Source organism: Pelmatolapia mariae, linkage group LG6 (genome assembly GCF_036321145.2).
Source record: "Pelmatolapia mariae isolate MD_Pm_ZW linkage group LG6, Pm_UMD_F_2, whole genome shotgun sequence".
Taxonomy (NCBI): Eukaryota; Metazoa; Chordata; class Actinopteri; order Cichliformes; family Cichlidae; genus Pelmatolapia; species Pelmatolapia mariae.
The window spans coordinates 36,306,225-36,449,129 of record NC_086232.1 but is presented as its reverse complement, the minus strand read 5'-3'; the positions used below and the strand labels follow the sequence as shown (position 1 = coordinate 36,449,129).

The following is a 142,905-nucleotide window of genomic DNA, read 5'->3' as shown; positions in this document are numbered from 1 at the left end:
AAGATTCAATAACTGTTGAAAGTATATTTCACAGTTTCCTTCTATGAGGAGCACCAAACCCATAGAGACTGTTAGCAAAATGTGAGAACAGCAGAAACAACATGAAATAATTACATAAATAATGGCGTTCAATTCAATTCAGTTCAGTTTTATTTGTATAGCTTTAAATTGTAAGGATTTATTGTAAGGGAAAGAACCTACAATAATACAGAGAAACCACCAACAATCGGATGACCCCCTGTGAGCAAGTGCTTTGGTAAAAGTGGAAAGAAAAAACTCCCTTTTAACATGAAGACCCCTCCGCTCCTTTTCTTTACTCACCACCAAGGTAGCACACTGACTGTACTGTCCTTCAAATTCCAGGCTAAAATAATCTCTGAGTCCTCATTTCTGAGAATATTTAAAAAACAAAAATCAGAGTCTTATTTGCCTAATGACCAAAAAAGTGTTCCTTGAAATTTGAAATTTTATTTGCAACGGGGTCAACAAATCTTACTAAGTAAACACAAGAACAGGAAATGGCGTTGTTTTTAGTTTGTGTGAATATTCACAAATTTGTCAACATACAACCATGACCAGACATATTCACTGAGACATGACATTGAGAGTTAATTGCCTTTCCAAGTCTTCAATTTGGGTTACAATATCTATTCTGAACTTCAATATTTTCCCTGGGCAAAACAAACAAACAAACAAACAAACAAAAGTATAATTTTGGCTCCTCTCGTATTTCCTAAGGGGTGGCCATCAGATGGATCTGCATGTTTTATTATATGCTGGATGCCCTTAGCCAAGTTTAGGACTGGAAATAATAATAATATAGTCTACATACTCATGTATATTTTCACATTCATATATTTTCACTTTTAAAAGCACTCATAGTTAAGCTCCTGGATATTAATGCAGGACACTCATCATCACTTGGGGACACTGCTTTAAATTTCACATTTATACAAAGCGCTTAGGGACACTTGACAGCAAAATTATTTTTCTGAATTTAATCTTCGTTTGAGATCGAAGAAAGTGGCCCATTTAAGTCCACAACTATAAAAAATAAGACGAATTTTCTAAACCTGCCAAACAAAATAAAATATTAGTTACTTGTAAATGTCAGACTACTTTCCGCGGCTTCTTATAAAACGCGTGCAGTTTTCAGGGACAAAATAAACGTGAATTTTTCGGTACGTGGGCACCGTTGGGGGAGTTTGGGCTTTGGCGCTGTGGGCCATCTCGGCTTGAAAAAGTCTCGACCTTTTTTCCCATAATGCACTGCAGGATCTCCGTACTTCCTCTTTCCGCCATATTGCAGAACCGGTAAGATGTCCTTTTACATCGTCACCTTCAATCTTTTAAGTATCTAAAGCATCATATTGTTAAATAATCCATAATTGAGTCCGTTTCGAAGTCAAAGTTGGTAGTAATGATTTGGGCTGATTATGGTTTCCATTAGTGAAGCGGATTCATAATTTTTGTCCTGTGTTAGCGACACTGCCTGGCCCCGGGAATTGGTGCGTTCAGGGCGGCTTGATGGCTTGATAGCTGTTAGCTTTGCTCCCAGTTATGCGAGTTTCAGATGTCCAACGAGTAAGGCATTTTAGCTGTCCTTACAGGTCTGTATGTGGTACATATTGTCGATAATATTTTGACCGTTGTAACTGCAAAACTAAGGAGACTACTTACTCTGGCGTTTGCAGGCGGATAAGCTAAGTAGCTAATCTGAGTGCTCATGAATGACCATGCTTCAGTGGAAGGCTCCGTTTTTCGTCGCTTAGTGTAACTGAAGCTACGGCATTACTTGTCAAGAGTAAAGTGTGAGCAGTATTTAACCTGCGATCTCTGGAAAATATTAGCCAGGAGGCTCATAATTGTAGACGGAAGGAAAAAGGTCGGCATGATTCGTGTTAGCAAGGTTTTGCTAACTAGGCTTTCTTTTACTTAAGTCCTCCTTTGTAGTGTAGTGAGCATTTTTGTCAAATTCACTGAGTTTTTTTGTAACGTTTCACCATCAGTGTTCTATTGTAGTCTGTAGAGCATCGATGGTGATACTCACTAATTTCCTTCTTGTCCAGGCCTTTGGATCTATTGCTAAAAGTCTTTTTTTGTGTGTCCACAGGCATCATGGTGCGCATGAACGTTCTCGCAGATGCTCTCAAAAGCATCAACAATGCTGAGAAGCGTGGGAAACGTCAGGTCCTCATCAGGCCCTGCTCCAAGGTTATTGTGCGCTTCCTAACCGTCATGATGAAGCACGGTGAGTGTCATTATGTTAAAGGTGTGTGCGTTCCAAGTTGATACTTTATGTACCACATGCAGTTGTAAAGCATCTTGAAGGGCTGACTGGTTTGTTTGTGTGTACAGTTGGTAAAAGTATAACTTCAGTTTAATTTGAGACCTCTAGAAGCACCCTGATGTGTTTAACTTAATGTATATATTAATTATGCACATTAATAACGTGTTTAACTTAATGGTCTTTGTCATTTGTGCCTTGCAGGTTATATTGGTGAGTTTGAGATCATTGATGACCACAGAGCCGGAAAAATTGTTGTCAATCTCACAGGCAGGCTGAACAAGGTAAATATAACCAACCTGCGCTGTTATTCACGTCACTTCTTTGATAGTTTTAAACACATGCTTTGTTTCTTTTGCTATGAATTACTAAAGGAAATATAATTTTATGTTAGTGCCGTTTAAGTTAACTTGGGTCTTAAAGGGCTTCTAGTCATAATGGCGACAGAGAAGCTGTTTCTACACAGTCTTTACAATTATGTACCAATAAATCAGTGGCCATTGTTTTCATTTCCCGATATGTTAAACTTGGTTTAACTCTTATCACTGTCCAGCCTTGCTTGTAGCTTTAACTGGTTTGTGAATGGAGTCTAAACCACTCTTTCTCTCTTGTCAGTGTGGCGTGATTAGTCCACGTTTTGATCTCCAGCTCAAGGACCTGGAGAAGTGGCAGAACAACCTGCTGCCCTCAAGACAGTTTGGGTGAGAACTATTTATTGTCGTCACATTTATGAAATGTTATCACACTTTTAATGCAAAAACCAAATGGAAATGAGTAACCAGGCATTTTTTAAGTGTATTTTGGCCCCTAAATGTCTCTATATGATGAGTGAGGCTCTGGTTTGAAAGGTGCACAATTTGCTCCTCTGATGCCTTCTCTTTGTTGGCCCTGCCTGACAAAATGGTGTAGTTGGTTAGTGTTTTAGGTGGTTAACTGTGTCGATCCATATGTCTCGATTTGTTATGAGTAACTGTAGCTTAAGTATTGTCGGTTGTCGCTTTTAAATGTTTTGGGCACAGTGGAACTGGACAAAGATTTATTTTGTATAATGCAGCTACAAGTGGATGTTTTTATTTATTTTAAATTGCACTCTTAATAGTTTTTCAAGACAGATGTGTGACTAGTGCAGAACTATACTAGGCCCATTGATCAGATGGCTACCACACTGTTTCTGTAGTCCTGCACACTTTACATTGTTAATGCGTTTCCCTGTTGGTTGGATGATCTGTCCGAAAGATCATTTTACGATCTGTTACAGTTGTGATCTAGAGGGCAGAGGGGACATGGCTGCTGTCTCAGCCTGTAGCTGAGTTTAAAGATATGCAGCTGATTGAAGTGTCTTCATAAAAAAAAAAACAGCTTTAAGAAGCATTAAACACACACGTTTAGTGCTTCTTGAGCAGGTGGTGTGATAAAGTACTCTAATTGTCTTTTTACTCAAAGGATTTGGTGTAGTTTGTGCTTACAGTGGGGCTGTAATTTAATTTTATTTACAATTTTGTCTCCAGGTGCTATGGAAACAGGATGAAATGACTACTTTTTTACATTCATTATTGCTTCCTTTACCCATGTTTTCTAAATCACTTGTGTACATTTATTCTACTCTGTCACTCACAGTTTAGTCTCTAATCAAGATGACTAAAAGAAAAGTTTCAGTTGTGAAGATCTAGCTGGATGAAGTAAAACAAGGTTTCTGTAGGTGAACGTGTCAAAGGATCCTTAAAAGCTTCCTTTGATTCCAAATTGCTCAGGGTCACTGATGTTGTTGGTGTTGCTTTCAGTAGCGAATGACAGTTGGCCTTCAGCTTTAGCTGATAGTTGAGCTGTTCCCCCCCCATGGTGGTCCTCTGAGGTATCCAAATGTACTTTTGGCTGTGTCATCTCCTTTGTCTGCGCTCTCAGCCCTGCATTGGTAGCAGGCCAGAAATTTGTTGTCCTTGCGACACCAGCTTGATCATTAAAAACATCTCTAAGACCTAACTCGCAACTAGATAACAGCATTACCAGCCACTTTTAAATAAATTTTTTTTTTTGACTGTACAGATCAAAGAAATGGCTTCAGAAAGCAAAGCAATAAAAACTTTTTTAATTGTAGAATTTTTTAAACATTACCCACCTCGACTCCACTGTGGCATTACTGTGTCTGACAGAGAGGGAGGCTGCAGCTGTTATCATATGTGTCGCTGGAAAAGAACAAACAACTTTGGCTGAATTTTTATAACAATTTTGGTTCCCACACATGCCCCTTAATACGTTTTGCAGCTCACTCACTCCCCCAATTTGAGTGACATCTCATCACTGTTGAGGCCTAAAATCTGTTCAGCCAATTTGGTGTCGCCCCTGTGACCCCCCCCCCCCCCTTCCTTTTTCTTAATCAAGCAACTGAGAATGGGTTGACTTTTTTGGTGTCTGTCTGCTGTCCACTGATGACGCAGCAGCTCCTCTAAAGACTACATTTAAAGAATTAAATGTCCTAAACTAATAATTACAGCTTTTTTTAATGGTAATATGACGCAGTGTCCCAAAAGGTTGAATCTGTTCATCTGGACGTAGCGTTTTCAGTGGGAGAATAAACCTTTTGGGATTTACTTACCTGGATGATTGAGCATACATTGAGACATGATGCAGTGTGGTACCTCATCCTGAGGTTAAGGCTACATTTAACGTTGTGCTTTGACAAATTCCATCAGCATCAGACTCGAGAGCACACACTTCACTAAAGCAGCCATGCATACTTAACTGCTTCAGACATGTATGTTGAACATGTACATGTATGATGTTGTGACATCTTTTGCAGACAGTATATTGCTTTTAGCGACAATGTCAATAAATGTGGCAAATAAACTTGTGATTATTATGCTCTGTCAAGCATGACAGGAGAGTACACATTGTAAAAGCACATCAGTATTAAAATGTGGGTGTTTTACACCTTTGTTATTGGACAGTAAGGAATTAAACAGCAGCTATGTTTGAACAAATTAACACAGCACAGATTGTCTACATACTTACCAATGTAACTCCGCGCCTTTGTAGGTGTTTGAGTGGTTGGCGTTGGAAATAAAGGGCATGGTGCGTGCCCTGGATGGTGTACAGCTTGTACATATTAATGTTGTCGGCTCTCTTGGGTGCATTTGGACTTAATTAGGAAAGAACGAAGTATTTTCCTTTTACACCATAAAATCTCAACAACGGATTAATTTTAGCAGACTTTAGCACTAAACTCCAGCAACGCAAACACACTGTAGCACTTCACAAAATTTCAACCAGCTCTGAGGTGAACGAAAGTCTTTAAGTTTTAAAGACCTGTGCTCGTAGAGCTTTTGGGACAACTATGGCTAATAACTGTGAAGCAAGATATTTTTATACTTTGCTGGAAATGCAACATTAACAGCAGCACTTCAGAGTCCCATATTTTACTGCAAAGTATACGCAGACACAAACTTGTTTTTACAAAGAAATATTTGGTAAATTTTGATTAGAATATTTTCATATGTGGACACTGAATTTGAGCCTAAGCTTTTAATTTGGGAGATAAAGGTCTTTCTTTTTGGAGATCCTTTTGTTTTTGAATGGAAATGCCAAAAATGAGCGTGAATAGGATCGAGATTGTTGTGACAGTTGTAGTTAAGTTTTGATGTGTTAAATGCGGTTGCATTTGGAGCATGAAATCCATAGTAACCTGGAGACATATTGGGCCCAGTTTGCATCAGCCACTGACTCGCTATTAAAGTATGGGTTAATATTTCAATGGGTTTTTTAATAGCTTTATTTGAATATTTTGCAGCTTCTGTTTATATTTTACCCTTCTGCGCTTTATCTAATCTAATTTTGGGGGTTCTATATACAAGTTGGTACTTTTTTTTCTTTCTTGATAAACACTCCCATAGCTGGCAGCAGTTTCACTTAATATTTTGGAAGATGCTTAATGTGCTGCACATTTTAATGCTCTGTTTGACTCTTGTTTCCATAGATACATTGTGCTGACCACCTCAGCTGGCATCATGGATCATGAAGAGGCCAGACGAAAACACACAGGAGGCAAAATCCTTGGATTCTTTTTCTAAAATGTAAAGAACTGCAAATAAAAAACCAACCAGAGGAAAGCTGGCAGGCTACTGTGATTTCTTACGTGCAGTGAAGTGTTTGAGCCGGTACTTGAAGTGTGTGCTGTTGGCGGTTAATGGTTTGATTTCTTTGATAACTTGACAATGCAAGTGTCACTGTGGCACTACAACTAATGTTTCTTAATCATAATTGTACAAAAGTAGGTTCAGTGAGCAAGACAAGAACATGAATCATGTTCAAAGGTTTGAACTACCACATGAAGTATGATCTGACACAAACCACATCAACTCTATAAATTGGAGATGTATAGTAAAGTGGCTTCAGATAACAGCTAAGCCTGAAAGTCAAAGAAACCCAGTAACTGCTACAAATGCAGTGCAGACAAGACAAAGTAATTTTTCAACCAGTTTGTTCCTCGGTCAAAGCTCCAATTGGTTTGAGAATTGAGAAAGTGATGATCTATTGATCAGTCTGCCCACAGGCATCTGAAAGCATGTGGCTGCCTATTGAGACAACTAGGAACCATTTACACAAAGTACAAGTGGTTGGATTTTGTTGTGACCTGGGAACAGACCCTAGAGGACTTCATCCATGAAGCTATACGCTGACAGTGGGTAGATATTGAGTTTGGGCTCAGGAAAAACCTCAAATAAGTACATCTGTGCCTTACATATTGTGTGCCCCTCCCCCCCAGTGGCTATTAGAAGCTGCTGAATCTTTGCTATAGAGATAACAGCTTGTTTGGAGGGGAAAAAACAGCCCCCCTCCTTTTGCCTTTGCACACATCTTACCACAGAGTTTTCCTAAGAATCCTTTGTGTATTTGGTCTCGTCCCCATCCTCTTTGAGTCTGGCTGCTGACCTTGCATAAGACTCTGAAGAGACAAGGTAACAGGCCTGCTAATGCAACAGTTCTGTTCAAGTGCTCCTTGTGCGCAAAGAGCACACAAACTGAATACCTCTCATGGGTTCACAGCACTTAACTGCTATCTTGTAAAATGGGGGGGGGAAAGCAAACTTGAGCTGGCCCATGTTTTAAAGGTTGGGGACATCAGGCAAAATATGCAAAGATGAGATGGAAAGGTATAACTTAAGAAGTTAAACTGTTTTGATGGCTTGCAAAAAATTTGATATTACACACAGACTTAAAGGCAGAACCAATTATGCCACAGGGCAGCATCCAGTGTGAGCTGATGAAAGACACTGGTCATGTTGCAATTATGAATTCAGTCTGAGAGCTTTGCCACCTCAGATGCCTTCCTCTCCCATCTCTGCTGCTTAAACACAACTTTCTAATCATGCAGAAATACATTTAAAACAATTTCTAAAAGAGCACTCCAACAAATCATCAGGGCTTCAGGGAAATTTGCTCCCCTGGGAACAGACTTAGTAAAAATTTTAAAACCAATTCCTAGCTCACTATGGATTTTTGGCATTTGCATACCCGTTCAAAAGAATAAGCAATAAATGCTGATTTTCCCCTTTTTTTTTGGCTACAGGTATAAGCTACTGTATTTCATTGGCCATGCACCTGTAATATCCACATTGATAATAAAGTTAAATTTATTACAAAAATAATAAAAGACGAAATACCATAAGAATTACAATCGTTTCCCAGAAAGTTATAAAAGTAATTCAAAATGAAGTAAAGCCTGTTTCGCTTTCAGAAAAGCTCTGTAAGAACTATCTGCACATTTTAATTATAATTAACAACTTGTGTTAACATTTAAATAATATTTGCTGGCAAAAATAGTTTATTACTCAGTACACTTTGTTGGGATCTGCATATTTTTAGAAAAGGATGATAAACTGAAAACATGTCTAATTACGTGTTATGTGCTATTTAAACACCCTTTCCTATAAACCCCAGTTTATTGTGGGATCTATAATTAATACACTAAAGCTAAGTGCTCATAACCAGTTCAGGCTTGGTTATTTCTATATCGAGACGTTATATAGTAATCTCTTGGGGCTACTTTTAGGACCCCCTCTTACATTACTTGGTTTCACCAAATCTGCAATTAGCCTATAAAACCCCCACAGCGTGTTACTTTTTGTAGCCCCCTCGCTGTAAAATCCAACTATAGGCTGTTAAGATTATGGCAGTTTATTCATTCGTCTTTAAAAAGTCAATGACAAAGCCCAGATTCTTTCTGCTGAGTCAGTTTGCTGGTTTGTTGTAATGCGAGTATGGCATCCTGTATTTTTAACATAACTAAGCAATTTACTAATATTTCATGGTAATTATAAAACCGTTTTAGCCCCTCAGATGATCCGTAGGAGTAGCTGCAACCCCTTGAAACAGCAAGAAGAGAATAAAGTGCCTGGGCTCTTTCAAACTGAAAATGGCTTGGGGGAGAAAACACCTGCGGTTAGAAAAGTCGTCTTTCTCAGTGTTTCTGCCACAGAGACAGAGTCTGTTTGAAGACAATATGTCACTGTACATCTGGGGATTGGGGTCCACATCCTGGCAGCCTCCAACATGTTTCTCCTGTCTTCACCATATGTCAGCTGGATCCCTGAGATGTCCCCAAAGGGTTTAGAGCACTGCAGCAGAGGAGAAGTGAAGATGTGCAGCTCTCTAAACAAATAGAATACATTAATACCGTAATAAAAAGTCTGCTGTTTGGCCTGCTTTGATAGAAAGAGCCAGAGGCAATGTGAGTGCAACTAGGTTGTGTCTCTGTGAGCCTTTGTTGAATGTATTAGATACAAAATATTGTTTTTGTGAAAGCGTGATGACATGCTTATGTACTGAGGATTTTCCCTCAAACTTCTTACTATAGAAACTGTGTAAAATTAAAAAAAATAAACTTTACCATAAACTAAACCATTTTACCTGCTGTTAGACCAAAGTAAAATATGAGTAAATTGAGTCACAACTGTGAAAAAGAAGTACGACCCAGAATGAGTCTACAGCTGATTATCATTAATGCAGTGCTCGCGTTTAAAGCTGCTATATAAGGAAAATTCAATTAAACAAAGATGTTGTACAGTTGTAATGTTGTTCTGTGGAGGCTAACATAGCACACCTTTAGCACAAACAAGTCCTTATGTGTGTGTGTGTGTGTGTATCTCCACCACAGAGATGTTTCTCAGCACATAAGAGGAGATTCTGGCCATCTGAAATCCCCCCACAATATTTCCCTGGGATTAAAAATGTAGGCTCCTTTTCTTAACTAGGCCATTTCATTATTTCTTTCTGAGACACTCCTTGGTGGATTCACAGTGTGCTACAGTCTGCTAAACTGCTAAGAGGCCTGCTTCTGATTCAGCTTCAACTTTTGGATGTCGCCTTATCTTTAAGTGCTCTTTGATGTGATGCAGAATTCAACAGTTGCCAGAGTTTCCTGTAGAGTCAGTGGTGAATTTCAGCGCTCACTAGTCTGCTCTTTGGATTAAAAACAGTAGAGCAGCTAATCCAGGACAAAGTGAGAGTTGTTTGGAATTTAAGCCTCTTGTAGATGATTTTCATTTGGAGATTTTTTTTACTTTCTTTATATTTATTTATATAATATTATCACTTTTGCAGAATGTTTATTAGATTTTTTTTAAACTTTCTAACAAATAAATGACAGATATAAAAAAAAAAAACAGTATTTTTTTTGCCTTCCCATAAAAAAGTAAATAAATTAGTAACTGCATTAGTTTCTAAATTAGTTTTAGAAATGCAGTAATCTGCATTTCTAAAACAAATTCATGCACAAATCTAAATATGTAAAATACAGACCTTAATGGCCTGTTGCACCAATCCGATTGAAAGGAAGCACCAGCAAGAGAGCTGTCAAGTGAAACAACTGTACTGTAAAGTGCAGCGTGATAGATGTTATTACAAAAGAATTTGGTCGTTCCTAATCAGCTCTGCTTAAATTTAGAAAAATGACAAACAAAAGGAGGAAGTTATAAAAAGAAAACATAGGGGTAGATCACATATCAGATCATCAGGACAGAAAACACAAAGCAATGACTGGAAAATAGAAAATGCACAATAAACGCAAATGGGAAGAAACAGGAGTCAATGTTTGTAATAGATCTGTAGCAAATGGGCTGAATCGAAAGGGATTTACACATAGATAACCCAAAGGAAAGCCACCACTAACACCTTAACAAGAACCCCCCCCCCCCCCCCCCCCCCCAAAAAAAAACAGGTCCTGTGGACTAAAGAGAAGTGATCGTGGACTGTGGATGATTGAATGAAATTGATCTTCACTGAGGGATCGTGAATCTGCGTTGGCCAAGAAGATGATACTGGATTTTTTTTAATGTCTGCCTGAAAGAAACAAGCATATTGTTTCACTCATTTATGATATGGGGTTGCATGTCAGGTAAGGGACAGGTGGACCTTAGCTTTAAATGCACAAATTTACCCAGAAGTCTTGGACTCTTCTAAGATTCTATTGATAGAAAGTGAGTTTGGTCATCATGAAGTCCTTTTCAGGGTATTAATGCATTCTTAATAGAGCAGAGTTGTAAAGCAGTCCAGATCTCAATCCAATTAAAATTTATGGTAGAAATCGAAAAAATGTGCATGACAATGGCTGCAAAGCTGATCTGTCAGCTGCTATTTAAAAGCTGGAACCAGCTTGATGGAGAATATTGTTTATCATTCATAGAGTCCATGCCTGGGATAATCCAGGCTGTCATAAAGGCCTGCAATAAAGTACTAATTGTGATGTTTTTGTTGATGATTTCAAAATGTTTGTCTCCACTTGATCTGGAGGAAAATATCTATCGTTAAGTAAAATGGTTTTATTTGAGGTTTGAGGTATTTTTTAATGAAGTGCTATTAAACAAAACAAAAAAACATGTACCGAAACAAAATAGTTTTGTGGCATACACGAGATTTATCCAAGTGCGGTCGTTCCATCATTTTTACCAGGGGTTGTATACTGTGGTGGGATCATTCATAAAGTCTGAAAGGACGGGGCATCAAAACAAAGCATGTTGCTCTACAGTCTCTGTGTGAAACCAAACCCACGTGTGAAATAATAACATTAGTGTAATGGCGAGAATTCTAACAGCCTACATTTTCTCAAGGAGTTCAATGGGGTTGTGTGCTGTTCTGTCCATATTGATTTTTGTGCTCCTCGCTAACCTCTATCATTATGTAGACAAAGTCTCCATCGCCTCAAGTAATTCTCTCTGCGACTTGGGCCGAGAAATGAGACTACTGTGAAGTGAAATGATCTGGTCCCTCAGTGTTCTTTCCCAGTGTGATGGCGATAGAGGTCGAGCGCAGCAATTCATTGCTGCAAATTCCTGGCAAGAGCGAAGGCCTTTGCAGTGGACACAGAGCTTCTTGTGCAAACATCACATCCATTATCCCAGCAAAATGAGAGACTAACCACTGGAGTCTGGAAACTTATTAGCTGCTTGCTATAGCATCAGTTTTCAGAGACCCCGGCCATGCTGCGGGTAATGGATGGTGTCAGTGTGTTTAATATCAGCTGGGCTTCTGCCTCCTTTGTGCTTTCAGTTTTCTTCCTGAACACTTGGGGGCAGTAGAAATATGTCTCATGCGGAGCGTTCCTCCTCCGGTCATGGTCCTCATACTACATTCAGGCCAAGCTGGTTGGCATGCAGCAAGACTAATTATGATTGATTCAGAGATAAGAGAATTAATATTGAAATAGCAGTTAAAAGTATGAAATGTGGATTCAGTCAAAAGAGATAAATTTCTTTTTACTCAGCCTTACAATGTCTTCTGCTGCCATAAATCACTTTGCTGGTCACAGTGAAATGAGGGAGAAAAACAAAGATGATTAGAAAGGAAAAATGGATGTGCAAAACTCAATTAAGACACTTTTATGAATTTATACATTTTATATATACCTTTTGGGATCGAGATTCAAACACAAGGTGGGAAGCAAAGTCTGCTGCATATTAAATCAGAGTTCCTCTAAGACATAGCGAAGCTCAGTTGGATTGTTTCAGTTAAAAATCTAATAAAAAAGGGTGTTGCAAAGTTGAAACAACATCCTCCATCTGCATTTATAGCGGGGGAAAAAGAAAAAAAAAGAAAATTAGAATCAGAGGCCAAAAATCAAAAGCAGACAATACCCTTTGCATCGGAGTAAACAACAACATTAAAGTGATTTCAGTTTATAAGGTTACACGTTCTCAGGCAATGTGTCTCCTGCACCATCACAAACACATTACCATACTGGTGTTGCATGAGATCATATTCTGTATTGCACTTCTACTCCCAGCCATGTGATTTATTCCACCACCCGACACAGCTCAGGCTGATGCCGTATCTACAAAGACACGAGGAAATTCTGGAATAAATGGTGACCAGCTGAGAAGAAGATATGAAAATGTATCTTGTATGGAGAAAGAGAGAGAGAGAGACAGAGAGAGGAGAACTGTTGTTTCCCCAAATTTGAATGAATTCATGCATTCCAAGGTGAAATAGAGGGCTGTGCATTGTCATATGGTCATTTCGCTGATACACTTATCTCATGTTTTTCACTCTCTGCTCTATCTCAGCCTGTATGCCTTATTTACTAGGGCGAACCAGGGAGGTAGGAGTGGTGGGTGGGAGGTGTGTGTTGGTGTATTCACGGTGCCGAGGAGTCTGGTGTGCATATGATGAATGAGATAGTTAGGAAGCAGTGAATTTATGGCTGTGAATGCAGCCATCCATTCTGTCCTGCAGTCCCTGGCTGTCCTCAAGGGCACGTGCTCCTCCGGGTCCCATCTTAGGCGTATCACTAGGAATCCCACTGCTGCTGCCGTCGCTGCTGTGGGGAACACCAGGGTTGTCCAGGTAAACGATAAGGCAGTCTTTACCCCTTCCTCACTGCATGTTGGGCAATAGTTAATTAGTAGGCAATGAGCACAAGCTGTTAATGTACATATAATAGCAGGGAGGCCAAGAGGTGCCGGTGAGCTGGCTGCCTTTATTAATTAGGCCTCTCATTTGTCCGCTATATAGATCACCTTGAGCATTACAGTGCAGTTGGCCTCTTATGTGACTGATGTAGACTACAGTATGCCCTGCAATAAATCATCACATAAGAACGATTACTCTTTAGACCTGATTAATTAACAGTGAGTGAGAGTGTAATGTAACTTAAGGCATACTTATTATATTACTTTACTGGGCAAGGACTGTTTGTAGCTTTTGTAATGAGCCTTTATGAGCAGGTTATTTATATTTTTAAAGAATTAAAAAAGAAGAAAGATTTTGTGTATGTGTATTTTTTAATGTTGTTTTAAGTTAATCTTAATTGTTCTTTCATTTAACCTTGTTTTTTGAGAAACTGCTTTTTAATTTAATACTGAAGGTGTTATATTGTTAGTGACTCTTATTTGCCACCAGGTTAAGGTCATGAAGTCCCATCTTAAAGCCATGATTTTTTTGCATTTTGGTCTGAGTTAGGAGTGAATCTGACTGAAAAACTAAGGGCGCTGTATCTACCTATAAGGCAGTGACAATTACAACGTAGCCCCGCCCTCACCCTTCTGCGTCAGCTATTTTATTTTAAATGGGACCATAATTTAAAAAGTGTACATCATTCTGTAAAAAAAGAGAAAGTAGCAACTGAGATGATAAACCTAGTAGGAAAGTGTTTACAGAGGTTATACATTATAGATGTAGGGTGATTTATTCTGCTTCCTTAACCAAGGAAGCAGCTTACTGTAAAGTACAGTGTGATAGATGTTATTGCATTTGCAGAAAATGAATGGAAACGGAAGCACAACGAATTAAACCTGAATATCCATGAATGTTCATGTTCTTGTACCTGAAGCACACAATGAACATTTCAGCAACATATCTGTGTTTGTTAACTATTGCAACCTTTTGTGTGAACACTAGTGTTTAGGGGCAAATATTCAAGTCAGGGAGCCAGCCCTCACAAGTTAACTTGCTAATTAATTTGTGACTTATGCGATTGCACAGTAAATGAGTGAAATAAAGCCCGATGCTCTGTGAAGTGATTGTTATATGCTTGCTACATTTTACACAAAGTAACAAAGTAGCTTTATTGAGTTAAAAAAGATGACCGAGTCATGACCAAGTATACCTGAATTACAACCCTAACACCACTCAAGTGAGCTCATATTAACTTTAAAACAACAGATACAGAAAACATTTTACCCACTGAACATCTTAATCAGTTCTTCATCCATTAAGCTCCCAAAACGAGCACTTTGTACTTCGTTAGCATTGCTGTATGCTTGAAGTTCATTTTACCTGCCAGCAAAAAGTCTGTTAGCCTAGCATAACCACGTCACAGCTACAATTTCAATTTGCACACAACACTTTGATGTCATTATAACTGATAACCTGCACACAAGTGGTTATCACTTCAACAGGGCTACATGTTTGCAAACTGGCAAACATTTAACTCAGTTTAAGTGATGTTACAGGTTTGCCATTTTGAGGACTGTTAGCCAACTTGTATTTTAGAACAAAGAGGGTTTTATGTGCACTGAAATTATAATTCAATCAATACTTGAAGACACAATGAAAATAAAGAATACAGAGGTTTATTTAATCCATCTTTATGTTATGTATGCACATTTCTTAACTGTTATAATGTTCAAAATCTGGGTGTCAGCTTGCTAACATTTGCTAAGTTGCAAAGCACACTGATTTAAAAAAAAAAAAAAAAAAGCTCTTGTGATTATTACTAGTTTAAATGTATTTTGATAATATGATGTTAGCACTGGGTGTCCACACCCAGGTGTCCACATGAACACCACCATAAGTTATCTACAGACTATGTAAATCTTTTTTGCTTTGATAAGTATCTGCAGATGAGAAAAGGCAAAAAATAAAGTAAAAGTCTTTAACTTGGTCAAAACGTTCTTGGTGTCAAATAGACTTTTTGACCTGATGACTGCACTACAGAAAAAGTTCACTAATTTACAGCATTTGCTAGCATGAGAAACATGAACATCCGCAACATATTTCATGCACGTCCCTTCGGTAGCTGGAAACAGTCATTCACAACCCATCTCGTCTCTATTTCAGTATTTCACGCAATACTTGAATTTATAACCATGAAATTGTAGCAGAAGATTGGCGTGTTATTTCTGTTTTGTAAAAAAAATCCCTATATTCTTTGCATTCATATACTTGATGGGCATTTTCTGTGTCGTCACTGCTGCGGGCTCCAACATCTCAGTAGGTTTATTATTCAGAGGTGGTGAATCATTTTCTTTGAGGTTGTGTATTCGACATTTCACAAACAAAATCTTTTTTTTCCCCCTCATACCCCCTGAACATGAGTATGTACTTTGCAAAGATTACTGGAATACCTATTGAAAAAAACAGAGCCTTGTTGAAGCCAAGAATTTTTGCCAAATATCTTAATGCTCTCAACATTCTTCCAAGCAATCTGGAGATTTAAGACTTTTAGGGAAGTCGTGACCTTATTTGGAAAGGCAGTGAAATTAATAAAAACGTTTTTCACTTTTCAGCATATTCTTTAGATATTGTGCAGTTTTGGCATTTAAGAACAGTTATAATAAAATATATATTCATCAAAAGTAATATGCAAATACTGTTTTTTAACTTTAGTTTAATGTACTCTGTCTTTAACCACTCAGAGCATGGCTTTCAGAGGCTATTTCTGCTTATTTTTTCAATGATGGTTGTTTAATGTGGTTCTGGCTTGCCATTAATGACTTCTCAATACCAAGGACTTTGGGAAATGATCTCACTTCCCACTTACATTATTCCTTCCTTGCAGAAAAATAAATATATAGATGTTGCTGGCCAGTAAAAGCCAATGACTACTTTGACTTTGATGCTAGTGAAGAACGCTTGTGGTCTGAGGGCCCACTGTACACGTAACTTAAAACCGGAAGGACATTTGTGATGCTCTAAATATGTGAATGTTTGTGTTTTTATGTGTGTGTTTATGTATTTAGTGTGTGTTTGACAAAAAGAGAAAGAGAGAGGTAGCAGCTGGAGGAGCCAAGGGGCCCCCCGGGCTCCAGAAGACGTCAGACCCAGCTGGCCGCCTCCAGGGGAGGTCAGGATGTGTTGACAGCTTCCTGAGGCAGATGAGAGAGCAGAAGTGGCTCTGCCTCTCATCTCCAGCTTATGTAGATGTCTCTGAAGATGGCACAACACATCACATCAAGTTTCTCTGTAATTAACACTTTTCAAGAGTTTGTTGAAGGGCAGGTGTGCCCAAAGGAAGGCAGGAGGTGCGTCTATGTGTGATCCATTTATGTGAAAATTGCCTAATGAATTTGCAAATTTGTACGCACAGATTTGTAGAGCAGATGTAAAAATAGTATTTGTGCTTTCATTACAACTACAACTACGTTACTAACACAGCTACAATCAAAGGGAGACTCTGACTCCACGAATTTCCTCTCATGTAACACAACATATCATTGTGAACACTGGCTTTTATCCTTCTGTTCAATTATCTTAAGCAGCTGGGTAATGCCAGACATTGTAATTTTGCCTGTCTCTGAACTGCTCCGCCCTTCTCTCACAGAGACGAAACCAGTATCAGTACCACTACCACCCCCTTCCATCATTTGCAGCCTTGCAAACTAAACCCAGGTGCAAAGGTCAGATGCAGCTGTGATCCATGCAACCATCCCTCCATCTAGGTGCCTTCCCCTTCGCCTGGCAGCCTCCATATTGATTTGATTAGTTGCTAATTAAAACTTGGCAGGATGGGCCGAGCACAGAGGAGATCGCTCAATTAGCGGGGTGTCAGAGAATCTAATTCTCTCTCTTTCACCCTCTCCCTCTGTCTTTCTCTCCTTCCCTGCCATCTTGCTCGATCACACATTTCTTTTCTGTTTAATGAGTATAAAGGATGAGTGAAAAGCGAGGGAGGATAACTCTCAGAGGAAAGAGATCGAGCACTCTTGTGGAGCTAAAAGCCTCCAGCCCCATAATCCTTAAGCTAATCTTTGCTTAAAGATGCAGCTTGTAAGTTATAAAGGATGCAGTGGCTGCCAGCGGACATTCGTTTGGGCACGTTACCTCCAGCATGCGTTGATGGCTGCTACCATCAGGAACACATGTGTTGTTGCAGTTTTAGCGGTGTGCCTCTGGGAGAAGGAGGCATGAGCTCTTGTTCTCTTCATGTGTTTGTCAATTTACCAGATTTTCAAAGCTCTTCGAAAGGAAGAGTGTTCTGTTATGAAAGCTGTTTCCACAAGGGGAGTTTCATGTATTGATTCTGCTCATTTCATGATGACATTTGAGATATTTTTCTGACGTTACATCTCGCAAAGTACATCTTTGAGGAAACATCTCTATTAGAATAACAAGCTGCTGCTGCTGCTGCTCCAGATCCTTTTGGAGTTCACTATTTTTCCTTGCTGAAATCATCCTTTCATCCCGAAGTGACTGACTGACTGCTCTCTTAGATCCTTCTCTGTCTCTGACTGCAGCCCACAGAGAGTAGGAGGCTTATTGAAAAGATTCCTTTAAGGCAGCAGTTCTGTTTAATTTGAGACTACAGGTGGATGCATTTTACCGTTTTTGGAGAATCTGTTCTCTGAAATCTTCATTTTGTATACCAAGCACTTGAATATAAGATGCAGAGGGTGTACATCTAGGACTATGTGTATGTTATTATGATTTGGCAGCTGGAGTGTTGGCTTTTCTGATCCTTCTTTGCTTCAAATAAATCTGTGTTTTCTGACTCAGCTCCCACAGCTCCCAGCTTTTGGATGGATCCAGCTTTTCTATCACCCCCTCCCTGCCCTGTGTTAGAGGGAAAGTTATCAATCTCAGAACATATCATTGTGGCTCTGATGTAAGTCAATGCACACACACGCACACAGTCAACCCCAATGCTTTCTAATGGAGCTGCTGGAAATTTTAAAAAGGACCAGGAGACATTTTGAGTCAGGAACCAGAGGAGAGGTGGATTTATAAATCATTAACTATAACTTGTTTATGTAACGCATAAATTTAGTTTTGTCCACTTTATAGGCGCTTAAAGCTGCAAATGAAGAACACCTCCCAAGCTCTCACCCACACACGCCAATGCATAACAGCTCTCCTAAATGGCCGTATTGTTAAGCCTTGCTGTCATCATCCTCCTGCTCCTGGCAAACTGGACAGGACCCACATTCATTAGTTACTTCATGCTCTTATATAATATTTACAAGCAATAGTTTATGTGACTACAGAGGCCCCGAGCTTCCAGCGAAGCCTGCTCTGGTCTGCAGGAGAGCTGGCTCATCTCCGAACTGATTGACTGCGGCTTTTTATACGTCCCTCCATTTTGCAGTGCGGCAGTGCAGTCTAAAATGTCAGTAGTGCTCAGTTATTGGTGCCAGCAGCAGTCACTCATACGCTGGCACTGATTAGCTTTGAGTCAGCCAGAATAACAACCTGGTTTGTGCTGTACAAACTGTAGCAGGCTAATGTCTAATGCCTGAATGCGCAGTAGGATGATATTACCTTGACATGCATGGTTAATGCGAGCGGACTAGCCCTATCAATCATGCAAAGGGGCTCTTGTGGGTTATGCTTCTGCTATGTGGTAATTCGCTGATGTAATATTACGTTTGCGACATGCTCATTATGCTTTTTAAAATATCATTATGTAGGGTATTCTTTTTTTTTATCACCTTAAAGGTCATGTATGCATATTTCAACTTCTTTCTGTGTAAAGCATACGCAATAAACAATAAACTGAACCTGGCTTCTTGGCACAGCTTTAAATCTAAGCCATTAAAGCAGTGTTTTAAGCCAGAAGAGAGATGATCTTTGTACTGGAAGGTAAATGCTAATTTATTGGTTAATGCAAGCAAGTTTGGTTAGCAAAGTACACCCAGGGAATACCTGCCAAATAATGCTAATGTATTACAGTAAAGCAAGAATTACACTCCCTAAGAAAGCAGACTTTTCTCATGGTTAGTACAAATAACTTTTTTGTCAGAGGATTTTTACAAGTGCTCCAATAAGTAGAGGCTATAACCATCTAGGTCAGAACCTGCTTTGTCACTCTAAGCAGCCACTTCTTTAATCACAGATAACTTTAAGGTAATACAATTTAAATGAGTGGATTATATAAACTATTATCATGATTACTGAGTTTGGTACGAAATACTAAAATCTTTATTTTGTAAAAGGCTGTAAACATGTTTATTTCCACTGTCTAATTGGGCATTTTAACATGGGTGTCTGCGGAGACTGAGTTAATTTATGAGCAACCCTCGAGTGACTGGTAGAGGAACATTAGCTTTTTGGCACTCCTTCACTGGCTTCATTTATCAGCTATTTTTCTGACAAAGTGTTGATTTTATATGAGAGATTTGTATATTTGTCCTTTTGTTTAAGTGCGGATTGGTTTGGAGCGGGTGGAGCTCTGTTGCAAAAAGGTGACATCACATTTTTCCTTGCACAAGTCAAGATGTAGAGATGTCTGAGTGAGATTCTGGTAACAGGAGGGGTTTTCTATAGTTTATTTCACTGCCAGCGAAACTAAACCCACGGTCCTGATGAAGTAGATCCAATTAGTATGTTTAGGATGACGACAGTTAAAATATGTAATACGAAAAGGTGCTTTCTTGTACTGATGAACCCATACCGAATTATATTTTTCATTCTTATCAGCAGCCTATAGGATCTTTGGCCTCATTGTTCTGGTTGTCTGTAAATGTTATTTTGTATTTACTGGATGTAGAAACAAGAAACTGTGTGTTAGGTAAGTCACTGTTTTAGCCATTTTATATCAATTTAGTGTTCACAGCTTCCACCACAGCTTTGCTTGAGCTTAGCTTTAAAAAACATAAATTAGACTGTCTCATAAATGCAAAATGAAACTCTTTTGCTTCTAGCTGTACTTCTAATGGTATCTAGACATGCAAATATGTTATGTGGACATTTCTGCCCTTACAGTACAACTGAAGCGAGTTTCATTTCTAATGCTCACCATATTGGATAAAAGAATCCACAGGGACAACTGTTTTCAGAAACAATGTCTCCATTATTCTGAATAATTCTCACTACACACCATCACTTACTTTCACAGACTCTTTTGCCTCAGTAGTAAACTGTCCACAGTAGAGCCTTTTTCTTTTTCTCTTCTGTTTCGTGCCAAATGCGAGTTCACATTTGTAATGGATTAGAAAACAAAGATCAGAATACCAGCTCTGCAATATCACTCTGGGCACTCATTATGTTTCTTTAAAAAAAATAAATAAAATCTAAAAAAAAGGAAAATGTCAGGGTGGGGGAGTTATAGAAAACAAAGGACGTGTAAAAGATACAGTGTTTAAGGGAGTGTGAGAGAGACAGAGTCTATGGGAGTAATGAAGATTGTACAATAAAAATCCAGTCATACTAAAAAGGGAAACTTAAAGCCCACACAGGTTGAGAGGTGCATGTGTGTGTGTGTATATGTGTGTATGTGTGCGTGTGTGTGTGTGAGCGTGTCTGTGTGTGTGTGTCAGGTGACAGAGAAGGATGGGGACATGGGCAGGCCCTAGTAATGAAGGACTGATAAGTCCCTATTTCCTGGGCCTGGGTTAATTGCGCCTACAGATAAAGGGTAATAAATTGTCACAGGGTAATGGCAGGAGCCTGGGCTAGACCCTGTCCCACATTCATCATGACTGGCTGGCTGGTGATCCTGGAGAGCAGTTAGGACTGAAAGACTGGTAGGCCCTAGGAGGAAGAAAGGGAACAGGAGATGGAGGAGAATCCTCAAAAGGCTGGAGGAACAAGCGATGTGAGACACTCTTTCTTACAAGGTTTCTACAATGGGTTGAATTGTGTCAGCGCAAGGACAAGACTGCATTTATAGGTAATGGAGCCTGTAGGAAAAATAGGAAATATAATCACTACATAGAGGTGATAGCATATAACATACTGCTCTATTTCAGGTAAAGATTTTTTATTTAAAAATCAGGTTAGAAGCCCTATCAGCAAAACGTGCATACGTATCACAGTATAGTAAAAAATAGCAGTTGTATACCGTATGTAAAACAGCATCCTTGTGTCGCACATTAAGTCTGGATAATATTGAGTGAATCAGGTTTTGACATTGTGTGACATTTTGTGGCATAAAGACAGCAGGACACAGTCAGTGTCAGATGCCTTCAAGCAAGTTCAAGCAAGGGAACGGCCTGAGTGGAGTGGGAGGAGGCAGGACACAATGCCCAATCCTCCCAGTCACACTCCTTGCTGTGAATTCATTGGACCTGTTCACACATTGGCTCAACTGGATATTATACAGACTTTCATAGAGCTTTTTTAATTTTCATCACATGTGTGTTTTCTCACATAAAGCTCCACCGGGTAATAGCTTGAAAGCATCGTTCACAAATGTCTATGTAAGATTTATTGATTTAGCTCCCTGCCTAGCATTGATTTTGATAAAAATTTTAAAAATGTAAGTGTGATGTAATGTGTATTATATTTCTGTGCAACTGCAATGCAAATGCAAATGCAATGCATTCAAAGACTTGCTTTTAAAACACTAAAAGAGAAAAAGAAAAAAAATTTACGGGCCAAATCAGATGAGCAATGAGACAACACGATAATATCCATCATCCATTTTCTGATGCTTATCTGGTATTGGGTTGTGGGAACAGCAATTTAATCAAAGAAGCTCAGACCTCTCTCTTCTCAGTCACCTCTTACAGCTCAACCAGGGGCATCCCAAAGTGTTCCCAAGCCAGCCAAAGATATAATCTCTCCACCGTTTCCTGGGTCTGTCCAAAGCACCTCACCTAGGAGGCGGCGTCCTAATCAGAAGTCGGAGTAGAATCCTCAAAAGAGGAACAAACGATGTGAAACAATCAACACCAAAGCCACCTTACGTGGCTTTGAGGTGGAAGTAGAGGCTATACTCTGAGTTCCTTCCAAATGACCAAGATCTTCACCCTATCTCTAAGGGAGAGCCCAGCCAGCCTTCTACCCAGCCACTACTTAGAGCTAATGTCCACAGGTGAGGAAAGGAACGCAGATCGACCAGATCTCCTGTCGCCACAACAGTATCCAACATCCACATTGCTGCTGATGCTGCATCAATTCAGTGTCAGTCTTGCATTCCACTCTTCCCTCGTCCTGAACTCTAAACGGGCACTGCACCCTTTTCTGGCTGGGAGCCCTCAGACTTGGAGGTGTTAATCATCATTCCCACCACTTCACAGTCAGGTGCAAACTGGTCCATGAGCTGCAGGTCACCACCCGATGAAGCCAACAGAACCACATCATCCACAACAAAGCAAAGATGAGATTGTGGAAGTGCTCCACTATGCCAAGGATTTTTTTCTGTAAAAACTATGAAAAGGATATGACTTACTGTCATAAATACAGAACAAGCTCTGACTGCGTTTTTACAGGGACTAAATAAATGAATTGGAAACACATTGTTCCTCCTGAATCTGAGGTTTGACTAATAGATGAATTCTTTTCTCTAACTACATCAGTGATCTCATTCTAAGTGATTAGCAAAGTGTACGCTGTTAAGTGCCAGGAGGATTGCCAGGATTTATACATCGGGGAAACCAAACAACCTCTGGCGAAGCGGATGGTACAACACAGAAGAGCCACCTCGTCAGGCCAGGACTCTGCAGTCTATTTACACCTACAGGCCAGTGGACACTCTTTCAATGATGAGGATGTACACATCCTGGACAGGGAGGAACGCTGGTTTAAGCGGGGAGAAGAAGGAGGCCATTTACGTGAAAAGGGAAAGACCATCTCTGAATTGAGGAGGGGGCCTAAGGGTACATCTTTTGCCATCTTACAATGCTGTGATTGCAGCCATTTCCCAACTCTCTGTGAATGGTATTCATGGCCATTGATCAGTTGTCAAGAACCGTAGTTCAGCACACAAGCTGGACTCAGAAGCAGAGACAACACGCCAAGGTGCACGCAAAATAAACTTTATTTTTAACTAAGGGTGTCCCGGGAAGGTCAAAGGAAAACACGCTGAGTAACTGGAAAACCAAGGGACCGGGAGATAAACAACTCAGGAACGCCGTAATCGAGACTGTGGGAGGGATCTAAGCTGGGCCGAGGGAACCGGAGGGAGGGGTGAGAGCTCCAGGGAAACAGAGGAGATGAAGACCGGTGGTGATCCGAACTCCAGGCGGGCAGGAGGACAGGCAGGTGAGGGCTCAAAACACGCTGAACAGTTACCGTTGAAAGGTGACTAACGGACTGGCGTGGAGCAGCTGGCGGAGCTGGGTTAAATAGTCCACCTGATGATCGCCTGGGATGGGATGCAGGTGTGGAGTCGACAGCCACACTCGTGGGCGTGGGCATCCCATCAGCTCCTTGGACACCAGGCCGCGGACCATGACATCAGTGGGTTTTGGTCAGTGGTTGTTGATCAATGGTCATGAGAATTTGCATAATTAAGATTAAGGAACTGACCTCCCAGCCCATTGTTCCTTCAGTGGGCTGGTTTCAGTCATTATGCAAATGTACTGTTTATAAGATTGGAAACCTGCAGTCAGCTGAGACTGAAGAAGTCACTTGGATGAGTGACGAAACGTTTCTCCCACAAAACGCTACGTCCAGATGAACAGAATCAACTTTTGGAGATTTACTTACCTGGATGATTGAGCATGTATCAAGACGAAGCAAATTGTACTCTTCATCTCCAGACTCTGCTTCAATGAGGAGATTCTCAAAGTAGAAGGAACACCTTGAGGATCTGACTGTATCCTTAGTTGACTCCACACGGTATTCCCTGTGAGTAGAGCACTACTTACCCTTCTTGACTTACTTGAAGGTTTTCCAGAAAACCTTTGAGACTGACCGAACGTCTTGCTCTGTGGTCTGACAGCCTGACAGCTCCCTTCACCTCTGGCAGCTCCGTGCAGGTGCCTCACTAATGGAACTGCTAAACATGGTCCACTCTGCTTCCATTACAGAAGGCGTGTCAGTGAGTTTGAGGAGATCCACTCAGTGTCTCCAGCCTCTCTTGAAATGCTGTTGAGGTCCTGCCTGAAGTGATAATTTAAGATGCCACTGACTGGGGGCTCTACCAGATGCTCCCAGCACATCCACATGATATGTTTTGGGTACATTAGGCATATCCAACATTTTTCTCTGCCACCACCAGTTGGCGATCAGTTGACAGCTCAGCTATGTGTCCAAGACATATGGCAGCAGATCTGATGAATAATTACAAAATCGATCATCAATCTGCAACCTAGGGTGTCCTGGTGCCAACTGCTCTTATGCTCTTATGTTCAGACATGGATTTTATTATGGACAGACTGTGCTTTGCAATAACAGTTCAATAACAGAACTGGTTCAGACTGAACAGGTCATTCCTCTCAGTCACACTCCTCCAAATGTTGTTGCTCATGTGAGCACTAAAGTCATGGTGGACAATGGAGCCCCAAGGTGGAGCATTTTCCAGCACCCTGCCCAGTCGCTCATGGAAAGCTGGATACTCTCTTTGATACATATGCACAAATTTCAGTTAGGATTCATTCCCTGACCCAAAGGCCAGGGAAGCAAATCTTTGTTCACTTGGGAAAACCCCAATGTACATGCACCAAACCTGTAGGGATACAAGTATACAACCCTACCTGCTGACTTTCACATATTACAACTCCAGAGTGGAACAGGGTCCACCCCCTCTCCAGGAACGTGGTTTTAGAGCTGTTCAAGGAAGACTAACTGTATCTTGTTTTTATATGTGATCTCAGTCTTTTGGTCATTACTTAGAGCTTTAGAGACACTATGCTATGTACTAGCTCAGAATCTTCACCAGCCACATAAACCACAAGCCTGTTTTGAAAGCTGTCTATTTCACCACTATCGCCTCCGCTTCTGGCTATTGCCTAATCCACAAGGCACCAAAGCTTTATGAGTGTGACTCATGTAGCTCCTTCAGTCTCAGGCAAGCCAGGTCCCTGGGTCTTGAGCCCCCTACCCCGTGCCTGGCTCCAGGGTGGAACCCCAATAAACATGTCCTGGGTAAACTGATCACTTTCTGAATCAATCTTTGTCTGGCTCTTCATCCAGAACCAATTTGCCTTGGGAGACCCTACCAGGGGCAAATTGCCCCCAATAACATGAACTCTGAGATCACAGGAAACACAAAAACCTCCCACCACAATAACGTGGCAATAAATGGAGGGGAGCACGATAATATACAGAGCTAAAGACCAAAGCTCAACAACATTATATCTATAGAGAATCAATTGGAACCTACTTGTTACTCATTTAACATATGATTAGTGTGTGCATTCAAGCACCAGTGGAGCACAGTGTGGTGGCAGCTGTGACAAAGGATAATGGGTGTCTGTCAGTTTATATTACACCAGAAGGAAGTCACTCAGATGAAAATTTTGTGCTTCCTGTGCATTCTCTGGGTAGATGTGAGAAATGATATTTCCAGGGCTGTTAATGACAGGAGGGGTTTTTGAAAAACAGATGCAAGAATGCATTGATATAGCAAGTGCTGGTACATTGTAATTATATTTAGAGCAAACGGTCACACATAGTGTCAGTGAGATGTGGTCCATTACATAAAGAAATAATTCACAATACATGTTTTAGTGGGACTCAGTGTGCCACCTTGCCTGCATGACAGATCACTTTTTCACACTGAGAGATTGTGGTGGTTTGAGGTTGGCGCAGAGGCTGAGGGATGATGCATCCTGCACATTATACAGAGAGCTTCTCCCACAGAGGAAGTTGATTTCCCCACCATGCAATGATGACACTCAGTGCAGCATGACATATGATGTGTGTACAAACAGTAAGCACATAGGATGGGGCCCTTGTTCCTTTTGACTGTTTTATGTGGGTCACATACAGCGTTTAGAGCCAAAGCAGGGCAGATAGCACATTTTTCACGTAGCCCATAAAGGAAGCGAAACAATGCCCTTAAGATGTGACTTCTTGCCTCAAAGGACACCACCACCCAGTCCCACTAGGACTGTATCATATACCTTTGTGCACAGCACAATGTCATATGATACTGAATGTATGCAAGAAGTTCAGCTCTTACACATTCTTTCTTTTTCTATTGTGAATTCACTCACATTTTCCCCTATAATTATCCTCTTTTGGCTGATTCCACGTTTGCACGCCAGGAATGTTAAAAGAGTCGTTTAACGAGAAGAAAAAGCAAAAGCGAAATCTTACCGCTAACATATAAGCTGGTAAGCTTTAAATATTCTTGTCATGTGGTGTATGTTTCTCCCCAGGGGAGGATTTAGGCCTGGGAGAAACTGTGATATGTGATATGTAGTCATCACAACTTTCCTTTTAACATTTTCAATAGGACCATACGAAAATAGCAGAAAAGAAGAAAAGGGAAAAAGGGAGAATCTGAAACAACATAAACATCAGGAAGAACAAGTGATAAAGCCCCAAATATGGTAGGACAGGAGATAAACTGCCTTTTGTAATTGTTTTATTGCAAAATAAAGAAGAATAAAGATAAAAGAACTGATTGCAGTGTTTTGAAGCATTTCATTTACTCATTTTATTTATTATAAAAGCACCATTAAGAGATGCAGAGAGACAGAAAAGATGAAAAACATTTTATAACAACAACAATATATGCAAAACAATGCAAACAAGGGCAAAAGGACTGCTATGACACCAAAAACATATTTCTACAAAGAGATGTAAAATCACAATAAAGCCTAAAAATTAAATAAAAAGAGACACAAAAGTGTCAAAAGCAGATAGAGAATGAACACAAATTGGGTAAAAATGTTTCAAAATAAAACAAAGAATGGAAAAGGAACAAATTACTTTGAAGAGCATCAAATAACACCAACGCAAACTCAAAAACATTCAAGTGAGAAGTTGGGGCCCGGGGGCTTGTTGTGTAATAATTAATCAATACTACTGACCAACAATATACTATCCCAGAAGCTCTTACCTTTGCAATGATGGAGTATCTGAGAGTTTTAAAATAACAAAAGCTGGCTGAAAAACTAGCACATCCATCCAGTATTATGTAATCCTTCCCTGTTGAACTATAAACTGCTGTGTAAAAACAGGATGGTTTTTGGCGTAATTATGAGGGGGGGGAAAAAGAACAATGGAAAACTATAGGTGCTAACCTGCAACCATCATGTGACTGAAATGAGAAATAACTACAAAAGATGGTGTCATTGGTTGTGCATCACCATCTTGGTGTTTTAAAACAGGATTTTCCAAAAGAGGTGTGGACTGAAGTTAGAAACTGTCTGATACTCAAACAATTTTAACTCATCAATCAGAAGGTAAAACCCAATGTGCTTTGTCCTCTTTTTTGACTCTCGTGGAAGCATAATTTACAAAACGAACATCATGTTGTATTCAGTGACCATAAAATCTTCAGAAATGTGTTTACTAAAGCCATAAAAGAAGGAGAATGTAGGGTTGCTTTCCAATAAACTTCTTTACAATCAGACTATATTTCGCAACCAGGGGAGCTGCCCCCAAGTGGTCATTAGAAAGAATGGTAGTTTAAGGCACTTTGACATCGTCTTCCCTTCTACAGACCTAGAAACTACTTCCATCTTTTACACTCATCTGAAAAAACACTGATTAGAGTCCTGTGAAAAAGTAAAGACACACTTGCTGTTTCCATTGAAATTAAAATGGTGAGTAGATACCAGGTGCTCCCAACCGACTGCACTTGATTAACTGATCATCAGCTAGTATGACCTCCTTGATAAAAACAGAAGTGTTGGTGATTTCTTGGTCTGGTATTGTCTTTTCACAATGCAGCAATCTTCCCATGAGTGGATGTCCTACCAAAAGAGGAAAACTGCAAAAAAAACCCAAAAAAACCAGAGAGTTACAGTACAACTCAGTACAAATGCATGTTAAATGTTAAAGTTTCTGACTGTACAATTAGAAAAAGAATGAGCAAGTACTGCTTGATTGGAAGGGTTGCCAGAAGAAAACCTCTCCTCTCTAAAAGGAACACAGCAGCATGGTTTCAGTTTGCAAAGTTGCATCTGAACAAACTGCAAGCCTTTAATGATTTGAAGTTTATTTTGCAGCCACAGGCCCTGGGAACTTTGCAGTCATTAAGTTGACCATGAAGTTCTCTGCATACAGCACTGTAGAGTCAAATGTGAGTCCATCTAGCTGACAGCTAAAGCTTGGCCCAAACTGGGTTATGCAACAAGACAATAATCCCAAACAGACCATCCACAACAGAATAGCTGAAAAAGGAAAAGTATCAAGGTGCTGCATTGGATCGGTCCAAATCCAGACCTCAGCATTTTTTAGCATTGTTGTCTTTTGGTACTGTTTTTTTTTTCATATGTTGTTTAATGCTGGTTGGCAGCTTCAAGATGTGATGCAATGGAAGTGTAAAAGAGGACCAGTGACATAACGTGCATTGCGATACATACAACTAGATAGGACCTGGTAAACAAGGGAGCGTATGTAATTTATTGAATGTTCAAATTGTCGATGTTCATGACCAACCTTAATATTTAGAAGAAACAAATGGTATTACGGCAAAATCTGAAAGCACTAAAAAAACACCATTGTAAAACGTAAAATGCTAATTTCCTTCTGTTAAGTCAAAAATATTAACACGTATACAAAACAAGAAAAGCTGAGCCAAAAGGAGAATCAGTTATTTTCAGCAAACACATTTCTGGGAGGGCAAGAGAATTTCACAGAACAGAAGAGATGATAGTGGACATCAAAGAAAAGAGGAGGCAACGGACATTATAAAAGGAAAAAGACGAAGATGGAGACCCGGTGATTGCTCAGATTAATTTGTTCTCTGCCTTTCTCTACCTGGTTGCACACACCTTCTTTCTGCTCCACCAGTCAATGTTCACAGCTATAAATCTTGGAGTGACATTTTGGTCGGCAAGTTCCACGTAAACATGGTTGGCAAAATGTCAGTGCAGAAAGCAGACAAGCCTGACTTAGGAAGAGGGAGAGTATAGAGGCAGTAATGTCACCACACTTAAACACACCCGCCATCAGTCTTCATGACATTTAAGAGATATATCCCTCGATCCCCCTGGCCATTGCACACAAAGGAAAACTTTGGAGAGGAGGCTGTAAGGACCCCATGAGTCACAGGGTGTAATGGCTTGATCTGATCACAAACAAAAGGCTAATACCCTCACTTATGAGTTATTTTTCTTGTTATGCCAGTCAGCAGTCTTACAACTTAACAAATAAAAGACTAAGAGTGAACCCTGGAAGGTAAATTCATGGCGTATTTTTATTGTTATTTTTACAGCCATTTTCTTTTTTACAACCTCTTCCCTAAGCCAGGCAGGTCATTTGAGAACACATTTCTCCAACAGCATTTCATTCTTAACCTTAGATTTGCTGTAAACCAACAGGGAGGACAATTTGACCTCACAGGTCGCAACATTCGTAGGAATTTTCCAAATTTTCCATGCATCCAAAGCTAAATAATAGAACAAATTAAAAAGTAAATCTCTGGAAATTCACCCAGCTCGTTTATTCTGATGTTCTTTCTTTAACCTCTCATCTCTACTGCACAGAGGCTGTATTGATTTCTGAATGAATAATTGAGAAAGATGGCTTAACTGCCCTTTTCAAATCTCCATGGCCTCCTCTGTGATTCACTTTGCCTCCTTCCTTCTCATCTTTCTTCCCCGCCCGATTTGTGTATTTCCCTTATTGTGCCATCATCTCAATTCTCACCTATTCCTCTTGCACTTCTTTCTGCCCTATTTTGACCTTCCTATCCTCTACTTTTTGCTTTATCCTCTCCTCTCATGTGCTGCTGATGTGGATCCCATTCTGTGACGGGTTGTTCAGGAGGGAATGGACTGCTCGCTTGACTGGTCAGCCGGCCTCTGCGTATCATCCGTCAGCAAGACGCGCTGTTGTTTTAGAGTTCTGCTGGGAGCTGTCTTCTTGTCTCTGTCTCTTTCTCAGTTGTTTCACTCTTCTCACACACATACACACTCTTTCCTGTTTCTTTCTGTCTCTACCGTTCTAGCTCCTTCTCAGTCTCCATCCACTCTCCTCTTGCTGACTTATTTCCACTGTACATCTTAACTCTAAGGTGCAGCTGATTAGTATTTTAAAACTGACCTCGGGCTCTTTGCTCTGAGTGAATCAATGGCTGTGTTAGACTGGGAGTGAATAATTCTAGTATGTTAATTCGACATAGTGTAGGCTGGGGAAAAATGACTGCTTTGTTTCAGGACAGGAGCTGTTAAAAAAAAACAACCTCCTCCTGTCTGTTTTCTGTAGGCGTTTCAATTTATTTTAACAAGCCTCCTTTCAGGTGTATTTGTTCTTTTCAGTACTGTGTTGTGTTGTTTTTATAAGATATGGCTTAGACAACATCTTCTTTTGCTGTGACATGTAGACTTAATGACCAAAGCCCTGTAACAGCTGGCCTGTAACCACAATCTCAAATCTTGGGTAATTAAAGTTATGAACTGTTATGAATAGAATAGATGCTATATTGCAAGTTGTCTTTAAAAACTCAAAATACAGGATTAAATGGGACATGTATTTGTCAAACACATGACCAAAGTGCCCAATCCAGCCCAGTGGATGTCTTTGGAAAATGTAAAAATTGCAAAGAAATCGTTAAATGATAGAAATTCTTGTGGGGTTTTTAAAAAATTTTTTTTTTCATTACATTAAATTCTTCTTGTTGTTTTTTTACAATAGAAATTTAGAGTTTCTTTCTTTCTTTCTTTCTTTCTTTCTTTTTTATAGTTAATCACATTTTCTTTGAATTAGCAGATTTACATTTCTGGAGTAATGAGGTATAAGCAATTTTTTTTCTGTAATTTTACATATTTGCTTTTGAAAGCGTTAGCCCAAAGAGTCCTGCTGACACGTTTCTTTACCAAACCAGAATTTCTTTGTAACGTGTAAAAACTGAGCAGTGTTGATTTACTCTTTTAGCCCACTTTAGCTAAAATTGGGCCATATATGTTACTATTGTCTTAAAAAATAAAAAATAAAAAAAATAAAAAATAAAAAAGACTTTGCTAAAAACCAGCCAGTATAGTCCTTGAACCACATATAAATTTAGTTATATACGGTCTACAGCATAATACTGTAATAATAGCATTGCAATTATAGCCTCATCAAACTGAGTCATTCATATAGTGTGATACTAATTATTTGAATAAGAAAGATAGAAAGTAAGTAAGAAATTTGATTAATTGTGCAAATTCACATAGTGTGTACTATCATCATCATCATCATTATTATTATTATTATTTGCTTACATTTCCTTTGTTGACATTGGTGTAGAGTGATTTATAATGAATTATATGTAGTTACTGCTAATATGTAACATTTTTTAACTATAAGTCAGTTAAAAAGTTACATATTAGCAATAGTGTAACAACCTGATAACAAGTTGGGAAAAGCATTTATATTATTAAAAAAGCTATCAAGAAGATCAGTCTGTCACAGTGTGTCTTTTATTCTGTCTTCCTCCCACCACCTCCAGCTGGTTGCGGCAGATGGCTGTCCCTCACTGAGCCTCATTCTGCTGGAGGCTTTTTCAAGTTAAAAAGGAGTTTTTCCTTCCCACTGTTGCCAATTGCTTGCTCAAAGGGGGTCATTTGATGTGTCCTTGTATTATTGTAGTGTCTTTACCAACAATGTAAAGCACCTTGAGCCAACTGCTGTTGTGATTTGGCATTATATAAATAAAACGGAATTGAATTGAACTGAATTGAAGTTTTAAGCAACAACATGCATACATTGTGTTTATAGTGTCCATCATTCTTCCAATACTTGTGAAAAGGGGCTGTCTGGTGAATGCATCAGATATAGACAAGTATGTTAAAACACATAGTAAATCAACCGTGAATCATGGATATAGAGTACCCTGTTATATCAAAATCAGTCAGCAGGAATGTAGTTTTCTAATTTCTCTCTAATTTTGAGCAGTTTTAATTTTTTGAAAAGTATGAAGTCATTATGTATGTGTTAATGGGCTCCCAGTTTAGCTTTGAAGTATTCATTATTATTGAATTTTTTCCCCTCTTGGAAGAAACCCAGATATAACAGATCATATAATAGATCATAACACAGCACAAAACAGCCACTGTCCAGTGGACCGACTGGAAAATGAGGCACAAGTATTTCCTTTCCATGACTGGTATACGAAACAGTATGAAGCATAAAATTCAGGCTAACAACACCGGGATTTAAAAAGGACAGGATGAAAGAACAGGCATTCACTGTTTTACTTGAAAGGTCAGGTGACCTCAGTGGACCACTGTGAGTTACCAATGTATCATCTAAGCCAGTGCTCATGCTCATAAGGTGACATATGGAGAACTTGTTACCACATTTCTTCACACTGTTTGGCCATTAATTTTTCAGTGTGGGTGATTAAAATTTCTAACAGGCATTTTATAACCAAAATCATATTTTCCAAAACCTAACCGAGCAATTTAGCGTTTAAACAGAACCAAACCACAAGTGAAAATGAGACTGAACAGTGAGTAAAAGCAAGAAGCGTAAAAGCAAAACATGAACTGTAGTCTTTTGGCATCCAGTACTGCAGCTGCTGTGTCGCAGCATTGATGCCAAAGGTTGCTTTGCATGTATCTCTGAGACAGCAGTGGTTTTCTCAACATGGTAAGTTGGTCAACTTTGTAGCACAGATGAACCTTCTGGCACACAGGGCTGGTTCTGGTTGAAGAATGGAAAGGGATGCAGGCGGATTTTGACTTGTGTTTGCTGCAGTTTATATATGATTTTGGGTTCAGCACTAAACCAGCCAGCAAGAATAATAAATTACATTTACTTGCACTTTTTCAAGCAGACTTTCAGAGGATCTCTGTCTAGCATTCATCAACCTTCACACTTTTCTTTTTGTTTGTTTGTTTTGTTTGATTTCATTTCTGCGTGATGTACAGCAGACATTCTTCTTCTCCTTTCACAGATTTATGAATCTGAAGTATGAACTCGCATTATTCTCTGCTGGTTTTTTTTTTGCCTCGAGTCATGTTGTCTGTGAGAGGAAAAGCCTGTCTCCTCCTGCCTCTCTAATGCTCACCAACACCTTGTACCAGCAGGTGTATAAGTACAGACCCAATGGATCCCATCTTGCTCTTAACGTTCCAGGTGTTGTTATTCATTCTATTGCTGATGTTTTCAGACACTTCCTCATGTAACACCAGCACCAACCTGTCACCCCTCACTGCTGCTCCCATAGCGTCTAGCACCAAGCCCTGCTGCATCCCCTGCACTCGTTCGCCCTTTCTCACTGTCTGGGAGCTGTTACTGAATTATTTAGCACCCACTCGACTCATAAGCATGTACTGCCTTCTTTCTGCCTGTTAGGATATATATTGGCTTGGTGGTTTAACTTGGAGCTGTATGGTGAGGAGGTGCTTCAAATCGAAGTCGACCATTAAGGAATTTTTTTCTGACGTGCAGCTAAATGTTTGCTGTTTTCCAAAGAATATTTGGATCATGCTGAAACTGAAAGTTAACATCATTATTTTGTCCACTGGGAAGATAAGCGCTGTTACTAGGCAGCTTGTGATCAAAGTCTAACTATTTCCATTTTGTTTAAATCTTTTAGTGGCTGATGATGGTGGTTTAAAGCGGTAGTTGCCCCATCCCAGTTTTCAGCTCGATTCTGGCCTTGACGTGGATTTGTGAAATTCACAAAGAAGCAAGATTTTGAGCTGTGCGGGTGAACGATGCAGCAAGGAATTGTTCATAAAGGCATAACAGTGGGGTTGGACCATAACAAACATGCAAGGAGAAAGTAGGTGAGGTTCATTGCATATTCAGTGTAGCTGATGAAAGAATACATGCACACTCGAGCTGTAACAAATTCTTTAAACTGAATAAATTTCAAGGCTGCAGATGCATCAACAGTGTCCTGGAAAGGGAAAGTGGATACAGGGGGTGGTGGTGGTGGTTGGGTGATAAATGTACTGTCAACGAAACAAAAACTCCTGAAGACTGTGACAGTGAGCAAGTAAATAGTCTTACATTTTGATACATATAGAAATGGAAAAATAAATGAAATGGAAAATTGCACACTGCAGATTAAAAATTTCATGATTGGATAGTAACACTACATGGATGATATTGTACTTTCACAGGAGGTAATTTCTTCATATATTTGCTGAAGGAATTACCAGATAAACTGTTTTCCCTGTCTTCTTTATCTATACTTCTTCTATCAGGAAAGCAAAGCTGATCAAAGCTGATAAGATGTTTGCTTATCTAATTATGACATAAAAGCCAACATCTTTCATGGGATGTTTTTTTTAGTAGGATGGTTGTTAGTAGCTGTTCATACTGTATTGTACGACTTCTATTGACTACAATCACCACCAAAAGAAGCTAGCTAACAACACATTTGTCATGTTTGAGCTTCTTGTTATGGTTACATGGACACTGTCCGAGAAATTGGTTCCTACAAATCTCGAACATCAACAGAGTAGAATAACATTTTATTTCACTGTAAATACTGTATTTTTCTTCTTCTTTTTTTTTGTCATTTTAAAGTAAAAAGATTTCATGTTTTATATATACTGTCTCTCATGTCTTTTATCCCGTCTTCCTTCTTTCTCCCCAACCCGTCGCAGCAGATGGCCCCGCCCCTCCCTGAGTCTGGTTCTGTCGGATGTTTCTTCCTGTTAAAAGGGAGTTTTTCCTTCCCACTGTTGCCAAAGTGCTTGCTCATAGAGGGTCATATGATCATTGGGCTTTTTTCCCTGTATGTATTATTGTAGGGTCTACCTTACAATATAAAGCGCCTTGGGGCGACTGTTGCTGTGATTTGGCACTATATAAAGAAAACTGAATTGAATTGAATTACATATAACTGCAAAAATACAGGGTGTACTGTAAGCAAGCTCTTACTTCTGTGCATCTGTTGCATCCACTTTCTTTGAGAGTTAAATTTACACGACAGACCAAAATCCCAAGTTTTATTCAGTCTTCAGAGCTGTGTGGTTATTTCATAAGCCTGGAATACTGTGCGGCTCTGGGTTCATTGAGGTACGTAGCGCGACACATCCCAAGCTCAGCCTGTAATTGGTATGCATGAGTGTACTTACAAAGGGACTGCCAATTGTTGACAGACCTAATGTGTGATTTTCCTAAGTTAGCTTTAAGATTTGTACAGTAGAAGAAACAAAGAAACAGCAAACCTTACCTCAGTAAAAGGCAAGTTTCAGTATTAAGTACTTCTCTAATTTGCTTTTCAAAAGAAAGAAGCCCTAAATTATATGGAAAAGCATAAAAACAGCCATCTGTGTATTTGCAGACTTACTGGCAATAGTGACCAGATGGCCACTTGATGCTTTCTTGGACTGACACTTGACTTGGCAGTGAGTTTTATGGTTAGATGGCTGCAAACTTTACTGCTAAAGTCTTCATTGTTTCTAAATGCAAAGCGGCTTTTTGAAATCCAGCATCAAGCAGAGCAGAGTGCCTGTGGAATAAGTTCAAACATCTCTGAAGATGACTGTTTTAAGTTTCACTGTAATATTAAACTCAATTTGTTTGGGATCAGTGAAACAGTTAAAAAACATAAAACAATCTTTTATGTCCCTTTCAGATTACAGGTTTTCATTTAAACTTTTGCTTATTCCTTAGTGCATTTGCAACAAATATTCAAATGAACATTGTTTTTCTTTGTTCTGGTTTTCAAAATCAAATTTATACTCATCATACGCTGTATTTCAGATTCAGTAAACGCTGAGGATATTGGCTTTATTTAAAGACGAGTTTGACTGCAAAGCAGTCTTGGATGTGAAATCTTGACGCTAAGTATCTCAGATCTGCCGGCTGCACAGATGGACGATGAGGGATGAGAGCTGAAATCAATCATCGAGTATCTTACTATTAGATGGCCAGTTAGTGACTCTAATTGCATTTTATTTAAGGATATTAATCAGAGGCAATGAGCACATACTGTGCTTGAAATTCAAAATGTCATACTCTGCAGGTGACAGAAAGAAGATAACACCAAAAGAGAGATGAGGGCAAATCAGCTGCAACAGAGGAATTTATAAGCAAAAAGAGCAGCAACACAGGCAGCACACATGAGTTTATTGCTGCAGTCCAGTGACTACAGTTCCAAATTAATTTAGATCTACAACAGTGTGCCCGTACTTTCCTATTAAAAGAAACTTTAAAATGTTTGTGGTGATAAGGGAATTCACTGCACTTTTAACATGAAGCTGTCAGGGACCTGGGTCTGCAAACCCAGGGTTCTTCAGCAGGTTGTGGAATTGTGCATATTTGCTGGCGTGTGGCGCTTGTGTCCCTCATTTCCAGGTTTGTGTGTATAGGTGTTTGCGTGTGGGTGTGGGGGTGTGTGTGTTCCGGAGGACCAGTTTACAGGCATCGTCAGGCCTGGTGGGTGTGTCCCGTTGGCAGGCTGGCCACGCCTGAGGAGGATGATCATGCACACCTGCAGCTGATCAGGATCATCGGGGGGAGCTACTTAGCAGTGTGGCTGAGCTCCCATCGATGCTGAATTGTTGCATAAGAATTCCCGTCAGTTTTCCAGATAGTTATTCAGAGAGTGTGAGCTGGTTACATTAAGAGTGTGTAACGTCTGTTTCTGTGATTTCGCAGGAAGATCACGGAAATAAGAGGGCAGCAAGCACGGGATGTACGGACACTTGGAAGCGAGGACACGGAGCAGGGACACTGGGAGGAAGACACAGCACGGGAGTCTGGGGAAGGGGTTTATTGTTGTGTGATTATTTACCTTACTGTAAATAAATGTACTGTCTGTATTGAAGAGTCCAGCGTTTGGGTCCTCTTTCCCCACATCCCCACGGTCTGCCAGTGCAGCCATGACAGAAGCTTATGCACAAGTTCAATAAGTATGATCTGTAATGTCTCATCTGCCTGCTTTCCACGCTGTCAATCTCAATACCGACAACATTTCTCTAGTCCAATCATCTTCTCACCCACCTTCTTTGAGCCAATCAGCCTCCTCTTCCCATCGTTTTAATCTCTGCTCTCCATCATTCTCCCTTTCAGACCCTCCTTTGTGCAACCCACCTCCTCCCCGTCTCCACCTCAGACACCTCAGCCAGAGCTCTAGCTCAAGCCTCAATCTTTATCTTCACCACCACCAGCATCTAAACTCCTGAGGGTTCCTGTCCTAAATCCTACCACCCCTGGGATTACGTTCTTCCACATGGGTCATCAATACATGAATTTCTCGAATGTACTCATGTTCAAATATTCTAAGTTTCTGTGCCTCACTGTTAAAACACACATTTCTTGAAGTATTTGTAAGGCAATAATTATGAGACCAAAGCAGCAAACTACTCACCACAAAAATATTTTTTCATGAGTCACTTGTGCAGTCAACTATGGGAATATAGCTGGTGATACTTTATATTTTTGTTACTCCCAACAACCACATAGAGACACTAATTAACATTCATTTTGTTTTGGCCCATGTTTAATCATTTTGCAGCTGGGTACAGCAATTTTTGTGTGTGTGTTTGCTTTTTGCATAAAACTGGAATTTATTAAAGACTATTTTCAATTGTGGGTTGATGTACATTTTATGTGGTAATAACTATTTATGACAGAAGGGCTACAGGAAAATACTACAGTGCCCATATTCGTTGTTATGAAGGAACAAGCCATGCTTTGCAGCAGTGTGACTCACTGATGTGTTTTTAATAGTCTTTACAACAACACTGAGGGCTCGTGGAACAGAGGAATAATCTATATAGCAGAAAATATCAGCTCAGTAAATGCTTCCTATTAAGATCAATAAATCAGTTAACATTTAAGAGATATGCAGACAACAATGAAAACATATTCTTCTACCAATCTAGTGAAAATTAAATTTTTCTTTGCATTGAAAAACAGCATTTGTCCTTTTAGATTGGCACAAAACACGTGTTATCACTTAATACGAATGTGGTTTTAGGAATAAAATGTACACATCGTGCATTGAAAGTGATCTTTATATGTGGCTCAAATGTATTCACAAAAAGCCTTCTTCTGCTCTTCTCGTGCAGATGTTACCGAAGTGTGAAAGATGCCTTCCATCACTGTTATTACAGGCTCTGTGCGTAAAGAGATGCTTATTAATCAAGCAGCGTGTGTCACTGAGCTAGAGTTAAAAGCTTAAAATGATCATCAGAATGTTTATGTGCTATTAATCCGAGTCATTTCCTCTCAACACCAGCAGGATAGCTTTTAGTGTTTCACATCATAGTCGAACAAACATAATACTGCTTGTCTTGCTGCCTGTGAATTCAGCAGCGACACTTCACATCCATGTTAAACATCACACCCACACATGGATGTAAACCTGCGTGCTATATTTTTTCCTTTTGCAGTTTGTGACTTTAGTACTTGATTACTCAGAAGCATGTGCACACCTCCACACACATAAACGTACAACACTGTAAGCGTGGACTAATTAGACTGCGTGTCCCAGTGGACCTAATCTATCTTATGGGACAGTAAATAGGATCTGTTGGCACTGCAGTGTTCCTTTGATCAACGCCTGTCAAACACTGGACAGTACTGCCTTATGTTGGAAAGCCTCCAGGGAATACACACACACACACACACACACACACACACACACACACACACATTGGTTTCTTTAGCTATTGACAGGTTTCTGCTTTTGTTTTTCAATGCTGCTGGCAGAATGACTGTTACGCTGCATCATATGAATGACGCAAAAGTTTTGGCAAATATTACGACGACGACGTAAATACATGTAATGTTTTCTCTTAAGAATGTGACATAAATTAATAGACAGTTTCTTTCGTCTATCGTTTCCAGGTCTTACAAATAATTATATTAAAGGTAATCTGGAATAGTAAGAACAAAATCAATGACATAGAAAATGAAGAGAAAACATAAAAGATTCAGTGCTAGTTAAGTTAAATTAAGTTACATTTCTTAAAGTTTAATTTGTACATAAATTTCTATTTGTTTCTTCACCTAAAATATATCTTCTAATGCAGTATTTAAATAGCACATAGTTTGATTTAATCTCATCATCAGAGGGTTGGGATTCTGTATAAAATGTAAATTAAATATTTTGTACTACTTTAGTCTTGAGAGTTTCATTTGTGTTTTCTTAAATTAGTTTTCAAATGCTCACACAATCTGGCCACAGAGTGTCTTTCTGGATACATTCAGAGCGCAGTAGTAGGAGCATGTACAACTGTACAATACCATATCAGAGATCTAAATTCGGACAAGCGGCATTTTCTATGAAGGCTTGTCATCTATGGAACACACGTCCAACTGAAATCAAATTGATCACAGATATTAAATCTTTCACAGTAATTGTCAAAGGTTGGTTAAAGGTAAATCAGAGCTGTAGTCATTTTAGATAATCATATTATATTTTTAGTATCCATACTTTTAAAAATAATTTTCTTTTATTTTTTTCCTCCCTTTCCCTTTTTTTTACACTATATTTTACACTGAATTCTTTGTAGTTTTGCAGTCATAGTGTATTATGATTTTAGGTAACTGACACAATGCACTGTGTTGTAATGCTGTTTGTGTTAAAGCCCAGCAAAGGACAAGGGTACGGTGGCCCTGAGAGGCCAAACACCAGCAATAAGAAAGACGCTGCAAAAGCACACAAAACACAACAGAAGTAGGAAAAAACACAAACGAAGTGTTTCTGGGGAGACGATAACCCGACGGACCAGTTGCAGGAACCCAAAACATGGTTGGCGTGTTTTATCATGATTCATATAATACTGATGACGGATTTTTAGGCTAATAGTTAGGCTAACACACTTACCTCTCATCTTTTCTTTTCCTCACAAAACCAATAGATCCTCCACTTCTTTTAAGTGTCTCCCAGCGCAATTTTTAGCATGTTTTGGTTCCTGCAACGGGTCCGTCGGGTTATTGTCTCCCCAGAAATACTTCCCTTGTGCTTCTGTTTTTTCCTATTTCTGTTTTCGTTTTTCCTATTTCCTTTTTCTTTTTTCCTATTTCCGTTGTGTTTTATGTGTTTTTGCAGCGTTTTTCTCATTGCTGGTGTCTTCTTAAGTAGCAGTCCGTTTGGCCTCTCAGGGCCACCGTACAAGGGTTGAAAATTAGCAATAGCTATAAACTCTGTGTGCAACACATCAATTTCATGCTCCGTATTGGAAGTATGTTAAACTGCAAATAAATAAGAAAAGAAATGTCAATTTTTAAAAAGGCAGCAATTTGAAAATCTTTTAAACCCATGTTTTATTCACAATAGAACATACAAAATATACTGCTCAAAAAAATAAAGTAATGCTCTGAAAACGCATCATATATTAGTGCGAAAAAGAATCATGCTGGAAATCTATATGGAGTGGGTAATGCGTTAGGAATGGAAAAATGGCACATCGTTTGAAATTAAAATGAAAGACAGTAAAAAAGCGATGAAGCAGGCTCATCCACTTTGCTGGAATTTTACTGCAGAAACTCAAAATGACTACTCAGTAGTCTGCTTGGCCCCTAAGTGCTTGTATGCATGTCTGGCAATGTCAGAGCATGCTCCTAATGACACAACAACGTCTTGGGAATCTTGTTCTAGTTCTAGACCAGGGTTGAGCTGAACAGTCTAACCTGGTGTGTCGAATGGACCAAAACCTAATGTTCCAGAGGTCTTCTATTGGATTTCAGGCATGTTTGGGGGTCAGACAGTGGTATAATGTCCTTCATCCTCCTGTATTGACATGAACAAAGACGAACCCAGGACCAGTGTAGGGTCTGACAATGGGTCCAAGGATTTCAACCTGATACCTTATTGAAGTCAAGGTGCCTTTTGTCATCTTTGCAGTCCTCCATGGATAGGCCTCCCCAGACCATTAGCGAACCACCACCAAACTGGCCAAACTAAACAATATAATAGGCACTCTCTGTGTCAGACAGTGTCAGATCATGCTGAGGTAACAAGGATTATAAGGTTTTTGACTGTCATTAAAGCAATAATGGGTTTTATCAACTATGAAGGTCTAGATGTAAATCTTTCATCTTTGTTTTTACTTAGATTTTAAGCGCATATCATTTGTAAAATGCTATAATTTGTTAAATTGGAGATTAAGTACTTTTGGACGCAACAGTATATTTGCTGATTGTGAACAAGCTCACCACAGGCAGGCAGTTTTCTAAGTCTTACAGATCTTGTCTTTACTTCCCCACTTTGCTTTAACTGCCAGCTGGAAGGGCCCTGAGATCTTTTTACAGCCTTTCTGCTTTGCAAGCACAACCTTTTTCACATCGACATGTACTTGCTCAGGGGATGTAAATGTTACCACAAGGTTCAAACAGTCAGCAAATTCATCAGCTGACAATTCCTAATGACATTTCTTCACAACACAGTAAAGACCTCAAGTTTTGACTCTAGAGTGTGTATTTTTGTGAAATTAAAGTTCATAAAATAAACGGCAAGAGCACACCGATAAAAGGATGTTTTGTTTTATTTATTTGTGTAGATTTGCTTATTTTCATTTAAAAAGTGTGCAGTTTTTCCAGGTCTGCCTTGCCCCGTTGCATACAGCTGTATTGGTATTCATGGGCACAATGTGTAAACTGAAGCATACTAAAACTTTCCCTGTAGCCACATAGCTCACAGAGCTATGCTGTGCTGTGGGTGTGGGCTTAGAAAATCCGTGTGAGAACAATTGTTGAAGCTAATTTGGGGGAAAACATATGGGAGCAACTACATGTACCCACAGTTAACAATTCAACCACCTCAGTTTGACTGAGGAAAATACTTATGGCATGAAGTGCGTGTTAATGTCCCAAATGATTTCCAACTGTGAAGCACATGCAGATTTATCTGCAGTGAACCACTCTCAAGTGATATTTAGTAGGATAGTCTTTTGAAATTGATTGCACCCCTCAATTCGGAGTTATTAAATTTGTATCCATTATTATTTTATTTCATCATTAAATATGCTTTTATAAGTTGTTTTACTAACATACAAAACAATTCAAATTAACACATTCAGCACACAATGTTTCTGAAGCTCCCTTTCTGGAGCCTTTAAAGTGTATTATTTACTGTCAGCTTCAGCTTTAAGCTTCAGTTTTTCTCCATCAAACCTTGAGGGAAATACTTGGCTCTTTAGCGGCTAAGTGCTCCACCATGTTCACCAACCTGTTACTAAATTTGTCCGCCTGCTGTCTGGTCCTGAGAAAGTAAGGTAGAATGGGCTTATCAGAGCTTTTAGCTGAAAACAGCTGGTCTTAACAGGTGGCAACCAAGGGGCTAGCTCCAGGACTGGAAAATGAAGCCAACACTGAAGCACCAAAAACTGTAGTTACTCGAGGGGCCACTTGAGACTGGCTCCAATAGTAAATCAATGCCCATAGACTTAAAGACATGTTAGAGCTGAGATCACATTACCTTTTCTGTAACACACATCATTGTAATTAATGCAGGTGCCATTATTTGACTTCTGTTCATGTAAATGAAAGTGAAAAATAGTATAGTAATCTACATCTTTTACAGTGGAAATATAGACACGGACAACTGCTAACCCTTTTTCTACACCCTCCAGCTTCACAGAGCTAACAGTGAAGACCCCAGGACTGAGAATGATATTCATGCGAGGTGTATGACTGCTAAGCAGCCGAAGCAGGATTTTCAAAAGGTAACAAAGGTAGTGATTAGCATTAAATGTGGTAGCACTGCAACCTCCTCATATCCAGTTGTTGGGAAACACTAATACATAAGGTGCTGTGAAAAATAGGGTATATAAGTCACATAATCCCTTGTATTGCAAGCTCCAGCTTAGTTTTTGGTGTAGACAAGCTGTGATCAGTTAACTTGTGCTGCCGCTCTTTGTGGATTTAGACAACTGAATTTAACAAAAAATAAGTAGATGTTTAACAAGCTACACGGCTGATTTCCCACCACCGGAAACTATAGAGGTAGTATAAAAGGTTTAATTCATTAAATGAATCTAATCTCTCTCTACATCCAACATAATGTCTCACAAAACTGCAAAATGACAAATTTAGCCTACACTAAACTGATTAGTACAGTTTCAGAAAAACATTAAATCTTAGTTCATGTTAATGTTTAGAGATGAATGAGATGAATGAACACATACTGTGACAAATTGCACAGAAGCAGTTTGTGTTTTTTGGGATATTTATTGAGCTGTTTAAAAAGACGCATTTGAAATTACGAGCCACGTAAAACGTTACTTTGCTAATGGTTTAACCTATTCTGTAGCGCTAGTTAGATGCTGAAATACAAACTTTTTGCGTCTGCATTAATTGCTAAGTAATTCAAGGAGATTCCACAGCATGTCTTTCATCCCGTCTTCCTTCTCTCACCCCAACCGGTCGCAGCAGATGGCCGCCCCTCCCTGAGCCTGGTTCTGCCAGAGGTTTCTTCCTGTTAAAAGGAAGTTTTTCCTTCCCACTGTCGCCAAAGTGCTTGCTCATAGGGGGTCATGTGATTGTTGGGTTTTTCTCTGTATGTATTATTGTAGGGTCTACCTTATAATATAAGCACCTTGAGGAGACTGCTATTGTTATTTGACGCTACATAAATAAAACTGAATTGAATTGAATAGAATAGATGGAACCACCCTGCCCTCTTTGCCAAATATGATCACTCCTGGGCCCAACAAACAAACAAACAAACAAAAAAAACAAAAACCCAATGTGGGGTAGTCAAAATGTTATAATTGAGACTTCAAAACACAAAACGGGAAGATGAAGTTACATGACAAAGACCATCTTTTACGTACAGTCTATAATGGCAGCAGTGCTGGTGAGCGATGACATGGCTTAACCAAAACAGTGAAGCTGCATAACCCAGACGCAGAGCTGAAAGGAAAACGTGTTCCAGAGTTGAGAACAGAGATGGGCAGTAACGCGTTACTTGTAACGTTACTTGTAACGCGTTACTGTAATCTGATTACTCTTTTCAAGTAACGAGTAATGTAAGGGATTACTATTGCAAAAACGGTAATTAGATTACCGTTACTTTCATGTAGGAACGCTGCGTTACTGCGTTACTAAAACCGTGATTTTTTGCGAGAATGTCTCATGACAGTGACGTAAGCGAGCGCGACGTTCGTGACAACAGCTGTGTGCAGATCAACAATGGACAGTGCGGGAGAGAGTATGAGCATGCAGCGTTTAAAGCGTGGAAGTACTGACCTTATTTTGAGTTTGATTCCATAAAAAGTGACAAAAACATTAGTGTCCGTTGTGCGTGGGAAGAAAACTTCTTTTTACAGCGAAAAAAAACCCCTAAACTTCCAAGCAAGCAGCGAGTGCGCTACGACGTAATGGGAAATTCACAGAGAAACTCGCGGATTCTTCAACTGACCGCTGCGGCACACCTGCACCAGGGTAAACCTCCGCCTACCCCACTCCTGCTTTACAGGTGAAAATAGAGCAACAGGACCGCTAGTCTTTGATTTTATTTATTTTCTGCTGTGTTTTACTTTCATCTATTTGAAAGAGTGAGTGTAAACACAAAAACATTTTATTTTATGTGCTGGAATGTGCAGAAAATAGGTTTAAATGTTAAACAAATTTCTTCCAGTCATAGAATGTTGCATATAATTAAGTTTTTGCTTGATGCATAAAGTTAAAAGGTTTAAAGTTTAAAGTTTTAAAAAGAGACGTTTCCATTTGATTACATTTTGTATGATGGATTATGCAGAAAAAGTAGAACTGGGCTGAAAGATCTATTGCTTTATCACCTATTCAGGTTGTAAATCGTGTTTTTAAAAAGTAACTAAGTAATTAATTACTTTTGAAAATAAGTAATTAGTAAAGTTACGGGATTACTTTTTGGGGGAAGTAGTAATCAGTTACTAATTACTGATTACTAAGTAACTTGACCAACACTGGTTGAGAAGAACTATCATATACTTGTAATTCTTTGTAAGCATTGAACTTCACCTTACACAAAGTCAAATTTGTGCTGTTAACAATATTAATCTTTCAATAAGTGCAGTTTTAATGTCAATTTAAATCACATGTTGATTGGTGTCTTAGTTGTAAAGACTAGTATTCTGACATACAACACTAAAACTGCATAAATAAACAGTAAAATAAAATTAAACCGCTGAATGGGGATAATAATATCCTGTAAAGTCCTTGCATTCCCAGTGCAACCGACCGGAGCTGCAAAAGTACACTATTTAATAAGCAACAATAGAGTAACAGTGTGAACATGCGTCAGTGGCTTAGTGTTTTGTTATCAGCCTCCATATTCTTCATAGTATACATTACTGCAGCAGCACGGAGCCGTGAGTTGTTTTTCCATAGAATTTTATTTCCAAAAAGCAGTTGGAGAAAAGTAAAACAAGCGAGTCAAGTACAACAAAACAAATCCCTGAAAGGGAAGAAGTAAAAGCTGATAATGACAGAAGGCCTGATGATATATACAACAGCAGACATCATTTTGGTGTTGCAGTACCAGTGAATCACTTGACAGACTCATGGTATTCTTCACATAAGTTCAAAACAAACAGCAAAATAAGGATTTTATTTCAATGGACAGAGAAGGTTCTAAAAGTCAGCTAAGGCACACAGAGCCTCCCCGAAAAAACAAAAGAAAAAAATCAGAACGACGGGGAAACGTCAGTCAGAGAAATTTGTGCAACAGTTGCTCAACAATACATTCCAGTAAGAACAACAACAATCTGGCATGTGATTTTCTCTGAGAGGCAAATAGGACAAGGTCGTTGTCACAGCTGTCCAAAAACACTGAAACAGGTTATGTACTTTGATCAATAAACACCATCAATTCACTATTTGTGCCCAATTATTGACACTTTCAATGTCATTTTACCACATCTGTATTTACACATACAATATCCTTTAAACATCATTTCGATACAAAATACCTATGTACATCCTCTTCATTTGTTATTAATTTTTGTTACAAAATAGGACTTTCACATTTAGTCACATTGAATTATTTCACTTTTTCCAAAACGGTCATTGAGCTTACATCATAATGTACTGTGTGATGTAATTGTACAGAGCATGATGGCACTAGAAAGTGGAAAACAAAGCCGCCCTTTACAACCTAACCCCGGAAACGATGCAGATTTGAGAGGAAGGAGAGATAGCAATCGTAATACACACATCTGACAGAGAGGCAAGGTGAACTTGACATTAATGAACAGTAATGTCTGCTAATTAGCCTGTTCAAAAGCACTCATTTAGCTCATGTGATGACTAAACAATGTTGACAATCACAGATTGAAAACCTAATTGGCTTCAGAGGAAACTTATTTCAAGGTAAAACAAATATGTGACCGCACCTCTTATTGTGGTACAGTGCCATACTTAGTGTAATTAGGTTGTCTCAAATGTCCAGAGATTGTCTTGATGAGAGAAAAAGTACTTTAAATGTAAATAGGGTTGCAAAGGCGCGACAGACCCGATCCAATAAATTAGTCACTTTATAATCAAGAGATACAATATGATATTCACTTGAAATTGTACATTATTGTCACAGCATGAAGATCACTACCACTCAAACCATTCTGAAACCGACAGCGACCATTAAACACCAAAAAAAGCACAGTTTCTCCTACAAACAACGTCCAGTGTGTTCGCTAGTGAAGACTGCTTTTGTTCAGCTTTTCTGTTTTTTGCTCAGGTTGTTAGGCAGCTGACCTCTTACCTTACAGGTCAGAGTGGCTTTCTCTTGTGATGCACTTGGCAAACGGCCACGTAAGAAACCCAAGACAAGAAGATCTATTCAGACAGGACAACACTGACTAACACATAGGTGCGGGCCATAAAAAGGTACAGTATAAGTTTGGGGTGTTGGCCTTTGTAAATAAAGGCAGCTTTCTTTACAAAAAAATATTTATCGAGCTGCCAAGGCAGCGTTGCAGTTATTTAGTCACTGACTAAAAATATCAGTATTTATATAAACTTATAAATAAATAGCGACTTCATGGACCTCCCCCCCACCCCCCTCCATTCACACCATTTTTGAGACTTAGTGTAGAATTATGTACAACATAAAGTGATGTTCAAATAACCGGAATAAAGAAAAAGAAGGCAACACGTAAAACCAGGACAATACGTTTAAGGTTAATGTGACATAGTTTTGTTTCAAGTTTGAGGCAAGTTGGTTAAAAAACAAAATTCTAGCTCAAGAACAGCTCTCGTTCTGTCCTCTGGGTGTTTTGTTTGTGTGGAAAACTCTGCACTGTGGAAATGCTAAATCTCAAAATGCTATCGTACAACTATGACAAAAGAAGCATTTATGAATTTAGTACATTTTTAACACTAAAATCTCTACATGAAATTCCTAATAGAACCCCGTAGCCTCCAATTACTCTGAGAAAGTGACTGTACTTGTTTTCTTCTCTCTTTTTTGCAGTTTTACAACAAAATGTGACTGGTGAAGATTTAGCCAAGCAACAAAACGTTCAACAATCTAATCAGGCACTGATATGAACTACGTTTTGAGTTGTTCTACTCATGTACAAACTTAAGAAACTTAAAAATGAGAAATTTGCTTTTACTGACGATGTTTGAGTGGGCACAAAATAATCTGTTCAACTGGGGATATGTGAATACTCACACACTGTGTCATTTTGTTGGTGCTGACATAAACTCTAAGTAGGCACATTTAATTCAGTACCCAGCTATCTTCTTGTGTATGTCTTAATACTAAGGCCTTATCGCAGCAGAACCTGGTCTGCTAGCAGTGTCGATAGCCCGCACTCACTTGACCCATGTGCCCTGTGCGAGGCATTAAAAGCTGACTTTATAATTCACTCAGCAGCCAAATAAATGCTTGAAAATTGCAATGTTTGATCACAGTAAAACTCAGCCGTGAGAAGAAAAATAAATACACAGAGAAACTGAAATAGCAAAGCCAGCATAATCCCCTAAAAAAGGAATACTGTGGGAGGAAAATGTTCCCCTTCGCTTTCTGTCCCCCCAAAATCCACTTTTTCTTTTGATTTCAATATCTTCCGCAAGAGATGGAGAACACTCACCCCCCTGTCATCTGCAACAAACACCTCAAATAAATAAAGATAAACAGTGCCACGACCTCCTGTCCAGCTGGAGGCCTTGCTGCTACCTGATACGACCATTGGCACGAGGTGCTCCCAGCTGAGATTTGGGGTCTGGGCTCATGGAGCTCCACGGGCTCTTGGGGCACGCCTGCATGACAGGACAGGCCGTAGGGCCCACAGCACAGACGTCAGCTGCCTCCCACAACTCGCCCACCAGGCTGTCTATCCAACGCTCGAGCTCAGGGCCGGTCAGGGCCGTGTTCCTCTTGGCCTGCTCCACGTAACTCAGACTGACAGGGATGTTGAGCACCGGGTTGAGGCCGTGGAAACTCTGCTCCATGTAGCTATTCTTAGCTGGCCCATTGTGGAGCTTCAGAGTATCCTCTGGAGGTTTGTGGGAAGCAAGAAAGAGAGAGCAGACAAAGAAGTTATAGACAGTGAGCAAAAAAGGTGGTAGTCAGTGGTCAAAAATGCAGATTGCAGAAGGGGGAAAAAGTTGGGAGATCAGTAAGCATGGAGAAAAGGGGGAAAAGGGAAAAAGGTACAATATCAAAGAAGTGAACGTGACTTTCTTTCTTATTATCTTAAAAGTGTAAATTGGATGCTTGCATTGATTTTTTTATACAACTGGACCCTCTAAATCTTCTCTTTTGATGTGGTTTGTTAGGCTACTGCAGTGCTGACTTTCTGGAAATAGTGAGGAATATTCAAGACATGAAGTCATCCTTTCTTCCCATGACGGTTATGCTCTGAAGGAAGATGGTAAACATAGACAGAACTTCTCCTTAAAACACCCTCTCCACCCTGAGCTCCAGTGAAGCTTTAAATTCCTCACTGGCACTCTAACTGGGGTGCTAGCCATCCCTTCTAACACAAGCTTCCTCTCATCCAGATGTTAGCAGACTTCAGCACTTTTTGCACACTGATGACAGAAAGATGCAGTCTGACATGGCAGTGGCCAACCAATGCCAGCTTGCTTTGTGGCAGCAGTATGAAGTCATGCATCTGTGTAGAGTTTTTGTATATGCATGCGTCTGCTGCTCGCTCTCTTTGCGCATGGAAGGCCACATCGTAAAGTTTTACTGGCACACCATTTAGGAGGGAAACCTGATGTCAGCCATGGCAATAAATTATATGTGGACTCATGAAATAGCTAATAACCAAAGAACACATTACAACACACATCAAGAAAAACAAACAGAAGATTATTACATAATAACTATAAATTAAACACAAACATTATTAACTTAGCCGGTCTAATAATTATGTAGCCTTACGTTATAAATTTTAAAGACTCAACTTTATTTTCCGTCAGCCACTTCGGGTGATGTATCAGTTAAAGGCAAAAGTCCGGATCCAAAGTAAGCTAAAGAGATGCCCCACATCGCTCCCCACATCCAACACTAACTAACAATATTTCATATTTACAGCATATTGATGCACTGAATTTCTGCTTGCAGTTTCACAGCTGACATGTTTTTCTGTAGCAGACTCGATGTAAACACATGACCTTGTAGTACCATATCACCCCATTAGGGCACTTCGCTCTCGTACTGCAGGCTTACTTGTTGTTCCTAGAGTATTTAAAAGTAGAATGGGAGGCAGAGCCTTTAGTTTTCAGGCCCCTATTCTATGCAACCAGCTTCCAGTTTGGATTGAGGAGACAGACACTATCTCTACTTTTAAGATTAGGCTTAAAACTTTCCTTTTTGCTAAAGCATATAGTTAGGGCTGGATAAGGTGACATTGAATCCTCCCTTAGTTTTGCTGCAATAGGTGTAGGCTGCTGGGGGACTCCCATGATGCATTGAGTATTTCCTTTCCAGTCACCTTTCTCACTCACTATGTGTTAATAGACTTCTCTGCATTGAATTGTACTTGTTATTAATCTCTGTCTCTCTTCCACAGCATGTCTTTATCCCGTCTTCCTTCTCTCACCCCAACCGGTCGCAGCAGATGGCCCTGCCCCTCCCTGAGCCTGGTTCTGCAGGAAGTTTCTTCCTGTTAAAAGGGAGTTTTTCCTTCCCACTGTCACCAAAGTGCTTGCTCATAGGGGGTCAAATGATTGATGGGTTTTTCCCTGTATTCCCCTGTATTTCCCATGTATTATTGTAGGGTCTACCTTATAATATAAAGCACCTCGAGGCGACTGTTGTGATTTGGCACTATATAAAGAAATCTGAATTGAATTGAACTGAATGTTGTATAAGACGAAATGAGAATGTAAGTGAAGTGACTCAAAAATGTCAGCTTTACCACAATCTTTATATTAATCTTTAGTCTGCTAAAAATTACAGTAAAAGTAACAGTAAGCTGTGTCCTGCAACAAAGTACGGCTATAGCAGAAAAATTAAAGCAGCTTTTCTTTGATGTCCATGGATATTTTACTTCAAGCCAAAATTTTCATGGTTCCCTGCTTTAAAGTATCTAATCAGAGTTTAAAAAGTGCTCGATCCTTCTGAGGGAGCTCTCTCAGCTCCCAGCCCAACTTAATGTGTATAGCTGGCTTGCAATATTAGACACATTTATTCAAGTGCAAGTGTAATCTTTGTATCGTACTGAATATTTCTGCTTCACTGCATTGACTGTATATTTTACTTTTTACTATCTTACACTTACCTGACAGCTGGAGTCAATGGTTACTTTATTACCTAATCCTATATTTAAGTTTTAATAAGCCAAATGTATTTTTAAAAAAAACCCTAAAAACCTGTGTTGACCATTAACATAGCTTTGTCTGTTCTGTTTCACGTCTCACTTATAACAGATTCTTAAAATGTGCTTTTAAAAATAGAAACAGAAACTGCAGATTTAGAAAAAATATTAAATAGATTTTAGGTTAAAAATACAACAAATACAATGTTTCAATGTTACTTTAAGGAAAGAAAAAAAATCCAAAATTCAAAATACCTGGGAATATCTTAAATTGTGGTATTTACTATTTCTTGATGCACTGTAACAGAGGTTCAGTATGTAACTGTAAGAAGGCCCTTTGTTTTGGACAAAAAGACTGAGCTCACACAGCAGCCGTTTCTATCCATACATCAGTAGAAACATAACTGCATAATGCACAGTGACTTAAAAAAAATCTAAGTGATATTTATAATATCACCATTTTTTATTAATATTCATCTTACTCTTGTAGCCACAGAGATTCAGGTGAAAAATAAAAAAATGCCATGTGCTGTTCCCCTTTATCATTAAAAAGCTCAGTGAAATTATTAAACAGTGAAATACATGATTATGCCAAAGCTGGCGTCTCAGCTCTCATGTGACTTTCAAAGCAACTTGGCTGCTTATGGATTACAAGAATGCAGTGCTGCCCCTTATCCATGCTGACTGATTGATTTAATTGTGTCACTGTTTTCGGAGGGCTAAGTGCACTGTTGTTTAACACTCTGCTTAGTATGTATGAGCAGCTCGCTGGGTTATTAGGGTTGACTTGATGACAAATAACCAGGGTCTGCCGAGGCCCAGAGGCTTGATTAGAAAGGGCATCGCTGCAAATGCAAGGCTGTGTGCATTTGCGTGTGTGCCTGTGCACACATTTCGAAACACCTAAATCAGCAATCGCTTCTTTTAGACGTGACCTGTTGTGTAAAGAGCACAATATAAAACTGATCCCATTCAGTCCTTTGAGCTGATATTGACATGTGGGAATTACTGCAGGAATTTAAAAAAAGGACACTTAAGAAAATTCATGAAGATTGTTGATTTTTATCAAAGTGATCTCATCAGTTCTGCTTGATTATTATTATTTTTTAAAAGCACAATGAGCTTTGTGGACCATATTCTTAGTGCCAGCTTATATCAGCTGATATCTACACTTTCACACATCCAATTGGCAGATCTCATGGATGCCTGTTAACCTTGCTTTAATCTGCCTGTGATTGTTCCGCATGTGTAAGCCCCTTTACAAGCCACTTCCACAGCAATTCTGCCTGTCGCACTGCGTATGACTCAATCTGTTGTGACTGATGCCTGCTTTGTTCGCTACGAACATGTTGCTTCTGGTCTCTTCACCTCTGGCCTTCCATGGATGCATAAATAAGTGTAAGGAGGTTCCACAAAAGAGCCAAACTCCTGACTAAAATTTGACTTTTAGGGCTCTCTAAGACTCGGTATGTCGACTTCATAAAATGTTCATCACCAAGCAACTACAGATGTCCTTTGAAACATAAAGGACCAAAAGTATGACGGTATAATGACAGAAAACCCAGAAAACACACCACAAAATTACTACCCAAGTCTTTTTTATGACACGGTTTCACAAAGACTCAATATTATATGCATCACAAACTGTGATGCTGTATTGAATTGCACTTTCAAGGTCCATACAGTAATTGCAGAGCTTCCACTAAACCTCCACGAGCAGAGAAATGTTTGACATTTAGAAAAACACCCTCTGTATTTTTTTTGATGAATGGTCATCTTTTGTTGAGGAATAGCACATCAGTGCAATACGCTTAGTAAGGCTACTTTTGCAAATAACACAATCAATAATAATTTTATGTTACGCTAAAGCTGAAACAAATGGCAAGTGCTACTTATACATGAGCCTTCTACCACAGAGACAACTTGAATCTCTTTCTCACCTTGTCGTATGGGCTGGTGTTTGTTATAAGCCAATGGGGCAATGAGGAAGCGCATCTCCGCTACAGGACTCCAGTGATGCAGGATGCGGACGTTCCACACACCGGGCCGCAGAGGCTGGTTGAGCGGTGGGCGATAGTGGGTAAACTCGGCGCTTGCATCAATCAAAATGTCATAAGTGGCTGCGATGACGTTGGTAGGGTCGATCCACACAACCGTGACGGTGACGTTTGGCCCTTTAACCCACTTCTGCATGCCCACCGTCTCATCCATGGGACCCATTAGGCCGCCAAAGTTTCTGAAAATGCGTTCTTTGGCATCCCATTCTGTCCCAATCTGCCCCAGAAGAGAAAGAATAGGCACGTGAGTTGGTGATAGGCTGGGGTGAGAACAAAGACAAGCAGAGAGACAACAGCAAAAACGCACAGGAGCTGCTGCAACACATTAAAAACATTTAAGTGGGGGAAAATGATTGTTCATAAAAATGCAAAAGGCAACAAGCTTTTTCAACTTTTCTGGACAGCTTGAAATATTGCAGGAAGTAATGTGCAGCCTCTCACTGCAGGTGTGAGGCTGCACACCTCCAACTTCTCAGCGAGGTAACCAGCTCCCTTTCATAGTGCTCCTGTGCTGTTTTGGAGTAATGCCACACCATCACTGTTGCTCACAGAATGATGAAAAAGCTAATTACAGATTGAGTCTTTATTTAAAAAACAAAACATTTTTTATTAATGGCCACCAAATTCTGTAACCTGTTGTCAATATATCAACTAGCTGAGTGATATCTCAACTATGTTATCATAGGGAGTCATTTTAAGTATGCATTTTTTTATTTTTATTTAAAAGCCCTGCACTTCAGCCCTACTCTCAACACAGCTGTTATATACTATTTTAATCTGCAAAAGCTGACAAGTCTGATTGTTCTGACAAGCACTTTTAAGTAAATTTGGCTACAGTTTTGCTATTACGACTGACTCTATGAGGCTAAGGAGTCATGCTGAAAAAAAGATATCTCAAAGGGGTGAAAATCAAACGCACTCCCGTTTCACACAAAGACAAAATCAGAAGGCAGTGAACACCAACACCAGTGTGAACACTATTTGTCTTAAACAGAAACAACAGTGGAGATGATTAAAACCCTAAATAAGTAAAAAATCTCAAATAGAGGAAGACACTGATTATATGCAGAGACAGGGAACCGCAGCTTTTTGACGGATAAAAAAAAGCATCTAGGGAGAAAAGCTCAATAAAAACCGGGTTTCAATGCTTCCACAAAATCAGAGAAAGCGCTATTCTTTGAGTGAATTTTGAGATAAATTTAACAAACAGTAGCAGTAAGTCAAATATATCTTTGGCGAGTTAGGAGACATACAGTGCCTCTGGCTGCAGAAGCTGCCAGCCTGCAAAACACTGGAGGGCTGCCAATGGAACAATGAGCCACTTTAAGATTATAATGTCCTCTAAGCTTACATAATTAACATTTAGAATACACATGTTTTCAGGTTATTGGTTATGTCTTTCTAACTGATATTTTGCCAAAAGTCCCGCTACAAAACATCCCGCAATAAGAAAGAACAAAAGAGATCCAGCGGTAAGACAGACAAATCATAACAACAGGAACACAAGTACAGTAATTGTGTTTAATATCTTTGCTGTGGTCAACTTAAAAAAAAGTAATCTAAATTATTTTATGTGTGTGTTGCAGAGACTGCAAAACTGTGAGACAGAGTGATAGAGAGGGAGGCCCACATACACGCACACACACACAGGCTCTGACAATAAAAGATGTCTAGGGTGTTTGCAGAAATGTGAGAGGGATGGCGGCTTTAAGAAGCGCTCATCCTTACAATAGTAGCTGATTAACACAGCCTCACCCAGCCGGACGATCAATGCCTGACTGGAATTGACTCTGCATTAGGTCCTCTGAGAACTGCGATTACCATGTACAGTATAAATAGACACCACTTGCATAAATGAGACACGCACAGAAACAGTGTGTGTTTTGTCATCAATTAAACACACCTCACTTTCCTCTCAATTATTGGACTGACCTCTGCCATATCTGCCCCTTGGACCTTGCCCCTTAAATTACTAATCAGCTCTCTTGTCCCGCACCTCTGTAGCTCATTACTTTATTCAATACTGATTCGCTAATGCACACTAACGCTCATATGGCTAGCAACACTCTCCTTCAAGGCCCCAGGAGGAAGTGAAAAGGAGCAGTTGGAGAGAAATAACACTGTTTTCCACTACCAGAAAACTTGCAGATGGCTGTCTAAACTGAGCTGTAAGAAGAAGATTGTGACAGTGTTCACGTGCCTGGAGGGGAACCCTCTGAGACCTGCTTCTAGTTCTTGCAGTTTATTTAGCAACAAGCATCTACTATGCACAATATAAATTATGCACATCTGCATTCCAAGTTTCAGGCCAGACGAGTGGGCAGTCTCCTTTCTCTATTCCACAGACTTCTGTACCAACATACACATAGCGTGGAAGGACACATAAGTTAATAAGATGCACAGGCAACTTGCCCGACTGCTGTCTGGCCTCATGACCAAAGGTCAAGGTCTATCCTGGTTACAACAGAAATACTGGACAGAAGGCCATTTTTACCACAAAAGTGTAAAAAAAAAATAGTATTGAGATGTAACTTTAACACGTACCACCCACAAAAACAGTTTTGCAATCCAAACAAACTCTTCTAGGAGGACAAATACACCCTAACGCATCACAAAAACTGCTCAGCAACGCAAAAAAGGCCTCACGGCCTTCAAACTCCCCAGATATTAATCCAATACAGCATCAGTTGGATGTGCCCGAACATGGACGATCCTTTGCCAACATCCCGAGGCCAGACACCACACTACAAGCCAGAACTACTTAACATTAGGCTTGTTTAATGTTGTGACTGATTGGTGTATAAACTGATCTGCTGTTTATTTATACAGAACACTTGAGGTCTTTTTGCAAAGACATGGCAGTGTTTTAGCAATAGCAAAAGTTTGCTGGAACATTTTAACTACATTCATAAAGTTTATTGTTTTAAAGACTGCAATTATTGTTTTCCACTAACATATTTCTCTCCTGGTGATGACGTTCAAGGTATATCTGTGGATAAGAGATGGAACCAGTACCAGAAAACTCTTCCTTCGAGTATGAAAGTAGGTCGAACAGGGATTAACTTCCTGCCTACTTCAGCCTATAGCTTACGATGACCTCCACACTCAACCTGTCCCTTGGTGCTCCTACCCTATAAGCTTTGGCTTAAGACCAACACTCAATCAAGGCTTATGAGTGCTAACCAAGTCAGGGGCTCACAACCTTCTTTCGCTTATAGCTGTACTTAGAAGAACACGCTTAGGTGGAACAAATGCTGATCTGGCAACCTCATTGTGGCTCTACGCTCTTTGTCCAATTACTACATTTTTCTACCAGTCTGTTCACTCACACTTTCCACCCAATTGGACCATTTATTCAGATTTTCCGCTCTTAACCAGCAATTACTAACAGCCTCTGCTACGTTTGAAACATTTAGCCCTCATTTATCGTCTGCTGTTGACCTGACAAAAAACAAAAATAAAAAAACTTGATAATAACCTGGATATCATCACTCTCATTACTTTTCTCCAAATTCATTGTTCACCATTATTACCTGTATTACTTGTTTCATGCTCTGTACCTGACTTAATAGAACGCATAAAACACTCTATTCTCATAATCCAGCTACAGTTCATTTTTTCTCTGTGACCCAGTAACCCTGCAAACCTTTTCTCCATGTCATCGGGCAGTCGGCGCCTATAGGTTGACACTTCCATTAAATAAGTCTGGTCAGTTTTATCAAGCGAGGTCATGGACGGTCCCACTCTACATCTGGCCCTGCTTAAAAACATAGGGCACAAATGCCCCTCGAGGCTGCATTCGCAGGCTTATTAGGGACACTTTTTGGAGTCGTAATCAAATACAGGTGTCTACTAGCAGCACCAGAGGACTCTCCGGGGGACACACATTATGCTACCGAGGCAAGATGGATGGATGCTAATAAACATGCACAGTGGTGCAATGAGTAGAAAACAAGAGAAAACAAGACAATTTCTGTTATAAAAGCACAAACTGGAGTTATTCTTGGACATGTTTTTCTGGAGCTAAACGTTTCTAGACGTTATCCAAAAAAAGAAAAATGCAAACATCTGACATGAATGGGACAATAAATGATTTGTGCTATTGTGAGAATAGTCCATGTACCAGTCCAGTAAATTTAAAGGTAGTTACATCATTGTCCAAATTTCATGTGTGGAAGAAAAAGCAGAGTGGGATGAGGCCGGATGAAACCCACGCAAACAAGGGAAGCACATGCAAACTCCACACCAGATGTTCACCTTCTTGCTGTGGACATCTGGACAAGGTGCCAGTCTGTCGCAGGAGTGACACAGACATCCGTCCACTCACATCTACATTGAGTTTAAAGTCTATCAGCTAACTAAACACCTACATGTCTTTGGGACGTAACGGAGAGAATGGGAAGAGCTCCACAAAGAAAGGTCCCAGCTGTTTCAAGCTAAAATGCTCAAAAATCCATACACTTTGTCAGAAGCATTACACTTGTTTTTCTACATTGTATTCTGTTACATTACATCATAACATGTTGCTACTATTTTTTCCTCCCATGTATGTCCACATAAATTATCTACACTGTGGTGGAATGAGGACACAATCTTCAGTTAAAGTTAGTCATGGTGCAGTAGGATTTATGCACAGCTTAAAATGCCTCTCAATGTCAAATCTGACTTGAGGTGAAATACTGGTTTTTAATGTGCAGGTTTTAAGCGGTCCTGTACCAAAGTGCTGTAACAAATGCCTATAAAGGCAGCAACAGGGGAGTGAAAAGACATATCTGTCTTTCTTTATATCCAAAGGAGGACAAGGAAACCATTGTTAAGCCAACCATATGGTTTATCTAGCAAACCCCAGTATATAGCTATAGTATAATGGTCCATATCTACAAATTTGACAAAAGGCAGTGCGCTGCTGCAGCTACACCGTGCTGTCGTTTTCGTCTTGTATTTTGAATGACAGATGGACAAACTGATTGACTGACAGCCACTACACAGTGCTAGACAGAGAATGTTTTCTCAGGCTGAGCATTCAGATAAAAGCCACAGCTCACATCACTTCTCTGTCACTCACGGTTTCATAGGTTAGACAGACAAACAGGGCTTAGCAAGAGGGAGCCACACGTCGGCTGGGCGTCTGCATCCCTTCGTGTTCAGACTGAGAGCGCCGCAAAAGGTCGAACGTGGTCAAAGTGTATCCAGGTGCACGAGCATTGTCCGCGGGCACAAACAAATTCGTTCGCAAATTTGTTGACATTTCTGCCTCCTACTAAAGCTCTGCACGATAAAAGCAGAGAAAAAGGTCAATTTGCATTCACTCAGTTAATTTTGTCCTTTTTAAAAAGACACTCTGTGGCTGTCACATCACAGCCGAGTGGCTGTATCCTAAACAGGCGTTGTGGTAAACAGAAACACACATTAACATAACAAGACAATCAAGGGAAGCATTCCAGTGTGAAGGTGAGAAGACGTTCTATTAGGAAACAACAAATAAGCAGCACATGAAGCGCTCATCCCTGTAAACTGGGATGAATTCAATCAATTTACATTTTACAAGGCCATTACAGGCACCAGTTTAATTGTGTGGAGATGCGCCGCTATGAGTCTTGGCAAGGGCGATATATGAGGTCACCATGGCAATGAGCTGTATATCTCACCTCTAATTATATGCTGAGGAGTGTGTTTTTGCTGTGTGCTGCTCAGAGTTTTAATGGAACTCATTTTCTGACACTGGCAGCGGCTGACTGATTGTTTTGTGACTCATGCCAAACAAGCGAATTCAAATTAAAAATGAATGCAAGGGCACGCAGACTAATATGCTGACTCACCTCTGCGAACTGCAACCTGCTGAATGTGCTCGTAGGAGGAGTGGTTAACTTGAAGTTCTTTGTGGGTGCCACCCAGGTCTCCATGGTCTCCAGCTTGCTTGTTGCCAGGTTAGTAGCATGGTGCTTGACCAGATAGCCCTGGAACTGGTCTGACTGGAAGTAGAGATGCACTGATACTGGGTGGCCCATGGGGAAATACCTGATGGAGCGTTGAGAAAATGAGAATCCATTAGCAAACCCGATACCTTCTGACCTACCTACTTGACGGTGCTGCTTTTCAAAGCTGATACTGTAAGAAGAGGAGAATATCAAGATTCATGTGGATAAGGTCTGGGGGGCCTTGGACATGCTAATGTGGCTGGATGCTAATGAATGCTTGCCGTGAAGGTTAGTGGAGAGTCAATGTGCTGTGTGATTGTGTGACACAGCGGACATTAATTCAATGACCTTTAACAGAAATCCAATTGGTAAAAGACATGTGTCAACTAGGCAGATAATTCCCAAACCGCACTGCTTGTGAGTTGCTGTGTCCACACTTTGTGGGTTCATGACTGCTGCTGCAGTAGATCCCAGATCAGATATGAACTGCTGAAGTACCCTTAAGAACTTCTGAGTAAACAACAAAGTTTCATGTGCTACAATGTGCTGGTTGCTTTAACATGTGCTCTGAAGTGGAAGGGATGGCATTAAGAAGACACGTGACAGGCGGCACCACAGTGGTCTGAAAATTACAGAATAGTCATGGGCTGCATTGGCAGCATATTCAGATTAGTCACAGACACACACACATACACACACACACACACACACACACACGGACAAAACCCAACTAAAGCATTACAAGACAGCTGAACAAAGTTGAACTGGGTCATCCAGTCAGCTGAAGCTGAATAAAGGTCTTGCCCCTCTGATTAGTCTGTTGTTTATTTGTGTGTGTCGCTTCATACGTGACAGAGGGTCTGCCCTCAGGGCACCCAGCCGGAGTGACTTCTGGAAAAACAAAAAAGGGGCCAGGGCAGGCACTGCTGGGGAGCACGCCGCAGCTGCTGTCTGCACACGTCCTGAGTCCTTCTCGCCCAGATTTCTCATCCTTCTGCTTCCTTAAACTCCTCTTTATTCCTCCTTTTTTTTTTGGGTTGCACAGCTTAACACACACAAACGCACATCCACGCACTGTTTCTCCCTGCTCCCCTGTGCCTATGGCCTCATCAGTATTCCAGTAAAGGACCAGGAGTCAACCCGTCCTGGTAAATGCTACCCTGACAAGCAGAACAGCAAATATTTACACTCACAAGAATAGCATTGCACACTCCCTCCACTCCAGCTCTTTTTCCCCGAGTCTCTCTTTTTCTCCTCTTCTACATTTTCCCACCTGCTTTTTCCTCCTTTCCCCTCATCGCTCTTCTTCCTTCATTCTGCTTTCTGTCCCATCTTTCCCAAAAAAGACGTGGCTGCCAGTGTGAGAAGCAGAGAGCAGGGGGCAAGGGCGTAGCCTGCACAGAAGCTCCATTCAGGCTTTTACTCCACAATCTCTCCAATTGAGTCACAGCAGGCTGCTAAAAGAGCCAAATCACTCTCTGTGTCCCTTTTTCTCTCTCTCTGCTGCTCAGGTCTCACAATGAAGTTGACCCATCCATCTGTTGGTAGCACATCTGAATTTGAAATGCATGCAAAACACGTGGCCACACACACACAAACACATTTACACACGCACACCATATGTGAGCAGACTCGAGACATCACACCGACACTTGAAAAAGATATATTTTCAAATGTGAGCTTTGCTGGGGCTCGCTTTAAGCAAAAACGTGATCAGCTTTAATTACTCGGCTCACGAACTAAATTACAGATCAATAAAACTTAAACAGGACAGCTCCAGGCAGGCCTTGCAGAGTGCCAGCACACACATTGTGTGTTTAATTATTACGTTAATAAACCACAGAGTGGTGGAATTACAAAAATCACAAGCCAGCGATTCAGCTGGAAACACTTTTGTGACGTAAAACACAAAAGACAAGCGAGAACTGTGAGACCAAGCACTAAGTTATGACATCCTATGACGCTATGGAAAATTAAGACCACATTATGAGACTAAAATATCACATTATAACATTTGTTATAATGTTCTTTAGCCCCAGCCTGCCTCTCTGATGTGTTATCACTACATAAAAATCAAAGTGAAACACATTTAACACATTTAACATATCTAATGTGCTAAACAAAGAATATTTTTTTCAATATTTCTATTGCTGTCTTTAGTAATCAAAGTGGATAAATGCACATTTTTGCATTTAACACAATTTTGTACATGCAGACAGATTATCAATATTCTAATATCGTCAGGTACATAGCTTCAAGACTTTGTTACATTTTTTGTATTTACTGTGCAGCAGACATATTTAATTTAAAAAACATATATCTTCCCAGTGGTGAAAAGGTGCTGTGAGGATTCCGGGATTACCTCAAAGTGGTTTAGTGTGGTTAAAAAACCTACTGTGTTTTTCAAAGATAGCCAGGTAGAGGTGTTGTCATGCCTCTAATGTAATGCTAATACATGAAAGGTACAACCTGGGGCTAATGTTGGGTAAGCTTCCAGGTTTACTTTTTTCTAATCCTGTGACTCACTGTGGAAAAAACACACCAGCGGTTACTGTAAAAAAATGCATAGGATTGTTTAACAGCAATTTCTGCTTATTAAAATTGTGCTTGTGGTAATTCAAGAAAGAACCACACATACCAGCGTAATCACTCGCTTTCTCTAAGCTATCAATTATTTAAATGCGGGTACAAGTAGTCGAATAAGCTGAGTGAATAGATTTTTATTTTAGGGAAAATAAACACTTTACTGATGCTATTGTACTGACCTTTATTGAAGTATAATTTCAACCTGGGTCCCTTGTTATTGTTAATGATTGCTAAAAACTGTGGGGTGTTGGGTATAAACTTTTTTGTCTTCTCTAGTGGGGCATGAAGGAAAAAGGTTTGACAACTTGTGTCATCTGCTAATCAGAAAGTTGGTTGTTTGATCCCTCCAGTCTGCATGCAGTATATATACTAATCGCAAGTTGCTCTCTGATGCATCCAGTGGACTATTAATGTGTGTGCGTGTTAGATAGAAAGCACTTGCATAGAAAGAACATAGAAAAAGAAACGTGCTTGTATGAATGGGCGAATGAGACAAGTTGTGTAAAACGCTTTAAGGGCTGAGATAGAGTAGAAAAGCGCTATATGACATACATTTACCATGTATGTTAACAGACACATTAACAGCATCAATTACGAGGCGCTTACCTAAACACAAACAAACCCACACTACACACACACATGCAGATATTTAAAGCATTTCTTTCTGTTTTCTTAATCTATGACCTCTGCCCTCTCAGTGATTGGAAACTAATATAAGTTGTGTGTTTGAAGCCTCTACTTTCTCTCGTTCGTGCAGACACACACACATGCACACCTGTCCTGTGCTCCAGCTCTCTATTTTAACAGATGCACAGTGTTTGAATAACAACAGCTGTAGCCGCGAGATGGTTTTGAAGTTTGACTTTGAAACCATGCCTTCTTTCACTGCCTGGCTTTACCTACTAGATTTCACAGAACACCCACAATGCAGCAGGGCATCGGACGCCTTGCTATAGTGGGGACTTGCTTGTGAGGAGCAAACTATCTCAGCTCACATGCAGCGCGCTCCAGCTGAGGTAATGGCATTCGTGTTGCCTTCTTGACTTACTCTATAAACTGCAAGTGAAACTGTCTTCGAAGACACCTGATGATTTTTGAAAGTTTCATGAGAGGAAACACAGACTGGCAGCTTGGATGACTCCCAACAAAAGCTACGACAGATCATATCACCGTTTGCCACCATACGCTGTTCAAACAGCCTGCCTTCATGCTGTTTTCTATTATGTTTTTTTGTTCCTGGTCATGTGGGGCCAAGCTGTGTTAATGTTTGCTGACATCATTAAGATGTTGTAGGCGTTTGTTTCCTGGATGCACTGAGATGCATGGGGCCTTGTGTCGCATGTACGCAAATTAGCAGTTTACGCTTCCCCTTTCTGTTCCACATTAGCATACTGAATTTGTTACTCTTTTGCATACAGGTCTCATCACTGTGCAAATAAACTAAACTGATGAAAGCATATGCTATTAAAAATCCTACTAAAAGACATGAAGCTGAAATGTTCCATTTGCCTGTTAAATATGAACGCATACTGTGGTTTTCCCTTTTAATTTAACCACACACTGTATGTTAACAGCACTCTGGAATTCGTGCATTTCCACTAATTATACCCTAGCATAAAGGCCAGCTTTCAATGTTATGACCTATATAGCGTCATTATCTGACGGATAAATTGAGTGTCATATTGTGTTACAAAATGAATAGCATTACCCAGAGTTCCCAGTTGCTGACTGGTACTGTTCATTGTTATCTTATTTCCATGACATGTGATCTATGTGAGATAATGCATCAGCAGACAAACAAAATGCTTTTGTATACTCTATGTTGTGGCTTCGTATACTATGTGTATGGCTTGCTTTTGACAGCGAAAGCAAACTGGAGTGCACCTGTGGATGTAGGTGCAGGTGCGGCGTATAATAATGATAATGAGTGCGTGTGGGTGTGGCTGGACAGAAGATCAAGGGCCTGAGAACTATTTGCATGCATACATGGACGTCTGCGGGGATTGTGTATTGTGCACATCTTCACAAAACTAACCTGCAGCTGTGATCCTTCGGGTTCCCCTGCAGCGAGGCGGCAGCCCTGGCCAGGCCCAGTCGCGAGAAAGCATGGTAGTACGTTAGCTGTGCGTCGGACAGGCTGGCCACGCCATCTGGCTCGTCGTACACGTTCTCCCAGTATGAGTTCAATGCCAGCGTCCCCTGGGGAAATGGTCCAAACAGGTAGGCATCCAGCTGGTTCACTATCTCCTGGTTAACGCTGGCTTCGAACTTCCTGGCAAAGAAGGTGGGCCGCACTGTTTGCTGCAGGCAGAGAGCGTAGGAAGGTGGGGGGAGAGCAAAGCAAAGACGGATGAGATAAAGAGAAGAAAAAAAGGAGAAGATTAAGAAATGGTTGTGCGCCAGGATGTCAGCCGAACAAATGCGATGTGTGAGATATGTGAGGAAGTGACATGTGGGCAGGAAAGAGAATTAGATAGGAGGTAGTATAAAAGTGAGTGAAGGTAGCAGATAAAAATAGGGAAATCATTACCATATGGGTTTGTGAATTAATTATAATGTATTAAATCAAATATACTCTCTCCCAAGACTATCTCTCTATTTCATTCTTTTGCAGTACAAATGGTGTCCTGTACTTTAGCGGTTCCCAGCCTCCTGGTCATTGCCCCACAAGGGATGTTAAGATAAACTGGAGGGTTTAGATGAGCTTAAAAGATTATCCCATTAATTTAACACCACAAAATCACCATAGACAAAAATGTCAAACCACAAATATAGTCTTTTCTTCCTCATCGGCTCTGGCGCTTATGTTACCCACAATGAAGCTCTGCTGCCAGTTGGCTGGAAATTTGACTGCCTATCCTTGTAGCAGCTAATGTAGCCTCAAGTCATTGGCCTCAAGCTGCCACACAGTATTCTGGTAAATTCCTTTCTTTATTGACATTGACATAATTTAAATATTTTTCCCCTGCAGTCACACAGCTTTATAAAAACAGTTTTCACATGATCGGTAATTTAGTACAACTCCAGACCTGTAAACAGACTTTGATGTGTAAAATAATCACACAGCTGCTTATAAGAACAAAAGAAACTAGAAAACATGTTATATTAACGCCTTATTTATTAATGCATATAATTAATGGACAAATAATCACTAAAAACACTGACATAAAACCCGTAGAAAACCTCATGCTGCTCCTGTGCACGTCACTTCACATCAGCAGATGATCCTACAAATTCTGAAACTTGTGAGGCAGAACAAGCAAATCCACCTGCACGCCAATAACACAGATGTTTAAAGGTTAATCACATTATGGTGCAATTGCTATTGATGGAAGGACTTTGGGTGCATCACTGGACTTGTAAGTCACTTAGGGCATCAGTACCAGACAGCTTCATTATAGTAACTACAGTCAATACTAGTAGACAAAGAAAAGCAAGAACTAGACACGAAGCTATACCCTATAAACATTTGCATGCTTTTCTTTAGTTATCCATTATTTGTCTTTTTCCTTATCAGTTCTTTGCATTAATCGCTCTGCCTGGAATCATCCACTCAAGCCACGTTGTATTTGTCCCTGCCACGCTGTTGGTTATGCAGCTGATGGTGCATCACGAAATCTGCCACCTTCACAGCCTGGCTTCCACACAAAGACATCTTTTAAGTCCTAGACACCAAACTATTCATCCGGCACCAAACACATCGGTGCTACCTGCTAAAAAAGGAGACCAAATCACGCTGTGGCACATTTCTGAGAGATGTGCTTTTTTTCTCACAGAAACTGTTGGATGCTGGTGTGGCGTGGCACAGTACCAGATGTTGCCCTAACACTCAGTGATTGGCTCGAGATATCAAAGGAAATGCAAAGGAGTGGGTTTTAGTTCCCAGACAGTCCTAGAGCTTGTGGGTGTTCTGACGTGCCCTCTGTGGAATCATCTGAAAGCAGCAGCCTGTCACAGCCTGTCTTTCTCACATTCTTCCCAAAATGTACCCATTCTAAACACATTACTAAACAAAGACGCACAAAGAGAAAAGGCACATTACACCAATCTTCCTTAATAAAACTCCTCCTCTAATGAGTACAGTTTAAAGTAACTATGGTAGGAAATTGACAGCTGTACTGACTTTAAAAAATTGTTCTGATCTGGAAAACAAATGAAAGTTTTCTTTACTTGGCTGTACCGTCTCAAAGAGATTACTTTACGGTAAATTAAGTCCTAGTAATCCCAAGCTCTGGCTTGCTTCTGGAAAGTCTTTTTTCCCAGGATTGGGCTTCAGTGATACCAAGGTGCCAACCAGACCCAGCGGCAGTGCCAAGGGTAAAGGGTTGGCACTAAACTGAGACTGAGGCTAGACATGCGGCAGACAGCTTTGGCGATGGGAGAACTGAGCTCCGTGCGCCGACTGGTATATAAAGAAGAGGGGAGATGAAATGACTCACCATTCTTGAAGGATACGACTTAAAGTGATATTCTGCTGAGGCAGAACATTTGTATTCACTTTGTAATTCAGCTTTAAGATTTTAGGAGCGCATTAAAAGTGTGACGCTGACTTTCTCTGGGGCTCTAGAGTCACTGCCACTCATTCACTTTCATTTTGAAAGGCTAGCTAACCGTCTCCTTAATCACAGACCCAAGGCTGAGAAGATCTAATTATTCCTACCATTTTTTTCCTTTCAGGGTCATACTAATTGAGACATAATTTTGCACATATCGACTGTGAAAGCTGTGGGAATACATTGGATGCTGAGGTTGAGAGGACAGACCTTGTGAGCAAAGAATTTAAGGATTGACTGCTGCTGATTTCCTGCAACATACTGATGTGCTGCAAACGTCTGCTGAAAGTAGTGCTGTTTTTAACATTCATTTTTGTATGTTTGAAGATGTGTCTGATTGACATCTCTGATGAGGATCCGCTGCATAGTCTTTTTCCCTGGCCTTTTGCCAGTTTTGCTTATTAAATACTTTTTTTCTTCTTAAGCAGCAGCTTTTCCTTAACATGGGATAAAAGGACAGCTGGAATTTCCATTTTTGCAAATCCTTTCATTCCTGCCTATAGCATTTGGCTGGAAGCTAAAGGCAGTCGTGTTAATAGCTGTGGGGAATATTACAAATTTCCCACGAATGAAACAGTAATAAATGTCAAAATTATACGAGCTCTTGCTCTTGACTTTTCTTTAAGAATGAACAATACTGGCTTTTGCTGGACTGAGGACACTGCATATGTGATCAATCATGTGATAAACAGAAACCTGCTCTATTACACTTTATGGAGCAAAGCCTGTGAGCTAGTTCAGGCTGGCAAGTCGACTGCACTGCGTCATATACACTAACATGCCTCACTCTCCTCACCTCATATAACTAAACACAACCACCCAGGTTGGCGGCCTGTTGTAGCTGCAGAATTTCCCATCTCGTCCTCTTTTGTGACATCTGGCGAAAGTTATTAGACTAAAATTACATTACCAGCAAAAGAAAGTCACTTGATACGTGCCTTTGTATTCATATTAAGGCCTTGTTCTATTTCTTAACTTTACTTTAAAGCTAAATTAGCAGGTTGACAACAAAAGACTGGGCATAAAAAGTTGACGTTGCTATGGTGATGCCACCTATTAGTTTGCAAAGGCTCAGTTTTAGTACTGTGGCTATCACCATCGTGGTTTGTTGGAGATAGAAGTGACAATATTTGGACAAGAAGGTAGAGAAGTAGTAGTAAATCAACACCAGCGTGTAAACGTCTATTTCTGGTGATAGGCTGAACATTTTAACTCTGAGTTGCTTTTTGGAGTCAGCCCCAAGTGGTCATTAGAGGAACTGCACTTTTTGTTAGCTTGATTTTTTTTTTTTTTAACTGTGGAAGTTCATCTTGTCTGCCACGTAATTCTTTCCATTTTCACTGTATTTTATGTTTGTTTGTATTGTAGTTTTATGATAAGGTAGTTTGTTTTCATATATATGGTCATATAATTTAATGGACAATGCAGTCAAGATAATTAGATGTTTCTCTGCACTATATTTTCAAAGATATTTTAATCTGTAGTGCAGAACCGTTAGCCCACTGCTGTGGCACTAAGAGTTTTTGCATAAATACTGCCAACTCATGCTTATGATGAGGAAAAGCCACAACAATGTTATTCTGTCTTTGCCGTACAGTCATTTTTTGACTGTAAGCCTTTTTCCCTCCTCCTCCTTAAAAAATAAATAAATAAATAAATAAATAAATAAATCCAAAGCAAACAAAAAAAGAAAATGGAGCATCATTTTTTCTCTGACCCTTCTCATGGATTTCCAACCTATTAGTCTTGCTTCAATTTGCTGACTCCCATTATTTCTAAGTTAAATCAAAGACAGAAAATTTAAATGGTTACAGAATGACATCTGTAAAGCCTCAGTTTTAGCACTGTGGCTAGCATCTGGGTTTGGGCTGGAAGTAACCATATCTAATAGTTAACTTAGTACAGGACTGTGCACAACTCCTGAGCTACCCTCCTAGGAGCTAAACTTTCTGGCTGCTTTTTCACTCACTTTCACTCCTTTTTACCCGAGTATTTTCAGAGTAATGATTTTTTTTTTATTAAGGAACTTAACACTGCTCTATGAATAATTGGAGAAAAAAAAGGGACCTAACTTAATGATTAGCCAGTGTTGTGTCTGAACACAACAGAAAAGTACAGTGGCCCTGAGAGGCCAAACGGACTGCAACTTAAGAAAACACCAGCAATAAGAAAAACGCTGCAAAAGTAAACAAAACAAACAAAACACAACGAAAATAGGAAAAAAGAAATTGGAAAAAAAAGATTTCCAAAAGCACAAGGGAAGTGTTTCTGGGGAGACAATAACCCGATGGACTAGTTGCAGGAACCAAAATATGCTAGGTAAGCGTGATTTAATCTCATGAGTCATATAATACTGATGACAGATTAGGCTAATAGTTAGGCTAACACACGTACCTCTCATCTTTTCTTTCTTCACAAAACCGATAGATCCTCCACTTCTTTTAAGTGTCTCCCAGCGCAATTCTTAGCATACTTTGGTTCCTGCAACTGGTCCGTCGGGTTATTGTCTCCCCAGAAACACTTCCCTTGTGCTTTTTGAAATCTTTTTTTCCTATTATTGTTTTCATCTTTCCTATTTCTGTTTACGTTTTTCCTATTTCTGTTTTCGTTTTTCCTATATCCGTTGTGTTTTGTGTGCTTTTGCTGCGTTTTTCTCATTGCTGGTGTTTTCTTAAGTTGCAGTCCGTTTGGTCTCTCTTTTAGAAAAGTTAGCAAAGAACAAATTCTAAATTGTATCTTTAGGCACTTTGTGATTAGCAATATTATGCAAAAACATAATTTATTCCATTCAAAATATAAAGAAATGAGTGGTGGCTAAAAACTTTTTTTTGACACTACTGTACCTGAAATGCTCACTTGCTAAATCTATGCCATAGATATGTTGTAACTGCACGTCAAGTATGTCATGTATGATTCCTGGTTTTAAGCAATCTGCAAACACTTACTTAACCTCTGGAGACATTAGCAAAAAATGTCAGGGCTTCATATTTAGCCTGCAGCTCAGTAAATATATATTTTAAACAGTTATTTAAAAAAATAAAACTGATAGGTGATGGTTTCAATCTTGCATTTTGGCTCTCTACACCATCTGTTCACCTATATGCAAACATGTCTTGCTCAAATGTGATTGGTCCAAAGACTGACCCCGCCTTATTCTTAAGTGATACTGAAAATTAGCTATGATGCAACTAAGGAGACTGCTGTTAAGCCTTTTATTATTTGTTTTTACTAATGTTTAAACACTGTCTTAAAAAATGAAAAAACAAAGGCCCAGCCTTAAAAAGATTAAACATTTTGTTGTTGAGAATCCTTTCTACAAATTACCCCTTTAACAGTTATTGTTGAATGATCACAAAAAAGCTTTTGTTTAAATGTATTTTGTGTATCATTACTACCTGGAAGCGATGGAAGTCTGCTGGCTTGAAGTCATTAGGAGAGCATCCACACCAGTCCACAATGTGCTTGTACTGACATTTGCATCCCAGTTTACGGTTCCAGTTTGTTATGCGCAGGTTGTTGTCGACCATGCTCTCACAGTGGGCGCTGTTCTCCAGCACAGTGTGAAAGAATGACTGGAAAATGAGAAACAGAAATGAATAGGGAGAGGGAGGGGGAGGCGGAAAGCAAAGACAAAAAGACGAAATTAGAAAATTGTATACCTTTTATTTTTTACACCATCCAATTCACAAGAGGAAATAGAGTAGGAGCAGAGAAAGGAGATTCACAGTAGCCCGCGATAAACATTCAATTTCCCCACAGAGATCATTCAGTTCTCATGCAATCTTTGTATAAGGTTTGGAAAATCAGCCTTTACATCTTCCCTTCACTTTATGATCTTATTTCTGCTGTCAAATTCTTTTCCAGGCAATGAAACGAGAACAGAATAAACATTTCTATATATGACAGGGTGCAAGTCCAAAGCAGTGTTTACCTGTCAGTCAAAGATTAAGAGACACTCGAACCTGTGAGAGCAGCTTCTGTCAGTGTGTGTTACCTCAGCAGGAAGCAGAGTGTAGGCGTAGAAGCGCTTCATGTTGGTGACCAAATTGTCCTTGGAGTTGATAACATATTCCACGAACAGGCGGTTTAGAAGAAACCAGTCGGACCCACCATCTACAGAGATGCCTTCTGGGATTTTACGGTCACCCAGCCTCCACATGTGGGTGTCGCATTCATAGAACAGACGGTCCAAACCTTGCTTACGGATGAACCTAACAAGCACACGGGAACAAGGTTTGGTAATATCAGTGACTATGTCAGAGCTTGTTGTTGTGAAGTCCTCTTTTCTTTTTTTGAAATACCATTTACATAAAAACAAGCTCGGAAAGGTCAGTTACTGTTGCATCAGCATATTTATATTTTCCTCCAATTTCTTTCTTGTAAACAGATTTTTTTAAAGCTCCGCTCGTTTATAGCAAAGAGCAACCGTCTTCCTATAGGAAGGACACAAACTTAGAGCTGCTTATAGTAAAACAAAGCTGAAAGTCTCACCTTCTCTTTAAAAATAAAATCTTAGTATTTAATAAAGTTGGAAAAAATACCCAAGAAAGTGCCCTCAGGTGAAGACTGCCATAATAGCTTGGCTATAAAGGACTTTATAAATGTGGTGACATCACCCCCACACACACACACACACACACACACACACACACACACACACACACAGGCATGCACAAAGAGAGAAGAGTGACACCCTGCATACGCAGTGGGTGGTGTTACTCCAGTGAACATATTGAGTGTTAGATGGAGGGAGTCAAATTCAGGTCAGCAAAGTCAGGCTGTTCCTTCTCTTTTCTGAAAGGTGACAGTGGGTGAACTTGTGGCACACACAGACACACACTCAAATTGCTAATAAAGGGTTAAACGAGGAACAAAACAGCTGCACTCTTATCATACAGCACTGAATAAAATACTGACTGCAAACACAAAAAGGTAGTGCTGACTCATGCTGACTCATGCATCCATGCTGGACATTTTTTTTTCCATGTGCTTTGGGGTATTTTTGCCCACAGTGTTTGGTGATGACTGGTTTGCCAGCGGGGTGTGATGTGGCTGAAAGCTAGGGGAGGCAGGCAGGGTGGCGTCAGCAGAGACAAACGTTCTGGCAGCCACCTCGCTGGCTCACCCCACCAAGAAGGTTAATTAATGAAGCCACAGATGGGAGCTAATTGTATTATGATTCAGTGACCACACCGTGCTGGCAGGCGTGCACATAGGTGCTGTATGTGTGTGAGAGAAATACAGACGGAGCTAGCCAGAGAGTAAGGGAGAGGGTGGGCTGCTGTGGAGAAATTAAAATTACGTTTCAGAATTTGCATCTCACCTTGCATTGTCCCTGCCGTGGGACTTGATGAAGTTCATGTATCTGTATTTAGACAGGAAGGCCACCAGCTGGTCATTGGTCCTGAAACATAACAGATAATGATTTACTTATGACTAGGAAACATGTGGTAGCACCCAGCTGGAAACACTGATTTTGAAGCACAAATATCACTTTTGGAGGAGAATTATGCAAACTAGTCTATCTTTTAACAAATTAAATACACATGATACTGTGCCACTGACTTAACTGATTATTAATAAAAATACTATTACATATTCTTTTTGTTTTCACAATTCTGATTACACATCTTTAATTTAACTTTGCAGTAGACATTAAATCAGTGCTCTGTATAGATATTTATGGTGTCCTGCACCATAGAAGAAGTAAAGAAGCTTTTTGCATTTTATTTCAGAGCCGAGTCATCAAACCTTTTAAATCTTTTAACTCTCACGGAGGTCGGAAGCATCATTGTGGCCATAACCAGCTACAGTACGAGGTTACTGAGTATTTTTATCCCCTCAAAACAAAGCGGTGGCTTTTATTTTGAAAAGATTCTATGGGAAATCTACAAAGTTATGCCCCTGTCCCCCCAGAGCGCCTCTGAAAAGTAAAACTTGTTGGTTTAGGCAGGAGGCATGAAACAGATGCACAGTAGAGCCAGGGCCTCTGAGTAAGCGATTTTTTCACTTGTGCCATTTTAATTTCAAGTGAAGAAATAATTCCACATTTTGATATTTTGTTTTATTTCTTTGTTTTATACACACAACACTCATTTTCCATATTCCTATATACACAATTGCTCCAGTACAAGAGGAAGTTGAACAAAATTACATCTTTTACAGTTACGGACATAACTGTATTTTTTTTCTTTTGGTTATTAGTTCACAGGTGCTGCAGCTTAAATATGATACATTAAGAGAAACCATTCTGGACCAGACACGGAGGTGACGAATGTGAGTTTTTCTACACATGTGATCGGATTTAAATGCCCTTTCCCATAAATTCATACTCATTCTGAAATGCGTCACATTACAAAGGGAAAAACGATCATTTGTGTTTCATGGTAACTTTAAAGGCATGGAAAATGATTGTGATTGTTGTGATTCATCATGAACACGTAATTTTTTTCTGCTGACTGCTTGCCTCACATAAAAAAACATTCTGTATATGTGTTACAGTTCTCTAGGTGGTCACATGGAAAAAAGGGGAAAAAAATGTGATTTATGTAATACCAATAACAATTATATTTGATCAACTACACCACAGTCCCAGTTTAGCAGATCAGATGTATTATCAAGGTCTTATTTATTGATCATCTCCACACATGTTTAATGACACATAAAAAATGTAAAATATGCAATATGCAACTTATTAGGCATTGTTATTTTCACTGGAGAGTCAGAGTTTTCACATCGCAAAGTATTTGTAACTGTAAACTTTACCCTTCAGAAGATTAATGTTAGACAGCATTCCTGTGTCCAGTTCTGCACAATGGTGCTCGAACATTTAAGTGATGTAACAATAATGAAAACACATTTTCAAGCGGAGGGGAATTTTACTGTAATAAGGAAATAGTTGTTCGAGGGCTTAAAGTCACATATCAATCAATTAGAAGAAAAGGCCTCAGCTGCTCCCAGGATCAGTCTCTGAGTTCCTTCAAGCTGTTAAAGCTATTTAGGATTATACAAAAGATTGTGCTATCCATGATTTTGATGAATGACTTCATGCTGCTCTTACATTGTAGAGCAGTCTAGTTCCTCATATACAGGCCAGACAGGCTAAAAGCTTTGCTCCACAGGCTATGCCCCAGTCAATGGTTCTAACATTTCATCTGCGGTGGAGCCTTTCATGATGGCTTGGCTTGCCTTTCTAAAAGAGCAGCGAGGCTCAAGGATCAGTGGGGGGAGGGACAAGCGCATATTAATGTCATTTTCTCTTCAAGGAGCAATTTCACAGCCTGGGGGGCTTATCTCAGGAGGTCCTGAGCCATAAACCCTAACTGATGATGTGCTATACAGGCGCATGCAGTCCTCGCCGTCTCAACTCTGCACACACACACAAACAAATGCTTACGCGTTGTGTATCTGCTACTGTGACTACTAGTGACAATACAATGCAAATTCACAGACAAACAAATGCTTGTAGACATGCACACTACACAGGGAATTCATGTCAACTTCCAGATTTGCCACCTGAGTGGTCACCCTGTCCACTGGGTCTAGTTTGCTTACTTTCGGCCCTGTGGCTGCTCTGCACACACACACACACCTACACACACAAACACACACACAGGCACAGCGCTGTTAGTTTTAACCCCACCTGTCACTGAAAAAATATGCACCTTTTAAATAAAAGAGCCAATTAAACTTAATTATTATACCACTGTATGACAGCTGTGATCTTACTGTTATATTTATTATGTGTTGTTTTAAATCCAAGATTTTTAATATGCAGCTCAAGAGGGGATGGCTGAATGCCACAGCTGAAACAGTTTGAATGCACGCAGAGTGTCTTTATACTCTATGCATGTTAACAGATACGGTGTCTTCCTGTAAGTCTGTTGCATTTAATTCACACAAGACTGCATGGATCCTTCATATGTGGATCTGGCCTGTAGAAGCTTACAAAATGATTCTGTAACTTCAGCAAATAAAAGAACTAGATTTTTTCAGCAGGATCTTGAAAGGGTTGGTGTTGTTGTAAATGGGCTAAAGTTCTATTTTCTTCTCGCAGCAGGAAATGACACCTATCACCTAATGAGCAAAGGTAAAGTATGAGATGCTGCACTTTTTTTTTCAGCCGCAGATGACAAAGCGAAAGAGATTAGAAGATATGATGCCTGCAGCCAGTCATTGCCTCACAAAGCTCAGTCTTCTTAAAAGCTGCTGTAAAGTCTATGAAAGAGGCTTTAAAGAAAAGAGGTAAAAAGCAGGGAGAGTGTGTAGATAAAAGCTGGGAAAGAGGACTGTATTCTCTGACAAAGCAAGCGTGTAACTCATCCTCTGGCCTCTCTGGACATGCACACACACACACACAGACAGACAGACACACATAGGCAAACACAAACACACATCCACACGGTATATCTCCCCCTGGACACACAGACCCTCTGCTGGTGTGAGGGGCTGTGGGATTGCCTTTGAGAGCCATCCATGCGGCAGGACAGACATTATCAGGGAATTAGAGGGGAAATAATGCTTGTCTCCAGTCCCACTGATAACAACAGCTATAGTCAGAGCAGCACAGGGCAGGGGAGCCCCCGACATTCCTGCCTGCAAAAACACAGTGCGATCAATATGGAAAAAAAATGTGTGACCAAAGTTTTTGCATCTTAAGGAAATTTTAGAGCAGATGGTTGAGTTTTCCTTGGATACATTTAATAGGATCAATTTGTGTAATGGGTTATGAGTTGTGATGAATTAACTCATATGGCTGTATTGGTTTGCCATTGCACAGGAGGGAGGCATCTGCTTATTCCAACATGTTTTTCTGCGCTAGTAACCTAAGTCCATAATGATAATGTAATGCTGATGTGTTTATTCCTAAGGAAGAGCGGCTCTCTTTTCCGGATCTCCTTCCTAAAGAGATGAGAAGGGATTGTCTGGTAAAAAAGAAAAAAAAAAACAGCTGAATGGGCTTCACTTTGTTGCTTGAAGACACTTGAGCAGCACTTACTCTCTTACAGAGACTAGGACCCAGACGTGCCACTTAAAGGTTTATATTTGCAAGTTTAACTCTGTAGATGGGCACTGCATAGACTTAGTCAAATCCAAGCTGTGGTTACAAATGCACTTACTAAGCAAAGATACAATTCAGTTTACATATTTTTATATCGCATGGATCCAAATCATGCCGTTTTGTCTTGTTTCCTTTCCCTAACTTATTCTTGTTCCTCCGCCACTCCCTGCAATTTCTGCCTCTCGGCTCCTTCTTTCGCTCCATCAATCGTTTCGTCTCCCAACAGATGGGGCTTAAAACCTCCAACGTCAGCCCTTTTCTCAACAACATCACCCTAATGCAAATGAGGAGGCAAAAGATGGGAAGAAAACAGCGCGCACACTCGCAAATACCTTTAATCATGCATTGACAGACACACAGAGAGCCTAACACACACAACTGCGTACAGGCAGGTGCTGAGACACACCGAACTATCCAGACGGCAAGACAGAAAGTCAGGCTTGCACAAAGTGGTGCAGAAACATAGACGCACACGAAAAGGCAAACGCACATGGACAGCATGTCAGCAACATTCATCGATATGGTGAAACCAACTAACTCAACAAGACTGAACCCACCCATGAACAAAATCCACATTTGTTTCAGCGTCTTGGCTCCAGATGTAGAGACATCACATCCAGCTTCCTTTCACCCACTGGCCATTACAGCTTGTCTAAATTCAACTGGTGGACATCTGGCTGTGCAGAAAAGATAACTCGCTCCTTAATAGGAGGATTTTAATTGGCTGCTGCAGAGCTACATCAAAAACCCAGCAGACCCTCAACTCCCAGAAGGACTATAAACTCACATTAAAAAAAACTTAAAGTCATGAAATTTCTCTTCCAGTAGGCTACTTCCCTGACTTCACGTCTAGTTCACAGAGACTTTGTAGCTTTTAATTACATTTTGCAGCTTCTTAAGTGGGATGTTTTTGAGTAAAAAGATGACTTTTAGACTATACAGTGCACAACAGGCCTGGAGAGTCAATAGGCACTGACCCTTGGCAATTAAACTGCAATCAGTTCACCGCTGAAGCAGGCACTTGGAAGATGTGGAAGGTGTGAATGAATGGTGTCGGAGAAAGTAGAGGTTCGGCTCCATTGATTTGTTTGCTTTGGAGTGACTCTGTATTTAAAGCTCACAGTTAACCACAAGAGCTCAGACTACTGTGTATTGAATTGCCTCCATATTGGCTGTGAACTACTACTGTGGTGCATGGCTTCCTAAAGAGAAAACCAAGCGCACAGATTTCTGACCTTCAGTGGATGCTTGGACCTTTTGCAGTTTTCCTCGCAGTACCATTCTTTACGGAGTCACTAGGAGTAACTACTCTTCCTTCAAACACATCGCATCTTTCTTTATTGAGGTGCCTTAATTATTAGGTCCTCTGCTGTTACCTTATGGGGTAGTCGGCAGCACTGAGATTGATAAAGAAATCCCAGCTCCAGTCTCTCATGGCCAGCAGGTCAGCCATACTGCGAAGATACATGGTCAGCAAACTGGCTCCACCCCAGATGGTGGCCATGCGCCATGGAGTCACCCTCACATTGGGATACTGGGTAGCCAAGGCCTGTACCTGCCTGTGCAGGTAGTTAGAGCGCTGAAACAAAGAGATTGATCAAACATGGACTAACGATACACATACATTTTAGAAGCTTCACTTATTGGAAATGAAAGAAAATGGCCATCTGCGCCTTACCTGGTCAACATGTATGTAGTAGTAGTGAGAGGTGTGGTAGATGGCTTTGAAGAGACGTTGGAATTGGCGAGAGGCTCGTCCGTGAACCACCAGTACGAACGCTATTCTCACTGGTTTTGATGGAAAGCTCTCAGCCGAGTCCTCATCCCACTGGATATTCACGTTGGCTTTACCTATGCATGTAAAAAGACACCATGTCTTCACGTTCCTATAAATCTGTTGCACTTAATTCACACAAGACTGCATGGATCCTTCATCAGTAATATATTCGTGGGTTGTTTACATGTTTAATTACTAAATCAAATCTGTTATTTCATGGAAGCTGTGAGAGGCCGTGCAAACAGTGTATCAGTCAGTACACGATGGGGAGCACCTGTACGTATCTTCAGAGGATGAAGAAATGCAAAGCATAATGATTATAAATAGTAATGATAATTAAATGTCATTCTCTTATTAAACAATTCAAGGAAATAGCTATATAACAAGGTTGCTAAGCAACACAGCGAGTACAAGTTTCTGTAATGATTAGCATATTCATAATAATTAAACGGCTATGTCACAAGTGAATGCTCACTGAGTAACGGTTTCCCTGATAGAGAAAGACTGTTTTTGTTTTTTTCTTGTAAATATGAAGATATACAGTAAGAGTGAGCAGAAAACACTGACCGAGTTATAGCTTTCTTGTAGATATGCATATTTTAGACAATTTTAGCCATAACTCTCTGAGGTTTGTGTTCTTATTAGACATGAGCAATAACACTTAACCTAACTCTAACCTTTAAATGTAGAACAAAAGGCATTTATTTAGTTAGTTTTTGAAAATAAAAAGTTTTTGATTGCCAGGAAAAATGATCACAGGGCTAAAATCACACATTTTGATACCACTAGGTTAGGATTAGAGTCAACATATGCACATCTACAAGAAAGCTAGGTCAGATCTGTGGTACTGAGAAGTGAGTGAAAAAAAGAAGAGAAATGTTAGAAAGCTAATTCAGCCACACAACAAAAGGACCACAAAGCCATTCATCCATTTATTATGTAATTAAATTGGAACTATGACAATTTCAGCCACACAATAACCACTCTAACGACTATCCTCCCCTTGACAGGAATCCTACGAGCGAATCCACTGGGGTTTTCGGGTTTTCAGGGTGGAGCATCGTTTGACAATATGTCACCATTCCTCTAAAGCGAAACTCCCAAAAGATGAATGGGATTTTGCACAAATGACAACAATAAGCGTGCAAACAAACACAGCCCTGCTTGTGGCCAGCTAGGCCACTTTCAAACGAAACAATTCCAGCAATCTCTAGAAAGTCGTTGTTAACCTCACATAGCTCCACTGTGTGGTTTCTTACTGCCTTTAACCACTCAAAAACACTTAAATAATAATTTAAAAAAAAGAACTTCCTTCAAGCTGTTCTACACTGTCAAGCCCCCCAACATTTACAGACATTGTTTGTTTTGAATCTTCAGTTATTACTGCAAATGCATACACGCAGCTTTCGAGACATATTTGTTCACAGAACGTGTCTTAAGGAGATTAATGACTATAATTTGGGACTTCGGTTCCCAAGAGCCTGTATTTGCTATAGAAGCAGAGGAAGCTGAGGGAATACTGGGGGTTGTTCTTTCCCCTGGGGTAAGGTTTTCCTAAAAGAAAGAAAAAGAAAAAGCCCATCCTGGCTCCTGCCTACATCTGGCTATGAGGTCCTTTAATTACTCTGAATTTAAGGGCATGTATCTGACATGTATACTCTTTAGAAACAGGGTTAAGAAGTCCCTCTTTTCCAGCTAATCTTATTCATTCAAATTTAAGGCCAGGTGTCCAATATGGCTGTGTTTAAGGGTTGACAACAAGGGTCAAGGTAATGATATGCTCCCTTAGCTCCAATTGGCCATGGCTCCTGTCATTCACTCACACATCTTTCTTGCTGCTGTTTCTCTCTGTCTGCGTCCGTGCGTGTGTGTGTGTGTGTGTGTGTGTGTGTGTGTGTGTGTGTGACTGACTGCTCAGGGGAAAATCTGCTGTGGGCCGTATCAGATTGAACAATAATTGGTGGCCAGCTAAGAAGGTTCACTGGTTTGCTTTGCACACGGATAATTGGCCAGTCGCTTCACAAAGCACTTTGAGAGTGTGTGCCATGCTAGCTAGCTGAACTAATGAGCATGGCTGCGTGTGTGTGTGTGTGTGCTTAAATTTTGCTGTCAGTCTTGTCAAACGTGTGCTTATCTGCAGAAGAGCTTCACGTGTGGATTTTTTAAAAATCACACTATGTACCTGCAGCTACCACAGCGCTCGCTGCAAAGAAAGGAAGAAGAAAAAAACAACAGAAGGCCTCCTCTTCAACTCATCACTCTTCATCATCTTTTCCTTCACCATCAATCTTTTAAACTGCCCTTCCCTCATCTGCTATCACCCCACCCTCTTCCTCCATCATCTCGTATAACTTTGGGGTTCTTACCCACCCCTTCTTAACCGCTCATATGAGGACTTATAACAAGAGCCGAGCCATATCCCAAAGGGATTGTACCAAATTGCATTTGAAAATGTCTCAGGGATAGTGCCAGCTGCTTGAAACAAGCCACAAAGCAAGGTTTGTGGATATGAACCACACTGATGGATTTTATTTATATAAATACATTAAGTATTTTCCCTTTGCCCTCGGGAACTGGACCACGTTTGATATGTTTACTCAGGTTATTTTTAAAAATAACTAATTTATACTCAAATTCTGACAAATCCACTCCAAATTAATATGTATACACGCACACAAACACACATAAAGGCAGCCACTGAAATGGTTCTGTTACACAGAGTGCAGCTCTGGCACTTACAGGATTCATTTGGAGCTCTTTCACATTACAGAGTTTTCCCTTCAAAAACATTCATTATAGCATGTTTAAGTATGGAATCGTTCTCACTACAAAGCCATTATGATATCACTCGATTGTTATGATGCATCAGCTGCCAGTTGCTTTCCCTGCTGGAGCAATGCAGCCGGGTAACATCATTATTAGAAAAAGTTTACACACGGGAAGCTAAGAGAGTGAACACATTCCTCCTGTATTCAATGATGCAAATAAAGAACTGACACAATTGCTAATTTAGCAAAGGCCTCAAGGACAGAATGCACATTAAATCAAATTGGACAATTTTGGGCTAACGAGATTAGGACTTGAATTGTGAATAACACATTGGCAGGCAGCAGGCTGGCAGACAGAGAGAAAGAAAAGTGATTTAATTTTGTCGTCGTATTGTCACAGCCCTGCCACCAGGGGAAAGCCCTTTTCAATATCTATGTCTCTTTTGATCAAACTATCAGTTTGAGTGAGATGGTGAGCTGCTGTGTGCGATGACACAAGCTCAGGCGGAGGCACATTCTCCTGCTCCTGGGACGGGACATGCACAAAAGTAGCTACAGTAAGATACGTGCCTCTTCAAGTTATAAAACATGAACAAGGGCTGGGAAGGTGCTTGACAGACAAGGTATTGAATAGCTTTCTCCTCCTCCCCTGCTGTCCATGCTGTATTCAGTCCACTCCCATGCGGGCACGTGTGATGGTGTGTATGTGATGTTCACTTAAACATGGCCGCTGATGCGTGGTGCTCACTGAAGGCTGCAGCCGCAACAGATTTTGTTTACAGAATCTACAACCAGACTGCAGATGTCTATAAACTCTTAGGAAAAATTGTGTGTGTGTGTGTGTGTGTGTGTCTGTGCGTGAGTGTGCAAAAGAAGGGGAACCTGTGTTCTCCGGCCAGCTTGAAAAAAACAAATGAAAATGGAAAACCAATTTGAATCAAATACAGGCAGCATCTCAATTTCCTCCAACAAATTTACTTCACCAATTACACAGACATCAGCAAAAAGGACAGCTCTTGCTTTTGATGAGAAATTGCAATTACAAGAGCAGGAACTATTTGACCATCCATGTCTGTCAGACTACACTCTTTATACCAAGCTTTGTTGGTATATTTTAAAATAATAAAAAAGTATACACAATACTTCATCTAGATGATTTGCTTGTGTCTGTGTCATTTTGTTTGCTAGACAAATCAGCTCAAACTCGATCAGTTATCTGACTTTGAATTTATTTGAGTAGTCCTTAAATTTGAGATTCAGGTTTTTTTTTGTTTACTTAAACCTAGAGCAGTTTTAATATAAAAGTATACATCCCAGGTAAATAATTAAACTGTGAGGTGTTGAACATCCTGGAAACCCATTTTTTTCATTCAGCCTACTTACTGCAATAAATTGGGTTATCTACAAAGTGATAAATGTCCCTGACTCCCTGATTATTTTATATCTGAGCATTCCTGATTTCTTTTATTGTCATCATGTTGGTTGGCTTGACTGGGGGCTTGGGAGGACATAACTCAGAGTTTAGCAACAATTACAATACATATGTGTTGTGGGGTTGTCTGCTTATGCTGCCAGTCAGTCAAATCCACACAGAACTCGTGAAAGAGACTAGTGAAATTTTTGAGTGTCACAGTCTTAATAACTTCTTGATATGTACCTATTTCAGGGTCACGATTAGTGTATATTTAGTCATGAAAATGAAATTTTAAAGAGAAGTATTTCAGATCTGGAAAGCAGCTTTTTAAGAGCTCCAAACAGATATAGTGGAAAAAGGGGAAGTTTGGCAGTTGTGACAGCTTGGCACGACTCCCCTTTCACTAAAATCAAACAATCAGTTGTTTCAATCAAAATGAAAAACTTACCCTCAATTGGGCAGTAGCGAGTGACCTTCTCAGGCATTAACTGCCCCTCCTTGTGTCTGCAGTACACCTCAGCGATCTGCTGCCGACACTCCTTGCTTTTGGCTCGAGACAGAGCTGAAATGGCTTCCTTTCCACTGATCTCACACTTAGGTGGCTGGTCGTAGGTCACCTCCAGCGTTGCTGCAGTTGCTTGCTTCCTGTGGGGATGCTGATGTCTGTGCTGTGACTGGGTCTGCTGCGCTTGCGAGGCATGGTAGCGCTGCTGCGGTCCTCCAGCAGCGCCCTGACCAACTGGATAAGAGGCGTTGTTGCCAACTGCCAGTGGCTGGTGGCCTAATGGCAGAACCTCATTTGAGCTGCGGCCCAGACCGGGGGAGCTGTCCCGCCAGGCCTGCTGCTGGGCGTGGGCCTTCTCCTGCAGATGCTCCCGCTGCTGCTTACTGCTGATGGCCCCTGCAGGCTGTCGGTGCGGCTGTGAGCGTGCACCAAAGTTACTATTGTCTATATTTTCAAAGTCTTTGGGCACAGAGTTCTCATTGTTGCTGTCGACTCTACTTTTCTCTTTTGGGCGGTGGGAGTAATACCCATCCTGGACATAGATAGGAAGGAGAAAGACAAGGGAAGCAACGGGTAAGGAGGAGGGAGGGAGGACAAGAAGAAGAAAAGGGGGACATAAACAAGGAAAACAAGATCAGAATTGAGTGAAAACAGCGCATATCAAGTGTTGGATTAACAATCAATGTGGCATGTAAGAGTGGGCAGCACTGCATTGAACCGTGAGGCATGAAATGAAGTAGCAAGGTATTATGTGTGAGGGCTACAAGGTGCAACCTAACTGGAGGTGAAGCAGGGCCGAGGGCGCTGCTGCTCTGTGCCATCATCAGATTAGCCCCGGTTTCAATTAAATTCTCCCTCAAATGGGCCCAGCACTCCGTAAACAGATTACCAAGTAGGTATAAAGAGCCAAAATATGACTGTCAGTTTGTGTATGTGTGTGTGCACATGTGTACAGTTTTTTCACTGGGGCCACATGAGAATCTCAAGAAATTGTAGCGTTGTGGCATCTGACTGGAAAAGCTGAACTTGTCTACATTTACCAGATAGTGTTTGCACATGTCTGAATGTACAATTTCAGTATCTTTCTAGTAGAATAGCCTGAAAGTGAAAGGAGGGGCACAGCAGAAAGAGGAAAAAGGGTAATGACTGATAGTGGGGAGTGCAAGGAAGGAGCGCTGACACCAGGCATGAGTTCTTCTCCTGGGAAGAGCCGGCGCGTTCCAATGAAATGTGCTGTGATGCTTCAAATGAAAAACTAAGAAAGCTGCCTGCCTGCCACGCCACTGTCATCCCCCTTGCTAGGCACACAAGAGAGGGGGGAAAAGAGCGAGGGGGAAAGAAATGACAATAGCAGCCGTGAAAATATAAAGCTCAGAACAGCAGAGATCCCAGATGTGTTTCTCCATTTACAGACACAGAAAAGAGAAAAGATTGCTGGGGAGGTGGGGGGTGGGGTGGGCGCAATAAGATGTATGTGGCAGAATAGAAGGAGCTGAAGTGAGAGACACCAGGGAAGCAAGCGAGAAGCTATTGTGAGCCGGCGGCTCGGCATGGAAATGTCTTTCCGGCCCTAAAGCAAGGCCCGTTATCAGCCCATCAACCTTCTCTCTCTGTAAACACCTTGTACAAGCGCAATTACAGAGGTGGCTGGATGACACACTTTCACACTCAGAGAGTCAGAAGGAGGGCTGATATTATACAGGTGAGACAAAAAACAAAAACCTGGGTGAAAACAAGGAGAAGACAACGTGCTTATCATCAGCTCCTTTTAAGCTTCTTCCTTGGCAGAGATTTGATTCTAACAACACTGAATTGAAGCTTTCTGCCTCTCCTGAAATCTTTGCCTCTTCCCCCTCTCCTGCCCTTCACACTTCTCTTCACACATCCCGATTCCACCCTTCTGCTCTGCTCCGTTCACCTCTCATCCCTTCTGCTCCACATATCGGTCCACTTCTCTCATCATCTGTTCCCCATTTCACGTCTCTCACACCTCCTTTACTACCACTCTCTTGCTTCCCTGTTATTATTCTCAACTTTATCCCCGCTCCTTCCGGTAACCTCGCCCATTCTCCTTTCTTCCTTGTCTTTCTCTACCTCCTTCGCCCTGCCAGTTTAAACAGAACATGTTTGTCTGAATGGCAGAACCTGCTAATCCTGCGTGTAACAGCTGCTTAGGCCAGAGATCACCTAAAAAGAAATCCTTACTTGCAGAGTTTCAAAGGGAATGCTTTAGAAGGCTAATCCATGCAGTGCAAGTCACTGGCTGTTTGCAGAGGTAGAATGAGTATGTGTGCACTCATGATTATGGGAAACCGGGCAAGCTTCTTGTGATTTAAAAAAAAAAAAAAAGTAGACTTGAGTGTGCAAGCAAAGTGGAGGCAGCGTATGTTTGCCCTGGGGATACTCCCACTCTGACTCCTACTGTGAAAGACATGAGAAGATGAGGGACACAGTTAAATTGGAATAATGTTTGAGTGAGCAGAGGCAAAGTAAGAAACTTAACAAAACAGTGCTGTAGTGTCCTTCAGCTGATCATCTGATTTAGTCCAAATACTAGCTGCGTAATTTTTTTTTAACTACTATTATGAAAATTGTTGTTTCTTGGGTGATTTCCGTTTCAGTGGATCCAGGAAGTTACTGCTCAAAGCTAATCTGTGCTAAGCTTCACAAAGAAAACTCCTATTTAATAATCGTGTGGGGGAACTTTCAAATCTAGCTCAACAGTTGGCATTCATTGATTGATTTCTTCCATTATTTAATCAGAGCTTTGTCTTGTAGCATCAAGAAAAAAAAGAAGAAGCAACCTTTAAAGTTCTTTCGAATTGAGAATAATAAAGACAAACAGCCGAATCAGCAAGAGTCAGGTGTGGAAGCATCCACACTCCAAAAGCTAAATATATTCAGTTTGCAATCATGTAGACAAACACAGCAAATCATCACATTTGAGCAAATGTCTGGCATTAGTTTTTAGCATAGGATTACTCCATTTAAACTATTAACTTCTTTACCTCCCATAACTGCCCCCCCTTAAAGGGATGGGAAAAAGATCACAGGTTTAGATTTCCTGCAATTAACTGACACTGCTAAGAGCCCCACACGGTTGGTCCCGTGTGGTCTAAAGTAGAAATGAGTGGTATTTGTAAGCTAGCAAAACAATCTTTACACTGGGCTCCCTTCTCCCTCCCCCTCTCCCTCCTCCTGTGAGTAAAGGACTCCAGTAGCTGCGCTGCTCTTTAATCTCAGGGACCAGGCACTAAGCAGGAAGCGGAGGGGCACAGAATTAATAGCGGTGGCGGCCATTGGAGACAGAGCTGCGTTAGGCTGCAGATGGGGCGGGGAGCTGGGGGGAGCTATCGATTGTTACAGGGGATATGTTTTCTGCTCCTCGGGAATGTCGGGGAAGTGAAGCCAGGATTGCCTGGCATGCAGTGAGGTTGCGCAGGCCCGTGAACACACACACACACACTTGCAGACAGTGAGCTTCCTGAGCTCTGCTGAGGACTGAGGCAAAAGCAGAGGGGGTAAACGTAAAAATCATCTATCACTAGTGGGTACATTTAGAGAAAGGCTTGTGGAGCTGGGAAATTCAGAACCCCCTCTGGGGATGGCTTAGTCCATTTCTCAATACAGAGCTGGCCCTTTCCACTTTCCCTCATTTCCTCTGCCACAGGGGGAAATATTTCACCTGTCCTTTTTTGCTCTCTTTCTCTCTCCTTTTCTCTCCATTCCCTGCAATCTCCCATGCAGCAGAAGAAAAAAAGCACATATCTCTCTCTCAGCACCTGTCCAGCTTCTCCCCTGTCCTCCTCCCCTCTGCCGTATCATCCCTTGCTCTGGGAAGGAAAGCAGTTCATCTGCTCCACACCCTCCCCACCTCCCTAATGCCATCATTTGCTGTTGCAGCCTCACGGTAGATGTGAAGAAGAGCAAGGTAGCAGCACATATCAGTTTCACCCCACCCTCCCAGCCCGCTTCTTTTAAAAGACATCATTCCTATGGGGTCTGAGCTGAGACAAGCTCCTGTATGTGCCAGGAAGCTGCGCTCTGTCAACACAAGCTGGTGTATTGACAGCTTTGTGGGCAAAATGTACATAAACATGCAGTTGAGGTTTTTAAGAAGTACAGTACTGCCCATGAGTGAGTGGCTGCTATGTCAACTAAACAGCTTATAAGCCAACTTCTGCTACGACCTGCCTGCCATGTGGCTAACGAGCTCAGATTAATTACCTGAACTGAATCCCTGCAATACTCTGAGCAAGATGTGGCGTCTGGCATGACACGGGAGACTGATATACTGACAGACTTAGTTCACAGCTGCTCAAGCACCTCAGGACAGTGCGTGGAGAGTCACGCAGGGTAGAGTGGGGACAACCTAAATGCTTCTTAGAGATCTTACTCATCATAGCTTATTAGCTGTGGAGGGGGTAAGAAAATAAGCTTTTTCTTACAAAGTAGCAAAGTAGGTTGACCTTCAATTCATAACAAAGTGTCTGAAATCTTTCAAAGGGTCTAAAATGTAGTTTAACCAACAATGAGAACAGTCACATTTTACAAAGATAAATTTTCTGATGTTTTATTTGAAAAAAAAAAAACCCATCTCATGTGGCAGTTTTACTTGTTTGTATCCCGAAAGATGTTCATTGTATTCTGTCCAGTACCTTCCTCTTTGTTCTTTCCCCTTCAACTCTCTTCTTTCCCGGAGGCTAAAACTGGAAGCTGCTGGTCACAAGTTTACGCGTGATTAGCAGCAGCTCCTAATGAATAGTCTGGGTTTGACGTGCGCACAAGTCCCCGGAGCAAAAGTGTTGGAAGCAGACTGTGTCTTTGTATGTGAGTGCAAATGTGTTACAAACATCTAAAAAAATGATGTGAGCTTTCAGAGAAGGGAAGGAAGTTTGCTCTAGTTGAAAAGAAAGCAGAAATACATGTAAAACAGCTGAGTAAATGTTAAATATTTTCCAGATGTAATGATCCGCAGGCTGACCCTTGTGGGTATTCGGAACATGAGGGCAGAGGTGAACTCACGGCAGTAGACTTCCTGCTCCTTCCTGATGGACATTTTTGTAATATAATTATATGATTTTACTGGCTATATTTGAATGCATGAATTTAAGCTAGGCAAGGAGACAAAAAGCACAGACTTCTCCACTCGAAACCACAGACAGAAGGAAGAGACAAGTTTCTATTTCTTAAAAAAAATTAGGACAGGAAAGCTTTGCATGAGAAGCTCGCCATCAAGATACATATAAAGAAACTTATTAACTCTGGGGGACTCTCCAGGGGGTTTCTTTAAGGCCGCAGTGGAATTAAAAAATACTTTTGCTTACTTCGCAATATGTTTGCATTCCATAACAGTACTTGTATTGTGATCCCTTACAATAGTTTCCACAGAGCCCCTCTTGTGTATCCACAATACTCAGCCCACTCAAAAAACTGTGTTCTTTGATTGCTTTATATATATAAAGAATCAAATCATGCCATTACTCCACGGTGGATTTTTATAAGCCCAATATATAGCTTTTTCCCACTCTTTCAGCAGTAATAACTTCATTTAGGTGTTTCGCATAACTGTGCACCGTTCTCTGCCATCTGCTTAGTGTTTGACCACTCTTCCATGCTAAATTCCTCCAGTTACAAGATGTTTGTGGCTTTTCTTACATGTGCTGCCTATTTCAAATCTCCCACAACATTTTAATGGGATTCAAATCTCGGGCTTCGCCTAATCCATTCCATAACCCTTCATATCTTCTTTTAGAGCCATTCCTTTGTGGATTTGCTTGCGTGCGGATCATTATCCCGGTGAAAGGCCCACTTCTGGTTCCATTTCAGACTTCGGACACATGGCTTCATATAATCTTTAAGCAGTCTTTGATATGACGCAGAATTCATTGTTGAAACAGTGACCGCAAGCTTCTGAAAAAGCAAAACAATAGCAAACCACTATGATTCATAATCATTGCCAGGTTCTTTGTCTGAAAATCTTTGGTTTTTCTACAATTACTGAGGCCAAACATTAAGAAAACACCAGTTCCGGTCGTCTGCACTGAATTCTATCTTTTAGACGCCTCAGGAATTCACAGAGGATCACTGTGATGACAGTCTGATCCTGGGGGACCAATCACAGCGTGGGAAGTTAACAAAGATACCTGCAAATACTTAAAGTCACAGATTTGTAAGCAGATCAAACAAATTGTTTAATATACTTCAATAAATGCTGTCTTCTCTTTCCAGACCTGCACAGCTCTGCAGAGCTAAACTAATCACCTGCAGGATGTCTTTTTTTCTATCTAACGTAGGATAGTGTCAATATTCTCAACCAACTGTGCAATTTTGTTGTGGATACACATATGAGCTGAATTATCAGTCATCTAACAGTATTATCTAAAAATGAAGAGGACAAGACAAAGGTTGTGTCAATAAAACATGACAGAAAAGTTTAACGGCCAATCCCCCTCCTGTCTATTTTTCAGTTGGGTGTTTTTGGCCTTTATCCACCATATTCAGCCATGTTCAATAAACCCACCTTGCTGTTTAATTATCTTCCTCCTGCAATGCGGGAAATCATTTGCTCTCTCTGTTTCTTACTTCATGTATTACTATAGATTTGTATTCCTGGCTTACACTCTGCACCATTAAAATCCTTATTGCTCGTTGTTTTGGGCATTTGAAATTGAGGAATTTAAGCTAATTCATCTCTTGCATTTACTATTAGTCACTCTGGATAACAACATCAGATAAATGTTTGAAATGTAAATGAGTCACTTAATGGACACAGTATAATTTAGAATCCACTCAATGCTGTGAAAATGACCTTAGGTGACTTCGACATTCGAAAAATTATAAAAAACTGTTTTTATATCAACATTTTTCTTTTCTCATACTTTCCGCCTAAAGTGGATTAAAGAGAAATAGAGTTGAGAGATAGCCTTAAATAACCCTAAAGATTTATTCTGACTGTGTACAGCAACAATGAAATTCATACCGAGAACAATGTTAGAGCTAAAATCCCCAAAGCATGAGGCAAAAATAAGGCTGGCACGCCTGAGTCTCATAAGGTTTGGTTTGCCTTCTCCTGTTAAAAATCTTTACTTGGAAGCTCAGAAGCTTACATAGATGGATTAATAAAAACACACACACGCACCACACAGTACTGTACACACAGACGTCTGAACACACACATACGCGCACCAGTCACATGTGAGCCTTGTTCAGTGCAAGTCACATTTGTCCTGAGGACTGCCTGTGTTTGTGTCTGTGTGTGTTTGTGTGACTGTGGAGGAGCAAGAGCCCGGCAGAGTACTGAGAGTAATGCTGAGAGTGTTTCAGTTTTTATGTATAGTAGAAAGAACTGTAAAAAGAAAAAAGAAAAGTGCAATTTGCAAATTAATTTCCACCAAACTATTTCAATGCATGGAAAACAGCAAAAAATAGCTTACTAATCCATTAGTATTACTAAATCGAGACTTTGGAAAGAGGAAAACGCACTAGTTATTGTACAGTCATTGTTTTTTTTGTAATGACAATGTAAGACAATGTTTTTTGGGTCAGCAACTACGGCCCATTACCTTGAAATCCTCGCACTGCTCTCTTACTAGAGTTGAAGCTTCTTCAAAAATGTAACACTGAGATAGCAATGCTTCCCAAACCAACAGCTAGCATCACACAACTCGTCAAAATGTGGCAAAAAACTATGTAGACTAAACAGTGAAGGCAAACATGAGATAACTTGTAAAACCAGCTAACTATCTATGGGATTATAAAGTCAAAAAAATATTACAGTAACTAATTATTAAATGTGACAATGCCACACTTAAGACAGATTGTTCTAAGCTGGTAGTAATTGTGATTAAAATATCTTGGATAAAATAGGTTTAAGCTATGAGGCACTGTTTGTAAACTGAAACACGCTGAAATTAACGGCAACATTTTTCCACATTTAGCTCAAAACCTTACAAAAACATGTTTTTTCGAGTCATTTTTCTACAACATTTACTAAAATATTTTTAACTTTTTATATTTAAAACACAATTGTAAATATTAAATCTAAATATTATATTTAAATCTAAATGTTAAATGCTAAATCTAAATGTTACGGGAAACTAAATATTTAGCTAACATGCAAATTTATTGTACGGGTCAACGGAAATACCAAAATAAAAGCTTTATGTAAACCTCCCGTGCTAAAGTGTGCCGCTAGTTTTGACTAAGTATCTTTCTTTTCAAATTCCACCTAAAGCTAAAGAAAATAACTTTAAAATTTTAAATGCCATATATCCGTCCAATGACTATCTTCACAAGAAATTCAATATAGATACGAACGCATGAAATTTCTGCAATACTGATATTGAAACTACAGAGCATCTTTTTTATTCATGTGAAAGTTCCACATCTTTTGGGATGATTTTCAGTGCTGGTTAACCTCCAAAAATATTGACTGCCCTTCTCTAACCTTTCAAGTAATTAGATTTGGCCTACAAACACAAAATAAAAAAATAGAATTTGGGACTAACAACTTATTTATAGTTGCAAAATTTTTCATTCACTAATGTCGCTTCTTGAAAATTACTCCGATTTTTGCTGGCTTTAAAAATGAAGTCCTGCTGTGGAAGGCTTCATTAGACTTAAATAAAGCTCACACCTTACTTGAATTTTTGATGCAGCTTTTCAATTGATGTAGCTAGATTGTATGTGCGTACTTTTTTTTTTTTTTTACTTTTATATGATAGGTCACCTTACTGTACTTATATGCTGCTTTATGGTATTTCTGACCTATACTGTTCTTTTGTTCTTTGTTCTATGGCTCCTTTGTTCTTAACCACATTTACCTGTATATAACTTTTTGTTGACGTAAAATAAGCGCTGTAATTGTTATTTTGTACAATAAAAAAAAGGGAAAAAAAAGTGTGCCGCTAGTGGTCAGGTTGTGTGTCTGCTCTCCCCTGATGGTCACTTCTCACCGCCATGAGCTGCTTCACTTCTTGCCTACCAACATGTCCAGTGATTTAGCTGGACATGTGCTGCAGCGATTGTGGAGACTGCAGCTGCTTAGGGTGCACTACTGCTGAACCTTTGGATGGCCGACAAAATGGCTCTTCCGATGTTTTCAGCTAAATCGCTGGATTTAAATATAATATTTAGATTTAAAATTTAGATTTGACATTTATAATTGTGTTTTAAATATAAAAAGTTACAAATATTTTAGTAAATGTTGTAAAAAATGACACAAAGAAACATGTTTTTGTAAGGTTTTGAGCTAAATGTCGAAAAATGGTGCCATTGATTTCAGCATGTTTCAGTTTACAAATGGTGCCCCATATTAAGCAGGCATTTATGTGTTTAACCATAGCCAAAGTTTGCTGCAGTGTTTGCTACTTCTGACTGTATAATGTTAGTGAGAGGGGACATTATCGATATGGTTATCTCAGCCATTTAGCGTTGGCCATGAGCAAACATTTTACTGAGGGGCAGCCAATGACAAGACAGGCTGATTAAAGAGGGGGGAGAAGGGAGCTATAACAGCTTGTGTCAATTAGAGGATGGACTCAGTGGCTGCATTACAGCTCAATATAAGATGAATAAGCACTGATTTAGACTTCTTCAGGGAAACTTTGTATACCATGTGACATAACCTATGCAAGTGGCTGACACCATTGCTAGCATTTATGCTTGTGCTTGTGCATTATGTGGTAATTACATTGTGGTCTTGTCCTGATGCAAGCTGATAGAAATAAATAAAATGCTGGGAGTATTTTCCCCTCTTGTGTCCCCACTATTTGCTGTTTCTTGACAAATATATTTGTCCCTCAAGTTTGTACATTTCCTCATGTCAATTCTGATAGCTTGGAAATATTTGAGTCAAACATTTAGAGTTGGGTCCATAATTTGGACAAAGACCTTTTCCACCTTTTTCCAATTTTGCCTCTGTACCAATGCAGTGTCACGGAAGAATAGACTTCCAGCTGCAAAAGGCTTTCATGGGTTTTACAAAAATTCTCCATTAACCTTTTAGGAATCGCAACCAGTATAATAAACATTGTAGTCCTCTATTTTAACAGGCTCAAAATTAATTGGGCAAACCGTTTCATGAGCAGGTGAGGGCTATTCCTTTGTTATTTCAGGACAAATGAAGCAGACATAGTGTCGGAAGTTGATTCAAACTGTTGAATTTGTATTTTTAGCTTTTTATCATAATTTTTAAATATGAGCTCCAAATAGAGGTCACTGCAAGTGAAAGACACACAAAGACAGAGAGAATTAATAAAGGTATGAGCAAGTTTGAAACAAAGTTTATCTTTTATCCAGAATAACAGGAAATTAAAGTATGGAGAAGGAGAAAAAGAGGTCATGATCCCAAGCATACCACATCCATGTTTGACAGGGATGTGGTAATGTTATGGCATGGGTATGTAAGGCTGCGTTTATTGATGATGTGACTGCTGACAGAAGTAGCAAGATCAATTCTGAAGTGTACAGGAGTGTACTCTGCAAAGCTGATTGGGTAGCGTTTCACACTGCAAATGATAATGAGACAAAGCATAAAAGAAGCACAAGAGTTTCTCAAGGCAAAGAAATGGGATATTCTTAATGGCCAAGTCTCATCTGATCTCAACCCAGTACAATATGTTTTTCAGGTATTACATGAAACGCTAAATGCAACAAAAAAACAGCAACTGGAGGTGACTGCAGTAAAGGCCTAGCAGATCATCTCAAAGGAGGAAACAAAGCATTTGGTGAAGCCAGGCAGTCATCTTCTGATTTTCATCCACAAATTAAACAATCCTTAAATGTTAAAAAAGGGGGTGCAGTTATTTTGACACATTGAAAAAAAGATATAAAAATGACTGCATTTCCTTAAGAATTGGTGTAAAATACTTGCTCAAAATTTGCTCTTCACACATTGATCATGAATGTCTGACTGTCTGGTGTCTAACTATGCTCAGTCCTTTAAAACCATCATCATCGTTTTGTCCCCTGTCCTCCTCCACCTCGCAGATGGGTGAATGTTTGCAATTTACACATGACAACAGGAATCTAAATCACACAGCTTATATACAGTATATTAGGCCCATATCTCACAAGAGCATGAAAGTCCTTTAACAGGCTGTTAGAAGATACTGGCAATTCTCCCACTGTGTCTCTTTACCCTTTCTCTCTCTTATACCAACCTCTTATTTTCCTCTGTGAATAAACCCCCAGAACTTTACATCTCCAGCTTTGAATAGGCCCCATCAAGCGATTTCTGAGCCATATCTTGCAAGGGCATGAAAACGCCTTACTCCCCCCACTGCACACCTCCCTGTTCAGCCATGAAATGACACCCCTATTTAATCAATTGTGAATCATGAAATTTTGCACAAGAGACCCCTTTTCTTTGCACTTGACAGTGATTGAACTGCACAGCCATGCAATTCCATTCACCACGGCGATGAGAAGAAAAGCGGGTGGGGGAGGGGCTGCGTCTCTGTGCAGTGTGTGTGTGTGTGTGTGTGTGAAAGATGAAGGCAATTGCCCCGTGACATCATGGGTGCCCGCTAAAAGGAATGACAACACAGGGTCTCTTCTATGCATTGAGACCACATGGTCCGACAGCACAGAGGGATCTTACAGCTAATGTATATTAATGCAAAGGAGGTATGATACAAGGACCAAGGGCCCTTCACAAACATTTTACATACCATCCAAAGAGACCAGGGGATAAGAATAACAGAAAAAGGGAGGAAGGGCGTGGAAATGATAAACAGAGATTACAAATAGAAGAGGATGGAGGGGGTAGTGTAGGATAAAGACCAAGAGAAAAAGCAGAAAGGTAAGGAAAGGGCTGGGACATGTGCTTTCTTTCTACAGCATTAATAGTCTGGTGGGAGCAACACGTGAAAGTATGATGTAAGCTCTGCAGTGAGTGTGTCAGGAAACATAGCTGAAATACCAGGATTCTGTGTGGCATAGCAATGATGCAGTATACCATGACCCTAGTGTGACCCTACTGGAGAGGTCAGACTGGATATGGCTCTGGATATTACTGAAATTACAGTAAACAAGGCCCATTCATGACTGTGATATACAGTAAGGGTTGGGTTAAATACAGCGTGCATGTGCAAATTCACTCTTGTGCTTGTGTTTCAGAATAGCATGCTAATGATGTGCAAATATATCAAGGCTGTGCATTACGGTTTCACTTCCACTTCCACTATGCAACCACAAATTCTGCAGGACAGGCCTCCAGAATCACATTATTGCGTAACATGAAAAACACAAAAACTCCCTGGTGACCAACTGGACTTTTTTGGGTGCGAACGTGCATTCAAAACAACATGGATTCAAGTGTCATCAGTGATGCACTTGCTAATGTAGTGAAAATGTACCAGCAAACTGCAAATATGCTTAATTTGAGTTAAAGAGCTGTGTCTGTTGCTTTTTGTGACAGAACAGGTAGTGACGTTTTTATCAGAGATGCCAAAAAGGACAAAAAAAAAGGGGCAGGAAGAAACATTTTGTTGCTTCAAACTTTTTTTTACACATAAAAACAGCTGAAATCGCAACAAAAGCAACACCTCATCATGCTTTTTTCACAGTAATATTACAAGCGTCAAATGTTCACTACTGATGACTCCCGAAGCTTCAAAGCCCAAAAAAGGGTATTTGGCACAGGCTTAAATTGCACCATCACAAACCTTCTAGATATATTGAGAATTTTTAGAAATGTATTTAGTCATGCACACGGCTAGGCTCTATGAATGGCAACATCAATCTGACAAATGGTTGGGCAAGCCACCAGTTTCATGCTGAAGTATCTCAAAAACTATTTTCATGGATTACCGTGAAATTGCAGACTTCCAGATGACGAACTCTGATCTGCTGCCTCTTTCTTGTAGTCTTGCATATACAGAAAAGATATACTGAGGATAATTTATAATCATTTTGATTCTCTTTCACTTTAACAAACATGAAAATGCAATTTGGCTAATACATTGGTTTAAATTCCCATTTTATCCTAATTTGCCAGTGGACCATGGGGGCAAAACTATTCTTGCTCACATACACATTTATGGTATATTTAGAATGATGGACTATTTATGAATAAGGATAACTTTATTGATCCCAGAGAGAAAGTCACATGTCTAACTTGGCTCGTCTGCTATTTGTATGAGGCCATGTCACACATATGAATGATGTAATGCATTTAATATGTGTCCAAAAAATAAGACAACGTGCAGAATACAGAGAAAGAGCCTCTGGGAAATAAGACAAACTGCTATAGCGTTTAGAAGAGGTGTATTTTGTACAGGGTCCAGGCAGTCAGTGGCATAAAATATGGTGACAGAATAGCTCTGCAGAGAAAGCTCAGTCACATCAGGGGTAGTATTACTCAGTGGTTATAATAGGAACTCTCCTCGGTTTTACTTCTTGCTATGGTACGCTTTTTTGATATTCTGACTGCTTTTAGTTACAGCATGTTGTGCAGGGATTGCTCAGTAGGTAGAGTGTTTGCCCCGTGATCAGGAGGTCAGGGGTTCAAATCCACCAAACGGCTACTCTGAGGTAACGCTGAGCAAGATACTGTCTCTACACACTGCTCCCCGGGTGGTGGATTCGTAGCTGCCCACTGCTTCACTGAGTGAATGGGGTAAATGCAGAGGACTAAGCAATCCCCTACGGGATTAATAAAGTACACATTATTAAAATAACATATAAGTCTTTAGCCTATAGAAGAAAGCTGTAGCACGCAGAGTAATCCTCGGGGCATCTTCCAGAGCTGATAAATGAAAATGACGCAGAAGGGGCAGAAAATGCATTGACTGACAGCAGTTCTGAGACAGGCAGCTGGAGTTGACTCTTGTCTCATCCACTGGCCCCCTTCACTGTGTGTGTGCTGTCTGTGTATTTTGGAGCAATTTCCGTGTACTGGTTGACTAATATTGTGGTTTGCTAAGAAGTAACAACCCACTAGAAGTGGTGAGGGAAATTCTAGTATTTTACTAGGTCAATCTGTGACACTAATTAGGGAATATGTGTATCTGTGCGTTGCAGACTTTGTGAACGTAGCCTGCAAACCAAGCTAGTTTCTATTAACTGATAAATTAACGCTTCACCCTTCCATACATAAGAGGCAAATGCTGGCTCTAAGAAAAAACAAAACAAAACAAAAAACCCAACACGGTGGCGAGCAAAACGCTAATGCTGAAGCTGCAAAATGTGTGATGTCATGGTGGATGCGTCCTCCTTTTATAGTGAAAACCGACACGGGGAACAGAGCGAACATGTAAGCTTCAACTTGAAATTCAAACAGGGATCTTTTATTGCAATGAGAACAGAATGAGAACAGCACAGGCTCATGGAAACGTACAGTAAACCAACAAATACTCCTTGTGTAACACTGTTAATCTGTTAAAAGGTTCCTGGATTAGTGCTAACAGATTGGCACCAGAAAACAAAAAATCACCTTTTTCTTGTGCCTCAGCCTAATTTTCTACCTGCTATTTCATAATTTTCTTTATAGGTTTTGCTTCCTGATTAACAAACATGAAACAAACACTTTCTGTGTGAGATAATAACAGCTGGGGGTATTAGTTCAAATTGTTTTGATCTAGTGACTAATACACATGTTGTCATGGGGATGAAAGGCACCTGTTAATTACACGGATGAATTTAGCTGCATCTCTTGCCACACATGCTTTAACTTGTTCTCCTCTTTACTCAGTGTAAATGTAAAGAATGGTACATGACTACATCAAGGACCATGCAATAACAGTAGATATTTTGCTGGGGAAACAATTTTACAAATGGCATAAATTGCCAGTGACCTGGGTTGCACTAATACAACGAACATGCGTATTATGAACAGAAGTTACGTTCCTATCTTGTCCATTTATACCCGGATTGCAAATTAATTCTGGAGAACTGACAGACTCACAGTGAAAAGGTGATGAAAAGATAGTTAGGATGCATAATGTTCTTAAAAGCTTGTTCTTACAGGCCAAACTACAGATTGCTACAGGAAAGATAAAGGAGGAGTTATAGCTGAGAGTATTTATCTCTCTATGTATGCAAAACCATTTAGCTGAGATTAGACAACTTCCTGAGCTAAAGGTAGATGACTGAATCATCATTAAGACACGAGTTCATACGAACCTTCGGGCTAAAGAAGCTTAGAGATTTATTTGGCTTGACTCAGGTGTCAATCATAATGTTTTATTTAAATATTATAAAGGAGACATGATTAAAAATACCTAAACTGGTATTTTCTATTACAGCCAACGAAAAAAGATTTGCAATCTTTTCATCAGGTCAAAATGAGTTCACACAAAGCATCATCTGTTCAAGTCTCAAAGCAAAAGTCTATATCGCTGTTCAGCAATCAATATATGAGGCCCTCACAAGGTGATGCAAGACCTAATAATTACATGGTCAGGGAGAATTGACACATGTTAAATTGTCAGTTTTAGATAGCGGCAAGACTTAATGAAAATGTCTAAAACGGGAGGAAATAGTGTTTCCTGCACTCCTATTTGTTTAGTCCACCTACATGGCGAATTTTGCATTGTGATGGCAAGAGCGAGAGAAGCAGTCTGTTCATACTGTTGCTTTTGATCCTTTTATTTTATTTTATTTTCCAAAAATGGTGTTTGTTCTGAGTTGAACCAATTCTCCCCAAAAAACAGCCCTGAAAGAGGTCCTACAGAGGCCGTTTGTGAAGTCTGAACACGCACAAAGCTGCAGGCCGCCCTAAAAGAACTGCAAGTTCCCGCAGTAGATAACAAATAATTGGTGACCTGCTTAATTTATTCACCTCAGTTGTGGTTAGTTGTTCAGCTTCATAATTATGTTTAAAACATGAAATTATATTTATTGTTACAGAGTCATTTTTGTTGTTATATATTGGGTGGTATAACATTGCCAACTAACAGTAGATTTGTGAAAAATATGCAAAGGTCTTGAATTAGACAATGAAAGAGGAAACGGCTTCACTATTAGCGTGGCAAATATTTTTCTTGGAGGGTTAGATTGGGTTCCCTTACTGCTATTTGCCTACCACTGCATTACAGTATGAATGAAGACCCCTTAAGAGGGCTAATTATTTCCCCAGGAGATAATTTAAGTCTGGTCCCTTATAATGATTTCATCTCAGATAGACAGAAAACAGTTGGTGCTGTCATGCAGGAATCAGAAATAGTGTGCAGAGGAAGTTTCTGGTTGGATATCTGCTGAGAGAATTGGGGGTGCAAATCTGTCAGGGTGCAGCACAAATGTTTACTGAAGCAGAAAAACTCTAAAAATTACTTTTTCAAAAGTGTGAATGGTTCAGTTGTTACATTTACATTTGCTTAATGCATTCTGCATGCTGAGCAGTTAAACATTCGTCTTGAATATAATTTTCCAAATGATTATAATCAATTCATTTGGAAGTCACGTCAGATTTGCATTTGAACAAAAACTGCACACAAACGAATGACTTTTCTCCAAACAGCTGTGATCCTGTGAGACACACTGCCAATGTGTAACACGTTTATGCTGTCACCTCTAAAAATGTAATAAAATAGACTTAAATAACAATCTACTGCTTTAGAGGAATGCAGTTAATAACTGTCTAAAGTCACAGAAGTCCAGAAGTTATCTGTCAAGCAGAATGACAGGTAGATAAAGATCAGAGCAAAACAGGGAAAGCAGTTGGAGGGGAAGAAAGTGAAGGTGAGGAGTTAAGCACCTAAGCTAGCAATAACGAGAGCACAGATGGCTGATACGATCTTCAGGCCTGACACCCAAATCATTAAAACTTCTAAATGATTGAAGGCCCCACTGTCCAACAGAGACAATCCTGAGGCACAGAGGTGATTTCAGCCTTTAAGCTGTTTTCACAGTTATCAGAAACACACACAGAAAAAAATCAACAGGCCACAATATTAGAATTTACAGAATGAAAAATTTGCACTATGGCTTTAAAAAAACCCATCAATTTGTAACAGAATGTTTTTCTTTTGCCCAAAGAAAATGTTAGAGATTTCACTGCTTGACTACAGTTTTGCCAGGGTCACAAAGGTTCTCTAAAATAACACTTTTCTTGGCATTTTATGGGAAATACAGAACATAAAGGTGAGTTTGAGGCTTTATTGATCTTAATTAAAGATCAGATAAGGGAGATTTGAAACACTGACGTAGCAACAAACAAGTATTTGCTCTGTAAAGATGTTGTAAAGTTATGCCATTCTTAGCAGACAACAACATCACACTCCCGCTGTGTGTCATAATCAGAGCTTGTCTTTGTGAGATCCTCCCTTTGAAACTGTTCGCCCTCCACACATTTACAGAGATCAAAGTAAAAGTTAAAGTGAGATGGGAGAGTGCTGTTCTCAGTGTTCAACTGGTGTCTCAAAAAAATAAGAGAATGAAATATATATCGTATTTTCCGCACTATAAGGTGCATTTAAAATCCTTTAATTTTCTCAAAAATTGACAGTGCACCTTATAATCCGGTGCACCTTATGTATGAATTCTGGTTGTGCTTACTAACCTCTAACCAATTTTATGTGGTACACAGCGCTCAAAATCTGTCAAAACTTTTTTGTTTTAGTACGACTTTGGTAAGCCATGAAGCAGCACTGCTTGATGGATTGTCGGAGCATTATGGCTACCGTAGTCAGGAGCCTTGCGGATCAGCGCTGCTGCTTTACCAGCTGTAACAATTAAGTTTAACATCCAGGCATCCACGAAAACAGAATTTATTAAATTTAATGGAGTTAGAGGTTAGCAGGAAGTTAGCTCGCTAGTTTCCACCTAAACATGATATAGCATGTTCTGACTGAGAGACTTCTAAAAAAATTCAAACGTACAGCTCTGCTATCACTTCCAACATAAATGAAGACAGAAAACTAAACAGCACTTTTGTAGGGTTACTGAAGTTGGGCTAGCTGGTATATAATGATGTGCTACGTGACCGCTAACGACACAGCTATGTTAGCATAACATAAACACAGCGAAGCTGGAGGATGAATGCTAACTTTTTTTCCACTTGATAAAAGTTAGCGTGAGGGTTCCCGATGGTTAGGGACAAATGCAATCGCATGGGGGGATGCTGTAAAAGGACAAAACTTCATTCAGGAGAACAACTGAGATTATTCCTTGCACAATATGAGGTTAGTCATTAATATACTGCAACAACATGGGAATAGAGCGGCTGTGATAGAATTCAACATTAATCAATGGTACGGAAGTGGAGGAAGCAAGAAGAATGAGCTGAGTAAAGTTTGACTTATCTGACTGTTTTGTTTTGCTTAATGTACCTTATAATCCGGTGTGCCTTATGGTCCAAAAATACGGTATAGATATATACATATATGTGTGTGTGTGTTCACTGTTTGCTTTCAGCTTACTGTAACGGTCTCTGCTGACCAGGCACACATAAACACAAGCACAAGGTGAATGGCGAGTAGGAAAACAGATTCTCATCATAATAGTGGGCTCATTAGTTTGCTAACTGTAGCGTATCAAAACCATTCAAAGTAGTTGAATGTATCTAAATATGTTTGGGTGGCCTAATAGCTGAAGCTTGATAATTTATTGCTTATCATGTTCACATCTGTTACGGCTGTATGTGAATGGTGAGCGGAGCGGTGGGGATGATGTGCCCACCAGATTCTGGTGTTGTCCCAGTGCTTCTGAATGTTGCTTATTGCACCTTCAACTTTCTGTAGCAGACCAACTTTGTCCTTCTCCTCTCTCAGTGAATCATGACTCTAAATCTTCTGGCAGCCAATATGTGGCTTTTTATTCATGCCAAACTCTGAGTGGAATGAGTGGACTGCCTTTAATACCGATAAGATCAACCTATTTTTGCATATATAACACACTTTTGGCATCATTTACATAGACGCAACATCAGATTCTGTGGAAACTGTTAAATTACCTGCCAAGGTTCTAGAGAACAAGTAAGCCTTTTCCCTCAGTGTTGACTTTTCAAAACTAATCCCACCTCAAAACACCACGGAGTCTCTCTAAAATCTCCCCAAACCTTTTAAACTCAACATCAAAAGACGTGTGTAGACAGCAGGGCTGCCTGACCAGGCCACACCCAAAACAAGCTGCAACACAATCTGGTCAAATTACAATGTTCACCTCCCCCATTTCTACCCTTAAAGGGCACCCTAATATCCCCTCCACCACCTGGCTGGCATCAAAGCCTAAAAACCCAGCGCTTTGCAGGAGAACACATCAGCAACATTTCTGGCTCTCATTTCCTTCTCCACAGCAGGGGTGCGCAGGGACATGCCAAGCCCGGCTCAGTGTGAAAGAGGTAAAGATGGAGGTAGACAGGGAGTCTCTTTTGCAGCCAATAATGTCTGTAATTTGTCCACAGATTGAGGACAGAAGAGACAAAGAAAAGCCCTCAGACACCACTCATTTAGTTGAAAGCACATTTATGAGCTTGTGTGTGTGTGTGTGTGTGTGTAATTAGCAGCAGTTCGTTACAGCCATCTTGCTTAACAGAGGGGTTGCTGGACACCAGGATTTCTTCATCGCCCCCGTCCCAGCTGCAGATGTAGAGTTTGGCATGGACAGATGTTTCCACATATACACATATGAACACAAAGATACACGCAGATGGATGTGTGATGTAAAACTGCACTGACTCGCACACAGCAGGGACACACAGGCTTTTTCTTCACTGTCTCTCCTCTAGCCTTTCCTGCTGGCCTTGTATGGCCTCTACACACCCACCATATGCTAATGGCTAGAAGAGAGCTATAATTTGTAAATGATTTAACCTTTTAATAGAGAAAAGATGAGGTTGGCTACAACTGAGTCCCTCTGGATGTAAAGTCAGAGAGGAAAAATATGGACTGGAGCAGTGATTTAGACATCATATAATTGTACTGTCCAATTATCTGTGCGGTTCATATACTAAAGTGATTTGTCTGCTGTATGTGTGCTGTGTGCATGCCTACATGTGCACTTGTTGGTGATCCTTACTTGAGGATATAAGCGTGTGCATCCTTGCGTGTGTGTGTTTGTGTGGTTTTCAAAACAAGCTGGTGCCAAGGCTTAGCTGATAGGCTAATTAAGCTCACCACAGGGAATAAATGTTTCCTCTCTGCCTGCCATTTGTCACACCTGGCACGGAAATGTCACTACGAAAAGAAACACACACACACACACCCCGAGCAGAAGACACACGCAGTGTGAGAAGTGCTGAGGCGACAGAGCTAGTGTGTGAAAATAAGTGAAAGGGGGGAAAAAAAACACACGAGCAGGAAACTAAAAAAGAAACAAATGAGACACAGATGTACAGCAGGAGAGAAAAACATACAGGGAATTGTGCAAATGAGAGAAAATGATTAAAAAATATTAGTGGGGGGAAGAAAAACTTTCTGAGCTCTGCCAGACAACATCATCATCATTATGATCAAACAGCATTGAGCCTCATTAGTATGACGTTTCTGCTAAATAAAATGTGAATAAGTGCTTCTTTCAAGTACAGTCATGTTAACATATTCCGCAGGATAAGATTACAAAATTAATTGAGCCTTTGTAACTCATAAATCACAACATCTCATTGCTGTGGCAAATCTGATGCATTCATTTTTATTTATGATTGTTTTTATCAGCTGCTAGTGTAATATGGGTGACATATAGTTAGGACTCCCATCTGGACTTTGCACTCGTGGCACATACACCCCTGAATCAACAGCCCACAGTTTTTATTCTTCTTCTGTTTTATACCTTTTTAAAGTTTTAGCTCAAAGCCAATACTTTGTCTTCAAAATGTCATAAACCAGCTAATGGTCTGTGACAAAAATGGGTCACGCAAAATGTTAGCAAAGAATGAATATTTATCAGAAACAAGAGGGGCACATGAAGCGTAGTAATCCGCAGTGTCGGCAGTGTAATTGTGTAAGGACGTAGTGTAGTGTTGTAAGGTGCTGACGCCAGAGACGAGCAAGGGACACGCGAGACCACCCACTCACACTCCGACACCAAAATGAACCAGAACAGATTGCAGAATATTAAATAAACCCAGTAAATCCAAATCAACCTACAGAGCAGGAGTCTTCACAAAAAGCAGCTTCTGCACATGAAAGTCATTTGAAAAATCCTTTCCATTGGCTCAGTCGTTCCTTGAATAAATCCCTGCATAGTCTGACGACAAAATCTAAACTCCTTGTTTGGTGGATTCAGAAGTTCTGCTGGAGCTAATAAAATGAAAGCTTTCCGTGCACTTTCTTCAGTGAAGTGCAGTGGGGTGATATTTCCTGGTAATAACACATAGGGGTTGTTGATCGGACAAAACGGTGGTTCAAAAAAAATAAACCACATAAATACACCTATTTGATTTGGCAAATGCATGCCTAGTGTGCCGTTATGACCCAACCTGTGGGTAAAGACAATATCCTTTCATATTTTGTCTCGTCTTATTTGTCGCTAACATGTTGTTTTGGTTGACACGTTCCACGGGATAAAAGCGATCAATTGTTGTGGCCGATGTGGACAATGACACCTGAGCCCACAATGGTCAGACAGTGGTTTTCCTGTTAGGTACTGTGTGTGCCGTGTTACACTTCAGCTTACCCTCCATTTTTCTCTTTCAGACTCTCACACACCCACAGATGAGCTTCTTCACACTGAAATCTGCTGTTTATTACAGGCGTGACAGCTTAAGTGGAGTGTAGCCCCACAGCCATTGTAACAGTATCACCAATAACTACCAGTCTCGACCCTGCTGCTGCTGTAAAGTTGAGCAGAGCACCACACACCTAACAGTCCACAGGAGATTTGAGGTTGTGGTAAGTGATGATGACAGAAATTATGTAAAGCCTCCTCCAGCTGACATGAGTTTTGGGGAGAAATTGAGAGAAGGGGGAAAAAAACTACCCTCCTACTCTGTTGTAACCATCTCTTGTTAGATTGAAACAAATGACCTGGTGATGTTGTTGTGGCGCACAGCAGTGAAATAGATGCTTTCTGAGCAAACACTCCATGCATGGATTACACAGTGCAGGGCTGAGTGCTGGAGTGTGGCGCACAAGTGTTGGGGGGTAATTTACTTTCATTTCAGCTTGCTTGAAAATGTAAACTGAAACTGCTGTTCATTTGCAAGCGATTATTGCCCAATAGATTAGATATAACATCCTTTTCGGAGCAGAAGTTTTTCATTGTTCAAACTTTTATCGAATCCAGCTCTCAGAATTGATTGCAATTGAAAATAAAGTGAGTTCTTATTGCCCAAACAGTGTGAGGATGCACGCGGGTGTAATGTTGTCAAAGCACATGGAAATTACCGTAGCTGTGCAAGTCAATGAAGATTGTGAAGCCTCAGCATTAGGGATGCTGCGCCTTACTTGATCTTTTTTTTCCACCCAGTGCTGAAATTAATGCATGCCACATGGTGTTATTTCCACGGATCACTTCAAAGGGAAGTAGAATCAAAGATCTTGTACTTTATGGAAGCACACTGGCATCAGAGGCTTACTGATACTTGCCTTTTTCATCTTTGTTCCATGGAGTCCTCTTATCAGCCTCTTGTCAACATGTCACTTAGTCATCCTTAACTAACACCAATCTTGGTACCAGCTGTCCTTTCTTCCTTCTCCTCCCTTCCTCCTCTTGGGCTGCCTCTCGTTGTTCATGCCATCTCTCTCCCCCCGTGTTGACAATCGACACATTACCATCGCTGTCATCTGCTCTAAGACGCGAGCCGTGCAGTCCGACAGCACCCGTATGGTCCCATCCTGTCCATTACAGCAGAAAAAGGCGGGGCCCATATGGAGGGAGCTTTCTCACAGAGGGAATGTATCCTGGACGGCAGTGAGGACAGTAGCTAGATGATGCTTATAGACCAGTGACTGCTGTGCTGTAATGATGTGGAAACTTAAGCTGCTTAAACTGCAAGGTGGGACTATTTTGTTGATGCTTGCAGCATTCTGTCTCCTTTCTTTTCATTTTTATTTCACAGTTTTCTCAGGAAGTTTAAAGAACAGAACATCACTCATGTCAGATGAGTTACAGCCTATTCAGTTGATTTTTTCATGACACCTTAACCCCTTCTGAATCTGCAGCATCCTTCTTTTTCGTATGCGCCACTGAAACTTCTCTCCATACACTCCAGCAGTTAATACTGAGACAACAACAGCTCACTGTGTTGTCATTAAAGACCAATGTTCCCATGCAGCAGTGATAAAAGAGGAGAAGAGCAGAAATCAGACAGTATATGAGCTTGCGCCTCTTAATCTCTCCTCCTCCGGCTCAGCCTAACTGACATTTTCTTAATTTATTCCTCTCAGGATTCCAACATTTTAATTAGGTCACTCCAAATCTCCTCCCACGCAGCGTTATTCCGAAAAACTTTTTTATTTCATCATATTTGTCATTTGCCTGCTTCTCTCATTCTCTCTCTTTTCATTTCCTTTTTCGTACTTGTCAGTTTTGCTTAGTGGGTTATCTCACTAATGATGTACGGTAGTTTTCCGACCAAATCCTGCCAAAAGTAAATACAGCAGAGGTAAATACATAATTGAATCGTGGAAATACATTTTAAAAAAGTGGGTTTAAATAAAGAAATGTCTTCTCAGTATTTATGTATTAGAAAAAAATGCAAAGATTAGTGGGGAAAAAAATAGTTGAAGTGCTTCTGTCAACTTTAAAATGGCTATGGTCTGTGCTGTATATGTGCTTATATATGTTAATGTAGGTTAGTGTCTGCAGTGTGTGTGGAGGCGTGAGATCATATTTTGCATAAGCGTCTCCTTGAGACCTTATACAAAGTTCCTATGGCTCCCAGCACTCTGCACACCTCTCTCTGTGTGTGTAGTTGTACTCTGAGAGTTTTTTTGTTCTCTACTATAAGAGAAAATATGTTCTGTATAATCTGTAAGTTGTTTCTGAGTGTGGCAGGAGTTCTGGCTTATCTCCAGCCTCAATGGAAACAAGAGGAAATTACTTTTCTGCAAAGCATCTGACAAGGCAAAATCCTTACCACGTTTTCCAGTGGCGCAGCAGGACATATACTGCGACTTAAGTGCTTTGCTGAAGGGGCCTAACATAGAACAGAGACAGTTCTCTTCTGGTTGCAATTCCCTTTAATGATCAGTCAGTAGGAGTAAGTGCCCTAAAACACCACGCTGACAGATGACTGTTTGGTATGGTGACTGTTAGGTCGTGGTAAAATGTCTCCATGCGACAGTCACTTGTAGTTTTGGTAGCGTGTACGGCTGTTTTGTCTATTGCCACTCATGTTTCATCTGATGTTTTGGTCGAGTGATAAGATGCATGGCACATAAGTCAATAAACTGTAATTAGGAACTGCAAAGAAAGAGATGAGAGATGTTATAATCATAACCACATGAAAGCAGCTTTAAACTGGTTTCGACATTCATTCTGTGAATGTCCACACCACATATGGGTCCCTCCATTGAGGTCATTAAGAATTTTTAATGCAGTAAACACGCTAGTGTACCATGATGCTAAGAGATGGATCAAAAGCTTAAAAAATCTCCGTACGGTCAGTATGGAATTCCACGCTGAGAGTCGGGAGGACAGAGGACTTGTTTGGGACTTACCTCTTCTGTCTAGCTAGCTAGCTAGTGAATAATTAGATTATTGATCTAGTAATGATTTGTTGATTGTTAATATTAAAATCCAACTTTGGCTTGATGGCCTTTTGATACTCCTTTCTTATCTCATTTCTGAGTATCAGGGTCATATCACTCACGCTACACTTAATATAACCGAAATGCTGCATTTTCAAGGAGAGAAAGGTGAATTAACCTCCTAGGACCTGGCATCCACATATGTGGACATCACATTTTGGGATGCCTGGACCAATAATTTTTCTCTACAAGGGCCTGATATCCGCTTACGAGGACATTATACTGCCACTGTTCTATCAAAATTTAAAATGAATGTCCTCATATGTGGATCTCATTTTTCTCAGAAACAAAAATTCGGTAAAAAAAAAAATCTAGTAATTCTTTGTTTTTAAATTCATCAGGTCCCAATCAACCCAAATAGCAAAGAAAAATTAAAAATGTATGCCATGAAAGAGTTCTGGTCTTAGGAGGTTAAATATAAAAACTCATTTAGTTGACCCACTAAGGAAGTTCTTTTGGGTCTTATATTCCTTACAGTTGTATTCTCGCTCTCAAGAAAAAACATAAGGACCGACTGCACTGTGAGACTTTGGATTTAAGAATTTCCTGGCTTAGTTTTGTCTGCTGCTTCTTTTCCTGTTATGGAGTTGGGATGTAGCCAGGGGAAATTCAAGTCTTCCATATCCACTTGCACACTTGTAGTTATGAAAAGACACAGACATCTGTACACTCAGCCACACAGATAAATAAATACACACCTGACATTACCATGAAAACAAAGTTTTAAATTACTAACTAAATAAAAATACTTTAATCATTTTGCAGAGTTTGTTTGGTCGATTCTGGTACTCTGATATAGAGACACAGTCCTCTAGAGGAATGCCTGCCACATCCTGATCTACCACAGTCCAACCACCACCAATCAGACTTTCCTACCACAACTCGGAGCACTTCAAACTGTTACGCTGTTGACTGCGCTCAGTGCTGATCCATAAGAATGAAACAGAGCTACAAGGCCCAAAGATTGCTAATACATGACCTTCTAAGAGAGATAAGCTGAGAAAGCCTGCTCTATCTTCACCACACAGTGAGGGCTATAAAGGCTGAGCTCTAGCCTTGTTGTCTCATGTGCTTGAGGGTTCAGCTAAAGCAGCTCTTTGCAGCTCGAATTGTGTCTCTGCACTCCGTTTCGAAGAGATTCTGCCAGACAAGTAATTATGTGGTTAGCCTTGGCAAGTGGTGGGGGATAGCTGATTCTTGGTACAACTGAAGGACAAGAAGCCGAAGGCTCCGCTAGCCAGCTACAGTGATGCACTGTGTGGCAAACCGAAACCAGTCGGGAGCTACACTCCCTCTTTCCGAGAGGAAACTGTTTAAAGAGCCACACAGAGCCTCCTGTGTGCATGTGTGTGTGAATGCGATGCAGCGAGTACTTTTACTTAAGAGTGCAGGGATAGCCTAGGTTCACTGGGTTCAGCCACACTATGAATCTAAAGACTGCTTTGTATGCATGTGTTGGATGTTTGTATGTGTTCAGGGGATTAGATTCAAGAGTTGCAAACTCTAAAAAAGCACAAAGAAAAATCTGTCACTTACTGACCAAATCACTGGCCGCTATCCTCCCTAAGCAGACACAAACATAATTTGGATTAACCCACAGACCTTTGCATTGTTGTTTGGGGCATTTATTGCCCTCCAACCAAATCAAGTCGCTTTTTTGTATAAAATACACTGAAAAACAACAGGTGATGACCCAGTGCTTCCCAGTAATCCCGCATAAAGAAGTACACAAGTGTAAAAAAAACACAGTGAACGGACAGTGATAAGACTGAACAGAGTGCCAAAGAATATCAAAGACCAAAATGTGCAAACATTGCCTTTATCCACTGTATTGTGGAAAGATTTAATGATTCTATTACCATGCAAAACAAATTCTAATAGAAAGTGACAGATCTAGCCTAATGCCTACTAGTACATACGGAAACCATATGGGCTTGTCACCATAGTAAAGACAGCTTCTGCTGCTCTAATCACTCCGACATAGCAGATGCACAGACTGAGGCATTATTGGCAAAATTAAAGCTTCTTCCCCCTTTTTCACATCGTGAAACAGCTGTCCAAAATTTGAGAGTGTAAGCTGGAGAGAAATAAGAGAACAAGGGAGAGTGGGAAAGAGAGAGAGGGAGTGCAATGAGGAAGGGAGCAATGGTCCAAAGTCATACCCCAGAGCGAGTCAGATAAGATACCCCAGAGCTGGGGATTAAGTTTTTGATCCAGATTTTAGTCTGGATTTGGAACTTTTTCCGCAAGCTGGGTCTGTCTGAAAGTCAGGGTTTGCTCAGCGATGTCATGTTGTTTATGTGCGTATTTGTAGGAAACAAAGCGATAGAAGAAAGTGCTTACGGCTCATGGTCGCTTGGTATTCAGAGTACATCGCAGCTGGTGCCAACCACAGTAGAAGCAGTTAGCCAGTCCGGCAGTATCAATTTGTCAACATATCCCAGCAAAAATCCTCTGGGGCCCCTGGGAGCCAAAGCAGGGCATTGGCAAGAGTGCCTGGGGTGACCCAGCAGGCACTAAATACATACAGCTGTACACTGATATGGAAAGCAGCAAAATATGCACATATCATTCACAATGACTACATACTAATTGTGACAAGTGTGTGGCAAATATACATATTTAGCCCCATTTACCGTATTTACTAGCATTACAACAAAAATATACACACAGCTGCAGCGTTATATTAACAGCTGCTATAGGAAAGGGTCAAAGACAGTGCATGGCACGCAGCCTGTGTCCTCTGAATCACGAGTCAGCTGGAGCCTGAGACGACATGCAGAGCATGACATGAACACACACACATAGACACACACAGACACACACGGACATATCAAGACAGGACTAACGCTTTCCCTGACCTCTGATGTTCAACGCTGCATCCACCTACCCACATGCACCCTTAACGTGCGCATACTCAGGGGTATGATAAATTCACAAGCTCTCATCCATTAAACATATTAAGGTGCAGGTTTTCTGTACATGATATATATAGTATGCAGCACACACTGACAAGCCTTACAAGTAACAAACAGTGAGATCTCGGGCATCTCTCTGACGCTTACCACACAGTGCATTTATAATTTACAGGGCATGTACTTTCTCTGGGATTATGTTCTTACTCTTCCTATTGGGCACGGAAAAAGATATAACTGAGGAATGCAGCGACCTATAACATGCTGTCGCTTTATTATGTTGAATCAAACTGCAAAAAGCATTTTGTTCTCACATTTGTTGTGGAAAGCTAACTCAATCTTTGCATTTATGCAAATTACACAAATTAGGGTGGAATAACCTAACTCGGTTTCACCTTTTTGATGACTGCATTGTCATCAGTGTGAATATCGACTTTCACGTAAGTTTGTTTGTGCATATTAAAACTGTTGAGCTTTCATTCTTTCCTGTTTAAATGTGGGATAAACTGCAGCTAAAAGACATAAACCACTGCAGTGCACTGCATCTACCTGTAAGTCACGGCCACACACCTAATGCTGCAACTTTTATTGGGTGAGATGTAAAAGCTACTTCCTTTCACAGTTGGTATTAAGGGTAACATTGGCTATAGAGAGCAAAACTACAACTGCCTTGGTTGTAAGCATACTTTTTAATGTTGTATTGGTGGACATCTAAGAGGATTACCTTACTTTTTGAGCCAGCGATAGGTGGCCACTCCAGAAACTGTAGTTTCTGTAGCACTTCCATTCATTTTTCAGCCCTGGAGGTCCTGTTCAAACTACAGCTTAATTTCAAGGTCCTCTTACCTACATATTCTGCTGCTTTTTGACAATATTAAGCAATCCTTATTAGCAGATGGTGCTTGGTATAATGGAAAATTTGAGCATTAAAATCTCCATGACCTAAATGAGCAGCCTCCATCTGCTGATAAGGAACATGCTAGAGGGGATCATGTGAAGTAGTAGCAGATAAAGTCTCACTTGTTGCTCTCGTCTTAAAATTGTCAGTGTCGAGGCAGCAGGGGGAAAAAAGTGGACTTATCCTAAACTGCTCTAGTGAGTAACTTTGACATCAAAGATCTGACAAAGAGCCATTCTTGCTACATCCTTGCACCAAATCCCAGAAAATGACATAATGCATTTGTGGACATGGACGACCATAAACACCAACAAAACACAAACAAGGATGATCAAAACCAGGATGGCAATTTACAAGGAATAGTTTGACATTTTTGGAAGATCTGTATATGAATTTTCTTGCTCTTGAGTTATAAAAAGAAAAGATTAAGCAGACTGTATACTGGGAGAAACAGATAGCCAGGCTTTATTCACAGGTAACAAAATCCTTCACTCATAAACATGCTATTATCTATTTAGCACATATGACAATTTTGAAATTTTTGGTTAAACAGGATTGTGCAGGAATTATTTCAGTTAAAGCAATGTAATACGCACAGAAGGTCTAGCAGAAAAACGCACAATAATTTAGAGAAGCTAATAATCCTGCTTATTAATCTCCCTCACTGCCACTGGACATAATGCCAGGGAAAATATAGTTCTATGCCTTTGATTGTTCTTTGTACCTTACAGCAACACACTCACATCAGGCAAATAGTTACCAACTCATTATAGTCCTCCTCTATTGCTGTTAAATTGCAGTCATTTGTGTCTTTTAGGCAAATAGACTTGAGTGCTAAGCAAGCAGACATGCCCTGGCTGAATTATAATTGCCTTGACCAAATCTCTTTCTCAGCAGTTAAGAAAATTATATCTGCACAGTCTATATACCTCTGGAGCAAATGTGCACGAGCCTAATATGAATAAACACACCAACTTGGTCACACACTGAAAATCATCCATCCAATGTATACGCCAGGATTGTTGTACTTCCTTTTAAGCCCCACAGAAGCTCTGTCCAGACAAAACCTCTAAAAATAAGAGGTATCATCTATACACCAATTAAACTGAGAATTGTATAAAATTGTTCTTGTAGGCCTAGTTGCCACGGCAATTAAGCAAAGAAACTTGAGGACAAAGAAAAAAAAAGAAGAAAATCTCAGTTAGGCTGGCTATTTGGAGGGGCACGCGAGAGGAAAAAAGAGCAGCATTGTTCTCTGTTTGAGCTCATACACACAAACACTAGCAGAGTGCTGACACCAATAAGCAGTCAATGATTTTCCTAATGGTTCTCCTCTATGGAAAGCCAATTCTCCTGAGGATGCTTAAAGCACTGAAAGCCATGTGTAAACTCTACTCCTGCTCAAACACACATATAAACACAAACACACGCGAGTCTAAAACCTGCCTTGGCAAATTCTCGACTTCCCTTTAACTTCTCTTTTTCTCCTTTACAACAAAGTGCATGTGTATGGATTAACCTTTCCTCTCCCTTTCTTTTGATATGCAGGCATACCCAGTCTTTCACCTTTAGCAAACTCCCTGTAACGGCCATTGCAGGAAACACCGAGGCCGTTATACATACAGTATAACTCATACACGTGAGCTCGGGTCTTGAGAGTGAAAAACATGCAACATTCGAGCTAATTGTTAAGTGCTATTGTGAAAAAATGACCAAGCTTCCCTCCTTACTGAAATAGAATCATGAATGCTTTGTGTAGTATGTAGCCAAAAATGTGTTTGATATTACGCTCGCACAATCACACTTCCTAATTAACTTCTCTTCCTTTGCCCCCTGCTTCCTGCTCACACATATACATGCTTTTTTTTGTACAGTGTAATTTCTCTATACCTCAGAGGCCCTGTATCCAATGAAGTGGAACAGAAACTGGAAGTATAGCTGGAGACAGATGAGAAGGGTGAGTAGTGGAGAGCACAAAGTGAGGGAAAGTAAAAGCGAGAGGAAATGGGAATAAAATAAGTGGAACGAGAGCAATCGACAAGAAAGAGAATCTAGTGAAAGAGCAGGTCAACTCAGGCGGTGGCAGTGTGGAAGCGTCTACGGAGCGTTGCTGATGTGATGGCATGATGATGATGGTGTTGATGATTCACCGCTGGTAGGAAATCAGAGAGAAGAACGTATTATTATCACGCAGCTCAATTACACCGCAATTTCTCCCCGGCAGCGACAGCCTCTGCAGGGCTCCTCATTGAAGCTGATTTGGGAGGCCTGCGGCGTCTGGAGGACCAGAGAACGACTAAGCAGTGCGGTAAGACATCCCCACTTGAGAAGGGAGAAGAAGAGGAGGCAGGAGAGGACGACCGGGGAGTGAAAGAGTGGTATGAAGAGACTGAGTGAGTATTTAAGGAGAATGGTAAAAATATGGAAGCGTCTGCGTCGAAACCTCATGAGCTCTGCACTTAAAGTGTTCGGCAGAGTGGAAGCAGGCAGGAAGGACAGACAGGATCTAAATGCGCTGCTGATGGAGAAAACACCTGTTCAGTAATGGGTACCAGCTCTCCGGCTGTTCCCGGTGCTTTAATATGAATACTGAAGAGCAGCTATTCAGGTGGTGCTTTATAATTTTATTTACTCCCAAAGTGTGTGTATGTTATGCATGAGCCAAGGGAGAAAGCAGAATGATGAAAACCTTTGTGTCCATGCAGTAGGGGTGTGTACGTCTGTGAGAGGCAGATTGCATGTGTGAGTGTTTTTTGTGATTCAGGACAGAGACCATTTTAATGATTTTATGCATTCTGCTGTTGCGTGCCTTTAGCACAGAAGGGACACTGAAGAGTGTGTGGGAGTGTGTATGCACATGTAGGCATTTTATGTAGGTGTTTGCATCTACCGGTGCATCCCTGCTGTCTCTGGTGTACCTGAGAATTTCCTGTACAGTGGCAGCAAGGGCAGCTTCAGCTGAACTGTTACCGTTGACTTCATGGTGAGGGATTACTTAATATGACCTTGGCAATAAACTTACACCCAAACTCTCCCGCATAAACTGTGCTGTCATGATCACGATTATGATTTGTTCTTTCAAACACTGCCACATTTTATGATTTTATCACAGGAGATAACCGCCTTATGTTGGTGTAATCTGACCACATTAATTTTAATCTAACATATCCTTAATGTATCTTTAATGCTGCTCTTATAAATATTTATATGTAAGAGATTAATTAAAGCACTCTGTGCAATCTAAATAATGTTCAGAATATTGTTGAATTAATACAACTAGGGCTTCAACCAAACATTTGACTATCCAGCAACTCCTCTGTGGATTTTAATTTTAAGTTTTAGTATTACTTGTTCTTGTTCTTAATTACTACAGACTTTCATATCTAGATTTAACTCCTTTTCAAATGCCTTTAACTGTTTTTTAATCCCTCGGCTTTGTAATGACTGTTCTCCAATTTGTGACTAAACGTGACTCAGTTACCCCCATCGCACCATATTTTACTATTTTTCAACTATTTTTTTTCTTGACTGCTTGAGACAGTCAACTTGATTTCCAAACACAGCAGGTTTTCAGGTTTCAGCTCTGTTGAATGTATGACTCTACCTGCAACCTGCCAATGCGGTCAATGCAGTTAAACAGGAAATGGTATTTACCTTGGGAGCTGTTGGAGACCAAACCCAAGCTTAAACTGGGATACTCATGAGGAGAGAAAAAATTAACACAAATAATAGTCCTATTTTGGATTTTGCTATGTTTATGATATCGTGTTGATTTTGTAGTTCTCTTCCTTCATGTTTCTTAGTGTTTAACCCTTCTGGCCTTTCCAGTTTTCTGTGTCTTCCTGCTTCAAAGTGTGCTGTTTGTTACTGTGTTTGGCATTTCCTGTTTTATTTTGTTAATCATAATACTTCCTGTCTTTGTCTCATTCATTTCTCTAATTCCCTAATTGTGTCCTAATTACTCTGGCTTGCTTAGCTTTCTGTTTCTTATCCTGTCATTTGTGCCTTTGTTTGTCAAGCATTCAAGAGCAAAAAAAATTTTAAAGCAAGAGAAAAAAATTAAAAAAAGACTGATTTGGGGTAGGAAGCACAGGGGTGTGGTGCACTATTACCTCATAGCGAGAAGTCCTCAGTTTCCATCCATTTTGTGTGGAGTTTGTATGTTCTCCCAGTGTCTGCGTGGATTCTTTGTGGGTGCTTGTGCTTTCTCCCACAGTCCAAAGACATGCAGGGGGTTAGATTAATTGGTAATTCTAAATTGAATGAAGGTCTGAAGGGTTTTCTGTCTCTATTTGTGTCTTATCTGTCTCTGTCTCTGCCACCTTTGGCCCTACAACAGTTGGTATAGACTCCAGCTCCCCCACAGCTCCCCCACAAGTGGAAGAATACATGAATGGATACATATTATACTGATACTTATAGGTGAATTTAAATCATACTTTTGCATTATTTTCTTTAATATTGTTGTTCTTTAATATTCACCTGCTTGCATTTTTATTATTTTAAGTAAAGAAAAAAATGGTTTTGAAGGAAAGCTCCTTTACCTTTCCTTCAAAACCAGGTAGGTGACTGCCCCATTGCATGCATGGAGCTTGCATGCTAGAATTTTATCCATGGTTAATGCAAAGAAATATCCTAATGGAACAACTTATCAGTCAGAGTGAAGAAGTAAACCAGTGGAGTCACACCAAGTCAGTTGTGTTGAAACATCAAGCTGAGATTATTCTTTCAAACATCTTCCTCAGTCTAATCCCAAATCAGAGCTCTTATTATATATTTACGGTTGATAAAACCTGCTGATCACTGTCTTGGCACCAGATTTCCACTAAATCTAAAATTTTACCAACAGAGAGAAAAATTACAGACTTGAACCCTGCAGGAGTGGAGACCATTTGGGCTCAGGTTAGTTTCCAGAAACGGTCTCCAACCATAGAAGTCTATGCCAGTGGGACTCAAGCTACACTAACAAGCCTTCAAACCAAACCGGGTTCCCCAGAGGATTACGCTGGGATTTGAGTCGACATCGGATTTGTAGAAGGGATGAGACGTTTATCTTTTCTTTTTTCCATCCAACATTTCTTCTTCCAGCTTTCTTCTGTCTTACATATCTGTCTTTCTTTCTCTGCATGTCTCTATCTCTCTTTTCTTTCCCCTCTGACTTTCTCTCTTAATCACGCAGACAAGTCTTCTGGGCTGTTGGCATTCAGCTCCAGTTGTGAGAAGAAGAAAAAAAGAGGAGGAGGAAGAGGAATAAAAGCACTGCTGTCAGTTCGTCTTCTCTTGCTCTACGGGACTGGAAGGACAAAAGCTTTCCCTGACAGACCGGATAGCCCTATCTCTACCCAGCCATCATGTCTTTACCCTGTGTCTTCACCACACCGCCATGTGCTCTTTTCTCTTTCTGTCATCCTCCCTCCCTCTGTCTTACTACAATAACACAATACATGGAGATTAGTGTATGGCATGTTGAGGAGGAAATAGCAAGGCGCTGGCTCATTGTCAGTGTCATTAGTACGTGTGGGCGTGATTACATGTTAATGTATTTGCATTTTGCATGTGGACCAGTGTGTTGCATGTTGCTGCAACGATTTAAGGGAAGTGGACAGTCTGTCATGTGCTTCCTCATTGACAAGACTGCCATCTTAAGTAAGATGTGACCATTATGGTTAAAAGAGGAACAATCTCTATACTGTTTAATGAGCCACAGCAAAAGCTCATTCATGGTGAATGCTGCAGGGTATCCAACAGAGATGCTACATATGCAGTGTGCAATGTCATCAAGGCCAAAACATCAGCAAGAAAAGAGACGTGAGTGCCAGTACAGAAAATCTGACCTGCAGTTTCTCATCATGTAAAATCTCCCTACTTGACAGCCTACACCAGGAGGAAAGCAAATCACTTACTGTATGTTCCTTTAGAAAAAAGATAAAGATTACTTGAGTTTGAAATTTAGCAGAAACCAGCTGCAGAGTTGCAGAAATGAGTTGTTAAATCAATCAAAAACTGAACTCAAACAGTTTGTGTGCACCGGTGGCAGAGATGATTTTTATATATAAAAAAAAAAATAGTGGGTGATAATTTCTCACAGCGTTTAGTCTTTTAATGGCCAATTTTCTTCAAACTAAATGTAAAATAGGCTTTTAAACATCAAATCAGAAAGACTAAGATAGTGCTTATGACCTCAGTATGTCATCATCGAGTTTATTTTCTCAGACAGCATTGCTTCAGAGATGCTCACACCTGTTTTTATTAATCAGCAAATTGCCAATCAACCACGATCGTGTAAAAAAATTGGCAGAATATTTCTCAGTTACATCTAAGACTCTCACGAGACTTTGTAATTTATTAAGCGTTAATAAATAAAAATCAACAGGACTCCGCTTGAGTTTTGATAATCTCTGATTACTGTGCACGGCAATATGTATTACTTTTTTTTTTTTAACTGAGCTTCAAACATCTAGCTTTGTCAGACTGATATTTCTTATAAGAAAACGAGTTATATAAAAAGTTTCGAGGACTTTAAATTCAGTTTTCTCAAAACAAAAGTTTTTCTAAGCAGTGCTTTTGTTCAGTGTTTTTTTAAAAACATTTTTACATATATAATCTGAGTTTTTCAGTGGGTGGCATTCATCTCTTTACTGTTTACACAAAAAATAAACGATCTTTTTAAAGGGATAACCCTGAAACTCAAAAACAGCAAGATTTTTTAAAACAAAAACTGGCATAATAATCCCTCCATATGGCGAGGTTCTAGTCCAAACCAGTGTTTGTGCGTGTATGTGTGCATTTATATTCAGCCTTTAAACTCTGTGCTAAATATCAACATGGATACCCGACTTTAGATAAATCTAATTTCACCCCCCCCCCCAAAGTTCATCTCGCTGTCTCTCTGTCTCTCCCTCCCTCAAGGCTGTCTGCTAAGCCTCTTACCTGTGGGATTATTGGCAACGCTACGTATTATATAGCTTTATTCATCTGGATGATGCGTTATTAATGTGTTGGGGAATGAAACCATCTGTAACGACAGGCAACGGATGATGGGAGGATGAAGGGCAGGGTGGGTGACGGAGGGGTGGGGTGGGGTATGGAGAGTTGGCTGGTCTGAAGTTGTGGTGTGTAGTGATTTCTGTGTATGCAAATGTCGGGTTGACGCAGAACTGTAATGAGTGATAATAGTGAGCTTTGTTTGAGTTGACGTGGCGGAAGCACGATGAACAGTAGTTATGAGCTTTGATTGTGCGGTTTTACAGATGAGGCAAACAAAGGCATCAAGCAGAGCACATCACACACAGAAACACATCCATATACAGAGTCTAATGTGTTGGCACATTACTCTGAGAGTGCACTGAGAGACACCAAAGCTGATTTTCTTTCAACTTTATCCCTTTCAAATTTATGGGAAAACCTGCATAAATGAGTGAACAAACATAACCAACACAATGGCATCCACACAGGACACAAAGACTCACAAAGCACTTTAAGACTGGAGAAAGCTTTTGTAGTTCAAATAGCTTTTGGAGGAAGTTCACACTTTTTGTGTGTGCACTGCAGGAAAAAGGAACTATCAGCAAAAGAAGAACCTGATGGAGTGTACAGTAATACGTATGGATTTAAGTGCGCTTGACCTGATGCAACATAAACAACTCCCATATTTTTTTTAAAAAATGTAAAAGTTAGCTGAGGTACTATAAAAACACTTGGGAAGCAGTTGTGTAAACAACAGATAGCTGGGTAGCACATGTAGAAATGGACTGACAGTAAATCCAGTTTATATTTAGCTTTCATGCAGCTGAGAAAAATACATGAGCTTGAATTGTTATAGTACAAAATTAAGTAAAAAAAAAAACTTGATTATAAGGTTCACAGAAATAATATATACAGGAATAATTAAAAAATAAAAAGTGAATAAAATAAATAAATAAGAGGCAGGTTGTCCATAGTTTTGGACTTTCTAGGGCAAAAGCCAGGTCCCCTTTGTCACTGTGTCCTTCATGTCATTGCTGTGGTTGTAGTTATTACTATGCCACCCATTGGCTAACTAACTAATAAGTTGCAGATGCAAATGCAATATGAAAAAAAATATCAATGACAGGTATATAGTTCTCAGAGGTTTACCGCAGTTGGTGTTAACCCTCATGGACTCCCCAAAATTCAGCCCGATTTTGGAGTGACACGTTTGACAGTTTTTTGGTAAACGGGAGAATAACATTTAGATTCTCATTCCTGTTGTCCAACAAAACAGAGCCATTAAGGAAAAAGCTGCAAAGCTTGTCTGATAAGCATCTGCCTTGTCATTACAGATGTTAATCTCATCAGTTCGATTTTTCATTAATTGTTGATTGAATAAAATGTCAGCGTCGTCATCTTGCATGGAGATCGACCATCATCTCCAACCAACAGAACAAAAGAAACACATCATTCTTACACTTATATTTGAGAAAATGAAAATAGATAAAAGAAATGCAGTTGCATAAATCTGTTGATCTATTAAACAATTATCAAAATTATTGCTGCTGATTCAGGGTTTTTTTTGTAAACTATAGTAGAAACCTACCGGACAGTGAGTAAAAAACTCTCAACAGCTGTTTGTGTTTAATTTCATGATGCTGTTATCCCTTTGAACTGTTAAATAATTAATTAATGGAACACGCTTGATGCTCATCTCCTAAGCAAGAGTCAAGATGACTGACAGGACTGTGTGAGTCATTCTTCTCTGTGTTCTGCTCCTGATAAGTATAATGTTTCTCATGCTGTGACACCTGTTGAATAGTTAAATGGCTGTTCCTCCTTTGCACAATGTTAGTGGAGAAGATGAAGACAAGGGAGCGAATGCTGCCTCAGTTGCAAACACTGAAAAAGCTTCCAATACATGCAGAATGTGTGCTAGGAAGAGTGTTAAACAGGGAAATGTCTGTGCTGTGGATTCTATGAAACTTTCAGTCTCCATGCTACAGAGCACATAATCAAAGTTTTAGGATGCCACACTGACACTGACATTTTTGCATTTTAGTAGGCTCAGCTTAGTGAAATAACATGACAGGGTTTTAAGAGTATTGCATTATGATAATGATAAAATGTTTTTTCCGTTGCTGGAAGAAGCACCGGTGTCACGTATACAAATTACACTTCAACATCAAAGTGTCTTGGGTTTTCGATGTGTCTCTTTCAAGTCTGAGGTGCACACTTCCTCCCTTAGATCTGAATATGTTCCCACCTCTCTCTGTGACTAAAGGCACTTAAAAAAAGAAACTCCCTGTGTGTAAAAGCACAACCACAGTTGGATGCACTGACGGGCAGGCTGCGCTTTACTTTTGCCTCATTACAGGTTTAACAAAATAACACTTTATTGATATAATGATTGAGACGTTTGAATTTTTAAATCACACAGTGCATCTTCATGGTGTCTATGGACTGTAATTATGTACGTTCAAAGGTCTGTTTAAAACAGAATAGCTCGCACTCTACAACGATTTACTTTAGGGGAGTGCCAATTTAACTGCCAATTACCACTGTGAAAATGGCTTTGACAGGATACAAAACCCAGCACTGACAGTGAGTGTGTGCATGAAGTAGCGCTGGGGCAAGTGATACCGCCAAGAAGGCAACGTGAGAAAGCACTGAATTTAAAAATGGAAGAAGGTGAACAAGCAGCTTTTTGTTCTCCACAAAGTGAACAAAAGACTTCCAGGGAAGGACAAATGAATATTTCGGCCCTAAAATCATCGTCACGCCATAAAATAGCACACTTTTGTATTACTTCACAGTAATTTACAGTGCATGCTCGAAGTGTCACAGTCAAAAATCAAGTTTGCATGAATGACAACTAACATGTGAATGAATGTAAGCACAGCACACAGCCTAATCTTTAACTACCTCTGCAGACTTGCCAGTTCTTTACTGCTTCACTTGGGGGGAATTTAAGCCAACATTACTGTCAGTTAGGTGAGCGGCTGTATCTTAATCTATCATTTGCTTCACCGTGGTGTAAATCTGAGCTGCTCTTTCATGTTACACTTTTTAAAAAGCTTTGTATCTTTATTTTTCAGTGTTTGCTAGCAAAAGGAGGCACAAGAAGCACAAGCAGTGGACATTTCTTGGAAAAAAAAACGAACATTTACTCATAAATATAGACAACACTGGCACAAATGCAATAATTTATCCGGTCTGCTCTTTAAACTACAGCACTACATGTATATGTACATTCAAAAAGGGAAGTTTGAAAACAAAAAAATGACGCACACTCTGTGTGTAGCTATAAATTTCTAAGCGCATGTGGGTGTTTGTGGGGAACTGTTTCCCTGCATGCACACAACATTTTGGGTGTTTGTTGAGCGTGCTGGTGTGTATGTGTGTCAGTGTGAGTCAGCACTGTGATCACGGACACAGTGTGATGAATCACATTTTGGTTGTGGTGGTGGTAGTTGGAGGATAGATGGTAGCAACAATGGATTTTAACAAAGCTCCTAAATATGACAAATCTAAGGTGTACATGTGAGGCGGTGTGCATGATGGCAAGATGAACGTTGGTCCCAGCATGACTAGAGAAAAAATGTTTCCATTTTAAACTTGATGATGTTAATTCTCACACTCCTTAAATCCATTTTTAATGACAATAAAATATTTATATCCAAGCAAAGTGTGGCCAAGGATGTGAACACCTAGAGATAGAGCTCACAGGACAGCAATCGGAAGCTTCCTCCCACAATTTTCTTCCCTAATTTGAGAGCAAAACTTGTGTTTTGCTCCGACTCAGAACTAACAAGGCCTTGTCAATCACAAACAATTCGATTAACATATCTGCTGTTATTTACTTCTTTGAAGAAATTGGATATACAGCAAAGCCAAATGCGTCTCTGTGAGAAAAGCTGTATTGAACATCTTTATAATACAATAAAATTTATAATAATTTGAGGTTAAGCACATCATATATCATCACCATACTGTGGAAACATGTTGAAAAAACAGTAAAAAGACATCTCCAGATGGTTTGTAATGCCATATTTGCTATTGGAAACCATTAGGAAAACTCAGCACAATGGAAAAAATGTACATCAGTGGTAATGTTACGTGTATTACCATGACTAATGGGAAAACTCTTTACAACATGTGTGAGCTGGACACCCGCTGGGCACATGGGGATCATGATAGTATATGACTAGTACAGCAGATGGAAAGAAACCGCTGACGACCAGATGTGAAGCCAGACTCTTTTCAGAGCTTTACTCAGTCTGCTGCTGAAGGTAGATTGGTTTAATTCTGGCACATTAACAGTTTTTCACATCTATCACCAGCACCGCCTTAATAAGCACCTATTAATAATAATCATGATACTAATTCTTGTAATAAACCGATGTCAGGCAAAACAAGACAGACTAATTAATACGTGCAGAACTTTTTGGTCATGAATCTTTAACAGGTAGCCACAGCGTGCGTGAAAAGACAAATTCAGAGCTGACATAATATCACTCATGTGATTAAATCCAGTTATTTGTGAAGGAAAGCCGTGGTGTCTGTTGGACTAGAAAAGAAAATGTCTACACTCTCGAGCAGAATTTCCCTGAAGAGACACGACAGGAAACAACCACTAATGACAACTGTAGCTCCTGCCTGCTGGGATGACACATCCAAAGCTATGCATAATGTTTCCATCCAACACAAGTTATCACATAGAAATTCTTCTATTGTCATACTGTAGCTTGTGGCTCATTCTATTCTGGATCAAAGTGCTGCTATCCCCTCTCTCTGATGTGGTGACTCATATAGCATCAGTTAGCAGGCGCTTATGCATCAGCCTTAGGCTGGACAACTCTGCCATGCCAAGCCACATACACAAAAACACACACACAAACCAGCCACAAGGCGAAAAAAAAATGCAGCGATTAACCAGTGTATGTGGCCGAGAGCACCAGTTGAATTTATGAATCCGGGGGGGCCACCAAAGTGGAGAGAGCAAGCAGAAATCCGACAGGCATGAAGCAAGTGCGCTCATAGGCTGTACTGACTGGATACAGGCTGACTGTATGTGCTTTAACAGTCATATACATCTGGCAGATTGTTTTTAAAGCAGCGAGAAAAAAAAAGGTCTTGACACCCAACTGTTACTCTTATGTCATACATGTACAACACATTAATATAGATATAAAACCATAAAGCGTTAGAAGATAAACTCACTAAGAAGGACCACTGTCTACACAGGAGTAATGCAGGGATATTTCATTAGAGGATTCTCTGTCAAAAAATAGAATACTGACTCAAATATAACCTTGCTTTGGCGTGACTTTGCATTGCGGAGATGCCGGCAGGTGGAACTCAGTGTCCCACCGCATGAAGCGAGTGAATCACTAGAAAATCTGCGGAGGAGACAGATGATACAGTGCACGGCTCTGAGAGACTGGCTGTCGCACAGTGTATCAAACTACATCGAAGCCTGTTATCTACTGGTTGCATGGTGGCTGAGGAGTGGGCTACACATGAATGACTGGCAGCTTTATGAAGGGAAACTGCTGCACACTTGCCAGGAACAACGGTGTCCAACTTTTTCAGGGCAACCTAACTGCTTGACAACAACCCCAGTCAGAAGCTCGGTTTTTGAGAATGTAATCTGATACATCAGGCTGTGAAAATTAATCAAACGATGTGTGGAAGGACTGTGTAAAAAAAAAAAAAAAAGAGGAACCGTTCGGTGTGTTAGCCTCTGGCAAAAAATGTCATTTTGTGGAACCTACAAATAAATATTTGGATTTGTAGAAGCCAGTTTTTTTTTAAAGATTTTCAAAGACTCAAACGTGAAATTAGATTCTCTAAATGATTGTAAATGGGTACAGTCCCACAGGCAATAACTTAACTTGATTTAGTATTATTGATTTATTCATATTGTTTTCAAGATGTTCATTATGCTGGTCTGGGAGTTTGTTTCGTCTCCACGTCTGTCTTGTGCTTCGTGATTCACGCTGCCACTACGAATAAAACTGTTCCTGTTTTCACAAACAGGCTCTCTGTACACTCCAAAACTACTTTGCAAATTAGGTTATGTTTCAATTTGGCCTGCTGAGACAGTGCTGCTGAGCCATGCAGCAACTGTAGTTGACTTGAAATACCAAACAGACCATGACAGGTATCGGCTACAACCTCAGCCATTGACTCTGCTATTAAAACACCTCCACAGCCAGAATTTAGAGAAGGATTTACCCCTCTGTGCTATTATTCCACACTGGAGAGAGCAGCGTGTGTGCGGGCTGACTCCAGATTTCATGCTCAGCTTTGGCATTTCAAACTGAAGTCTGGGCATGAGTGCGTTCATTTAAACGGACGTTCAAACGGTGCAGTGTGGCTCCAGACCAAAGCGAGCATCCAGCCGAGGATGCCAGTCTCCCAGCACTGGTAGAGTAAAAAAAAAAAGGGCTTTGCTTTGCATCTGACATCCTATCGTTTCCTTGCGAGACAGCCTTTGCTCTACTGACAACAATTCAAACACTCATTTGGGCCCTGCCGTGTGCGTGGAGATGTTTGACCTGCCTGCCAACCCCATTCATCCCCGGCGAGACAGTCTTTTTTTCGCGGGGGATACGATATGAATACATCGGCAGCGCCTCTGTCTTACCGGCTGCTGTGTGTGGCGAGACCCCCCTCTCCCAGGCGGAGGGAGATGCTGCCGCTGCTTGTCCCCGTGCTGGAAATAGTGGCTGCCAGCGGCTTTGTTGCCCGCGACCCGGTCCCTCTTCTCCCGCACGTTTGACCCTCCGTTTTCTCTTTCTTCCCCGGAGTCGAGGGTGCTGAAGTTCCACACAATCAGCGTCTGTACCAGCAGCACCGTGAGGGCAGCTATGAGCGCGGACCGCGACCGTCGGGCCAGCCTGCGAGCACACAAGCCGCCGACCATCTTCGCACCGGGCTGCACGGAGCTGGAGGACCGTCTGTGGCTCTGCGCAGCGCGACGGGAGGAAAGAGTGGAAGTAGAGGGAGGACGAGGAGGAGGAGGAGGTGGCGGTCGTGGTGGAGAAGGAGGGAGGGAGTCTCGGTTTTACGTTGGCTGAGGCGAGGAGAAGCGTCGAGAAGGAGACACAGGGCCACCGTGTGGTGAAACTCGGTGAGCTTTCCAGCAGCAGAGGATGCTCCCGGCATCTGTACGGCTGTCTCTGCTGTCTCCGTGAGAGGAACTGAAGTCTCATTTTTCATCTTTTAAAGGAATTCAGGTAATGACTACCTGCAAATGTTTGAAATGGCTGATGTCATTATCATTAGAAGGCAGAAAACAGCCGTATTAGTAAGCCTTAAAGGGGTTCTTGTCAGACACTGGCAGCTTTTATCTAATGCACCCCAGTGGAATTTCTTTAGGGCCTTTCTGAGTTTTAGAAAGATTATCTAGTTGCACTACATTTGCTGCAGCCCAGCTGGGATCCAATAGGAAAATTACATTTGTCCTCCCCGATGTGCTACAGCTGAATAATGAAGCTGGTGATTTGCCCCCAGTCCAAAATGAAAGATAATTTTCATTATGGTGGTCATCTGGTCAACTGTCCTTTTAACCAATAGACCCACCTGCTGTTCACACTAATCTTTCACCCAGTAAGATCTGGAAGAGTGCTGGAGATGGTAGCTGCCCCCAGAAGAAAATGTACGAATTTGTGACGATATTAGAAATTCATGTAGTCTAGCACAGATTTATGCTTTTAGTACTGGCTGTGTGATTATGTCCACACAGCCACTTTTTTTTTTTTTGTTTGTTTTTTTATTGTTACTGTGTGGAAGAGAAGTGCTCATTGACTGGTTACTGTAGCACACCTTCTGCCATGGATTTAATGAGCCTCTCGCTCTCTCTAATGTTCTTCCTTCATACCAGCCACATAATTAAGATTTCAGAATAGACTGAGAATAAGATTCACCATCTTACCATGGCTTTTCTAACCCTTTGATAGATTCAACGTGAAACTATTTTCCCATCCTTCAATTCATTGGTAGTTTCTTTTATTTTGACTTGTACAGTATTTCTGAGGAAGCCTCTCTTTGGCCTCTCTCCCTGTCTTGCACTTTCTTTCTCTCTTCTAAAACGCTCCATGGTTCCTAGGGTTTTTTTTTTATAAATGACAGAAAGAAAGTAATAATATCTCCTCCAACAGGCCTTTTTATACACAGCAGGCATTTTGACTTGCCATTGTAGGAAAAGCGTAGGTGTTACTAAAAACATTAAAAATGGCTCAGATCTATTCAAGTGTTCCAGTAAGTCACAACAGTGACCCAGCATGAAGAATACCAGGAGCCTGGAACTGAGGAAGCTGAATAGAATTCAGTCATCAATAATTTTATTCTTTTACAGCTGTGCTTTCCCTGCTGTGACATGCCAAAATGACTTATGTGAAAAATGCCTGTGTTTGGAGAGTGGAGCTGTCCTAACAATCAGCAGGTGGCGAATATTCATGCAAATGGCACCGGTTTATGATTATTATTATCTTAAATTTACATGCAGCTTATTGCATTTAACATCTCACTCATGAGAAAAAAACAGAAACCACTAGAGACAACCAAACTGAAAGTGAAAGCACTCAAAGCGTTTAAAACAGCAAAATTAGCAAACATTTTAAACATTTCTTTTTGTTTTTTTGTTATTGGATCAGATTTGACTGATTATTATTTTTTTACATATTGTTTTTTAAAATGTCCACATAACCATTAAATTATAAGTCAATTTTTAGACAATGCTGCTACATAACTACACAAAAAGTTTCTATTATTGTTCCAGAATGGCTTCAGAATTAGGAGAATTTAAATACATTTCAAAACAACTAGAAGTGACATTGAAATGCTCAAATGATTAGCATTTTCACACAGAAGGACATAACTTTAATGGCTTTATAGTTTAGCTTTATCCCTCTGGCTCTCTTCCACAGCATGTCTTTTATCCTGTCTTCCTTCTCTCTCCCCATCCGGTCGCAGCAGATGGCCCCGCCCCTCCCTGAGCCTGGTTCTGTCGGAGGTTTCTTCCTGTTAAAAGGGAGTTTTTCCTTCCCACTGTCGCCAAAGTGCTTGCTCATAGGGGGTCATATGATTGTTGGGTTTTTCTCTGTATGTATCATTGTAGGGTCTACCTTACAATATAAAGCGCCTTGAGCCGACTGTTGTTGTGATTTGGCGCTGGTTAAATAAAACTGAATTGAATTGAATTGAATTAACATGCGATACAGCTAGTCAGGTAAGGTATTATGACGGGTTAATATGAAGAAAGGAAATCTTGCCATTTGAGTTCCAGTGACAACGCCACAGCGTCACTGATTCTCTAGCAACTGTGTTTAGGTTTATTTCACTCCAGTGACACACATATTCAATAATTTCATAGCCTAATTTCAAAAAGTTCTCCTCAGACTGGTGACTCATCTTGGATAGGTCACTTAATCACTCACATAAAACCATTTCTTAACGCATACGTACACCTTAGAAATGAATCCATGAAAAAATCCAAAGCTCTGTAATGCTGACGAGTAACCAGAAGCCTGCATCAAACTCTGCACCTACTGTTACTAATTACCATTTACATTCAGACTAAGAAAAAAGAAAGAGAATCTGGCACTGATGATGTCATTCACACTTAAAAGGAGATTCGCTCGCTGAGAGTTTGTGTAGGAAGCTTCACAAATAACTCTCATGTCCCACTCTGAGGAGCGAATATTTTTATACCAATCAAACTTTCAGTTGAACTCTTCGGAGTGATTCAGAGATGGGTGTTAAATACGCTTCCTGAGCTCTACTGGCATGGAAACACTCTGAGTAACAGAGATAGAAAGCTTCTCTTGTAGATACACAGCCCGATACTTCACCTACACCTACACCTGCAGTTTGGTTATGCGCCGTTTCTACAGTAGGATTACATTCACGCTACCAGGGTTAAGACCTGGTCCTGTTATAGAATAAATGCAATATATCACTAAAAGCAGTCACAAACCTTGACCTATGAGTCAATAAAATCAAAAAATAACAAAAGTAGGGCTGAGTACTGTGTAACAGGGTGCAAAAACTTAAAGCCGAATCCAAACTAATCTTGAAATCAAGTTCATTGAGTGTTGAATTTCAGCAGTGGCCTACCCACTGGGCTCAGTGGGCTCAGTAGGAAGTGCTACCACGCTCAGTAAATGTGCTCAGTCAATCAGCCAATCACAGGGAGATGAATGTATCAGGGCTTCATTACACCATCCAACATGGATTACAGCACACCTATGGGCGGCCACTCACTATAACACATCCAAACTGTTTTAGATTTTACATTTTCTGTTGGTTCTTTTGGTTCAAACCCATATATGCAAATTCTGATACGTCCTAGTTTAATTGACACACAGCCATTGAATTTCCTTTGTTTACATGAACAGACCTTTCATTAAATTCTCCTTTAGAAGTTATTAGACATATGGTCTATATATATAATATATGCATATTTCTTTTTTTTTTTTTTTGCATATTTATTTTACATTAGAACATTTATGTGCACTTCCTGCCTGCATTACAATAAATTCCTTGCTGTGCCCTTAAATCATTTAGGGGATGAGAATAGTTTTAACATGTTATATATGTAAAGATATTATGTAACATTTTTGACTCTCAGATTATTTCATTAAATCCACCGAAGACTGTAATTTACTTGGGTGACTGTATACTGGCCCCAGCATTGCAAACTGACCATGAGATGAAACTGCAGTCCATCCACCAGTGGTGACTCAGAATACAAGGCTCTCTCTGTTGGTTAGTTTACTGTAGAGAGAAGAAGAGGACAATCCCTTCAATTTTCCACTAGATGTTTAGCCTTGAGTTTCCCTGTGGCTGTGATACACATGTATTTAAGAGAAGAGTTCTGAAAAATTCACATTTCCCAGTCAGATGTTTTATGAACTGACTAATTTTGACCGTTAAGGGAGAGTGAAAAAAAAACTAGAGAACACTGTTAAGCCTAAAAGTTATATCTAACATTAGCAAACATTTACACATATAGAATACATAGACTTATTTCTATACTTTTTTCCCCCACTCTAATAAAAAGAAAATCTAGCATATTTGGGGGCTACTTTCAGGTACTTGCCACAAGGGCTGACCACAAAAGGTCTGCATGTTCGAATTGGCAGAGTTTCTACTAGATCCTCTTCCAAAATATTCCTAAGGGCAGATTTTTGTCTCTGGCTGGAATTGAACCAACAACCTTAAATGCCCTAACAACTACACCACGGGAGGCATCCCTCTAATTTCCATTTATTTTAGCCATGGTGCGGTTAAATGCTTGACTGTGGTTATTAGCAAGTCACTAACTTTGTCTTGGTTTTTGCTTGCAAAGCAACACCTTTTACATAGCATACAGCTGTTTGATCCACTCATACACTGATTATTAAACTTATATTTGATTAGACACATCACAAGAGAACGAGTGATGAGGAAAGTAAAACCCTCACAGTGTTGTGGCTTACAACTGCGACATCGTGATCAACAATTACTATTGATCCAACATACTGATCCTGTTGATGTTAAAGCTCAAGCAACCATACAATTAGTTTGTCTAATCACTCAAAATGAACAGCTCTATTTGATGTAACGGTTCCAGTTTCATCTGTCTTACATTCAAGCATAAACTGAAGCTTTTAATACAAGCTGCTGGGCTATGCGGGGAGTATTTTTCAAGACATAACACACCAGGGACAGTTACATCAGACCCTGAGAACTGGTAAATGAAAAAATAGCCTGCTGCCTACTTGAAGCATTTATCATGTTTACTCTGTGGTGTTGAATAAGTGATTGAGCTTTAGGCGACTAAAGAAAAATGAAGATGACTATTAAAAACATTTCAAAAGGCAAATTTAAAATGGTTTACTGCCCGGAGAGTTAAAAAAAATTGTGTCAAAACATTATGACTACCAAAACCTACTGTGCTATATATCAGAACAGTCCAGGCCCACTTAGGCATGGGCTGTTTGAGACCTCTAAATGTGTCCTGTATTATTAAGGATCTACTTTAACAGCAGTTCCATTATGTCCTGTAAGCTGGGAGTATGAGCTACCGTGGACTCCAGCATCCCCCAACACCCCATCACTTGTTTGTGGTGCCTACCTACTTGAACCACTGTTAGTAGGCTCTTATCCCTGCTGCCTGGGAGCACCCCACAAGCCTTGCAGTTTGGCTCCAACCCAATCTTGTGGCTCATGTCAAACTTACTTAGACCTTTACACCTTCCCATTTGTCCACATCCAAGAAGTTGCACATGAGATTCAATTCCTCGGTTGCATGAGGGCTCTCGAGGTAGAGTGGGTTGCCAAATTATTTGAAGGCCAGTGGTTTGATCCCCACCTCTTTTTGATGTTTTAAGGTATCCTTGGGCAATATACTGAACTCCAGATTTCCCCCTATGCTGTTATTGGTGTGTATGCATGTAAAATAGCTTTGAGTGGTCAGGAAGCCTTGAAAAGAGCTATTTAAATGCTCTTTTCAAGGCTTTAGTGTTGATTTTCAATACTATGTTGAATGCATATTGAAAGAGTAACCTTTCCCAGCTGGAACAAGATTTTCCAGCATTTCCATGGCTGTGTCCTACAACACTCAATGTGCCCAATATTGAGGGAATACACTAATTATCAGACTATCCTCCGCACTAAAGAAAAATGACACAAAACTGTATCCAATTATGTTCATCATCCATTATAATCAATTTATTTGATGACCTGGGATTGAAATTGGGTTAGTTATTCACTTCAGTTAAACATGTCGTTAAACAATAATGTATTTCTATAGTGCTTTGTTTCTTTCTTTGACCTTGGCTAAATCCCTGCTGGTTGTGCACTAAGGATCAGAAAGCATTTGGATATATGAGACATCACTAGAACGACTTTATTTAATAATCGACTCTTTCATGAGAGCTATTCATTCTTCTTTGTTTTGGAGTAACACAACACCGAGGTGAATAAATAAGAAGACACATGGGACACAGACAGTGGCTACAGCTTTCTGGCAAATTGGTAGCTAAATGAAAGTCAAAACAACATAATTGAAGTAGGAAGGCTATAAATATGCTTGATAAAAATTCTGACACTAGTCATTGTGTGAATATATCCTGCACAGAATTGGAAAGTAAAGTATATGCTGTAGTGGGTATTAAATTATCTTTTTGAGGTTCATACTGCAGTTTTTCATCTTCAGGAATGCCTTGACTGACACAAAGCACACGCAGTCCCAAACCACAGCTTGATACAAGACAAAGAATGTGAGTTGTTAACGCTGTGACAAGGCAATAAGACATTCTTGCCATTCTCAGGCTTCCATCTTTATTTTCAGCTTAACTCCAAGTTTATCTTGTACAAGACTTTTCGCTTAGGAAAGACTTTTAACATGAAGTGGGCCATTTCAAGGAAAATGTGAGGAAAATGAATTTGCTTTGCTTCTATCATGCAGTTAGATGGGAAGAAAAGTAATGTCAGTAGAGCTTGAGTGAAGTCCTTGTCAAAAAGTAAAGTTTGGTAGGTTTCTGCATTTTAAAACCACCTAATCTGCGTTCTAATCATACAGATTTCTTGAAGTATTTTAGCATTTGAATTGCCATACAAATGATTAACTTGGTGACATTTCTGCAGGCAAACAATGCGAACATTTCAGAGATAAGGGTCCAGACCGCAGACTGTTGCACTGAATTTCAAAATCTCTTTATATGCACGCAGACACTCCAAAAATATTTGAGCATCTTATAAATGTTAATTCTTACTTTGTCGAGGAGTGAGAGACAGGAGGAGGGAAGAGAGGCTGCAAACTGCAGAGAAGTAAAGGTGTTAATTACGACGGAGATGAGAACAAGGAAGGAGGAAGGAAAGGCAGTGAGGGAGGAGATGCACATACTGCAACAAATGAGAGCAAAATGAAAGAAGAGCCAGATGAAGAATAGTTAAAGGACGAAAATAGATGTAATTGGAAAGTAGGGGTGAAGTCAGAAAATGGAAGGGAGAATAGAAAACATAATCAAAGCATGGCAAGTGTGCCTATAGGTCTACTAAATTAGTAAAGAGTGAAAGAGAGAGATAGATGATGTTATAATCAGTGGAAGACAGCGAGCAGGAAAAACAAAACCATTTATGAACTCAATATGAAGAGATTAAAGCCAGAGAAAAGAAAAAAATAATATGAGATGGAGAGCGGCACTGCTCCTCTGGCAGCAGAGCCATGTCTTCCCGTCTCATTAGCTGTAGCTCTGTTGCTTAGGGGACCAAGTGGGCTGACTATCGCCACAACGATGGTTACCATTCCCGGCGGCAACAAATGCTGATTTTAATTAGAGCCGACCTCTTTGTCACTCTACCAGACAGACACACACACATCGACTGACCAGAAGAACTTGCTGGGATATTGAAGCAAGCATGCAGTTGTCCTCTCAAACAGCCCGCCTGTGTCTTCTGAGGAACAAATAACAGCGAGACAGAGAGGAGGAGAGACAGATGAGCAGACAGCTGGTGGAGTGAGTCTGGGACAGGAGGGAGAGGAACTTGGATGGGCCCTGCACAACAGGACTGGTGAAGCCTTAGGCGTCCTGCTGTAGGACACTTTCATGCACTCAGTGTTTTATGTAATCAGGCAGCGTGCTGACTGGAGTGCAGTCGAACACAGCGAAACACAGTAGCAGACAGGTGTCCTTGACAGAGCTGCCCCAGGGGACCAGAGGGAGTCTTTTTTCTCTCACCGTGATATGACAAGAGACTAAAGCAGCAGACATTGTTCATACATAGCTGAGGCCACGGTATGCACAGGAGAGAAGAAGCTGCTAGACGCTCCGCGTAATGTTTAAGATGCTTAAAAGAATAAGATGTGTCATCGCAAGTAATCACTGCTGTGTCAAAGCCTGAAAATGGCACCATCAAAAAGTTGAGGGCACCTTGCTTCTAATCCAGTTTTATATTTGCAAAATTTTCACAATCAATAAAGGTTTATTTTAATTTACTTTATTTGTTTAACATGTAATAAAATGCTATATGGTACATGGCCATATGGTCTATGGTACACATTTCAGGTGATGTCAGTGTTGAGCTCAGTATTAAGCGATACGCTTTTTGTTCATTTTGGTTTTAGCTATCCCACCGACTAAATGGCCCTCTACAAACAAAAAGCTTAGCATTATGCTTATTATTTGATTCAATAAAGCTATTGGTAATATTATCAAAAAAGAAAGGGAAGGAAGGGAGTATCTGCATAATAGAATCCAAGACGCTCCCTATCAGAGATATGAAAAATGTTAACTGCTCTTTTCTGCTCTTTATTTGATTAACTAATTCCTCTTGACCCAACTCACATGCCAAATATTACAGTGGACACTGTCCTGAAAGCTCTTAAAAAACAGAGATTTTGTTTTAAATGTTATTAAGACAAAGAGGCTATAAGGTCTGGTGAAAACCATCTCCAAAGCTAACCCAGGCGTGCCTTGATGCAGACAATTAGTCCAGACGTGACTCTTGCATTGCCAATGCAAGGGCAATAGGGGTTACAGAGAGGCACTACACCATAAAATCCTTTTGGTGAATAGACACAGCTTAGAAACACAAATGCTAAATTGCAAATATTAGCTCTGTGTTGCCTATGTATGCATTCAAACATTAAAACCAACCAGGGGTTAAAAAACAGTTGCATTTCTTTTTCTAAAAAAGACTAACAGCTCCACTTTGCAAATTCATGAACAATGCTGCATGCAGTCTTGTTGTTTTTTTTCTTCTCTAGATCTCTGTGTACTCTTTAATTACTGTACATTCCAAGTTTAAATATAGCACCACATTCACTGTAAATTACATGTGTGTTGCAACACTAAGTGGGTGAGCTTAGCAAAAGGTCACTGAGAGGATTTACCGAATCGGACACAGGACAAGGTTAAAGAGTCCTTTGTCCGTCTACAGGAAACCTCCTAACTGTGAAATGACCTCTTATCTAAATGCTAAGGGAAGTTGCTTTTTTGTGGAAAAGGCAAATACTAATATGTTAAGCCTACCCCAAACAAGACGAGGACTTTTTTTCATATCGTCATATAAGTTAGGACTTAATTAATATCTGTGAAAAGGATGGGGCAATCCTTCTCAAAAAGACAGTTAACTTGTGCCTTTTTTTAAAAAAAGACTACAGTGTAGAAAATATGTGAGTTGGATTTTTAGTTAGTGTTTTTTAGATTTTTAGATGGTCTGTTTTAAGAAAATGGCATACCTACTTAGCTGAAAGGCCGATTTACCTCTAAAACTGTCACATTTCATATTGCTTTGCACTTGACAAAAGGCCACTCTAGTGACCATTCCAGACTGTGGTTGTATAAGTAACCATCTAAAATATTTCAGACTTCACCAGAGTTAAGACCAGTTTAGCTCTGGACTTGTGCAGTCTGTGTCACTAACAGTTATTTCATCTGTCATTGCTGATTTATTTCTGGCTGCAACATTGCCATTACTCTCTTCCTGTGTGCCCATTTTATAAGTCCAATCAGAGTCTCTTAACACTGTGCCTGCCTGTTCAACACAAGACTAGTTCTTACCACTGTTGTCTGTCTTTTATCCCGTCGTCCTTCTCTAACCCCAAGTGGTCGTGGCACAAGGCCGCCCCTCCCTGAGCCTGGTTCTGTCGGAGGTTTCTTCCTGTTAAAAGGGAGTTTTTCCTTCCCACTGTCGCCAAAGTGCTTGCTCATAGGGGGTCATATGATTGTTGGGTTTTTCTCTGTATGTATTACTGTAGGGTCTATCTTACAATATAAAGCACCTTGAGGCGACTGTTGTTGTGATTTGGCGTTGCATAAATAAAATTGTATTGAATTGAATTATCCTAAAGCATATATAACAACAATAAAAGCAAATATAGTTGAAGGCGGAATCAAAATATTGCCTTTGTAGAAACCTATTTTGTGTGAAGTGCTTGTGGCAAATAAGTACAGATTGCTGTTGAGATTGGCTTATTTGGACCATAATTTCAAGTTGTTGTATTCCTTACAGTGAAGAGCTGTAGGCTTCCTTTGGCGTGTGTGCACATGTGTTTGAATGTGAGTGTATTTCCTGAGGAAATGGATGTATTCCAGGGTACTAAGCTTCTCTCACATCAGACAGCTTACCCTGGAGGAACACAGCACTTCTTATCAGGTACAAAGCTGAAAACACCTCCAGGGGAAAAGACCATCCAATACAATGTGAATCCACAGCTTCAAAAGGGCAAATGGATAAGGAAAAGTGAAGTCGGGCACAAGAAAATTTCTACAAGACAGTGTATTAATGCCACATAGCTTCTAAAGTGGGAGACCATCAAAAGATGTGGAAACATATTTGCACATCAGAGCGGTGATTTCATGTGTTGCTGGAATTGGACTAATTTTCATGTTTGTTGTATCAAGATTTTTGTGCGCCTTTGGAGAAGTGAAGTAAATACCATAGCAACCATTCTGGTTTCCGATGTCCTCTTCAAAGAAAAACTGTCAAATCAGAAGTTCAGCCCATCATTTTTGCAGTTCCATAAAATGTTTTTGTTGCTAAGCAACAAAGGTAGATGCTGTGTATGCTAGCCAACATTAAGACATTTTTTGATCCGAGAGAAATGTTGACTTGCTTGGGTAACAGGATTTATATTTGGCATGCTATATATATAGTTAAAGAAAAGACCCACCTACTTTGGTTGTTTTGCTATTAAGAATAAACTCTGTTCCTCTTTAAGTTCACTGTAACTATACAAACTTGTATTAAAATGCAAAATCTTATGGTATTCCTGTTTCTTTATATAACAGGCATTTATATATCTTTAGTGATCTGTAAGATCACATTAGTTGATAATAAATGACAAACACAGCACACCATTTTTAAGGACCCATAAAACAAATTCATTGCTGCCACTGCTTTGGGAGCACTGGAAAAGGTTAGCACAGCTTGTCCTTTCTTCATGTTTCTATATATCAGTGTGGACTTGGGGTGCATTTTTACTGTGAGAAATATGGATAGTGTCGTCTACAGGATAGCCTGCAAGAATGCATAAATTTCAGACAATTATTGGACCTCAAGGTAATTATGACTACCTTTCTGAAGGCTGAAAGGGCATATATGTTATCAAGCAGTACAAGGCACATGTTTGTGTTTTTTAATGATAACTGCTTGAAAGTATTTTTTCTAGATTAAAGTCTGGAATGTCATGAGACCTTCTGTGTTTGTCTAAATACAAACATTAGATAAAAAATAAATTCTACTCTTAGATGTAAAGTTTAAATGATCTTTCAAGTTAGATTAAAAAAAAAACCACACATTGGTCTGACAGGGGTGATCTTTTTCTTCTAAAGCCCCTCTGCAGATTAACTAGTGATTCTAAATTGGCTTAAGGTGTGAGTGTAGATAGATGCTCTGAGTTTTCATAGAAACTGGAAAATGCCAGTTTGTGTCTATGTGAGTGAAAAAACATAATTAAAAAAATGTTTTAATATTTTATTATTTCATATTTTATAATATGCCCATTTTGTAAATAATAACCTACAAAATTCACAAATGAGCTATATAAGGAAAAATACTGCAAGAGTATATTGGCCCCAAGGTATTGGATCATTGATAAGCTTTTGTACCCCTAAAACGTACAATGCTGTACTGAGTGTTGGGGAGTAAAGGAATACATGTTACGTATTTAAAATACCATATATGAATAACTGTATTTCATTACAGTTACCCTTTAAATAGGTGATAATTAGAATAGAGTTACTTTATTGAAATAAATGGATTACACAGCGGTCTTTTCCTGTTTCATCTTATCTTATTTTAACATCTTATGTTCAATTATGTTAACATAAGTCTTTGCTCCTCTACAGTAAATATATTGTCTATTCAGGGAGATTTTGGCTTAACCTCCTAAGACCTGAACTCTTTCATGGCATGCATTTTTAATTTCTATTTGGGGTGATTGGGACCTGATGAATGTAAAAACAAAGAATTATTTTTTTTTTACCTGATTTTTGTTTCTGAGCAAAATAATATCCACATATGAGGACATTCGCTTTAAATTTCGATAGAACAGTAGCAGTATAATGTCCTCGTAAGTGGATATCAGGCCCTTGTAGAGCCAAATTTAGTATTTTGGTCTAGACAACCCAAAATCTGATGTCCACATGTGTGAACACCAGGTCCTAGGAGGTTAATAGCCAACTGGTAGAGAAAGACAAACAAGAATTTGCAGGATGTGGATGCTACATTCATGTAGTTGTAAAAAGCACGACAATATATTAAGTAATCCAAAGTATTCAGGATACGTTACTCACATTGAGTAATTTAACAGAATACGTTACAAACTACATTTTGGGGCATGTATTCTGTCATCTGTAGTGGAATACATTTTAAAAGTAACCTTCCCAACACTGACTGTACTTCTGATAAACATAACACATCTTCTCGAGTTCTTCTCTCAGCTCTGAGCCTTTCTCCAGCTTCTCATGTTCCTTCTTCCTGATGTTGCTATCACTCAGTATGGCTACATCTATCACTACGGCCGTCTTCCTCTGCTTGTCCACCACTACTATGTCCGGTTGGTTAGCCATCACCAATTTGTGCATCTGTATTCGAAAGTCCCACAGGATCTTAGCTTGGCCATTCTCAACCATCCTAGGGGGCGTGTATCATTTCGACCTCGGGACTTATTACATATTGTACGTATTACTAAGTATTGTGTTTTCAGGGCAATTAAAGCATTTTACAGTTTTCTCGTCATGATAATTGATTTGTTCTCACTCATAGGTGTAAACCCATTTAGAGATAAAGTAGAAAAATTCTGTTTTTGATTCTTGCCTGTTAGAACAGCAGATAGAGAATAAAGCAGCTCATGGTGGTAACGTGGTTTGGGTGAAATCGCATTGCAGTCTCCCACCATGTTGACAATAAATAATTGTTTCCTGTTATATTTACTACTTTGTGCATTAAAGAGAAGAAAAAGAAAAAAAAAAGCTTAGAAGAGTACTGCTGTACTAACAGCACAGTCTATCTGTGATTAATTAAAATACATTTTTACTTCATGAACTGAAAAATTGCGCGACATGTATTCTATTTGTAAAACACTTAATTGACTGGTTAGGTGACTTGTCATTAAAAACTGTCAGTGAATGACATTTACAGACCATGAAAATTTATCTGACTCTTCAAACTTTGTGGTAACACTCAACAACCATGAACTCCTCTTGCTGCTGATCTGAAAATGAAGCTAATTGATGCCTACAGAGCACGAACGGCTATAAAAAGATATGAAAGCACTTCTAGCTTGTAATTTCCACTGTCCAAAATGTCATTAAGAAATGGCAGTTAAGGGGAACTGTGGCAGTAGAGACCTGAAAGAGCAAGAAAATTTTCCAATAAAACTGCAGGGCAGAAATGGAAAGTTAAACCCTCATATGACTGCAAAGGAGGTTCAAGAAAGCTTAGCTGTCACAAGAGTAATGGTGCGCAGTTCCACTCTGCAGTATTATTGCACAATCAGGCTCTACATGACAAAGTCCCCCAGAAGGAAGGGAAGAGTCCAATTTTGACAAGAAATGAAAAGAGGCTAAGGCTTTTAGCCACTGGAAAGCAAACTTTTGTTTAAATGTTTTCATTTTTTAAACAGCTCAAAGGATGTTGTAGTGGTTAAGAGTCAGAGGATGACCAGAGTCACTCGGAATTATTTACTAGACCACAAGCGATCATACATTTCTATTAATATTAATAGCTACTGAAAAAACTTAAATTACTCTCACAAGATTAACGCCAGAAAATACTGATAGAGTTGGATCTGGCTATAGTCCATTGTTTTCATTCTCACAAGTAGCACATGACAGTAGATAATTTGTGTCAGCTGTTTTCACATCAGTAAAAATGCTCACTAGTACCCTGGAAGTAGTTTTGCAAAGCCAAATGCAATTTTGAGCATTTGGAACACAATGTGAATAACATTTGAACACATGGCAGTATCTTTCCGTCATGCCATCCTGTAATTATTTGTGCCACAAATTGTCACCATAAGGCACCAGAAAAAGGGCACCTTTAACTACAGTTTTCATCTTTAGCCAGACTGTATGGATGTTATGTCATGTATCCTGTCAGTAGCATTAACCTTTGGGGAATAGCACAGCTCTCTGTAGTTTTACATCTATTAATATTGATATTCTATGACCTTAAAGGTATTCTGTTTGTCCCGAGTCACTCAGTGAATTTGCTTTCCATTTTACAGAAAAATCTGCTCCTATGCATCTTCATTAAAGCACCAAATAAATTGTCTTTCCCAAATCCAGCCTCTCTCGTCTTTTTTGCTAGTTAGACATAATATGGACCACATTTAAATTGATATGACTGGATCTCCATGTCTGACAGGCAGAAAATGATTTTTTTTCTGCACTGGAATCCGCTTCTCTGTTTTTTGAGAATGGTTAATCATATGACATGGAAGGCAGAAGTGATTATCAGCTGGACCATGTGTGACCTCTATGTAAACAGGAGGATATTGGATTTCATATAACCTAATCCTTGCAAAGACAGATTATTTCTATAAAAGGGAAACCATCAAGTATCTAAATGTTCTTCATTGTATTTGTCACCAAAGCCATTAGCAGAAGGACACTAAGTCTTCTAAAGATAAAATTAGAATTGTTCCAAGTGAACAGTATTGATTGCATGTTCTGCTGTGAGATATATTAGATGGTAATTAAACAAACAGATTGTCAACATGGCAGATATAGGTGTAAAGATTGGATTGACAATGACAAGCGCTATCTCAAAATGCCAAGAAGCAGCGTTCAAAGAATTAATACTTTGAAAGACCACTGACCTGTGAAAAGGTCAGTGAACAGTTTGCATTTATAAATAGGTATAACGCATAAATAGAATCAAACTAGTTTGTGTGACTTTTTTCCCATCAACATGTTGGTACACTGATTCGAGATGAAGAGCTATCATTGATTGCCAAATGGTTTCAGAAGAAAAAACTCTCACTCATTATAAGGAAACTAAATTTTATGATCATTAAAAAAATTATGCAAAAGAAAAAGTTAAATACTGAGCACAGATAATACTGAAATTAGAGCCAGGGCACACCCTGGACAGATCACCAGTCTGATGCAGGGCTATCACAAAGTGACAAACAACCATTTGCAATCATACCTACGGGCAGAACCACAAATTAACCTCACCCCACTTCCTGCATTTCTATGGACTGTAGAAGGAAGCTGGAGTACCCAGAGAAAACATGCAAAGTCCACAAAGAAAGACCCCGGGGCAGATGGTGGAGTCGAACCCAGGCAAAAATGCTAACCACCGTGTCACAGTGCTCAACAAATACAAGCTTTGAACATGTGTTTACACATAATTGCACTTATCTGACCTGACTTGCATTTTCCAGAATTATTTTACGCTTTCTACAGATATTCACTCACTTGCATCCCTCATTTTGCAATGACAGGTTGGGGGCCTACTTTGAAAACAGCCTTTTTAGTCATATATTCAACAGAAATAAGTTCTTTGTTTTTTAATTTTTCTGTGCAAAGAAACATGCAGCCAACTTCCCCCTTGCATAATTGTCCACAATTTTCTGATATAAGCCTGCTGATTCCCCCCCCCCTTCATCCATTTCTATTTTCTTTTTCATTTCAGGGTTTTAGCAGGGCTGAAGCTCTCTTGATGTTGGTCAAGAGAGCATATAGAGGCCACCAGTGTAACGCAGGGCTAATATAAAGATACAGATATTCACATGGTAATAATCTTTAGATTGTGGGAGTAAACCAAAGTAAGAGAACTCTTACTTTGAGCAAGAAAATAATTACTTTGTAATCACATTCAAACCCTGGACCTTCTTGCTCTAAAGCACTAAACATTGGACTGTGCCAAGGTGCAGCCCAGAGGAGCTAAACCATTCTTCCATTAAAAATTCCCCAGATGCAGGATACTCTCAGGTGTTTTTATTTGTTCCTCTTTTCAGTCCTTGCAAGCCACCAGCCTGGGGCAGTTTAGCCACAAAGGCATTTATAGCTTTTGCTTTCTGAAGGCCTTAGAGAGCTCTTTAAACCGTGGGATGATGATGTCATGAAAACACATGAATTTAGATGTAAAAATTCTAAACAGAACCGCATCCACCTATATTCTAATCATTCGTACCAATGTAGAATATAGTCCTAAATTGAATTTTAAGAATGAGAAAGTACAGTAAATACAAGGGCACCAATTGCTTATTTTTTCTTCCTACGACTTATTAAAGAATGCACTTCTAATATCTTGCATACCACAGGGAAAATTTGAGCTTTCTGAGTGAGGTTCCACTCATTTTAGGCAAATACCATGATTAGACTTCGTTCATCTGTTTACATGTATGACTTGACAAAATGGCATTTGGGAAACATCTGTATAACACAGAGGTTTTTAACTCTCCTAGTTAAATTAAAACAAATCTCAGGCTTATATCTGTTTGTTAAATACAGAGAACTATATAAGAATGAGTAATTTCAAAAGTTAAAAGCAAGCAGAAAACATATAACACGGCTCTGTATAAACAAAAATATTACTAATTCAAAGCCAGATGACACAAGTACAAAACAATCATTAAATCACCTGATGCTTCTGGATAGCATTAACATGGTCAGAGGGTAGGAACAATTCACACAACTCACTAAAGTTCCACTTCACTTAGTAGCTACATCAAAGTCTTTAGTCCTTTTAGTTTTTTTAACTGTTCAAAGGTTCCAACTTTTCCTCCCCAAATGAAAGGACACAAGCCTGATTTAAACTGTGATTTTCTTCATATTCACTCAGCTCCAGGCTGATTCTTTTCATCTGTCTTCAAGGTTAAGAGTTTGACTAACCATCGTCTAGACAGTAGCAGGAGCTCTCGCTCCTGCTCTGTGTTCTTTTCCTCCCGTCTCTCTCCATCTCAGGGGCTCTACTTTCAGCCCCAGGGCCATTTGCTCTAAGGGCAGGCATAAGAGAAGTACCATGTATTCGCCTTCGATCACAGTGAGCATTTTTTTTCTTCACCACTCCCCACAGTCCTCTGTGACCAAGCAACCTTGTTAGATTGGTAAAAATAGTAACACCGGCAATGATTCTGAAGAAGCAAGACTCTGTTTTTTTAAAAAACAAAAGAAAGGCAAGAGGGAAAGCAGGAAAATAATGAGGGAGAGAGTCTGGAAAATATACGCGCAGGCTACAAAAGCCCTTAGAGTGGCCAGACTTTCTGCTGCTTAGGTGAGAGAGATTAAATGCCCCAACTGGTTTGGGTGATTAGCAATGACCTCTCCTACAGAGGCTAAAACATCACTGCCTTTAGCTCCCTTAGACAACAAGCGCACAGTGTGCATTTCCAAGAGATTTTTAGAGAATTACTAATTTAAATAATAACATAGTCATTTATTTCTGGTTGTTCCAGGAAGTAGCATTTTCATTGTGGATAAATAATCCATCAACATCTGTTCTTATAGAGTCCTTCTAGCATAAGCAATGCATTCATGAACGATTAAATGAAATTAATCTGAAAGACAAAAAAAATAACATGCTCCCCATTAAACTGACAACAGATGTCCTGAAAGAGAAGTCTGCTTCCCGATATTTACAGTAAGTACGGCCTTGCACATAACATGCCTTCAAAGTTTCATCTAAAGTGTGGACTAAACTTTAGCCGGAACTAAGGTCGAGCTTTAATGCCACATGTGATTTTTGGCAGTGGTAGTGGCGGCACTGCAGGGAAAGCTCTGCTGAATTCAGCATTAAAACACTAACAGAATAGTTTCCACCCAACTTGTTCTCAATCAATAAGATGCCATTGTAAGTGTTTGCTCTGAAATAAATTGGGAATTCATTTTGTTTTGTTCCTCCTCCCCCTCGCTAGTCTCCACTGATGCTGTGCTCCCACTGTTGGCGTTGGTGGTTAACTTTTCTGCCCAATAATGGAATAGAGTGGACTGCTTATCGATTTGTTTGTCTAGATACAAGTCAACGCCTGCTCTCCGTGGAGCAGCGCTGTTACATTTCTGTGCATTGTGCGGCAGACTGCGGCGTCGATGCTTCAAATTACAGAGTGACAAGAGGTGGTGGAAAATAGGCCACATGTCAACTAATGATAAACCTGGCACATTTTCAGACAATTTGTTTTTCTTTGTGCACTTGATGAGGTCAGTGACGAATCTTGTCTGCGAATTGCCTCTCACACTGACAACAAGCAATAAGTCAATGCAGGGAGAACTGCATGCATAAGGTTGGCTTTCCTTAGTGAGCATTGTGATAAATGAGCACTATTAGAGATGATGCATGTGATTTTGTGATGATGACTGCTACTATTACACTGACCTGGCAAATATGTGGATTCTTTTTATCTTAGTTCTGACTCCCTGAGTCATTTCTTTCACTGTGTTGCACAACGGTAGGAGGATAAGTTTTTTAGTTCATCTAATATCCAGGTGGCTCAGTTCTAGCAAGGGGCCAGAGATCTATCGTGTAATAACTGGAGCCGGCTTTTTAGCAAAAGGAGTGCAGGTGCATAAGCACAGAGGTTGGTGTATAGATTTGCTTGTGTGTGTATATTAAGATTGGGGCTGTTGGAGGCATTTAACTCAACAGTGCCTTAATAGCAATATACTGTATACCATTGGTGTGCTGTTCTACACTCTCTCCATTTGTCTCTCTCTCTTTAATCTCAGACTCTACTGTCATGGTCCTATCTTTTTCTCTGTCCCATCACTCAATTAGACTTTCCTGTCTTTTTATTCTATCTTAGTCTTTTCACTTTAATGCAAAAAAAAGAAAAAAGAAAAAAAAAAAGACTCACCTCTTGTATTGGCCAACTTGCTTCTGAGCCTGCGTTTTAGATGGTTGTCTACATTTCAGCCAGTTGTCTCCCCCAAGCCTTATTTATCCAATTCTACGCTATGGGAGCAATCATAATTGTCTTGACAGTCATGTGGTGAAAGAGGCCGACCAGTCAGTGTGGGTGGAGGCATCTTTACACTCACACAGATTCAGC

At 40.0% G+C, this 142,905-nt stretch overlaps 2 protein-coding genes across 2 annotated transcripts; one reads left to right on the top strand and one right to left on the bottom strand.

Moving 5' to 3' along the window:
- The first annotated feature begins 1,273 nt into the window (after window positions 1-1,273).
- rps15a (ribosomal protein S15a) lies at window positions 1,274-6,390 on the top strand. The gene is made up of 5 exons (XM_063475478.1): window positions 1,274-1,314; window positions 2,114-2,251; window positions 2,492-2,571; window positions 2,903-2,988; window positions 6,258-6,390. The coding sequence occupies exons 2-5, from the start codon at window positions 2,119-2,121 to the stop codon at window positions 6,349-6,351; spliced, it is 393 nt and encodes a 130-aa protein (XP_063331548.1). The 5' UTR covers window positions 1,274-1,314; window positions 2,114-2,118; the 3' UTR covers window positions 6,352-6,390.
- A 39,086-nt stretch (window positions 6,391-45,476) lies between these two features.
- Window positions 45,477-123,911, bottom strand: LOC134629461 (xylosyltransferase 1-like). Its single transcript, XM_063476797.1, has 11 exons — window positions 123,559-123,911; window positions 81,454-82,042; window positions 76,725-76,897; window positions 76,423-76,625; window positions 71,309-71,389; window positions 69,980-70,196; window positions 69,381-69,557; window positions 63,468-63,733; window positions 58,748-58,946; window positions 52,812-53,145; window positions 45,477-48,600 (listed from the first exon to the last, which is right to left on the bottom strand). Exons 1-11 carry the CDS (start codon window positions 123,835-123,837, stop codon window positions 48,278-48,280), a joined length of 2,841 nt encoding a protein of 946 aa, XP_063332867.1. The 5' UTR covers window positions 123,838-123,911; the 3' UTR covers window positions 45,477-48,277.
- Between the last annotated feature and the right edge of the window lie 18,994 nt (window positions 123,912-142,905).

Coding starts and splice junctions, on each gene's coding strand:
- LOC134629461 (XM_063476797.1), bottom strand. CDS start 123,837: ATGGTCGGCGGCTTGTGTGCTCGCAGGCTGGCCCGACGGTCGCGGTCC. Junction 71,390..76,422: donor GCTGCCGACTACCCCATAAG/GTAACAGCAGAG, acceptor GTTATGTTTCAG/GACCAATGACCAGCTGGTGG. Junction 69,558..69,979: donor ACACTCTGCTTCCTGCTGAG/GTAACACACACT, acceptor CTCATTTTCCAG/TCATTCTTTCACACTGTGCT.
- rps15a (XM_063475478.1), top strand. CDS start 2,119: ATGGTGCGCATGAACGTTCTCGCAGATGCTCTCAAAAGCATCAACAAT. Junction 2,572..2,902: donor TCACAGGCAGGCTGAACAAG/GTAAATATAACC, acceptor CTCTCTTGTCAG/TGTGGCGTGATTAGTCCACG. Junction 2,989..6,257: donor CTGCCCTCAAGACAGTTTGG/GTGAGAACTATT, acceptor TTGTTTCCATAG/ATACATTGTGCTGACCACCT.